At 44.3% G+C, this 144,179-nt stretch overlaps 1 protein-coding gene, 1 long non-coding RNA gene and 1 pseudogene across 16 annotated transcripts; 2 read left to right on the forward strand and 1 right to left on the reverse strand.

Annotated features, from left to right (window-relative positions):
- The first annotated feature begins 3,753 nt into the window (after positions 1 to 3,753).
- Positions 3,754 to 65,780, forward strand: LOC101320517 (membrane cofactor protein-like). 11 transcript variants are annotated; one of them, XR_012330916.1, is made up of 15 exons: positions 3,754 to 3,993; positions 19,890 to 20,078; positions 20,415 to 20,517; positions 35,561 to 35,646; positions 36,485 to 36,682; positions 46,916 to 47,098; positions 47,488 to 47,532; positions 47,644 to 47,688; positions 48,371 to 48,456; positions 49,434 to 49,481; positions 55,440 to 55,490; positions 56,962 to 56,997; positions 57,495 to 57,555; positions 58,125 to 58,168; positions 63,450 to 65,780. XR_012330916.1 is itself a non-coding variant. In XM_033852814.2 (14 exons), exons 1-13 carry the CDS (start codon positions 3,873 to 3,875, stop codon positions 62,724 to 62,726), a joined length of 1,227 nt encoding a protein of 408 aa, XP_033708705.1. In that variant the 5' UTR covers positions 3,754 to 3,872; the 3' UTR covers position 62,727; positions 63,450 to 65,780. The 11 variants fall into 11 exon arrangements, 8 of the variants coding, with proteins under 8 accessions (XP_033708705.1, XP_033708715.1, XP_033708718.1 ...); XR_012330917.1 differs by lacking the exon at positions 58,125 to 58,168 and having other exon boundaries at positions 63,450 to 63,490; XR_012330918.1 differs by lacking the exons at positions 58,125 to 58,168; positions 63,450 to 65,780 and adding an exon at positions 62,666 to 62,728.
- Positions 32,674 to 33,439, reverse strand: LOC117311575 (ubiquitin-ribosomal protein eL40 fusion protein-like; annotated as a pseudogene).
- A 9,873-nt stretch (positions 65,781 to 75,653) lies between the features above and the next one.
- LOC117311579 (uncharacterized) lies at positions 75,654 to 84,049 on the forward strand. Of its 5 annotated transcripts, none has more exons than XR_012330937.1 (4): positions 75,654 to 76,321; positions 76,776 to 77,490; positions 79,850 to 81,891; positions 82,294 to 84,049. It is a non-coding gene; the product is annotated as an uncharacterized lncRNA (long non-coding RNA). The 5 variants fall into 5 exon arrangements; XR_004525778.2 differs by having other exon boundaries at positions 79,850 to 79,928; positions 80,713 to 84,049; XR_004525775.2 differs by having other exon boundaries at positions 76,776 to 76,894; positions 77,402 to 77,490; positions 79,850 to 84,049.
- Positions 84,050 to 144,179: the final 60,130 nt, after the last annotated feature.

Here is a 144,179-nt window from a genome sequence, read left to right on the forward strand (position 1 = left end):
TAGGTCACTGAGCAATATAATTAACAAATATCTGATGCCTGTGACTTTTTAATTACAAGATATCTGTGAGATTTTTTCCTATCACATCAGTTATCTATGGGAAATAGTGTATATATTAATGATGTCTAAAATATTATATAGCTAACTTGTATTATTGAGCAATGCTTTTCACCCCTGGCCTTACATTTTTCATCTGAAAAGCAGGGACTGGAACAACCGGTCTCCAAAGCTATTCCTAGTGCTAACATTCTAATTTCGTTTTGTTTTGTTTGACTTTTTATAGCCTTGAAAAGCCAAGAGGAAACAAAATGAATATGTGATCCTTATGAGAAATGCCCTCCTTTCTGTACTTGACTGGGTTCAGAATCCCTGTATTGGATGTGGCACCACAGTAATGCTCTTGAGGTAACAGCCAAGTAAGAAGGTCAATTTGCTGGCAGGTGCCTACCAGGTGAGAGTAGAGGTGGCAGAGCTCCCAGGACCAGCCTCAAAAAGGTGGCTTAACTATCCTGTTTAGCCATTCTCTTTCAGGTTTTCACAAACACCTAACCTGTAAAGCACCATGACAAGTGAAAGCCTCTTCTGAGAGCATTCACAGGCCCCTTCATGCTGCTACCCTCACCTCTGAAAAGCAAAATGTAAATATACCAATTTAGGAGGCAAAGGATCGTCTAGCATTGTTTTATTTAATGAAGTCCCCCTCGGGTTAATGACATCCACAGACACCTCCCTCCATCTTACCGCCATTCCTAAAGCTTACAGGAGAGCTACTACATAGCTCAAAACCTGGTCTACAGCCATATTCTCCATTCTCTTCTTATTTTCCTGTTGGCAGTTTTACAAAATCTTTAGGGGGAGTTGGAGGAACCACTAGTGTTTAAGCCCCTACTTCACTCAAAGCCTTGACTCTTGAGTTCTATTCCTTTCAGCACCTTAGGAAGTTCACAGTCCATATTCCCCCTTTGAACTCAGTCACTAAAATGATCTCAAGGCTAAGGGTTAGACAGTAGATCCACTTCATAGGTCAGCTTGCCATGCCTGATTTAGGAAAGTTTTCTCTGCAGACAGTTGTAGACAAATCCTTTCAGAGACAAATTCTGCTTGTTCCCAGTACCTAACATTATTAAAATCAAAACTTCTCAGAACTTTTCCAGCATTTGGTAAATCCATGCTGGGGAGGATTGGCAGAGACATGTTATATGCACTTGACAGCAATGCCCATTTATTTCATTCAGTACTTAACGGGTATTTGTTATGTACCTGGTATAGGTCTAGAACTGTCTCAGCACTGGAGATACAGCAAGAAAACTATCCCTGCCCCATGGAGCTAGTCCAGAAAAATAGGGAATAAGGCTCAAAGTCTTTCAAATGGAGCCTCAGTTGGGTCGAATCAAAGTAAGTTAAAGAAATCTATGTGAAAGTCTTCAATTATATTAAGAATGGCTTGATGAAACACAGGTATAGAAATTTCACTGGTTGAAATAAAATTCCAGTAAAGCCCCAGTTCTTGAATCTAATCTAGCATTTGTAACTAGTAAACCAAACGCTAGTCATATTTTTTTTCCCTTTTAAATTTTCTCATGAGAAATAAAAACTTACTTCCAAGACTAGAAATAGATGGGAAAGTTTTTTTGAACTTTATTCAGATATAAGTGACATATAACATTATGTACCAATAGTTACAGAGAACATAAATAGATCCATTTTAAGTGCCAACATTGAACCACAGAACATTTCTGTTATATCACTGTTTTATAACTATAAGAAATAACAGAAATGATAAGTCCCCCTCATTAAGTTTTCTATTCACTGTCTCCTTAATTGTACCTCCTTTAATTGTCATCATGGAGTGTCTGGATTTTATAATCCAAGACACTAAGGTGTTTATTTTATACATCACCTCCACACTTAGTATCTTGTATGCTAGCTACAAGAATCCAAACATTGTGTTGGTCTGGGAGGAAACGGAAATTCCATAGTTTGTTGAACCCAGAAAACCTTTAGTGCATCTCAGGTATAAAGTTGTTTAAATATATATAAAGTTCTATAATTGCAGAAGATGCATTTGAGGTTTACACAAAGAGCTTCCATTTCCTTACCATCCTCTCATACCTTAACCCTATGTGACACAGGTTCTATTCCCACCATTCTATGAACAAAAGAGCAGGTGATATACAGGCTGGCTTTTTAAAAAAATGTTTCTTTATCTGATTCCAAATGTAACAAAGGTCAATACAGAAAAAAACCACACAAAAATGAAATATAGATAAGCCTATGAACTGTTAGTTAATTTTGACTATTTCCAACTAATCTCTTTTTAAGTGTATCAATATACTATTTTGTTTTAATAAAAGTAATGACAAAAGGCACACACCGATTTGGAGTTTGCTTTTTCTACTTACGAATATACCATAGTTTCTCATATTTTTTTTTACACTGCTTGCTTCATAGAAATTCATTCCATAAAGCTGCCTGTCAAAAACTCATACTTCTGCTAGACATTTAAGAGTTTATATTTTGTTCAAAATTATACATCTTTGCTCCCAGCTCTGATGATATCTTTGGGATAAACTCTAAATGAAACTAGCAGTTTAAAAGTCATGTCCATTTAAAATTGTAACGCATGAGAAAGTTATGTAAACTAAAACTTTGAGGGTGCTTCCCCCCACCCCACCCCATCCCCAATATGTTTACACAGTGGTTGACTTTTTTATTCTTTGCTAGCTAATACGAAGAGAATGTCAGCTCCTTTGTTTGCTGTTTAATACTGGTCATGTTACTTTCCTTTCCTTTTACTAGTCATACAGGTTTACTCACAACTCTACAAATAAATCTTACTCATTCTTAATTTTCCAGCATTGAGAGATTGGTTCACCAGAAAAGTTGTCACTCATCAATTCCTACCCATCCCAACTCTAACGACATTCATTGCTTCCAGAAATATGGCACTTAATGCACCCTTGTCCTTACCCTTTTCATGCATGTATATGTCATCTTCAATAAAACATTTAGTCGTTCGAAGGCAAGACCGTAGAGTTGAGGCCCAATATGCTAATGGCCCGGTGTTGTTTAATAATTTACCTTCCCAGGGGTGCTCTCCTGGGAATACAGGTGAGACTAATTGACTTTAGCAGTTGGGAGAGCAACAGCCAAACCTTCCACGTTTTTCAAATCTATCAGGCCATGAGAGGCTTCAGTAGCAGAGGCTCAACCACGGAAATCTCAACTATTGTCCCGAATTATGCCTGACTAATGCCAAAGATTGAGCAAGGGCCCAGGTATCCGGACAGTCTGGATTGCCCCAGGTCCAGACTGGAGTCCTGAGGGGTGTCTGCCCCACAGTGACTCACTGCCTGGGCTCTAGGTTTCTGTCTTCAGCTCGATGCGTTTTATCCTTTAATCTAGCGTTCCGGAAAACTGACAATGCTGACCTCGCCAACGCTTGCTTCCTTTCCGCCCTTCCTGCATAGGGTGGTAACAGTCTTTACGAACAGGCGGTGAACAAGCCATTTCTCGCAAACCGCAGCTGTACTTCCGTGTAGGTCCGAAGAAGGAGGAGCCAGGTACAGCCAGGGTCTAAGAGTGAGGCGTAGAGCGGCCCGCGCGCAAGGACTCTTAGACTTCGGCAAGCGCCACGCCCCGCCTCTCCAGGCCTAAGGGCCACCCCCAACACCGAAGCCCCGCCTTACAGCCCGCCTATTGGCCCGGCAGGCCCGTCCATAGAGTCACTTCCGCCCTGGGTACGGCCCAGGCAACGCCCAGCTACGAGACCGCGTTTGACGGTTTGTGACTGTGCGGATTCTTGTCTCTGGTAACTGGACTCAGAAAGATCTCTGCTGAGCTGTTTCAGGTTTCTCGCTGATCTCCCGAAAATGACGGCGCCTTGCTCCTCTCGCAAGGCATCCCCCTACCGCTCCGAGAGTCCATTTTCTTCTAGGTGCTTCGTTGGGATTCTTTTGGTGGCGCTACTGCTCCTGCTTCCCATATCCTCCGGTAGGAGCCTGGAGAAAGTGTCCGCACAGGCGGCGAACTGGAGCGGGTGGGGGGTGAGGCAGGCCGGGTCGCGGGGCAGGCCCGCTGGAGCCGAGGGTCGGGGGAGCTTTGCTTGGTGGCTCGGGGCGGAGGCGCGGGGCTGAGTCCACCCAGGGTCGTAAGGAGTTAGGGTAGAAGGCGTGGCCAGACTGTCCCCGGCTCGTACTGTGTGGGGACCCCGGGGGGTGGTGACCACGTAGTGGCCGAAGAGAAGGCTTGCTTGGTGGCGTGGCTGGGGTTTACCCGGGGCCAAGCTGGGTCTCTAGCAAAAGCTTGCAGGGTGTTTCCGGGACTGATCCGGTGGATAAGGGAGCGCCAAGCCGGGGCTGGTGGTGACGACTTGCTCTTGAGTTGCCCAGGTGCCTGGGGATGTTGCTAGGCTGGTGCTGTGCTCGTGGGGAGAGTTTGCCCTGTGTTCCCTGGGCGGGATGACGCCTTGTGCCCTGCTGGGCGTGGTTAGGGGAGCCCAGGCCAGGTGTACGCAAGTGTGTGGCCAGCGCTGCCGAGCCGAGTGTGGGACAAGGAAGCTTACTGCTTGCTTTAAGTGGGCCTGCGGAGCAGATGTTGTGCCTGTAGCACTCCGGTGAGAGCAGGCTCTGGGAGCCTGGGATTTAGAGGGTTTGAAAGCGGGCAAGGTGCTTTTTGTAAATAAAGTTAACAGGAAACTTGGTACTCGAGATCGTATTGATATTGATTTGCAGGTTCTTCTTCTTTTTTTTTTTTTTCTTTGCAATAGAGTTATCTTCCTGTTCTCATCCAATAGACAATATTCAGTTCTATTACCGAATGGCTTTTTGGCATTGCTTTCCTTCTTTCTGAAGGTTGGGTCATGTTTGAGGGGCTATCCGAAGCAACCTAAAAAACACTGGTAGCCAAATCTACCGAAAAATGAGTATCCTAAGAAGTGAACCAGAAATGGTGGTAGTCTGGTTTTCTCCTATAGCTCATAAACTAAACCTGAAGCCCAACCACTAGGTTTGTTTCATGTTTCACAGAAAGCACTTTTTTTTTTTTTTTTTTTTTTTTTGCAATACGCGGGCCTCTCACTGCTGTGGCCTCTCCCGTTGCGGAGCAACAGGCTCCGGACGCGCAGGCTCAGCGGCCATGGCTCACGGGCGCAGCCTGGCATGTGAGATCTTCCCGGACCGGGGCACGAACCCGTGTCCCCTGCATCGGCAGGCGGACTCTCAACCACTGCGCCACCAAGGAAGCCCCACAGAAAGCACTTTGAAGTACATATATTCTAAAAAAAAGGCATGCTTATTGTATAAAACAACCATTTTTAATACTTTGGTAGATTTCCTTTTGTCTTTATATGTACATATGTTTTCATGCCCAAGTTATTTTTAGGATCCTATTACATATACGGTTTCATTAGCAGCATTCATTCAACAAATACTTGCCTTCTATATGCCAGGTCCTGTACTGGTCCTGAGGATGCACTGGTGAGCAATAACACACCATTCCTATTTTCATGATCCTTATTTCACTATTTGTCTGTCTGCCTACACACATGAATATATGCAGGGACTGTGTTTTGCTCACTGCTCTACCCCCAAGTGCCAGGCACACATTAGGAAATCAAATATTTGCTACAATTTATTGGGAGTGGTAGGCAGTAGCCAAAACATAATACTAATGAATATGTTATAACCCAAGAGAAGTACCCAGGAGGAAAGGAGCATGATTCTCTGACAGCATTTAACAAATGACTGGTGGAAGGGAAGACTTTTCTGTTCATTGAACAAGCCAAACTCTGCCACTTTGCCTTCTGTACTTGCTGTTCCCTTGGTCTTGGGACATTCTCCTGCCTCTAGCATAGTTTGGCTCCTTCTTATTCTTCAAATTCACTTGTGATATTACCTTCTCAGAGGGACCGTCTCTGACCCACTATTTCCAGTAGACACACATGTTCCAGCTCAATTACCCCACTAACTGGTAGTCACTCTCCCAAACTGTTTTCTGTTCTTTCCTTACTAGAATGCAGAGATCTTGGCTGTCTTGTCACACTTGTGGTTGCCTAAGTGTCAACACTCTTGTATAACTCTCAAGTACCAGAAAATTAAAGGTAACATTCGGCTGGGGCTTAGAACCCAGGAAAAACTTCTCTTGCATGGAGGAAGCAAGAGAGCCATGCTTAGGATGGCCTTTCTTTGGTGCCTAAAAAGCTAAGGAAGGAGCAACTGGGGGTCAATCTATCTTCTCCTGATAGTAGAATCCTCAGGTCTCACCATACTCGTCTTGCTTATTACGGATCATTTTAAAAGTTTATTTCTATGCCAGAGAGGTGTGGGGATGGAACAGCAGTGCTAACAAGAAATTAAAAGGAAATTTTTAAAGAATAATAATGTTTAGAATAGGCTTAAAGCTAGATGTTGAAGGATATGATGAGAACTATTTAAAATAGAGGAGGGCTTCCCTGGTGGCGCAGTGGTTGAGAGTCCACCTGCCGATTCAGGGGACGCGGGTTCGTGCCCCGGTCCGGGAAGATCCCACATGCCATGGAGCAGCTGGGCCTGTGAGCCATGGCCGCTGAGCCTGCGCGTCCGGAGCCTGTGCTCCGCAACGGGAGAGGCCACAACAGTGAGAGGCCCACGTACCAAAAAAAAAAAAAAAAAAAAAAAGTAAAATAGAGGAAAATAGAGGGATTTCCCTGGTGGCGCAGTGGTTAAGAATCTGGGACACGGGTTCAATCCCTGGTCTGGGAAGATCCCACATGCCACGGAGCAACTAAGCCTGTGTGCCAAAACTACTGAGCCTGCGCTCTAGAGCCCGCGAGCTACAACTACTGAGCCCGTGTGCCACAACTACGGAAGCCCGTGCACCTAGAGGCTGTGCTCCTCAGCAAGAGAAGCCAACGCAATGAGAAGCCCGCCCACCACTACGAAGAGTAGCTTCTGCTCTCTGCAACTAGAGAAAGCCCGCTCGCAGCAACAAAGACCCAATGCAGCCAAAAATAAATGAAAATAAAATAAAAATTTAAAAAATAAAATAGAGGAAAATAGATAAATAAAATGAATAGCACGTATTGTGGAAGGTAACAAAACTAGAAATGGAGGAAAAACAAGGTGAGGTTTTAAGGCTGAAAGGTAAAATCAGGATAGGTGGGAAACATAGATGAGGTACAAATGCGAACTTACTATACTGGCAGGGAAAGTATGTGGATAAAATAAATATTTCACTGAAGCAGCTCATGAGGAGAAGGTTTTGTAAGTGGGCAGTGTGTGCTTGGGAGGCTTGCCATCTCAGAGGTAGTTGCCAAATGGTAGGGGATCACAGAAGGGACCAGTCTCATTCCTCCAGAATGGGTCTGCTTTTTGGAACAAAACCTACAATTTCCTTTTATGGGTGGTTTCTTCTGACTGTTTTAGGTCTTTTCTTTCTTCCTAATGAAAGAAGCCAAGATCAATAAGTGCTTACACAGTAGTTTCTTAGTTTCTTACTCTACATATTACAGTGTAGGGAGAACAGTCCTTATCTGGTCAGTTGCTAGGTTACATATACTGGGAGATATGAGACAAAAGAAATTAAGTGGTCAAATATTTCTCCAGTGCATAATGCTTTAAGATGATTATTTTCAATATTAGATTCATTATACTATATTCTTTACCATTGGTTTCTGTTTAACAGCAGTGGTTCTTTGAGAACCAAAGTTTTTTGAATAGCAGCTATGAGGGACATACTGTGTGAGGTGTTGTGGCCACATGGATGGATGGAGTCCACTGGTGAGCTGAGAGATCCGTGCAGAGGAGAGTCCAAGAGAAGGGGACTGGTCACTGCCTCCCCAGGAGAATCAGAAAGTACTTCCCAGAGGAGATGTTGAGTGGATTAAGTTAAAGAAGACAAGAGTTGAACAGGAGTTGCTCCTGAGCAGGAGGAAGGGTGTTCAGAGCAGAGGGAGCATTGTGAGCAAAGGCTCAGAGATGTGGCATGGCTCAGGGCAGTCATGGACTGCCTAGTTACCCTGTGTGGCAGCAGTAGAGCAAAGGAGGCAAGAGGAAGGCAGCGCTATAGATCACAGAGTGAATAATTGTGAAAAGAACAGGATAGGTAGCAATGAACAACCATCGTAATAAAAATCACCTGTTGTTTTTGGGCACCTTGACTTAGCAGAATGCAAATCTAAACTAAGGTTGCTTTAATTTCCCTAGGCTCAGTATAAGACCATTTCTTGAGGACTAAATTGCAGACAGAGTGTATTGGTGTAACCATGCAAGGGTTCCAGGTTAGAGACAGTGATGGGAAATGGTGTTGGCAGTAGAACTAGGCTGCCTGGCTTCACTCCTGGGTCTGGTACCTTCTGGGAATGTATTCTTAAGCAAGTTACTTCATGGCTCAGATTGCTCATCTTAAAGAGGGTGAAATAGTACGTAACTCATAGGATGTGTATGAAGAGTAAGTTAGTTTAAAAGGACTTAAAATATAGTTGGTACAGGTAGTGCTTAAATGTGCTATTTCCAAGATAATTAATATCATTTCTTTTGTTGTTAGAAACAAGTTCTGGGATCTTTCATACCATACTTTAGGAAAAAAATGTAACCAACAGGATTTGGAGTTCTCCTTTGAGAATGTTAAAATGCCATTTCTAGTCATAGCAGTATTGGAGAATGGGTTCAAATAAATAAACCACAAGTATTTTGACATTAAAAAAAAACTCTGATAAAGGGAAACATCTGTAACTAAAGCAATGGAAAAAATTTGAGGAAAGGCATACAAAAGCAAAGAAAAATGATGATTTGCAGATATCTCTGGAACAGGTTGGCTGAACAGTATAAAGAATTTGAATTTTGATCCAAGAGTTTATAGAACTGATAACAGTGCCCCTTCAGCTCTGGCGTCAGGAACTAGAAATGCAGTGAAGAATGAGACATGGTCCTCAAGAAGGTTACAGTCTCCTAGGGAGTACAAACAATGAACAATTACAGTATGAAAATTGCTATGAAAGAAATAAATTGGGGCTCATGAGGACATTTAACTGAATTTTTTGGGTGAGAAATGTTAGGAGCCTCCAGGAAGGAGTGGCATCTAAGATGAAACTGAAGGATGAGTAGGTGGGAGGAATGGCAGGGTCTCTGGTCAAAGCTGAAGTAATATGATGCAAGGAGGTCTAGAGTGCTAAAGTAAGTTGAGTAATTTAATGGGCACTACTAGTGGAATTGAATGTGGCTTAGAAGAGTATGCAAGAGTGAGCAGATATTAAAGCTCTGTTAGCCATGTCAAGGAGCCTTAGACATTATCATGAGGGAAGCAGGGAGCCGTTGAAACATATCTGACTTGGAAGGGCCTTGGTCCTAGTATCATATCAGTATTACTCTGGTGGCAGTGTGAAAATGAACTGAATGAAAGGTGGCAAGACCAGTAAGGAGACCTATTCAGAAACTCTTGTAGCAATCCAGATAAGAAATGATAGTGGCTTGAATTAGAAGTAAAGGTGGAAACGGAGAGAGGGAACAGGCATTTCAGTTGTGGAAAACATGTATCTTGTTTGCTGGCTTCATTATGTTATTTGAGATAGTGTGACACATTCCAAGTGGAGCTATGGGGAGGCAGTTGAACACATAGACTTGGTACCCCAGCTAAGATCTACGATGGAGAGAGGGATTTGGGAGGCAGCTCTCATCAGTTGTAATGATGTCATGAGAGTATACATTCTGACCTGGGGGGATTTGCAGAATGAAAATAAGGAGAGCTCGTAGAATAACTCATGAGGAACGTCACATTATGCAATCAGACAGAGAAGGAAGAGCAGCCAGAGGACAGGCTGAAAACCAGGCTGGTTTGCTACCTGGAAACCAAGGAAAAGAGCTTTTTAGGCACAAGAGAGCAAAGAGAAAATGAACAATAGCTCCAGATGTTACAGACAGGGTAATTAAAATTACTGAGGGAGAGAGTGCTAGGATGAATTTACTTAGAAGGAGGCTACTTAATTACTTCGAACATGATTTATGTGATTTTTTTATAGGCCTAGAAATGAGTGGAACATGAGAAATTAAATAAAATTTGAAAATAGGTTGTGTAGAGTGAGAAAAGGGGAAGTTTCGTCAGGTTTCATTGAGGTTCCGGTTTGGGTCAGAGACCATGATTTTCTAAAGGTACCACCTGGGCAGGGGTGTGGGTGTGTGCTTACGTCAGTTATTTTTATTTTTTGCAAGCAGGTAGAGAGTGCTTGCATAATTTTTGTAAGTGTACAGAAGGTGAACAGTTTTCTTGATCCATATTAGGGACTATTTCACCTTCCTGAAACTCATCTGGAAAATTGGGGAATTTTCTGAATGCAGCCTATCATATGATATAATGGCATCTGTTATTAAAGTGTAGCATTGCAGCCTAATAACAATTACATTTTAAATTCTCTAGAAAAAAACTCAGTCCATATACTATTTTTCTGATGCTGGGAATGTTTAGTTTGAAAATCCTCATAGGAAAAAAGAATTCAGTATTCTGAGCAAGAGAAGAAGATATTTGATTATAAAACAAGTATGATATTAGACCCAGTTATTACAGTATATAAAGCTTGTAATCAACTGATGGCCAAAGCAAATGTTCTAAACTGCACATTGTTGAAGGCATGTCTTTCGCGATGCATGTTATTGGGAAGAAATACTGCAAGTTAGTCGAATAGATTGAACCATCCAGTTGACATTTCTTTTTCCATACACAGCACTGTATGTGAGAGTCATATTAGGAATTCTCTCTTCTTTTATGCCTTCAAGATAGTTACTGAGGGCTTCCCTGTTGGCGCAGTGGTTAAGAATCTGTCTGCTACTGCAGGGGGCATGTGTTTGAGCCCTGGTCCAGGAAGATCCCACGTGCCGCGGAGCAACTAAGCCCCTGCGCCACAACTACTGAGCCTGAGCTCTAGAGCCTGTGACCCACAGCTACTGAGCCCACGTGCCACAACTACTGAAGCCAGTGCGCTTAGAGCCTGTGCTCTGTGACAAGAGAAGTCACCGCAGTGAGAAGCCTGCCCACTGCAACGAAGAGTAGCCCCCACTCGCCGCAACTAGAGAAAGCCTGCGCACAGCCCTGAACACCAAAAACAGCCAAAAATAAAAATAATAAATAAAGTAAATCAATTTATTTTAAAAAAAGACAGTTACTGAAATTGAATACATAAAACAAAGAACACTTGTGTAATTTAATCACATGCATGCTGTTACTTGATTTTTTTCTTGGTGCTTCCAGGATATTCTAGAATGATACGTGTTTTTATCTAAAATGGAATTATATAGCATTTCTAGCCCATTATTTCCTATTGTAAAATGAGAATGTATGGCTCAGGGTATTCAGTAAATTTAATGTTATTAATAAAATTCAACTCTTTACTAATCTTTTTAAAAAATGCTTTTAATAACTATGGCTCTTTGTTTGTTTTTTGCTTTTGCCTTGTTTTGGGCAGTTGATTGAGGAGCATTCATGTAACAAGATCAGCACAGTGGAAATGTTCAAAACATTTGCTAAATGCTGAAACAATTTCAGCACATGACGTAAATGAAATGTTGGACAGTGTATTGAGAGAGGAGTTTAGAATTTAGAATAAGATGTAAAATATTTCACTTGTTTAGACTTCTCTCTTGACCAGTCTCAATCTGAAGACCAAGATCCAGGGAGTAAGAAAGAAAAAGTTCCTCAGGGACCAGAATAGGTCTGTCTTCTTTCTCCTTAGGTTCTTTTTATTTTTTTAACAACTTTATTAGAGTATAATTGTTTTACACTGGTGTGTTACTTTCTGCTTTATAACAAAGTGAATCAGCTGTACATATACATATATCCCCATATCTCCTCCCTCTTGTGTCTCCCTGCCACCCTCCCTATCCCACCCCTCTAGATGGTCACAAAGCACCAAGCTGATCTCCCTGTGCTATGCGGCTGCTTCCCACTAGCTATCTGTTTTACATTTGGTAGCGTATATATGTCCCTGTAGCACTCTCACTTTGTCCCAGCTTACCCTTCCCCCTCCCCATGTCCTCAAAGCCATTCTCTACATCTGCGTCTTTATTCCTGTCCTGTCCCTAGGTTCTTCAGAACCATTTTTTTTCTTTACATTCCATATATATGTGTTAGCATACGGTATTTGTTTTTCTCTTTCTGACTTACTTCACTCTGTATGACAGTCTCTAGGTCCATCCAGCTCACTACAAGTAACTCAATTTCGTTTCTTTTTATGGCTGAGTAATATTCCATTGTATATATGTGCCACATCTTCTTTATCCATTCATATGTTGATGGGCACTTAGGTTGCTTCCATGTCCTGGCTACTGTAAATAGAGCTGAAATGAACATGTGGTACATGACTCTTTTTGAATTATGGTTTTCTCAGGGTATATGCCTAGTAGTGGGATTGCTGGGTCGTATGGTAGTTCTAATTTTAGTTTTTTAAGGAAACTCCATACTGTTCTCCATAGTGGCTGTATCAATTTACATTCCCGCCAACAGTGCAAGAGTGTTCCCTTTTTTCCACACCCTCTCCAGCATTTATTGTTTGTAGATTTTTTGATGATGGCCTTTCTGACTGGTGTGAGGTGATACCTCATTGTAGTTTTGGTTTGCATTTCTCTAATGATTAGTGACATTGAGCATCCTATCATGTGTTTGTTGGCGATCTGTATATCTTCTTTGGAGAAATGTCTGTTTAGGTCTTCTGCCCATTTTTGGATTGGGTTGTTTGTTTTTTTGATATTGAGCTGCATGAGCTGCTTGTAAATTTTGGAGATTAAACCTTTGCCAGTTGCTTCGTTTGCAAATATTTTCTCCCATTCTTACGGTTGTCTTTTCATCTTGTTTATAGTTTCCTTTGCTGTGGAAAAGCTTTTAAGTTTAATTAGGTCCCATTTGTCTATTTTTGTTTTTATTTTCTTTACTCTAGGAGGTGGGTCAAAAAGGATCTTGCTGTGATTTATGTCATAGAGTGTTCTGCCTATGTTTTCCTCTAAAAGTTTTATAGTGTGTGGCCTTACATTTAGGACTTTAATCCATTTTGTGTTTATTTTTGTGTATGGTGTTAGGAAGTGATCTAATTTCATTCTTCTCCATGTAGCTGTCCAGTTTTCCCAGCACCACTTATTGAAGAGGGTGTCTTTTCTCCATTGTATAGTCTTGCCTCCTTTATCAAAGATAAGGTGACCATATGTGCATGGGTTTATCTCTGGGCTTTCTATCCTGTTCCATTGATCTATATTTCTGTTTTTGTGCCAGTACCATACTGTCTTGATTACTGTAGCTTTGTACTATAGTCTGAAGTCCAGAAGCCAGATTCCTCCAGCTCGTTTTTCGTTCTCAAGATTGCTTTGGCTATTTGGGGTCTTTTGTGTTTCCATCCAAATTGTGTAATCTTTTGTTCTACTTCTGTGAAAAATGCCAGTGGTAGTTTGATAGGGGTTGCATTGAATCTGTAGATTGCTTTGGGTAGTATAGTCATTTTCACAATGTTGATTCTTCCAATCCAAGAATATTGTATATCTCTTCATCTGTTTGTATCATCTTTAATTTCTTTCATCAGTGTCTTGTAGTTTTCTGCATACAGGTCTTTTGTCTCCTTAGGTAGGTTTATTCCTAGGTATTTTATTCTTTATGTTGCAATGGTAAATGGGAGTGTTTACTTAATTTCTCTTCCAGATTTTTCATCACTAATGTATAGAAATGCCAGATATTTCTGTGCATTAATTTTGTATCCTGCTACTTTACCAAATTCATCGATTAGCTCTAGTAATTTTGTCGTGGCATCTTTAGGATTCTCTATGTATAGTGTTATCTGAGAACAGTGACAGCTTTACTTCTTTTCTGATTTGAATTCCTTTTATTTCTTTTTCGTCTCTGATTGCTGTGGCTAAAACTTCCAAAACTATGTTGAATAATAGTGGTGAGAATTGGCAACCTTGTCTTGTTCCTGATCTTAGTGGAAATGGTTTCAGTTTTTCACCATTGAGAACAATGTTGGCTGTGGGTGTGTCCTATATGACCTTCATTATGTTGAGGTAAGTTCCCTCTATGCCTACTTTCTGCAGGGTTTTTATCATAAATGGGTGTTGAATTTTGTTGAAAGCTTTCTCTGCATCTATTGACATGATCATATGGTTTTTCTCCTTCAATTTGTTAATATGGTTTATCACATTGATTGATTTGCGTATATTGAAGAATCCTTGCATTCTTGGGATCAACCCCAATTGATCATGGTGTAGGATCCTTTTAATGTGCTGTTGGATTCTGTTTGCTAGTATTTTGTTGAGGATATTTTCATCTATGTTCATCAGTGATATTGGCCTGTAGTTTTCTTTCTTTGTGACATGTTTGTCTGGTTTTGGTATCAGGGTGATTGTGGCTTGGTAGAATGAGTTTGGGAGTGTTCCTCCCTCTGCTACATTTTGGAAGAGTTTTAGAAGGATAGATGTTAGCTCCTCTCTAAATGTTTGATAGAATTCGCCTGTGAAGCCATCTGGTCCTGGGCTTTTTTGTTTGTTTGTTTTTGTTTTTTCTTTTTGCAGTACACGGGCCTCTCATTGTTATGGCCTCTCCAGTTGTGGAGCACAGGCTCCGGATGCGCAGGCTCAGCGGCCATGGCTCATGGGCCCAGCTGCTCTGTGGCATGTGGGATCTTCCCGGACTGGGTCATGAACCCGTGTCCCCTGCATTGGCAGGCGGACTCTCAACCACTGTGCCACCAGGGAAGCTCAGGTCCTGGGCTTTTGTTTATTGGAAGATTTTTACTCACCTTCTCAATTTCAGTGCTTGTGATTGGTCTGTTTATATTTTCTGTTTCTTCCTGGTTCAGTCTCGGAAGGTTGTGCTTATCTAAGAATTTGTCCATTTCTTCCAGGTTGTCCATTTTATTGGCATATAGTTGCTTGTAGTAATCTCTCATGATCCTTTGTATTTCTGCCGTGTCAGTTGTTACTTCTCCTGTTTCATTTCTAATTATATTGATTTGAGACTTCTCCCTTTTTTTTTGTTGGTGAGTCTCTCTAATGGTTTATCAATTTTGTTTATCTTCTCAGAGAACCAGCCTTTAGTTTTATTGATGTTTGCTATTGTTTCCTTCATTTCTTTTTCATTTATTTCTGATCTGATCTTTATGATTTCTTTCCTTCTGCTAACTTTGGGGGTTTTTTGTTCTTCTTTCTCTAATTGCTTTACGTGTAAGGTTAGGTTGTTTATTTGAGATGTTTCTTGTTTCTTGAGGTCGGATTGTATTGCTATAAACTTCCTTCTTAGCACTGCTTTTGCTGCATCCCATAGGTTTTGGGTCGTCGTGTTTTCATTGAGATTTTTTTCTAAGTATTTTTTGATTTCCTCTTTGATTTCTTCAGTGATTGGTTAGTAGTATATTGTTTAGCCTCCATGTGCTTGTATTTTTTACAGATTTTTTTTCCTAAAATTGATATCTAGTCTCATAACGTTGTGGTCAGAAAAGATACTTGATATGATTTCAATTTTCTTAAATTTACCAAGGCTTGATTTGTGACCCAAGATATGATCTATCCTGGAGAATGTTCCAGGAACACTTGAGAAGAAAGTGTATTTTGTTGTTTTTGGATGGAATGTCCAAAAAATATCAATGAAACCCATCTTGTGTAATGTATCATTTAAAGCCTGTGTTTCATTATTCATTTTCATTTTGGATGATCTGTCCATTGGTGAAAGTGGGGTGTTAAAGTCCCCTACTATGATTGTGTTACTCTCGATTTCCCCATGTATGGCTATTAGCATTTGTCTTATATACTGAGGTGCTCCTATGTTGGGTGCATGAATATTTACGATTGTTATATCTTCTTGGATTGATCCCTTGATCTTTATGTAGTGTTCTTCCTTGTCTTTTATAACATTCTATATTTTAAAGTCTATTTTGTCTGACATGAGAATTGCTACTACAGCTTTCTTTGGATATCCATTTGCATGAAATATCTTTTTCCATCCCCTCACTTTCAGTCTGTATGTGTCCCTAGGTCTGAAGTGGGTCTCTTGTAGACAGCATATATATGGGTCTTGTTTTTGTATCCATTCAGCCAGCCTTTGTTTTGGTTGGAGCATTTAATCCATTTACATTTAAGGTAATTATCCATATGTCTGTTCCTATTACCATTTTCTTAATTGTTTTCGTTTGTTATTGTAGTTCTTTTCCTTCTCTTGTGTTTCCTGCCTAGAGAAGTTCCTTTAGCATTTGTTGTAAAGCTGGTTTATGGTGCTGAATTCTCATAGCTTTTGCTTGTCTGTAAAGGTTTTCATTTCTACATCGAACCTGAATGAGATCCTTGCTGGATAGAGTAATCTTGGTTGTAGGTTCTTCCCTTTCATCACTTTAAATATGTCCTGCCACTCCCTTCTGGCTTACAGAGTTTCTGCTGGAAGATCAGCTGTTAACCTTATGGGGATTCCCTTGTATGTTATTTGTTATTTTTCCCTTGCTGCTTTTAATATTTTTTCTTTGTATGTAATTTTTCATAGTTTGATTAATACGTGTCTTGGCATGCTTCTCCTTGGATTTATCCTGTATGGGACTCTGCACTTCCTGGGCTTGATTGACCATTTCCTTTCACCATATTAGGGAAGTTTTTAACTATAATCTCTTCAAATATTTTCTCAGTCCCTTTCTTTCTCTCTTCTTCTTCTGGGACCCCTATAATTCGAATGTTGGTGCATTTAAAGTTGTCCCAGAGGTCTTTAAGACTGTCCTCAATTCTTTTCATTCTTTTTTCTTTATTCTCCTCTGTAGTAGTTATTTCCACTATTTTGTCTTCCAGGTCAATTATCGGTTCTTCTGCCTCAGTTATTCTGCTATTGATTCTTTCTAGAGAATTTTTAATTTCATTGTGTTTTTCATTATTGTCTGTTTGCTCTTTAGTTCTTCTAGGTCCTTGTTAAACGTTTCTTGGATTTTCTCCATTCTGTTTCCAAGATTTTGAGTCATCTTTACTATCATTACTCTGAATTCTTTTCCAGGTAGACTACCTATTTCCTCTTCATTTGTTTGGTCTGGTGGGTTTTTACCTTGCTCCTTCATCTGCTGTGTTTCTCTGTTTTCTCATTTTGCTTAACTTACTGTGTTTGGGGTCTCCTTTTCACAGGCTGCAGGTTCGTAGTTCCCATTGTTTTTGGTGTCTGACCCCAGTGGGTGAGGTTGATTCAGTGGGTTGTGTAGGCTTCCTCGTGGAGGGGACTAGTGCCTGTGTTCTGGTCGATGAGGCTGGATCTTGTCTTTCTGGTGGGTAGGACCACGTCCAGTGGTGTGATTTGGGGTGTCTGTCACCTTATTATGATTTTAGGCAGCCTCTGTGCTAAGGGTGGGGTTGTGTTGCTGTCTTGTTAGTTGGTTGGCATATGGTGTCCAGCACTGTAGCTTGCTGGTGATTGAGTGGAGCTGGGTCTTAGGGTTGAGTTGGACATCTCTGGGAGATCTTTCACTGTTTGATATTACTTTGCGCCGGAGGTCTCTGGTGGATCAGTGTCCTGAACTCGGCTCTCTCACCTCAGAGGCACAGGCCTGACACCCGCCTGGAGCTCCAAGACCCTGTCAGCCACACAACTCAGAAGAAAAGGGAGGAAAAAAGAAATAAATAAGTAAAATAAAGTTATTAAAATAGAAAATAAAATTATTAAAAATTTAAAGAATTGTTAAAGTAATAAAAGAAAGAAAGAAAGAAGAGAGCAACCAAATCAAAAAACTAATCCACCAATGATAACAAGTTCTAGAAACTATACTAAAAAAAAAAAAAATGGACAAACACAACCCTAGGACAAATTGTGAAAGCAAAGCTACATAGACAAAATCACACAAAGAAGCATACACATACACACTCAGAAAAAGATAAAAATGAAGAAAAAATATATATATATATTTTTATAAAGGGAAGAGAGCAACCAAATGTATAAACAAATCTACCAATGATAATAAACTCTAAATACTAAACTAAGATAAACATAAAACCAGAAACAAATTAGATGCAGAAAGCAAACCCCAAGTCTACAGTTGCTCCCAAAGTCCACCGCCTTAATTTTGGTATGATTCATTGTCTATTCAGGTATTTCAGAGGTGCAGGGTACATCAAGCTGATTGTGGAGATTTAATCCGCTGTTCCTGAGGCTGCTGGGAGAAATTTCCCTTTCTCTTCTTTGTTCGCACAGCTCCTGGGGTTTAGCTTTGGATTTGGCCCCACCTCTGCGTGTAGGTCGCCTGAGGGCGTCTGTTCTTTGCTCAGCCAGGACGGGGTTAAAGTAGCAGCTGATTGGGGGGCTCTGGCTCACTCAGGCTGGCGTAGGGGGAGGAAGGGGTATGGAATGTGAGGTGAGCCTGCGGCGGCAGAGGCCAGCGTGACATTGCACCAGCCTGAGGCGCACCGTGCGTTCTCCTGGGGAAGTTGTTCCTGGATACCGGGACCCTGGCAGTGGCGGGCTGCACAGGCTCCCGGGAGGGGAGGTGTAGTGACCTGTGCTTGCACACAGGCTTCTTGGTGGCGGCAGCAGCAGCCTTAGCGTCTCATGCCCGTCTCTGGGGTCCGCGCTGATAACCGTGGCTCGCACCCATCTCCTCCTTAGGTTCTTAACTTTATAAGAGAGGCCTCTGAATTCCTTTAGTCCTTTAGGACTTAATATGTCTCCATCACATTGTTTTACATAATTTTTCTAACAGATTTGTTAGGTTATCAAGTGCCCAGATAGTTAAAAGCAAGAGGGGGCTTCCCTGGTGGCGCAGGTGTTGAGAGTCCGCCTGCCAATGTGGGGGACACGGGTTCGTGCCCCGGTCCGGGAGGATCCCACATGCCGTGGAGCGGCTGGGCCCGTGAGCCATGGCCGCTGAGCCTTTGTGTCCGGAGCCTGTGCTCCGCAACGGGAGAGGCCAAAACAGTGAGAGGCCCGCGTACCGCAAAAAAAAAAAAAAAAAAAAAAAAAGCAAAAAAAATAAAGCAAGAGGGCTTGCTGAGGTAGAAATGACATTATTCTAGGGAGTAAAAAACTCCTTCCCTCAACACCCCCCCAAAAAATCCCAGAAGTACAAAATTATAAAAGCATAACAATATAATAGCTTTACTGTTGGAATATATTGGATAAACAACCCAAACAGCTACCTCAGGGAGCTTCTGAGGAATGAGCAATCCATTGATCTGTGAAGGAAAGTTAAATTATATTTAAAGTAATGTCAAAGAGAGCAAGTTGTTTTTTCATGTAATGCTTTTCAGATAGTACATTTTGATATTTACATGGTGTCTATTCACCACTTTTAAAATGCTCAATTCACTAATAGGAAACAAATGAAACTGAGTATTATTTTTTGAAATACTTCGGTCCATAATTATTTTGATTTATGAACCTTACAAGGCATATTTTATATTGATCTCTTACCATAGCATGTCTTGAGTACCAACTGAGTACAGAGTGTAGTAGAGAAAGAAGGCATATGATCACTGCCCTCTAGGACCTTGCCTTCTGAGAGGAAACTGAGCCTGAAATGACAAGTGATCATATGCTTGTGTTTCAAACTATGGAAGAGTAATCTGAACAGAGTGCTGTATACTGTAGGAGACTTCTTAGAGGAGAGGTGAGTTTTGAAATGAATTTAGAAAAAAGTGGGGAAGGATACATACCTAAAATGTATTTATATTTCAAAACTAAAAACATTGATGCTATCTCTTTAATTTACTCTTGAATAAAAATTCATCTTATTCCCTAACAAACCAAAAGTTAATAGGTTGTTATTTAATGTAAGTAAGGCACATACACCACCAGTTGGGTAAAAGCATGGGACAGTCATTTAAAATCTTGCTGAGAACCTTTCCATTTATTCTGTACTACCTACCTGATGCCAGGCCACAGTCCCTGGCTGGTGAATGAGATAAAATATTTTTATGCTCTTATTCTCTTATACCTAGATGCCTGTGGTGAGCCACCAAGGTATGAATCTATGCGGCTCCCGGGTATCCCTAAACCCAGTTATAGCCCTGGGGAGAGTGTACAGTATGAATGTCGCCCAGGTTACCAGCCCAAGCGTCCTCCTCTTCCTACCTCTGCTGTTTGTCAGAATGATGGTATGTGGTCACTTCTCCAGGAGGCCTGTACAAGTAAGTAAACAAAACTTTTTTTTTTTAATTCAAAAAACTTTTTTATTGCTCTAGAGATTTTTCACACATTTTAGGGTTCATATTTTACGACTGAAATGGGTAGGTTTTAGACAGCAGTGCATTCAGGCTTTGAAAACTCTCCAGGGAACATTTTTTTCCACAATTGGTTGCCTGGGTAAATGTGAATCTTCTTTGATGTTATAATAGTTAAAGAAAGCAAATAATAAAAGATAATAATATTCCCATGAATTCAAGTGAGCAATGTAGAATATTGAATTTGATTCAAATCTGTTTTGAAACTGGTATAAAACAACGAATTTGAAATTTTCCTTTTAGGAAAACAGTGTCCTAACCTAGGGGATCCCGCAAATGGCCAAGTAGACTACCCAAATGGAAGTATTCTGTTTGGCTCAGAGGCTCATTATGTTTGTAATGTTGGGTAAGTAGGATGCTCCTTAGAGGAAATAATGTTATATGTTACTAAATCCATTTTCATTTTGCCTCTCTTCTTAAACATTCCCACAAAGTTGATTTAATTTTGCTTTCTGTGTGACAAGTTGTACTGTAGCCAAATAACTCTTGGGCTTTTTATGGAGACTGAAAAGATGTGTAACTAGTAGAAAGAAATTTAAATTGAAGGAAAGTAAAATTGTGTAATACTTAGTATATGTATTAATAAACCTCTCATAAGCATTAAAAATGTGTTAATCATGGTGACTTTATCCTTGACAACACAATGCACCCTATTTAAAATGGTCAGTTCTCAGAGGTGAAATAGGTTTATGGAACTGGGGGGTAGAGTTGCCAACTGAAGATATTCTTATATCAAAGTAATCTGTAAGATGTCACAAGAACAAAAGTGACCTGGTAAGCTTAGACAATAATGTTGATCAAGATCTCTTAATTGGAAAACCTTATTTTTAAAACTACTACAAAGGAGTGAAGCATCTCAAAAAGTGGTACTGAGGATTTAATAATAGTCTTTGTTTTACAGGGCTCTTTTAATAGCATATGTTAGGGATACTGAACATTTATAAAAAATGTGAATTTAAAAGGTAAATGTAATATGCTATGGAAACACAACTGGTTTTTAAATATTGTCTATGTATCCTGGTAGTTTACTGAGTTTATTTATTAGTTTTTACTGTGTGTGTGTGTGTGTGTGTGTGTGTGTGTGTTTGTGTGTAATCTTTAGGGTTTTTTATGTAGAAGATCATATCCTCTGCGAACCGTGATAATTTTACTTCTTTCTTTCCAAGTTAGAACTATATTTCTTTTTCTTGCTTAATTGCTCTGACTAGAACTTCTAGTACCACGTTGAATAAAAGTGGTAAAAGCAGTTGTTCATGCCTGTTCTGATCTGTTCCAGATTTTAACCACTGAGCATGATGTTTGCTGTTGGATTTTCATGTATGGAGTTTATTATCTTAAGGCAGTTTCCTTCTGTTTCTAGTTTGTTAAGTATTTTTCTTATGAAAAATATTGAATTTTATCAAATGCTTTTTCTGCCTCAATTGAGGTGACCATGTGTTTTTTTTTCCTTTCATTCTTTTGATGTTGCATATTACATTGATTGATTTTTATGTGTTGAGCCATCTCTTGCATTCTAGGAATAATTCCCACTTGGTCATGATGTTTAATCCTTTTAAAATGCTGCTAAATTGTTTGCTAGTATTGTGTTGAGGTTGTTTGCATCAGTGTTCTTTTTTTTTTTTTTTTTTTTTTTAATTTTTTATTTTTTTATTGAAGTATAGTTGACTTACAATGTTGTGTTAGTTTCAGGTGTATAGCACAGCGATTCAGTTGTATATATATTCTTTTTCAGATTCTTTTCCCCTATAGGTTATAACAAAATATTAAGTATAGTTCCCTGTGCTATACAGTAAGTCCTTGTTGGTTATCTATTTTATATATAGCAGTGTGTATACGTTAATCTCAAACTCCTAATTTATCTCCCCCCACCCCCCTTTCCTCTTTGGTAACCATATGTTTGTTTTCTATGTCTGTGAGTCTCTATTTTGGAAATATGTTCATTTGTATCTTTTTTTTTTTAGATTGCACATATAAGTGATATCATAGGCCATTTGTCGTTCTCTGCCTTACTTCACTTAGTATGATAATCTCTGGGTCCATCCATGTTGCTGCAAATGGCATTATTTCATCCTTTTTTTTTTTTTTTTTTTTTTTTAACATCTTTATTGGGGTATAATTGCTTTACAATGGTGTGTTAGTTTCTGCTTTTAACAAAGTGAATCAGTCATACATAAACATATGTTCCCATATGTCTTCCCTGTTGCGTCTGCCTCCCTCCCACCCTCCCCATCCCACCCCTCCAGGCTGTCACAAAGCACCGAGCCAATATCCCTGTGCCATGCGGCTGCTTCCCACTAGCTATCTACCTTACTGCGTTTGTTACTGTGTATATGCCCATGACTCTCTCTCGCCCTGTCACAGCTCACCCTTCCCCCTCCCCATAACCTCAAGTCTGTTCTCTAAGAGGTCTGCGTCTTTATTCCTGCTTTACCCCTAGGTTCTTCATGACATTTTTTTCTTAAATTCCATATATATGTGTTAGCATACGGTATTTGTCTTTTTCTTTCTGACTTACTTCACTCTGTATGACAGACTCTAGGTCTATCCACCTCATTACAAATAGCTCAATTTCGTTTCTTTTTATGGCTGAGTAATATTCCATTGTATATATGTGCCACATCTTCTTTATCCATTCATCCGATGATGGGCACTTAGGTTGTTTCCATCTCCGGGCTATTGTAAATAGAGCTGCAATGAACATTTTGGTACATGACTCTTTTTGAATTTTGGTTTTCTCAGGGTATATGCCCAGTAGTGGGATTGCTGGGTCATATGGTAGTTCTATTTGTAGTTTTTTAAGGAACCTCCATACTGTTCTCCATAGTGGCTGAACCAATTCACATTCCCACCAGCAGTGCAAGAGTGTTCCCTTTTCTCCACACCCTCTCCAGCATTTATTGTTTCTAGATTTTTTGATGATGGCCATTCTGACTGGTGTGAGATGATATCTCATTGTAGTTTTGATTTGCATTTCTCTAATGATTAATGATGTTGAGCATTCTTTCATGTGTTTGTTGGCAGTCTGTATATCTTCTTTGGAGAAATGTCTATTTAGGTCTTCTGCCCATTTTTGGATTGGGTTGTTTGTTTTCTTGTTATTGAGCTGCATGAGCTGCTTGTACATTTTGGAGATTAATCCTTTGTCAGTTGCTTCATTTGCAAATATTTTCTCCCATTCTGAGGGTTGTCTTTTGGTCTTGTTTATGGTTTCCTTTGCTGTGCAAAAGCTTTGAAGTTTCATTAGGTCCCATTTGTTTATTTTTGTTTTTATTTCCATTACTCTAGGAGGTGGGTCAGAAAGGATCTTGCTTTGATTTATGTCATAGAGTGTTCTGCCTATGTTTTCCTCTAAGAGTTTGATAGTTTCTGGCCTTACATTTAGGTCTTTAATCCATTTTGAGCTTATTTTTGTGTATGGTGTTAGGGAGTGATCTAATCTCATACTTTTACATGTACCTGTCCAGTTTTCCCAGCACCACTTATTGAAGAGGCTGTCCTTTCTCCATTGTACATTACTGCCACCTTTATCAAAGATAAGGTGTCCATATGTGCATGGGTTTATCTCTGGGCTTTCTATCCTGTTCCATTGATCTATCTTTCTGTTTTTGTGCCAGTACCATACCGTCTTGATGACTGTAGCTTTGTAGTATAGTCTGAAGTCAGGGAGCCTGATTCCTCCAGTTCCTTCTTTCGTTCTCAAGATTGCTTTGGCTATTCGGGGTCTTTTGTGTTTCCATACAAATTGTGAAATTTTTTGTTCTAGTTCTGTGAAAAATGCCAGTGGTAGTTTGATAGGGATTGCATTGAATCTATAGATTGCTTTGGGTAGTAGAGTCATTTTCACAATGTTGATTCTTCCAATCCAAGAACATGGTATATCTCTCCATCTATTTATATCATCTTTAATTTCTTTCATCAGTGTCTTATCATTTTCTGTATACAGGTCTTTTGTCTCCTTAGGTAGGTTTATTCCTAGATATTTTATTCTTTTTGTTGCAATGGTAAATGGGAGTGTTTTCTTCATTTCACTTTCAGATTTTTCATCATTAGTATATAGGAATGCCAGAGATTTCTGTGCATTAATTTTGTATCCTGCCACTTTACCAAATTCATTGATTAGCTCTAGTAGTTTTCTGGTAGCATCTTTAGGGTTCTCTATGTATAGGATCATGTCATCTGCAAACAGTGACAGCTTTACTTCTTCTTTTCCAATTTGGATTCCTTTTATTTCCTTTTCTTCTCTGATTGCTGTGGCTAAAACTTCCAAAACAATGTTGAATAAGAGTGGTGAGAGTGGGCAACCTTGTCTTGTTCCTGATCTTAGTGGAAATGCTTTCAGTTTTTCACCATTGAGGATGATGTTTGCTGTGGGCTTGTCATATATGGCCTTTATTATGTTGAGGAAAGTTCCCTCTATGCCTACTTTCTGCAGGGTTTTTATCATAAATGGGTGTTGAATTTTGTCAAAAGCTTTCTCTGCATCTATTGAGATGATCATATGGTTTTTCTCCTTCAATTTGTTAATATGGTTTATCACATTGATAGATTTGCGTATATTGAAGAATCCTTGCATTCCTGGAATAAACCCCACTTGATCATGGTGTATGATCCTTTTAATGTGCTGTTGGATTCTGTTTGCTAGTATTTTGTTGAGGATTTTTGCATCTATGTTCATCAGTGATATTGGCCTGTAGTTTTCTTTCTTTGTGACATCCTTGTCTGGTTTTGGTATCAAGGTGATGGTGGCCTCGTAGAAGGAGTTAGGGAGTGGTCCTCCCTCTGCTATATTTTGGAAGAGTTTGAGAAGGATAGGTGTTAACTCTTCTCTAAATGTTTGATAGAATTCGCCTGTGAAGCCATCTGGTCCTGGGCTTTTCTTTGTTGGAAGATTTTTAATCACAGTTTCAATTTCAGTGCTTGTGATTGGTCTGTTCATATTTTCTATTTCTTCCTGATTCAGTCTTGGCAGGTTGTGCATTTCTAAGAATTTGTCCATCTCTTCCAGATTGTCCATTTTATTGGCATAGAGTTGCTTGTAGTAATCTCTCATGATCTCTTTTATCTCTGCAGTGTCAGTTGTTACCTCTCCTTTTTCATTTCTAATTCTATTGATTTGAGTCTTCTCCCTTTTTTTCTTGATGAGTCTGGCTAGTGGTTTATCTATTTTGTTTATCTTCTCAAAGAACCAGCTTTTAGTTTTATTGATCTTTGCTATTGTTTCCTTCATTTCTTTTTCATTTATTTCTGATCTGATTTTTATGATTTCTTTCCTTCTGCTAGCTTTGGGGTTTTTTTGTTCTTCTTTCTCTAATTGCTTGAGGTGCAAGGTTAGGTTGTTTATTCGAGATGTTTCCTGCTTCTTAAGGTGGGCTTGTATTGCTATAAACTTCCCCCTTAGAACTGCTTTTGCTGCATCCCACAGGTTTTGGGTCGTTGTGTCTCCATTGTCATTTGTTTCTAGGTATTTTTTGATTTCCTCTTTGATTTCTTCAGTGATCTCTTCATTATTAAGTAGTGTATTGTTTAGCCTCCATGTGTTTGTATTTTTTACAGATCTTTCCCTGTAATTGATATCTAGTCTCATGGCGTTGTGGTCAGAAAAGATACTTGATACAATTTCAATTTTCTTAAATTTACCAAGGCTTGATTTGTGACCTAAGATATGATCTATCCTGGAGAATGTTCCATGAGCACTTGAGAAAAATGTGTATTCTGTTGTTTTTGGATGGAGTGTCCTATAAATATCAATTAAGTCCATCTTGTTTAATGTATCATTTAAAGCTTGTGTTTCCTTATTTATTTTCATTTTGGATGATCTGTCCATGGGTGAAAGTGGGGTGTTTAAGTCCCCTACTATGAATGTGTTACTGTCGATTTCCCCTTTTATGGCTGTTAGTATTTGCCTTATGTATTGTGGTGCTCCTATGTTGGGTGCATAAATATTTACAATTGTTATATCTTCTTCTTGGATCGATCCCTTGATCATTATGTAGTGTCCTTCTTTGTCTCTTTTAATAGTCCTTATTTTAAAGTCTATTTTGTCTGATATGAGAATTGCTACTCCAGCTTTCTTTTGGCTTCCATTTGCATGGAATATCTTTTTCCATCCCCTTACTTTCAGTCTGTATGTGTCTCTAGGTCTGAAGTGGGTCTCTTGTAGACAGCATATATAAGGGTCTTGTTTTTGTATCCATTCAGCTAATCTGTGTCTTTTGGTGGGAGCATTTAGTCCATTTACATTTAAGGTAATTATCGATATGTATGTTCCTATTCCCATTTTCTAAATTGTTTTGGGTTCGTTATTATAGGTCTTTTCCTTCTCTTGTGTTTCTTGCCTAGAGAAGATCCTTTAGCATTTGTTGTAAAGCTGGTTTGGTGGTGCTGAACTCTCTCAGCTTTTGCTTGTCTGTAAAGGTTTTAATTTCTCCATCAAATCTGAATGAGATCCTTGCTGGGTAGAGTAGTCTTGGCTGCATGTTTTTCTCCTTCATCACTTTCAGTATGTCCTGCCACTCCCTTCTGGCTTGTAGGGTTTCTGCTGAGAGATCAGCTGTTAACCTTATGGGGATTCCCTTATGTGTTATTTGTTGTTTTTCCCTTGCTGCTTTTAATATGCTTTCTTTGTATTTAATTTTTGACAGTTTGATTAATATGTGTCTTGGCGTATTTCTCCTTGTATTTATCTTGTATGGGACTCTCTGTGCTTCCTGGACTTGATTAACTATTTCCTTTCCCATATTAGGGAAGTTTTCAACTATAATCTCTTCAAATATTTTCTCAGTCCCTTTCTTTTTCTCTTCTTCTTCTGGAACCCCTATAATTCGAATGTTGGTGCGTTTAATGTTGTCCCAGAGGTCTCTGAGACTGTCCTCAGTTCTTTTCATTCTTTTTTCTTTATTCTGCTCTGCAGTAGTTATTTCCACTATTTTATCTTCCAGGTCACTTATCCGTTCTTCTGCCTCAGTTATTCTGCTATTGATCCCATCTACAGTACTCTTAATTTCATTTATTGTGTTGTTCATCGTTGCTTGTTTCATCTTTAGTTCTTCTAGGTCCTTGTTAACTGATTCTTGCATTTTGTCCAATCTATTGTCCATTCTATCTCCAAGATTTCGGATCAACCTTACTATCATTATTCTGAATTCTCTTTCAGGTAGACTGCCTATTTCCTCTTCATTTGTTAGGTCTGGTGCATTTTTATCTTGCTCCTTTATCTGCTGTGTGTTTTTCTGTCTTCTCATTTTGCTTATCTTACTGTGTTTGGGGTCTCCTTTTTGCAGGCTGCAGGTTTGTAGTTCCTCCTGTTTTTGATGTCTGTCTCCAGTGGCTAAGGTTGGTTCAGTGGGTTGTGTAGGCTTCCTGGTGGAGGGGGCTAGTGCCTGTGTTGTGGTGGATGAGGCTGGATCTTGTCTCTCTAGTGGGCAGGTTCACGTCTGGTGGTGTGTTTGGGGGTGTCTGTGGCCTTATTATGGTTTTAGGCAGCCTCTCTGCTAATGGGTGGGGTTGTGTTCCTGTTTTGCTAGTTGTTTGGCATAGGTTTTCCAGCACTGTGGCTTGCTGGTCGTTGAGTGAAGCTGGGTGCTGGTGTTAAGATGGAGGTCTCTGGGAGATTTTCGCCGTTTGATATTATGTGGAGCTGGGAGGTCTCTTGTTGATCAGTGTCCTGAAGTTGGCCGTCCTACCTCAGAGGCAGAGCCCTGCCTCCTGGCTGGAGCACCAAAAGCTTTTCATCCACAGGCTCAGGATAAAAGGGAGAAAAAGTAGAGGGAATTAGTAGAAGTATGAGGAAAGAAAGAAGGAAAGGAGGGTAGGAAGGAAGGAAGAAAGAAAGAAAGAAGCAAAGAAGGAAAGAAGGAAAGAAAGGAGGGAGGGAGGGAGGGAGGAAGGAAGGAAGGAGGGAAAGAAGGAAAAAAGAAAGAAAGAAGATACAGTAAAAATAAAATAAAGTATAATAAAGTTATTGAATTAAAAACTTCTTATTTAGAAAAAAAAAAAAGGGACGGAAAGAACCTTAGGACAAATGTTGGAAGCACAGCTATACAGACAAAATCTTACACAGAAGCATACACATACACCCTCACTAAAAGAGGTAAATGGGGAAAAATCCTAAATCTTGCTGTCAGAGACCACCTCCTCAATTTGGGATGATTCGTTGTCTAAAGGAGGGAAGGAAGGACGGAAAGAAAGAAAGAAAGAACGAAGGTAAAGTATAATAAGGTTATTAAAATTAATTATTAAGAAAAAAAATTATTAAGAAATAAAATTATTAAGAAAAAAAACATGGACGGATAGAACCCTAGGACAAATGGTGGAAGCAAGACTATACAGACAAGATCTCACACAGAAGCATACACATACACATTCACAAAAAGAGGAAAGGGGAAAATATCATAGATCTTGCTCCTAAAGTCCACTTCCTTAATTTGGGATGATTGGTTGTCTATTCAGGTATTCCACAGATGCAGGGTACATCAAGTTGATTGTGGAGGTTTAATCCGCTGCTTCTGAGGCTGCTGGGAGAGATTTCCCTTTCTCTTCTTTGTTCTCACAGCTCCCAGGGCTAAGCTTTGGATTTGGCCCTGCCACTGCGTGTAGATCGCTGGAGGGCGTCTGTTTTTTGCTCAGACAGGATGGGGTTAAAAGAGCCGCTGATTGGGGGCTCTGGCGCACTCAGGCCGGCGGGGACGGAGGGGCACAGAGTGCGGGGCGGGCCTGCGGTGGCAAAGGCCGGCGTGACTTTGCACCAGCCTGAGGCGCGCTGTGCGCTCTCCCGGGGAAGTTGTCCCTGGATCCCGGGAATCCGGCAGTGGCGGGCTGCACAGGCTCCGCGGAGGAGGGGTGTGGAGAGTGACCTGTGCTCGCACACAGGGCCCTCGGTGGCGGCAGCAGCAGCCTTAACGTCTCCCGCCCGCCTCTGGGGTCCGCGCTTTTAGCCGCGGCTTGCGCCCGTCTCTGGATTCCGCGCTTTCAGCCGCGGCTCGCGCCCGTCTCTGGATTCCGCGCTTTCAGCCGCGGCTCGCGCCCGTCTCTGGGGTCCGCGCTTTCAGCCGTGGCTCGCGCCCGTCTCTGGGGTTCGCGCTATTAGCCGCGGCTCGCGCCCGTCTCTGGAGTTCCTTTAAGCAGCGTTCTTAAACCCCTCTCCTCACGCCCCAGGAAACAAAGAGGGAAGGAAAAGTCTCCTGCCTCTTCTGCAGGTGCAGGCTTTTCCCCGGACTCCCTCCCGGCTAGCTGTGGTGCACTAACCCCTTCAGGCTATGTTCAAGCCGCCAACCCCAGTCCTCTCCCTGCGCTCCGGCCTCAGCTCGCAGCCCCGCCCGCCCCGGCGGGTGAGCAGACAAGCCTCTCGGGCTGGTGAGTGCCGGTCGGCACCGATCCTCTGTGCGGGAATCTCCCCGCTTTGCCCTCCGCACCTGTTGCTGTGCACTCCTCCGCAGCTTCGAAGCTCCCCCCTCCGCCTCCCGCAGTCTCCGCCCGCGAAGGGGCTTCCTAGAGTGTGGAAACTTTTCCTCCTTCACAGCTCCCTCCCACTGGTGCAGGTGCCGTCCCTATTCTTTTGTCTCTGTTTTTTCTTTTGCCCTACCCAGGTACTGGGGAGTTTCTTGCCTTTTGGGAGGTCTGAGGTCTTCTGCCAGCCTTCAGTAGGTGTTCTGTAGGAGTTGTTCCACGTGTAGATGTATTTCTGGTGTATCTGTGGGGAGGAAGGTGATCTCCGCGTCTTACTCTTCCGCCATCTTCCGCCTTCTGCATCAGTGTTCTTAAGGGATAGTGGTCTCTAGCTTTCTTTTCTTGTAGTACCTTTATTGAATTTTGCTATCACCGTAATGCTTGTCTCAGAATGGGTTTGGAAGACTTCCCTCCTTTTCAGGTTTTTGGAAAAGTTTGAGAAGGATTGGTATTACTTCTTTAAATGTTTGGTAGAAATCACCAATGAAACCATCAGATCCAGGATTTTTCTTAATTGGGAGAATTTTGATTACTGATTCAATCTCCTTACTAGTTACAGATCTATTCAGATTATCTGTTTTTGTAATTAACTCTTGGTAGGTTTTGTGTTTCTAGGAATTTGTCCATTATATCTAGTTTATCCATTTGTGGCATAAAATTGTTCATAGTACTCTCGTAATAGTTTTTTTTCTGTCAAATCTATAGTGATGTTCCTGCTTTCATTTCTGATTTTAGTAATTTGAGTCTAATCTCTTTGTTTTAGTCAATCTAAGGGTTTGTCACTTTTGTCGCATTTTTTGAAGAACCAACTTTTAGTTTCATTGATATTCTCTCTTGTTTCGCTCTTTTTGTTGTTGTTGTTTATGTCTGTTCTAATCTTTATTATTTGCTTCCTTCTGCTAACTTTGGGTTTATCTTTTTCTGGTTCCTTAAATTGTACACTTAGTTTGTTTTTTCAGAGCTATCGTTTCTTAACGTAAACATTTATAGCTATAAATTTCCCCCTTAGCACTGCTCTTGCCGAATCCCATAAGTTTTAGTATGTTATGTTTTCATTTCCATTCATGTCAAAGTATGTTCTAATTGCCCTGATTTCTTCTTTGAGCCATTGGTTGTTCAAAAGCATATTGTTTAATTTTCATAATTTTATGAATTTTCCAGTTTTCCTTTTGATGTTGATTTTTAAATTCATCCTATTGTGGTCAGAGAATATACTTTTTATGATATCTGGCTTTTAAAATCTATTATTAATATTAATTTGTGGCATAAAACAATTATATTATTAATTATTTATTAAATAATTAATTATGTTTTGAATAACATTAATTTGTCACCTAACATATGGTCTATCCTGGAAAAGTCCCACATGCTCTTGAAAAGACTGTGTATTCTGTTGTTGTTGGGTAGAATGCTTTGTATATATCTGTGAGATCAGGTTGTTTTACTGTGCTGTTGAAGTCCTCTGTTTCCTTATTTATCTTCTGTCTAGTTGTTCTATTCATTATTGTGAGCGAGGTATTGCAGTCTCAACTATTATGTAGAAATGCTTATTATGTAGAAATGCATATTTCTCCTTTCAATTCTGTCATTTTTTGCTTCATATATTTTGATAGCCTGTCATTAGGTACATAAATGTTTATAATTGTTATATCTTCAGTACTGAATCCTTATTAATATAAAATTTACTTCTTTGTTTCTTGTAACCTTTTTCATTTAAAGTCTATTTTGTCAGATTTTAGTATAGCTACTCTACTGTCTTTTGGTTACTATTTGTGAGAAATATCTTTTCCAGCCTTTCATTTTCACCGCATTTGTGTCTTTGAATGTCAAGTGAGTCTCTTGTAGACAACATATAGTTGGATCATGTGTTTTTATCCATTCTGCCAATCTCTGTCTTTTGATTGGAGAGTTTATTCCATCTACACTTAATATAATTATTGACGAGGAGGGATTTATTTCTATCATTGTGCTACTTGTTTTCTATATGCTTTATAGCTTTTTTCTAGTCCCTCATTTCCTGCATTATTGTTTTCTTTAGTGTGTAGTTGATTTTTGTAGTGAAATGTTTAAATTCCTTTCTCATTTCCTTTTGTGTATATTCTATAGTTATATTGTTTGTGGTTACCATGGGAATTATTTTACATTGAACATTGTACATGGGAATTCCCTGGCGGTCCAGTGGTTAGGACTCTGCACTTCTACTGTAGGGGGCGCGGGTTCAATCCCTGGTTGGGGAACTAAGATCCCACAAGCCTCACAGGGCGGCCAAAAAAACCAAACCAAACCAAAACAAACAATGACAGAATTGAAGGGAGAAATATGCATTTCTACATAATAAGCATTTCGACATAATAGTTGGAGACTGCAAGACCTCGCTCACAATAATGGATAGAACAACTAGACAGAAGATAAATAAGGAAACAGAGGACTTTTTTTCTTTTAGCACTTTGTATCAATCCATGGTCTTCTGGTCTCTGAGTTTCTAATGACAAATCTTAATTAGTATCCCTTGTATGTGATGATTCACTTCTCTCATGCAGCTTTCAGCATTCTTTGTCCTTTGAAAGTCTGATTATCATGTATCTTAGTAAGATGAATACAAAGAGACCTGCACTCAGAATTTTAAGCTTTTGGAGAATTTTAAGCTTTTGGCATATTTGTTTCTTTTATCAAATTTGGGAAGTTTTCAGCCATTACTTCTTCAAGTATTCTCTCTGTCCCTTTTGCTCTATCTTCTCCTTCTGAGAGTCCCACAGTGTATTTGTTGGTGTCCCACAGATCCCTTAGGCTTTGTTCACTTTTCTTCAATCTTTTTTCTTTCTGTTTCTTAGAGTCAATAATTTCCACTACCCTATCTCAATTTCACTAATTCTTTTTTCTTCTCAAATATGCCTTTAATTCTTCCAGTGACTTTTTCATTTCCATTAATGTACTTTTCAACTCCAGAATTTACTTTTGGATTCTTTTTAGCTTTTCTAGCTCCTATTGATATTTCCATTTTGTTCACATATTGTTCTCTTGACTTTCTACATTTCTTCCTTTAGTTCTTTGTGCATCTTTATCCCAGTTATTTCTTTCAAATTTTACTGAGGCTCCAGGGCAGGGCTTAGGCAGGGGGCAACCCTGTGGGCAAAAGAAGAGCCAGTGGAGAGGATGTACCTGACCTTCTTCTTGGGGCACAGGTTGTTGGTTTGGCCACACTTCTTCTTGTGGCCGTTGACAGCACTGGTGTGCAGGTGAGCATAACACCTGCAGCAGATCATTTTGTTGCAGTTGTACTTCTGGGAAAGCTGGCAGAGGGAAGACTTGATGATACCACCCTGCAGGTGAAGCACCAAGTGTAGGGTGGATTCTTTCTGGATATTATAGTCTGAGAGAGTATGGCCATCCTCAGCTGTTTGTCTGCAAAAATCAGACTCTGTTGGTGAGGCAGGATGTCCTCAGTGTCTTTGATTTTGGCTTTGACATTCTCAGTGGTGACACTGAGTTTGACCTCAAGAGTGATGGTCTTGCCCGTCAGGGTCTTCACAAAGATCTGCTGTTTGGCTTCTTCATTGGCTTCTCTGTGTCTGCTGTTTGGCTGCTTCACTGAAGAAAAATGGGGTGGCAGAACTGGCATCCGTTAATTTCCATTGAGAGTGCCTTCACAAGACATTTAAAGTCTTTGATAGATTTGTCATGAGGTCTCCTTCAGAAAAAAATTCTGTTCATGTATTTTTCCACTGTATGAGCCATACTTTTCCTTTCCCGTTTCTTTGTATGCCTTACAACTTTTTTGTTGAATCAATATTTGAATCTAATAATGTGGTAACTCTGGAAATCAGATTCTGCCCACTACCTAGAGCTTACTGTTTTATGGGTTTTTTTGTTTTGTTTTGGTTTGGTTTTTTGATTGTTGTATGGTGTCTCTGTGCTGAGGAGCAGCCTGACATATAAACTTGAAGGTCATCTCAGGTTTTTTCTGAGCCTTTCTCTGGGCAGGCGGAATCATTTTCTAATTTTTTTCCACATGGCAGTTATTTTTGAATGTCCTAGTGTTTAATGTCTGGCTCCTGTTAGTGGAAAAAAAGTAAAAGTGAAGGGGAGGGGCAAAGGATGCTGGATTTTAAATCCCTTGGATATCATTTGTCCAGTGTTGAAGGAGCTTGAAAAAGTTGGGGGAGGTGTGACAACAAAGGCTGCCCACCTCTTTTTCTGCTTCTCTGTGATCAGAAGCAGCAGTGATAAGAACACAAATCCCTGATACTTGGAGGGCAGATTCCTTTTTGCCCACCCTAGCTCCCACAGGCTACTTATAAGCTGCTCTAGCAACACGTGTACAGATGCCAGCTGGGTGGGGGGGGATAGGTAGCTGCCACTGTGCTAAGAGCTAAAATTGACTCAAAGCAAGTTAATTTACCTAAGTCTTCTCCTAGTAATTGCAAGCCATGGACAGATTCTAGACTTCCAAAATAGTGATATCAGGCAGATTCTGTCAGTGTCATCATCAAGGTGTGGAGACAGATTTCTGTTGCCACTTATTTTGCCATCATCCCAGAATCCTCTCCTAATGCATTATAATCTAGAATCAATGAATTAGCCTTTAGGGAAAAGTCCTCTGGAAGTGGGTACAGGCAGTTACACTGAGTATTTTTAACTTGATTAAGTAAAAATAGCAGAATATCCAGTGAATGTTCCGCTGGAACATTTAGAAGAGGCTACTAGGCACCAAAAGTTTAAGATGTAGAATCAAGGAAGTTGTAGCCCTCTTGAGAAACAGAATATATAGAGAGGCATCAGAGCAAAATAGTAAATGAAAAGCACCAAATAGATAGAATCATTCATGATCGTTACAGTGAGAGTCCAGAAGGAGAAGAGTGTATTATGAATTTAAATAATTGGAGAATACTTCATTGAGTAGTATTCCTGAACTACTACTAGAAAGATACAGGCATATCTTGGAGATATCGCAGGTTCCTTTACACACCACTGCAATAAAGCAAATCAAATGAGTTTTTTACATACATTTATACTATACTGTAGTCTGGTAAGTGTGCAATAGAATTATGTCTAAAAAAATGTATATACCTTAATTTAAAACTACTATATTACCAGAAAAATGCTAACCATAATCTGAGCCTCAGAGGCATAGTAGTAACATTAAAGACATTGATCACAGATCACTATAACAAGTATAATAATAGGAATAAAGTTTGAAATATGTGAGATTTACCAAAATGTGACACAGAGACATGAAGTGAGCAAACGTTTTGGGGAAAATGGCACAAATAGACTTGTTTGATGCAGGGTTGCCACACACCTTCAGTTTGTTAAAAACTTAATAAAGTGAAGAGCAGTAAGATGAGGTATGCCTGTATTCTGAATATTAATAAAGAATCTAAAGAATATTATCTAAAGAATGTTTAAAAAAGCTAAAACTTACCTAGTACTCACTACGTGCCAGATGCTAACTCATCCAATCCTCAGAACAGTCCTATGAGGTATGTAGTGTTACCCCCCTTTTCATAGATGAGGAAACTGAGCAAGAGAACCTTGCCTAAGGGGCTTGCCCAAGCTCAAATAAGTCAGTCTTAGAGCTGGAACTTGAATCCAGGCAGGCAAGCTCTAGGGCCTGATCTGTCTGCTCAGTCCTTACTGAGCAGAATGGTGTGAGCAAAAGGGTAGAGAAGTGAACGTGTGATGCATTTGCCAGAGATAGTGGAGGGGCTACACTGACAACATGACAGAGTCATTTAGACATTTTTCTGTGGGCCAATGTGTGTTCACATGCAGAAACTCTATTTAATTAAGTTGCATATTTAGTTAGCACTTACATTATATTTTGTTTAAGGAACTTCTCCCTCAAATTACTATAGTGCAGGAAGACAACCATATAAAATTGTTTTCATTATTATGTCCATCTTGTAACTACTAAAGAACATAGTAACTTTTCTTTTCTCATTTAGTTATTTCTTAATTGGACCAAGTATTCTATACTGTGACATTTCTGGAAGTACTGTGGACTGGAGTGATACTCCTCCAATATGTGAAAGTAAGTATATTCTCTCTTTAGAATATAGAGGAGCAGTTCTCAAACTTTGGGCCTCAGGACCCCTTTATGCTTTTAAATTAACATAGATACCAATGAACTTTTCTTTATGTGGGTTATATCTTTTGCTATTATTATATTGGAATTAAAACTGAAAAGTTTTTAAAATAATTATTATTCATTTTTAAGAAGAGCAAGCACAATACCTGTTAGTATATACAACATACTTCTATGAAAAATCAAAAATTTCCAAAACAAATAGTGGCATTGTTTTACATTTTTGCAAATTTCTTCAATATCTGGCTTAAAGGAAGACATCTGGATTCAGTGTCTTGCAAAATCACACAATTTATAGCCTCTGGAAAATTTCACCATACACTTGTAAGGATGAAAGTGAAAAATGACAATAATACTTGGTATCAATGTGAAGAACTGATTTAGTGAATAGATATATTTATAAATTATGAAGTGTTTCTCAACGAGCACTGAGTTCTGTTTTTAATCATAATTATATCATATCATTAAATTGTCAACATCTCTTATGATGAGAACAAAACTTAGTATGGCCTTGCAGATAAATAAATATGTTTCATATAGATTTTTAATGTAGTTATTTAAGAAAATTAGTTTTATTTTAAATAATTCACTTCTAAATTAATAGTTTGAATTTAGGATAATACATTTTCTCATAGAAACCTTCTAAATGGATATTGGATTCACAACTAGCTTGTAGAAATCATATGTTAATTTATTGAAGGCAATTCATATATCTTTACTAATTGCTGTTTAATCTTTTACCTTTCCTTTTGCCTTTTATGTCTTATTTTTTTCCCTTTGTAAGAGATTTTGTGTAAACCACCTGAAAAAATTCTAAATGGAAAATACACAAATAGCCACAAGGATATATTTGAATACAATGAAGTAGTAACTTATAGTTGTGATGCTTCAAATGGAACAGATCAATATTCACTTGTTGGAGAGAGCAAGCTTGTTTGTATTGGAAATGACAAATGGAGTAGTGACCCTCCTCAGTGTAAAGGTAATAATATTTCCATTTATTTCCTTCTTAATTTGTAAATACTGTAGAAACGCTTTGTAAATTGTTTTACTTACAGTAAAAACAGCCATATGTGCTTGATCCTCCTATTTAATTGGTTTCTAATTTAATTTAATATTGGTCAAATCAAGTATAAAATACTTCTACTTGTAGAGCTTCCCCCCTCTCACCCCACAGGTTCTTGGCATTCCAATTTATACATTGTAAACTACTGTGTATATGCATGAGTTAGGACTTTTTTTCCATGAAAAGCATCAAAAAATTCAACACACACTTTCTTAAACATAAGAAAGTGTTATCTTGTATTACAAGAAGTCTGACAGTTTTGGCTACAGGAAATCATAGTGTAAATTGTAAAAGATTAATTGTCTCACAGATATGATTTATAAACTCTGGGCAAATCTTACTTAAAAACAATGTTTAAGGCATTAGAGCATGATCAGAAGCAGGGAGACACTGGAGGGATTTTTACTCTTGAAAGAAAGGGTCCACTGAATAATAGCAAAATATTTACTCTTCTCAAGTGAACATGGAACATTCTCTAATACCATATTCTAGGCAATAAGATAATTTTTAACAAATTTCAAATAATTGAAATCATTTAGAGTACATTATCTGATCAAACTGGGATGGATGTAGAAATCAAAACATAAATCTAGAATATCCCCAAATATTTGAAAATTATGCAGACACTTACAACTAATAAATGAATCAAAGACAAAGTACTAACAAGGGAAATTAGAAAGTGCTTCGAATATAATAAAAATGAAACACAGCATATCAAAATATCAGAACTTGTGGGATACAGCAAAAGCATTGCTTAGAAGGATATTTAAACCATGAAATACTTATATTGGAAAAAGAAAAGTCTTAAATCAATAATCTGAACTTCTACCATAAGGAACTAAAAAAAAAGAGCAACTTAAACCCCAATAGGAAATAATAAAGACAGAGAAAAAAATCAATGATATTGAAAAGAGAAATAATATAGAGAGAATCAAATCAATACCTGCTTCTTGGAGAAGATTGATAAATTGGATAAACCTATAGGTAGTTTAACAGGAAAACAGAAGATACAAATAACCAGTATCAAGAGTGAAAAAGAGGAGGTCACCACATATACTGCAGACATTTAAAGAACAGTAAGGGAATAAAACAAACAACTTTATGCCTGTAAATTTGACAACTTAAACCTTCTTGCATGTAGATTTTGTCTTTCCTTTTGTTATTGTGGTATATCACATTGATTGATTTCTGTATGTTGAACCATCCTTGTGCAGAAGGAAATTTTGTCAAATGCATAAATAGCATTTGACAAAATTCAACATCCATTCATGATAAAAACCTTCATGGAGGTGGGTATAGCAGGAACATACCTCAACATAATAAAGGTGATTTATGACAAACGCACAGCCAACATAATACTCAAAGGTCAGAAGCTGAAAGCCTTCCTGAAATTCAGGAGCAAGACAAGTATGCCCACTCTCATGACTTCTATTCAACATAGTGTTGGAAGTCAGAAAAGAAAAAAAAATAAAAGCTATCCAAAATAGAAAGGAGTAAGTAAAACTGTCACTATTTACAGATGACATAATACTCTATATAGAGAATGCTACTCTATAAAAAACTATTGGAACTAATATATGAATTCAGCAAGGTAAGAGAATACACGATGAATATACAGAAATCTGTTGTGTTTCTTTACCCTAATAATGAAATGTCAGAAAGAATAAGTTAAAAAAAAAATTCCATTTAAAATTGCATCTAAAAACAAACAAAAGAACCTAGGAATAGCTCAAGATATAACCCTTCCTTGACTTTAGACTATACTACAGAGGTACAGTAGTCAAAGCAGCATGGTATTGGCACAAAAACAGACATGTAGATCAATGGAGTAGAGAACCTACTCCATTGTAGTTCAATGGAACAGAGTAGAGAACCCAGAAATAAACCCATGCACCTATGGTCGATTAATCTACAACAAAGGAGGCAAGAATATACAATGGAGAAAAGACAGTCTCTTCAACAAATGGTCTTATGAAAGCTGGACAGCTACATGTAATACAATGAAATTAGAACATTCCCTCACACCATATACAAAAATAAACTCAAATTGTGTAAAGGCCTAAATGTAAGACATGACACCATAAAACACAGGCAAAACACTCTGACAAAAGTTGTAGCAATATTTTCTTAGGTCAGCTTCCCAAGGCAAAAGAAACAAAAGCAAGAGTAAGCAAATGGGACCTAATCAAACTTAAAAGCTTCTGCACAGCAAAGGAAACCATCAACAAAACCAAAAGACAACCTATGGAATGAGAGAAAATATTTGCAAATGATGCAAATGACAAGAGGTACACAAACAGCTCATACAACTCAATATTAAAAAAACAAACAACACAATCAAAAAATGGGTAGAAGACCTAAATAGACGTTTCTCTAAAGAAGAAATACAGATTGCCTACGTGTATATGAAAAGATGCTCAACATCACTAATTATTAGAGAAGTGCAAATCCAAACCACAAGGTGTTACCACTGGTCAGAATGGCTGTCATCAAAAAGTCTATAAATAATAAATGTTGGAGAGGGTGTGGAGAAAAGGGCACCCTCTTGCACTGTTGGTGGGAATGTAAAGTGATGCAGCCAGTAAAGAAGACAGTCTGGAGGTTACTTAAAAAACTAAAAATAGAGCTATGATCCAGTAATCCCACTCCTGGGTATATGTCTGGAAAAAGCGAAAACTCTAATTCAAAAAGGAACATGCACTCCCAATGTTCATAGCAACACTATTTACAATAGCCAAGACATAGAAGTAACCCAGGTACCCATCAACAGGTGATTGGATTAAGAAGATGTTTTGTGTGTGTCTGTGTGTCTGTGTGTCTGTATGTGTGTGTATTGGCATATTACTTAGCGTTAAAAAAAGAATAAAATAGTTACATTTTAGCAACATGGATGGACATAGAGAATTTTATGCTTAGTGAAGTAAGACAGAAAGACAAATACTATATGATATCAGCTGTATGTGGAATCAAAAAAAATAATACAAATGATTCTATATACAAAACAGAAACAGACTCACAGATGTAGAAAACAAACTTATGATTACCAAAGGGAAAAAGGAGGGGGGCAACAAATTAGGGGCATGGGATTAACAGATACAAACTACTATACGTAAAATAAAAAAGCAACAAGTATTTGCTATATAGCACAGGGAATTGTATCCAATATCTTGTAATAACCTGTAATGGAATATAATCTAAAGAATAACCAAACAACAAATCACTATGCTGTATACCTGAAACTAACACAATATTGTAAATCACCTATACTTCAATAAAAAATTATAAAAAACCTTCTCATGAAGTGTACTGCAGGCCCATGTCCTCACTGGGGAATTATACCAAACATTTAAGGAATAAATAGTAGTAGCCCTACACAAAGTTTTCAAGAAAACTAAAGAGATAGGAATACTTCTTAACTCATTTCATGAGGACAGCATTTCTCTGATACCAAAACCAGACAGAAACATTGCAAGAAAATTACAGACAATATCCAAAATGGGCATAGAACTAAAACTTCTTAAAATATTAATAAATCAAATCCTTGCCTATAAAAAATAATACATCGTAATTAAGTAGGATTTATTCCATGAGTTCATGGACGATTCAAATTTGAAAATTAATCAGTGCAATTTACCGTATCAAGAAACTTTGAAGAAGAAAAAAAAAAAAACACTCTTGCATTCCTATACACGAACAACGAAAGATCAGAAAGAGAAATTAAGGAAACAATTCCATTCACAAGTGCAACAAAAAGAATAAAATAACTAGGAATAAACCTACCTAAGGAGGTAAAAGACCTGTACTCAGAAAACTATAAGACACTGATGAAAGAAATCAAAGGTGACACAGATGGAGAGATACACCAAGTTCTTGGATTGGAAGAATCAAATTGTGAAAATGACTATACTACTGAAAGCCATCTACAGATTCAATGCAATCCCTATCAAATTACCAATGACATTTTTTAGAGAACTAGAACAAAAAAGCTTAAAATTTGTATGGAGAAACAAAAGTCCCTGAATAGCCGAAGCAATCTTGAGGGAAAAAAATGGACCTGGAGGAATCAGACTCCCTGACTTCAGAGTATACTACAAAGTTATAGTAATCAAGACGATATGGTACTGGCATAAAAAACAGAAGTATAGATCAATGGAACAGGATAGAAAGCCCTGAGATAAACTCACACATCTATGGTCAGCTAATCTATGACAAAGGAGGCAAGGATATACAACGGAGAAAAGACAGTCTCTTCAATAAGTGATGCTAGGAAAACTGGCCACCTACATGTAAAAGAATGAAATTAGAACACTCCCTAACGTACACAAAATAAACTCAAAATGGATTAAAGGCCTAAATGTATGACCAGGCACTATAAAACTCTTAGAGGAAAACATAGGAAGAACACTCTGACATAAATCATAGCAAGATCTTTTTTGACCACCTCCTAGAGAAATGGAAATAAAACCAAAAATAAACAAATGGGACCTAATGAAAGTTAAAAGCTTTTGCACAACAAAGGAAACTATAAAAAAGACAAAAAGACAACCCTCAGAATGGAGGAAATAGTTGCAGATGAATCAACGGACAAAGTATTAATCCCCAAAATATATAAACAGCTCATGCAGCTCAATATTAAAAAAACAACCCAATCAAAAAATGGGCAGGAGACCTAAATAGACATTTCTCCAAAGAAGACATACAGATGGACAAAAGGCACATGAAAAGCTGCTCAACATTGCTAATTATTAGAGAAATGCAAATCAAAACTGCAGTGAGGTATCACCTCACACCAGTTAGAATGGTCATCATCAGAAAATCTACAAACAACAAATGCTGGAGAGGGTGTGGAGAAAAGGGAACCCTCTTGCACTGTTGGTAGGAATGTAAATTGATACAGCCACTATGGAGAACAGTATGGAGGTTCCTTAAAAAGCTAAAAATAGAATTACCATATGACCCAGCAATCCCACTACTGAGCATATACCCAGAGAAAACCCTAATTCAAAAAGACGCATGCACCCCAATGTTCATTGCAGCACTATTTACAATAGCCAGGTCATGGAAGCAACCTAAATGTCCATTGACAGATGAATGGATAAAGAAGATGTGGTACATATATACAATGAAATATTACTCAGCCATAAAAAGGAACGAAATGGGGTCATTTGCAGAGACGTGGATGAATCTAGAGACTGTTATACAGAGTGAAGTAAGTCAGAAAGAGAAAAACATATCACATATTAACGCATATATGTGGAACCTGGAAGAATGGTACAGATGAACTGGTTTGCAGGGCAGAAATAGACACAGATTTAGAGAACAAACGTATGGACACAAAGGGGGGAAAGCAGCAGGGGGTGGGGGTGGAGGTATGATGAATTGGGCGATTGGGATTGACATGTATACACTGATGTGTATAAAATTGATGACTAATAAGAACCTGCTGTATAAAAACAAAATAAAATAAAATTCAAACAAAACCAAAAAGACACATGCACCCCGATGTTCATTGCAGCACTGTTTACAATAGCCAGGTCATGGAAGCAACCTAAATGTCCATCAACAGATGAATGGATAAAGAAGAGGTGGTACATATATACAGTGGAATATTACTCAGCCATAAAAAGGGGTGAAGTTGGGTCATTTGTAGAGACGTGGATGGACCTAGAGACTGTCATACAGAGTGAAGTAAGTCAGAAAGAGAAAAACAAATATCATATATTAACGCATATATGTGGAATCTAGAAAAATGGTACAGATGGACTGGTTTGCAAGGCAGAAATAGAAACACAGATGTAAAAAACAAAAGTATGGACACAAAGGGGGAAAAGTTGGGGGGAGGCGGGCGGTGTGGTGTGATGAATTGGGAGATTGGGATTGACATGTGTACACTAATATGTATAAAATAGATAAGTAATTAGAACCTGCTGTATAAAAAAAATGAATAAATAAAATTAAAAAATAAAAAGAGAACTAATGAGAGCTTAGAGTATGCTGCATATCCTCCCTTATTTGAGCCCAGAGCCATTTGCTTAGACAAACCTTCCCTTGAATATATTGGACAATTCTGTCTCCACTTCCCATTAGCTCTGTAAGTTATTTAACTTCTTTGAATGTCAGTTTCTCCTGCAAATAGAATGCCTAACTTAATGTTTATTTTAAAGATTAAATCTTCTAGCATGTGCCAAAAAACAAAAACAAAATAAAACCACACATGATCACCTTAATAGATGTAAAAGAAAAAAGAGTATATGACAGAATTTATCATCTTTTCATTATAAAACTCAGCAAATAAGGATATAAGGGAACTACCTGAAGCTGACAAAAGGCACCTATAAAAGTTCCCCAGCTGGGGCTTCCCTGGTGGCACAGTGGTTGAGAGTCCGCCTGCCGATGCAGGGGGCACGGGTTCGTGCCCCGGTACAGGAAGATCCCACATGCCGCGGAGCAGCTGGGCCCGTGAGCCATGGCCACCGAGCCTGCGCGTCCAGAGCCTGTGCTCCGCAAAAAAAAAAAAAAAAAAAAATTCCCCAGCTAACATTATACTTAATAGTAAAAGAGTAGTTTATTTTTACTTAAAGTGGAACAAGATAAGGATGTCTATTCGGCATTGCATTGGAGTTCCTAGACAGTACAATAAGGCATACATATTGGAGAGTAAGAAATAAAATAGACGTCATTCACTTATGACGATTGCTTTTGTAGAAAACTTGAATGGCTGAAGTTTTAGCAAGGTTGCAAGATACACAATCAACATTCAGAAATCGACGGTATATCTATAAACTAGTAAAACACCATTAGAAATGGAAAATTTTCAAGTACTGTTTATACCAGCTCCAAAACATGAAATACTTGCATATAAATCTAGCAATGTATGTGAAATATTTAAATGGTAAAAGCAACTAAACACTTATAGAAGAAATTAAAGAAGACCTTAATAAATAGAGAAAATTCAGTGGTCATGGATTAGAAGACACAATATAATAAAGATGTCAGTAATTGATCTTTAAATTCAACACAATCCCATAAAATCCCAGCAGAACTTGAGAAACAGGCTCTACAATTTATTTAGAAAGATAAAAGAACTAGAATAGTCAATATAAATTTGAAAAAAAATTATAGATGTCTTGTTCTACCTGATGTCAAGACTTCTTATAAACCATGCTGTAAGGAATATAATCAAGACAGTGTGGTATTGGTGAAAGGATAGCCATGTAGAGCAGTGGAACAGAATAAGTATCCAGAAATAGACCCTTTCAAATATGTCCACTTGATTTCATCACAGATATACAAACAATTCATTGGAAAAATGGTAAATTTACAGGTTCAATTCGATATACATTATGCACAGAAAAAAGAAAGCACCTCAACCTATGTTAGCACCATAGACAAACATTTACTTACAATGAACCAAAGACTTAAATGTAAAACCTAAAACCATAAGGCTTTTACTAGAAAACGTAGAAAATATTTCTGCCTTAGCCAAAGATTTCTTAAATCAATGCTAAAAGCATGATCCTTCTTCTTTAAAGAAAAAATATTAATTGGACTTATTAAAAACTCAAAACTTCTGCTTCAACTACACTGTTCAAAGAATGAATAAAATGAGCCACAGACTGGGAGAAAATATTTGCAAAATACATATCTGCTAAGGGACTTGTATACAATATATAACTCTCAAAACACAATAAGAAAAGAACCCAATGTTTTCTAAGATGGGCAACATATTTGAATAGATTTGTTTCACCAAAGAAGACATATGTATGCCAAAAAAGTACATGAAAAGTTGCTTGATATCATTAGTAATTACAGAATGGAATTTAATACCATAGTGAGGTATCACTAAACAGCTATTAGAATGGCTGAAATTTAAAAACCTAAAAACTAACAATACCATTAACTGGCAAGTATATGGAGCAATTGGAGCTCTAATACATTGCTGGTAAGAATGCAAAGTGGTATGAACATTATGGAACACAATTTGGCAATTCCTTATAAGGTTAAATATACATTTACCATACAACTCAGCAACATAAGTAAAAAGGTATGTTTATATAGAAACCTGCATGAGAATATTCACAGCAGCATTAGTCATAATCATTCCACACTGGAATTAGCCCACATGTCCTTCATCTGGTAATGGATGAGCAGCCTATACCACATCCATACAATGGAGTAATACTCTGCAATAAAAAGAAATGAACTCCTGAATCATGCAACAGCAGGAATGAATCTCAAATGCATTATGCTAAGTGAAATAAGCCATACTCAGAGGCTGTGATCCCATTATGACATGCTGGAAAAGCAACATTATAGGGACAGAAAACAGATTAGTGGTTGGCTGGTTGGATAAGGTGGTCGAAAGTTGGGGAGGGTTGATTACAAAGTGGCATAAGGAAGTATTTGGAGATAATGGAACTTTTGTTATTGTGCAGGTAATTACATGGTTATTTGAATTGATCAAAACTAATACAGCTGTACACTTAAAAGGGTGAGATTTACTGTATGTACTTTGTTATCTAGTAGTAAACCTAACTTAGGAGAAAATCATTAGGTACAATTAAGAGCATATTGGCCCAACAGTGAAAAATATCAGTGACAGAGCAATAGAAATCCACCATGATTTGAAAAGAAAGATTAAAATAAGAAACAGAGAGAAAGACATTTGGGAGAAAAAGCAAAGAGTCAAACATACATGTAACTGGAGTTTCAGAAGAGAGGAGAGAGAAAAATGTAGAAAATAATTTCAATAAATACTGGCCAAAAATTATCTAAATTTGATCCAAAACAACAACCCCACAGGTCTGGGAAATTCACTGACCGTAGCAGAATAAATTTCAAAAATTTACCAAGAAACTGCCACTAAACTAAACACAACATGGTAAAACTACTGAAAACAAAAGAAAAAGTAGCCAGTGAGAGGGAAAAACAAAAAACAAAACACAAACATATTACATCCTCTCTCTCCTCACCCCAAAGTAAGAATGACATGACAGCTGACTTTTGTTAAGGAACTGTTGAAACTACAAGACAATAGTTCTGCTAATGTGCTGAAAGAAAAAACAGTTAGCCTAGAATTCTCTGTCAAAGAGAAATCTTTCAGAACTGAAGGTGAAATAAAAACAGTTTCAGATAAACAAAAGCTAAGAGAATTTGTCATTAGCCAACCTGGACTATAAGAATTGATAAGGAAGTTCTCCTGGCTGAAGAGAAATAATACCTGATGGAAATTCAGACCCAAACGAAAGGAGAAAGGACACTCTTCTGGTTTAAAAGGCAGTGTATTATCTGGCCCTCATCTATTACTCAGATTTAATCTCATAAGACGTTCTCTTGAACTCACTGCCCAGCCCAGTGTTTCTTGATTTTGTTTTTTCCCAAATTCTGCCAAACCCATTAATGGATCGTGAATCCTAGAGGGTCAGGATGAGTATTTTACTTTTTAAGAAGTAGAGTAGAATGGGAAATATCAGAGTACACTGGTGTGAGGGCTAAGTATTAACTTTTAACATTATCTCAGGCCTGTTTGTTTATATACTGGTTTACAATGTAAAATGTATTTCTTGATCTCTGGGTTACAGTCCAGAATGTTTGGAAAACACTCCCCTAACTCCGCTGGCCTTTGTACTTCTTGAACATCCCAGTTCCTCTGTGTTGTTGTCACCTGAGAACTTTCTTTTTCATATCTTGGCATGGCTAGCTTCTTTTCAACTTTTAAATTTGAGCTCAGATATTACCTTCTAAGAAAAGTTTTTGCTGCCTTTCTTAAAAAGCAGGGTACCGCAGTTAGTGTCAGCATGATCTTAAAAAAATCCTAGAGCTAAAGAGCATTGAAAGTTTCTTTTGAACTTGCCCTGAATTTGTGTCTGGTACTCAGACCTTTCTCAAAACTTGTCAATAATGGAAAGAAAATGTAGGGAAGCAAATAAACTATAATGACAGTCTGTTTTAGGTGGGAAAAGGTTATTAGACTACTCCAGATCTGTTTCCTGGAATTCAAATGCGCAGTCTTTTTTTTTTTTTTTTCCAATTAACATCTTTTCATTCCTTTCCTCTTTCTTTCCACTGGAAGTTATTACTTTGCACTAGTTTTTCTGGTCCTATGTGAAAGCAGCTTTCCATTAACTCTGGAATTTCTCCATTTTTCAGTGGTCAAATGTGCCTATCCATACGTTGAAAATGGAATGATAGTCTCAGGACATGGAACAAAATTTTACTACAAAGCAACGATTGTATATAGATGCATTGAGGGTTTTAAGCTTAATGGCAGCAACACAATTGTCTGTGGTGCGAACAGTACTTGGGAGCCTGAGATACCAACATGTATTAAAGGTATAAATATTGTCGTTTTCCTTTGTTTTTTTTTTCTTTGACATTAAATGTCAATGATACAGAATAATAGAAAAGAAACAATTTTCATATTTAACTGTCTTGCATTCATTTCTGTGATAGTTGTATGACTTCAAATTTACAAAGAAATCTGCTGTTGCGATTTTGGATGTCATTATAGGGTCTTAGCATTTCATGTACATCACACATGTATATAAATTTCTCTTGTTTGACATTTTTTACATGTAAAAATGAATAGCAATCATTTTTCAGAGTAAATTGAAGCATAGGAAGTTTTACCTAAATAAGAGTGAAAGGCATAATTCATATTAATGAAAAGAAAATAATAATGCCCAAGTTTTTTATTCAGTCTACGTTATTTTGTTTTCCAGAGTCAACTACTCCTAGTACCCAGCCTCCAATTTCCAGTGCCTCAGGTTTAGTAACTACCTGCATATATTTTTTCAAAAGTCTTTCAGATTCTTGGTGAAAATACTAGCAGTAACTCGCAAGTGTTTGATCCAATCTACATGTTTTTTGTTTTCCAGTGTCAACTCCTCCCAGTTCCCAACCTCCAATTTCCAGTGACTCAGGTCTAGTAACTTCCTGCTTATATATTTCAAAATCCTTTACATTCCTTGTGATTTTTTTCAAAATCTTTTAAATTCCTATGATTTACACTCATTCATCAGTTTTAGGAATGAAATGGAGAAGAACATATTAACAGCCATTTTAGTTGTTACATTTAGTGACTTTAAAATTATTTGCAGTAGTCTGCAGATATAAGCAGGTGGCAAGTTAAGTAAACTTTAAGCATGTTTACTTACATGTAAAATGATTAAAAGATGGTTTTTTTGGTGGATGATTTAAAACCTTCCTTACTGAGTGGTAGTAAATTTAAAATGGGATCCATTTAAAGCACTTAGCACAGTGCCTAGTATCTAGAAAGCCCTTAAAGGTAGCTTGCATGCATTACAGCATAACTCAATATTAATGCAGAGGAAGGTCCATGGCGTCTGTTTTTTAACATGTGTGTTTTCTGTATCATCGACATTGATAATTTATTCATTTTAAAAGTGATCTGTTGACACCTTTACAGGGTATCTCCTGGGTCTAGGACTATGTTTCTTTTCCCAGACCGTGACCAGTTTGGTTCTGCAGGGACTACTGATTAGCTGCTCTGCCTAAGACTTGAGAGACTATTTTGATATGGTGGAAGGAATTATCTTCCTGATTTCAGGGCTGCTGTCTCTGACTTCTTCTCTTTGGTTGCAGCAGAAGCAAGAGACAAGAGGAAGAGAGGAAGAGCATTAGCCTGGGCAGACTGCACTCAGGGTCCCAGTGTGGCTCTGCTCACTAAAGTAACAACATTTCTATAGGTTCCAGTGTCCCATTGTTTAATGACTCAAACAAATGTCATCTACTGGCTTTTAATTTGTTTACTTCTTATTGTCCTAATATTTTAAGGACTGAGGGGAATTTTTCATGTTAACATGGTAATTAGAACACCTTTTTATAATTCCTGTAAACCTGGTATCCAGTAATCTCCTTGAGTACCTTGGTGAGGGCTGTGAAGTTTTGGTGGGAAAAAGATGTTTTTTTTGGTGGATGATATTGACCCATCCATGTTTACTCACATGGTCCTACTGGGACTATGCACTGTGGTATACTATGTTTGTTGATAGGCTCTTTTGAAAGAGTTGACCATAAGCATTTTATAAAGGATTTATAAAACACTGATACAGTTTAGTGTTTGAAGAAGAGAGAATTGTGAGGACAAATTTATAAAGAAGGTAAACTACAGGGATTTTTTTTTTAAATATCAAAAATCAAAATTCCTCATGAGACTGTCAATCATTTTTTATCATCAGTTAGAGAGCATGAAAAGTATCATTAGTGACATATAATGGTGATAAGGTAGATGTGATTATGCAAATATGAAAAAATGTGGGCAAAATACTAAGTGGAAAAGAAAAGGATACAAATTATGTAATAAGGTACTATGTGGATGGTATTTTTTTTAAGTTTCATATCTTTATTCTGAACACATATTTTTATGGTTTATTATTAGTTAACTTCTAGGATTTCCATTATATAATACAAAGCCATAGTGAACATCCCATAGTGAACATTCTTATGGATACATTCGTATGTACTTGTGTAAATATATATTTTAGGTTAACTTCACAGAAGTAGAATTGCAAAGTTTAGGAAGTATGTGTATTTTTCATTTGGGGAAATAATTCAATTTGAGAAATAATCTTTTTAAAAAATCAAAAGTAAATCCATAATTTTGTATTGATAAGGCTGGAGAATTGAATCAAATTTATTTTTCCAGATTCCAAGCCTACTCATACAACTACGACTCTGGGGTCAAGTCATCCAGGTGCAGGAGTTCTTTATTCTACATATATTGCTTAGAACTTTTTAGGGTGATGAGTGAAAAATGATGTCACATATTAATTTGCATTTATTTAATTATCAATGAAGCTGAGCTTTTTTCATCTACAGTTATTTGTTCATGTCCTTTTTTCATTTTTCTATTTGGTTTCTAAAATATTTCTTGTTGATTTGTCAGAATTCATCAAAGCCTGTTTAAAATGAACTTTTTTTTCTAGGTTGTTTTTTTTTGCCTTATATTTACTAGTCAGTTTTAAAATTTTATATTATTGGGTATATATATTGCTTTTTATAACTTTTAATTACATAAATAGTATATGAATATGAGTTTGTAAAATTTCAAACATTATGAAAGCATACAGAGTAAAAGATTACTTCTCCTCCTCTTTCTCTAGTCCATTTCCTGAATCATCACTTAATAGTTTAGGGTATCTTTTTATTTCTGTACATCAACATCTTTATATGTGTACTTATACATATTTTGGCATTTTTTCTTAACCAAAAATGGCATTATGCTGCCATATTTTTCTGAAGCTTTCACTTTTTCCATTTAATGTATTGAATTGGGGTTCTTTTTAGATCTACTCCCATCCTTTTTAATGATGACTTTAATATATACCATATATAACTATTCTCCTATCAGTGGTCATTTACATGTGCATTTTACATTTATAGGTAGCTGGGTGTACTGATCTTTTCCCTAATGGCTATGACTGTGTATCCTTCTTATAAAAGCTTCAGGACTTCCCCATGCTGAAATTATATAAACATCTTAACCATACATCCTGATTGCATTATTTGCATTAAATCGTTGTTTTATCTGAAATTCATTATGGTATGTGGAATGAGATTAGGTTCATCTCCATTCCACCCACCCCATCTAAGGGCTAAGTAGAACTATTTGTTGAATAAGTTGTCTTCTCTACAGCTGTTTTGAAGTGCCAATTTTTATCGTACATTAAATAAAGTCATAGGTGTTCTAATCTTCTCTCTGTTCCCTTGATCTCTGTCCATTCCTGTGCCCCCAGTAAGTCGATTTTTTGACGGCAGTACCATAATATGTTTTAATATCTGGCAGAAGACATCCTTTTCAGAAATGTTCAGGCTATTTTCTATGTTAATTTTTCTAGATAAAATTTTTTTTTGACTATTCAACCATTTTAAGTGTACATTTCAGTGGCATTAAGTACATCACTACTAGCTATCATCACAACTTTTTCATCATCTCAAAATGAAAGATTATATCCATTTAATAATAACCCTCCATTCTCCCTCCCCTCAGCCCTGGTAACCAATATTCTACTTTCTATCTCTATGAATTTGACTATTCTAGGTCAAGAAGTAGAATCACTTCTGACTTATTTCACTTAGCATGATGTTTTCAAGGTTTGTCCCTCTTGTAACATGTAGCAGAACTGTATTCCCTTTTATGGCTGAATAATATTGCATTATTTGTATATACCATATTTTGTTTATCCATTCATTTGTTGATAGCCACTTGGGTTGTTTCCACCTTTTGGCTATTCTGAATAGCACATTGGGGTGTATGGTAATTCTGTGTTTCCCTTTTTGAGGAACAAACTTAGTGTCTCCCTCAGTGGCTGCACCATTTTACGTTCTCACCAGTGATACACATAGGTTCTAATTTCTCTACCTCTTTGTCAACACTTATTTTTCTGTTTTTTGATAATAGCCATCCTTATACATGTAAAGTAGTATCTCATTGTGCTTTTCTATTTTTTAATTTCCCTAATGATTAGTAATTGATCATCTTTTCATGTGCTTATTGGTCTCTTATAGATCTTTGGAGAAATGTCTACTCAAGTCCGTTTCCTATTTTTGAATTGTTTTTTTGTTGTTGTTGAGTTTTAGGAGTTCATTATGTATTTTGGACATTAATCTCTTATCAGATACATTATTTGAAGATGTTTTCTCCCATTCTGTGTATTGCCTTTTCACTCTGTTGGTAGTGTCATTTGAAGCACAAAGGTTTTTAATTTTGGTAAAGTCCAGTTTATCTATTTGTTCTTTTGTTGCCTGTGTTTTGGGTGTGACATCTAAGAAATCATTGCCAGATTCAATATCATGAAGATTGTCCTCTATGTTTTCTTCTAAGCGTCTTATAGTTTTAGCTCTTAAGTTTAGTTCTATGATCCTTTTTGAATTAATTTTTGTATATGATGTAAGTGTCCAACTTCACTATTTTGCATGTGGATATCTGTTTTCCAAGAAACATTTGTTGAAGAGATTATCCTTTCCCCATTTTTCCCCATTGAATGTTCTTAGCACCCGTTGACAATCATTTAACCATATAAGCAAGGGTTTATTTCTGGGCTTTCTACTCTATTCCATTAGTGTGTGTGTGTGTTTCTATGCCAGTACCACTCTGTTTTGATTATTGTAGCTTTTTAGTATGTTTTGGAACCAGGAAGTATGAGCCCTCTCAACTTTGCTCTTCTTTTTCAAGATTTTTCTTGGCTATTGCTAGTCCCTTGATTCCATATGAATTATACGTTTGATTTTTCAATTTCTGCAAAATGGATTTTCAAGATGGTGATAGGGGTTGCATTTAATATGTAGATTGCTTTGTGTAGTATTAGCATCTTAATAATATTAAGTCTTCCAATCCATGAACACAGGATGTCTTTCCATTTATTTATGTCTTTAATTTTTTTTCAGCAATGTTTTGTAGTTTTCACTGGATGAATGTTGCACTTCCTTGGTTAGTTTATTCCCAAGTATTTTATTCTTTTTGATACTGTTGTAAATGGAATTGTTTCCTTAATTTCCTTTTTGTATTGTTCATTGCTCATGTATAGAAATGCAACTGATTTTTGCTTGTTGATTTTGTAGACTGCAGCCACCTTTGCTGAATTATTTGTTATATCAGGGGTGTGTGTGTGTGTGTGTGTGTGTGTGTGTGTGTGTGTGTGTGTAATCTTTAGAGTTGTCCTTTTATAAGATCATGTCATCTGGAACAGAGATCATTTATTTCTTCTTACCCAATTTGAGCGCTTTTTATTTCTTTTACTTGCCTAATTGCTCTGTCTAGAACTTCCAGTGTTATGTTGAATAGAAATGGCAAATGCAGGCATCCTGGGTTGTTTCTTATCTTAAGGGAAAAACTTTCAGTTTTTCACCATTGAATATGATGTTAGCTATGGATTTTTTATAAATTGTCTTTATTATTTTAAAGTTTCCTTCTATTACAAATCAGATTCTAAATTGTTTTTAAGCCCTCCTGTACCTTTTAGTTTTTTTGTTCTGTTGAGATATAATTGACATATGGCACTGTATAAAGTTTACATTGTATATCGTAATGATTTGGCTTACATACATCATGAAATGATTACCACAGTAAGTTCAGTGAACATCCGTCATCTTATATAATACAAAATTGAGGAAATAGAAAAATTTTTTTTTCCTTGTGATGAGAACTCGTAGAGTTTACTCTCTTAACAACTTTCTTACATAACATACAGCAGTGTTAGTTATATTTATCATGTTGTACATTACATCCCTAGTACTTATTTATCTTATAACTGGAAGATTGCACCTTTTGACTGCCTTCATGCAATTCCCCTTTCCTCCCACCCTCTGACTCTGTTAACCACAAATCTGACCTCTTTCTATGAGTTTGTTTGTTTGTTTGTTTTTGAAGTATAATTGATCTACAGCACTATGTTAGTTCCTGGTATACAGCATAGTTAATATTTTCATACATTTCAAAATGATCACCATGGTAAGTCTAGTTACCATCTGTCACCATACAAAGATATTACATAACTATTGACTATATTCCCCATACCTTACATTTCATACCCATGACTCATTTATTTAGTAACTGAAAGTTTTTACTTCCTAATATCCCTCATCTATTTCTCTCCTCCCCATACCTCGAATCCTCTCCTCCTGGCAGCCACCTGTTTGTTCTATGTATGACTCTGTTTCTGTTTAGTTATGTTTACTTGTTTTGTTAGATTCCACGTATGAGTGAAATCATATAGTATTTGTCTTTCTCTGTCTGACTTGCTTCACTTACTATAATACCCTCTAGGTCTATCCATGTTGTCGCAATTGGCAAGATTTCATTCTTTTTTTATTCCATTGTATGTGTGAATGTGTGTGTGTGTGTGTGTGTGTGTGTATATATGGATAAAGAAGATGTAATGTGTGTGTACAGGAGGGCTTAAAACCAATTTAGGATCCAATTTGTAATAGAAGGAAACTTTAACAAAGTAACATTCATCTATGGATGGGCACTTAGTTTGCTTCCATATCTTGGCTATTGTAAATAATGTTCCAGTGAACATAGGGGTGCGTATACTTTTCAAATAAGTGTTTTCATTTTCTTAGAGTAAATACCCAGTGTTGGCTTGTATGGTAGTTCCATTTTTAAGTTTTTGAGGAATCTCCATACTGTTTTCAATAGTGGCTGCACCAATTTACATTCCCACTAACAGTACACAGAGGCTCCCTTTTCTCTACATCCCTACCGGTATTTGTTATTTGTTGTCTTTTTGATGATAGCCATTCTGACAGGTGTGAGGTGATATATCATTGTGCTTTTGATTTGTACTTCCTGATGAGTAGTGGTGTTGAGCATCTTTCATGTGCCTGTTGGCAATCTGTATGACTTCTTTGGAAAAATGTCTATTCAGGTCTTCTACCTAATTTTAAATTGGGTTCTTTGTTTTGTTTTGATGTTGAGTTGTATGTGTTCTTTGTATGTTTTGGATATTAACCCCTTGTCAGATACATTGTTTGCAAATATCTTCTTCTATTCATAGGTGGTCTTTTGATTTTGTTGATAGTTTTCTTTGCTGTGCAAAAGTTTTTTAGCTTGATGTAGTCCCATTTGGTTTTTTACTTTCGTTTCCCTTGCCTGAGGAGACATCCAAAAAAATATTGCTAAGGCTAAAGTAAAAAAATGGTATTTGCTATGTTTTCTTCTACAAGTTTTATGTTTTCAGGTCTTACATTTAAGTCTTTAATCCATTTTGAGTTTATTTTTGTATATTTTATGAGCAAGTAGTTCATTTTGATTCTTTTTCATGTTGCTGTACAATTTTCCCAACACCATTTATTGAAGAGGCTGTCTCTTCCCCATTATGTTTTCTTGTCTCCATTGTTGTAGATAATTTTCCATATAGCAGTGGGTTTACTTCTGTGCTCTCTCTTCTGTTCCATTGTTCTATGTGTCTGTTTTTGTGCTAGGACCATACTGTTTTGATTATTTTAGCTTTGTAGTGTAGTTTTAAGTCAGGATGTGTGATACCTCTAGCTTTGTTATTCTTTCTTAAGATTGTTTTGGCTATTCGGGGTCTTTTTGTTTCCATACAAATTTTAGAATTATTTTTTTCTAGTATTTTGATAGGGATTGCATTGGATCTGTAGATTACCTTGAGGTGTATGGTCATTTTAACAATATTAATTCTTCCAATCCAAGCACAGTATATCTTTCCATCTGTGTTGTCTTCAATTTCTTTCATCAGTGTCCTATAGTTTTCTGAATATAGGTCTTTTACCTACTTATTTCTTGGTATTTTGTTCTTTTTGATTTGATTGTAAATGGGATTGTTTTCTTAATTTTAGTTTTAAGTATAATCACATTGAATCCATAGGATAATTCTGACAATATACTAATGATAAATTTGTTTGCTGTACCACAGAATATTGTCCCAGGAAATGTTACTGGACAGGAAGAAGAATGCTTTGATACTGAATATAAATTCAGTATTATATATTTTGATATTTTGATACAATTATAATATTTTGATACTACTTTTAATGAGAAACATTAATATAGTTTATATAAGGAAAATAAAATTATAAGGGTTTTTGTACAAAGTCAAAAAATCAAAACCTATGAATTCAGAGGACTTTAAGCTTTATTGTTTTTTCTTCTTCTTTTATTTACTTCCATTTTTTTCCTTTTTTCTAGGATATCCCAGTCCTGGTGATGAACCACCACCTAAAGATGCTGAGAGTTTAGGTATTATTTTGGTTGTTAATAACCCTGCATCATGAGGCCCTAGTTTTCAACATGGAAATATTACCGTTATCTGTAGTTAGAAAAGAGACAACATGTCACAAATTGGTGATAATTGTTCAATGTGTAATTGTACATTTTAAGTAATTTTAAAGGTGAAGATACCATGACAAATATAAGTGGTACTATGTATAGGCACATGAGGGTAATACAGTTTTTAAGAGGTTCCCCAATTTAGGCTTCCTAGCATGATAAGTTTACTTTCTTAAATAATATGGTTACATGTAGTTTAATATATATAAAACATAGCTTGTTTTCCATGTGATAGTGTTACTTTGTAATGGCAATTTTTAGATAAATTTTCTTTCTACTGGTACCTTGTATATACAAGCCTTGAAGTACTACTAGTTGGGTTAGTTTTTCTATATCAAGCTGGGGTAGCACACTTAATGTTGGCTCACATAGTTCACACATATGTGTTAAAGAACTTGATGAAGTATAGTTGTGATAGTTAAATGAAATATAAAGATTTACTGATAAGGAAATGAAGAAAAATAGCTATTACTTTACTTTAGACTAGTAAAGTTAATCTATTTATAAAATGTACTTTAGGCTTGTTATGTTTTCCCTCTGAAAACTTGCCACGGTGTCAAGTGAATCCAGTGCCATCTCAAGATGCTTACACTTGATAATATTTATGAAATAAAAAGAGCAGAGCCGAACATGACATTTTATGCTATGAGTTATAGATAACAAAAGTAATGGCAGTTAAGAAGCAGAGGTACTGACAAACATTTCTAAGAATTAAGATTTGGTAGTATTATTTATTGCTCTCTGGATAGTCAAAAATGCATGTTTACGTTTCTGTGCATAGTTTTTATCCATGTTCCCTGGTGTTCCCTTTACATTCTTAGATCAAATCTCCTTGTAGGACTATGTCTTAATCTGGAGGGAAAGGGGAATAGGAGCTGTGATGATACAATGATGTATTGTTTGTGAAGACTCTGCAAATAACATCTATATGATAGATTAATAGCACTCTATGACTTATTCTACAGACCCACTTAGGGAAAAAAATATATGTTAAATTTCCAACAAAATCATAAGTAACAAAAGACTGAATGTTGAACTAAACGAACTATAGTGGGCTGCTACGTTTCTAAAATGATTTTCCTCTAGTAAATTCTAATTGTCCTAGTTACCTTTACTAAACAACCTGGTGTGGTAGCTACAGCATACAACAGTGAAAAGTGAGGTTCCTGTTAGGAGTTTCACAAGGTGTGTCCTAACCCTGGAATGTGATTAGAAGGGTTCCGTGATCAAAATAACCTGAAAGCACTAGCAGTCATGCTAAAACTAGATTGATAATTTTTACTTTGTAGTTATAGATGATCTGATCATATTAAAATGTAGCTGCTACCTGGAGACCCCTAGGTACTTAATTATCTCCCAAACTGTTTTCATTTTTTCTCAGGTGCAGGAATCATTGTTGCAATTGTCACTGGTACACGTACGTATCCCAAACTTTGATACCAATTAAATCAAGACATTACTCTGAAAAGTGCAATAGTTTTTTAAAAGATTTTTCAATTTCTGTGGCTTTATAGCTTGAAATTAAGTAAAACAGGAAAAACCTGACCTTTTATATAATACACTACCTTGTATTATTGTCTATTCCTTTGTATTCTACATGTCCAGTTACTAACAAACCCTAAATAATACAAGCTGTTTCAAGATCATTACTCATATGAGTTTGCATCCCAAATATGCTTTGAGTAATTTTCTCAATTAATCAAGGACTCTTCTCTGACTTACTCTGTACTGTTTAATGCAAAGAATTGGATTGATACTGAAGAGTCCAGATGGAATGTAAATGTATATGTGCTTAAATAAGATAACATTTTCTGGCCATGGAAATCTGACCATCATTTATTTCTTCTGCTAGATTTTGAATCTTGGCAATGATTTTTCACAGTTAAATATCATTTGTTTCCTGATTTCTTGTAGTTTTTGGCGTTGTAGTAGTTGTCGGCAGCATCTACTTCTGTTTTCACAAAGAGAAGAAAAGGTAAATTGAAGCATGTTTTTTAAGTTACTGGTCCTTCTCACAGTTGACATAGTTTTGTGCACGTTTTGTTTGTAGTCTGTATTGCATGTTGTTTTTTCAAAAAATGCACCTGCATGAGTGTGTTGTCTGAATTACATTTCTTTACTAAAAATGTTTTCAGCTGCTTTCAATATCATTGCAACAAGAGTAATCTGTGCAGGTTGCTTCAGCTAATTATGATGTAAGAAAAATTTCTGTGGGATTTGAGGTTTAAGTGCTGTAGTAAATCATGGACCATTTTGGGGCTTTCTCTATCCTAGGTGTACCCAACTTCCTAGATTGGACTAATGGCCAAGATTAAATATTATGAAATGGTTCACTGTGGAGACTTTGACAGCTGTAGTCACTGTAATTTTTATGGTGAAAGTTTTCAGTTGTCTGTATAACTTAGGTAGTAGTAAGAAGCTACATAGATGGCTCATTCAGGTACCCACTTTGCTTTCTTTTAGATTTGTTATTCATACAAGTTAAACTGGGGAATTTAAAGCAACACTATTTGATTTCCCTCTTATGTTCTCTTAATTTACTAGGTTGCAGTAAAACTGATGGGGTTAAACTAAAAGTTGCTGAGAGGGTAAGATTTATAAGGCACTTCATGAACTCTGTCTTTTTATCTATAAAAATGAAATGGGGGGGGACTTAAAATTGAAAAAAAAGGTACAAATACATATCTTCTAAGGAGAATAGAATTTTTAAACATCATCTTAAATTTTAATGAAATAATTTAAAATCTAATGAAAGACTTAGAATAAAACTGGAGCATAGACCAAGATTAGGTGCTTTGATATTTCTGACTTTTAGTGACTTTTTTCCCCCTATTGCTTTGGAAATAGCTTTGAAATCAAACTAATAATTAACAATAATTGGTATTCATGGCTTTATGATATATATTCCTTTTATATTAATCACAGGGTTTGGACTACCTAATAAAAGTACATTCGTCACTCATAAAGAGCTAAAACTTTTTTTATATTTCTTGGTTATCTTTTAAAAATATCCACAGTGCCTTCATTTGAGTCTTAAATCTTACATTTGTAGAACACATAGTATGCATATTTGATTTCTCTATCAGCAGTATGTTTTTAAAATTACATGTACACAGCAATCTGAGAAGGAAGTACTATCAGTGAAATATTTGACAAGTCTAAAAGGTTTATCTAGAAATAACCTCTCAAGAAAGCAAAACAAAATAGCTTTCTGCTCCTCACTCCCCTTCTTTGTTTAAAACATCACTACACCAAAATAAGGTTCCCTAACAAGTATCAACCAAAAACTCTCTCTAGCTATCAGCTAATGAAAGCCAAACAATTATCTGAGCATCGTGTCCCCCAGGTTAAAGTTTCAGTAGCATTAGAGATCTGAGATCCCATTTCTAATGCGTTCCCAAGTGATGATGCTGCTGGGCCTGGACTACACTTTGAGAAACCAGGGTGTAGACCATTACTGATGTGCCTGTGCTCTTTAACTTGAAGAAACACCATCAAGCTTATTGGGAAATGTTTTACCTGTTTAAGATTATTGGATTTTTTAAAGACTCCTCATTTATGTGTATGCTTTTATAAAAGAATGTGAAGTAATACCTAGCTTTAGTTTGCCTTTCCTTTAAAAAGGTAAATATTTTTATTATATCCTTTGCATTGCTTAATGTCCATATTTCCCCCCACCCCAATTGCTTTTGTTGCTTTAGAAACTACTTTACAAGACTGTAAAGTGTAGGCAGTTGCTTCTCCATTCCTAGGGATAACTCTGGAAGCAGGATACCAGGCACAATAATCCAGAATTGCTGTTAATGGGAGTTCCCTGGCAGTCCAGTGGATAGGACTCAGCACTTTCACTGCCGTGGGCTGGAGTTCAATCCCTGGATGGGGAACTAAGAACCTGCAAGCTTCGTGGCGTGGCCAAAACAAAAACAAAAAAACACAAATTTGCTCTTAAAACTTGATACAAAATGGATTTGATATAAACTTGTATTTATGATATTTTGGGAACACAATTACCCTGCTACAATATTTATACCAAAGCATGAAAATAGTATAAGTAGTCATTTTTAAGACGATTAAATTTTGATGACATATGGCCACAGGGTTAAAGTGCTCTGTTATAGTTTCCTGTTTCTTAGCTCTCAACTAAGAATAGAATAGAATCCCAGTTGGTCTGATGGGCTCCATCTACACCCTCCTTCCTTTTCCCTTTCAATCTCCTTTCTTAACTAACTCTTCCACCAAACTTTCCAGCCTTGGAATCCACAGCCCTTGCCCTCTCCTTTGCTATTGCTTGAGTCCTGTCTTGCATGTTTTGACTGTGTGGTTCCAAAAAACAGATACCTTTTGTTTACATTAATGTTTTCAATTATTTGTTGTGAATATTTTTTTCATAAATGCATGATTCTCTCTACTCGGGTTAAATCATCACTGGATAAGTGAGAGTTTTTTAAGTTCATTAGAATTATTGCAATGGTTTATGTATTTTAGTAACAGTGACTGAGTACTTTTTCTTTTTTCCATTAAGGATATTTATTATTTGTTGTAGTTTTAAAATATTTTAATGTTATATTAATAATGACTGATCCAGTAACTGTAATTTTTAAGCTGTCTGCTTAAATTAATATTACTGAAGCTTTTTTGGATATAATATAAATGGTGAATCCAGTTCAGGTGGTGGGGAGTATAATGACATGGGTAAAAACTTGAATGGTCAAATTAACTTGAACATTTTTCTACCTGGTTCTCAAATTCTTGAGCATTGAACAAAGGCTTTAAAAAATTTTAGACAAAAACTAGTAAATGACAAAGATGTTGTAACAGTTGAGAGAGCATATTTACAAAATTTAGATCCATCCTAGAAAAATGGGAAGTCATAAGTTTTACAGAGATCTTCCCTCAGGTGAAAACAATTGTGCCACAGGAAGAAACTGTCCTCGATGCAAAAGGTCCATCTGAAAATGTATGTCATAAAATCGATTTCTGAGACAGTATTACATGGAATTAATACATGCTCTGTGTATTGCCTCAAAATCTAAGGTGCTAGAGACCAGGACCATTTCTCCTCATACAATCTTATTCTGTGAAAGAGAGTTTACATTATTCACTTCAGGCTAAGAGGTTTCAGAGGTAGACAGATTGCACACAAATTTAGAATCTGTATATCTGCTGGATGATCTGTAAGACTTCAAAGGTAAAGTAGCTTCTTGCACCAAATTCCTGTTTCAAGTTCCTAGTGAGAATCAGGAGAGCCATAATTCATGAACCTAATTGTCAGCTTTACTTCCCTTCTCCTCCATCATTGATTTTATCCCATTTTTATGCCACTCTTGCTTCGTTTTGGTTTGACGTCACTATTTTATTCATCCCTGTTCCCTTCCTTTGTTCAGCACATACCTAACTGGTGAAAGCCACAGACAAGTAAATTTTATTTCTCTCTGAGAAAAGATGAGAGAAAGGTTTGCTTTTATCATTAAAAGGTATCTGCTTTCTGTTGCGTTTCTTTTCAGAGATGTCCTTTCTTCTGAAAAGTATTCAATGAATATTTAGATATTGATAAACTGAACTAAGATAAGTGGGCAGTAGACATCCAAGAGGACACCTGGATTCCTGTTCCCTTTGCTAGATTATTGATGTTTTCTCCTACCTTCCCTGTTTTAATGTAAAATAATGTGCATTGACAGGCTCTTGCTTTGATAACAGGCGCCAACAGAGTAACGTCCCCCATGTCCTTTGATCAGACTGTCTAGCTCCTCTACCTTCTAGCAGCTATGAATCCAAAGCTGGGGGAATTTTTTTAGCCCAGTGGGAAATAATCACAGAATGTGTTCATTTTAAGTTCATTTTGGTTTTTTGACAGAAACCAAAATACATTTCACTTAATTTTGTAAGGATTTTCAATTTCCACTTGTAAATATTAATTCTTTAAAGGCATTTATCTGTTTCCCTTGGCCAGGATATTTTTAACATATAAAAGAGAAACCACCACCAACAAAAAACCCTCAGATTTTGGAAAATTATGAAATGGCTTTAAGCCATTTAACCCCCTCTACCTTCTGTCTCTGAATGAAATGAATTGGAAGTTCCTCCTTTTGTGCCAGAATGTGTGTCTGCATGGCCAGGAAAAGAGGAGTTATGTTTCCCACCACTTATAATGTGAGGCGCTACCCTAGGTTACAGTCATGAGTTTGGGAACAGATTCTACAACGGCCAATAAGAAGGGCAATTTCTTAGTAAAAGCAAAGTGGTGACTTTGATCACAGGGGCAAAGGGGAAGACAAAACATACCAACTAGAATGGCACTGTGGGCCTACCCAGCCCTATGTATCTGCTTGGTTCTCTTAGGATTCCTTTGAGGCTAAAGCCAACCAGGAAAGTAGTTTTCAGATGGGCCGTGAGCTTCAAGTTTTCTGTAAACACTTGAAGTTAACTTAATGAATGCTAAAGGTAATATGACATAACTGTAATTAGTACAATAATTCACTTTCACATTTTAATCTTCAGATAGCTTTGTTGTTATTTCAAATTAATGTTTCTTTAAGTTTATATTAATGCAGGGACTTCCCTGGTGGTCCAGTAGTTAGGACTCCGTGCTTCCATTGCAAGGGGCATGGGTTCAGTCCCTCGTCGGGTAACCAAGATCCCGAAACCTGAGGGGTGTTGCTGAAAAAAAAAAGAAAAATTTTATATTAATGCTTATTTATCCTTCTCATATATTGGATTTCTATTTAAAATTCTACTTAAAGAAAAGCGTTTCACTACTACAGAAAAAGAAAGTATTGACCTCACAAAATAGTAAAATATAGTGGTCTTAGAGGATTCAGGATAGGCCTAAGTATTGAATCACTCTCCAGAATAGTCCTGCGGAAACTGCTTTATAACAAGTATTGTGCTGGTTCATCGTGATGCCTCCCCCACCAAGAGAAATATGAACGTCTCCAGAATTAACACCGTTAGCTCCTACATGGGGTAGGTACCCCGAAGTGTTAGCTGGGGCAGGCATACTGTAAATAACCAACTGGTCCCCATTTGGTTGTAGTCTGTCTATTGTATTCAGTTTCCTAAGCAGGGACTGGAACTGCTTTTTCCAGCTCCAGAGTCAGTAGCCCTGAGTGGCTGCCGAGGACATCAGAAGTGGCTCATCCTACTTAAGGTGAGCTTGAGTGCACACTACACACCAGATTCAAAGACTTAGTGCAAAGGAATGTACCATCCATGGGTATTGGGTTAAGTAAAATATGTTCAAACTACTTTTCCTGCTTATCCTTTTTTTGATGTGGCTTCTAGAAAATTCAAAATTACCTTGTGTGACTTGCATTATATTTCTTTGGAAAACACTGGACTTGAATAACAGAGTTTAGAAAGATGTCTGTTGTTACCAAAAAAAAAGTGTTATGTGAGTTTTAGTTACTTAGGAGACTCTCCAACCAGAACACATGATTTTCCTTGACCGTGAGGGGTAAACGAGGCATTCCTCACTGATCTTGAACGCTGCTGGAATCATTAGCTGTTTAAAGGTTTCATCTCAGAGTTAGATTTTAAACTGCAATATTAGGAAAATGTGTGTTTCTCTGTAGTCTTCCCCATTAGCTCTAAATTAAGATAAGGGAATATTTACTAAGTATATGCAACTGCTCTATTTCTTGTCATGGAGGGAATCAAAACTATAATACAGCAATAGAAGAAGGGTTTCTAGAGTGAGACTGGTTGAACATTGGAATTATTTTAAAAGAATCATTTAATTCCTAGTTCAGTGACTCTTACTAGTATATAGTTTTTTTTTTAATTGTCCATGTTCTAAATGGGCTTCTGGAATTTAATTTATGTACTTAATTATGTTCATCTCTGACCCTATTTTCTAACCTTGCTTCGTAGGAAAGAAGGTATTGCTACATACAGCGCTTGCCAGAATAAGGTAACCACTCCAGCAGAAAAGGACTAAATGGTTTCCACAAACCCATGTATCATTCAGCCATGAAAATGAAGGAAATCCTACCATTTGAGACAATACAGATGGACCTTGAGGGCATTATGCTGGGTGAATAAGTCATATAAAGAAAGACAAGTACTGTATGATCTCACTTATATGTGGAATCCAATAAAACAAGCTTATAGAAAAAGAAATCAGATTTACCTTCATCAGAGGTGGTGGGCTGGGGGTGGCAGTTGAGTAAAGGCAGTCAGAAAATATAAACTTCCAATTATAAGATAAAAACGTACTGGGATGTAATGTACAGCGTAGTGACTACAGTTAGTAACACTGTATTGTATTTTGGCAAGTTGCTAATAAGAAAGTGGATCTTAAAACTTCTAATCACATGGAAGAAAAAAATTTTTTTGTAGGTACATGAAGTGATGGATGTTAACTAAATTTATCGTGTAATCATTTTGCAATATATACATGATCAAATCATGCTGTACACCTTAAACTTATGCAGCGTTATATGTTAGTTATATTTCAATACTGAAAAAAAATCTATAAAAATTATTTGCTAGTTTCTTACACTGTCAGGAATGGAACTGTTAAGCTATAGGGCTAACATTTTAATGTGGCTGAAGTACAGTCACCATCATTTAATGCTTCTTTGAAATGTGTATGAATTTGTGTTTGAATATCTTGCTTGTTTTTCCTTAAATAACGCTTGTATTTATAAGGGCAACTTAACACAGTATCGCGACTAGTGTTAAGGTGGGGAAATATTTTTTCTATAAAATCTCCAAACTCAGAGAACTATAATTCAAAATGGCATTACATTTCATTTGTAAAGAAAGTGATTTTGAAATCTTTTCTGTTCAAAGATGACTGCCAACTCTTAAGATTCATTCTTCAACAATCCCAAAATATGCATTATATATTGTTTATTATAAAAGTTTGATTTCCTTAACTAAGAATATTACCGGAAAATACTCTTACAGTTAATAGGTTAAAATACTATTTTAAAAAATTTGTAACCTCTTGGTGATTTAAAGATGCTATAAAGTTTATTTCTGGCATTTGTTCTTCACCCCTTTTAATAACAATAAACCAGTCTAAGAAATCAAGAAGAATTCAGCATCAGTTGCATGCTTCTGTACAAAGTTAGAGGGCTTCTAACACCCATAGCAGGAATGCCATCTCAGGACAAAGTGAACACTGTGGACTTGTAGTTTTCTTAAAAAGAATTCCACTCTTTAAGAGAATTAGAATCCACTCTAAATTCTGTTTTTCTCTCCCCACCTGAATAAAGAGATGTCTTACTTTAAACATGTCATCTGAATGTAGGCAGTTTTGTAGGGAATAAATTCATCAGATAACCTCAAGTTGCATTAGAATCTGAGTCTCACCTCATCTGTAAAGGGCAGAGTAAAAATGAAGCCCCATATTTCAGAAAAGCAAACTTAACTTTGTAGATTTGCTGTAGGTCATGCAAAGGGATGGAAAGAAGAATGAGCTCAGGTAGCTCTTGACGCTCAGGTGGGACAGATCCCAGCCCTCTTCTCTGTCCTCACACCAGGCAGGGCCTCCTTCAAATAAGCCAGCGGCCAAAGAGGAGGGACTGTCTCTCTAACTCCAATTACATTTTTACATGTTTTGTTTCACACTTTTATAGTTAGTAGCACAAACTGGGCCAAAGAAACGTTGCCTTAGAAATAGATGAATAAAGAATCAAGAGTGAACCGGAGTAAATATTGTTTTACTCCCTAAGGACATGTTTGTAAGGCCATGTAAGTGGTCCTTCCCTTTGTAGTCTCTGGTGAGGCACTTTAGGAAGATAAATTTGAGGAGAATAAATTCAGGAATTCTGAGATAAATATAGAGTTGAAGTTTTGCTGTACCCTCTTCCACATAATTTTTGAGAATCTAGCACTTGCTTAGAAGCAAGGGGGTGGCTATAGTACATATTTTTAAAACCCTCAAAGAAGTGTTTTCAACCAAGGATTATTATGCTTACCAAAATAAATTGACTTTCACAGTATAGTTTCCACTTCAAAATTAGTTTTTCTAATTTATTTATATGTAAGATTGAAATATGTGTGTACATATAAATTATGTTCTGTTTGTCAAATAATTTGTCAATTAAATATAGGGGGACACCATTTTTCTCTAGAAATGTTTATTTAAATGAGAGAGGGAAAAGTGTATTTTAATTTAAAGCTTTCTTAAAACTGCATTTTGAGAATTGGACCTTCAGATCTATTAAAAAAATAAAATGTCATTATGGAGAAGTTTCATTTGTGATAATGCATTTATTTCCAGTGTGTTTTATCTCAAATCGGAGTACGCTTCTAATGGGGCCCACCTTCTGTAAGCATTCCCCTCCAACAATCACCACTCCTGCCCCTCCCATCTCAGAGCCTTAACTTAAGCCTGTCCAAGCTTTTCCCCTCCCCAGGGGTCACGTGCCTCCCCTGCTCAAAGGTGCTCATTCCTACCTCCGTTAGCCACAGCATAAAGTCCATTTCATGAAAGATACTTGAAAGCTTTCTACAGTTAATTCCCAACTTTTCTTCCCAAGCCTTCTCTTTCTGCAAGACTTCAGATAACCTGCTGTCAGTCAAGCCAGACCATCTATCCTGTGCTCTCTGCTGTATTCCTGGTTCACTATTGGCTGAAGCGCCTGTGGTCCTGTCCACCCGATCCTGGGCCTCTTCCAAGGCCCAGCTCACAGAGCCCATTCTGTGCAGTACTTCCTGATTCTGCCCAGCTCTCAGCCTTCATTATTTCCTGGCCTTGAGTTCACCACATTCAAGTATCTGTATCTATGTGTGTGGAAGAAGACATATCTTCCACATCACTTTAATGTATGGGTGTGGCTAATTAAAAACCGAAGTCCCAACCATGAAAGCATAACATGTTTCTGAACCACGGCTGCACACTGGAATCCCCTGGAGACTTTTACTGATGCCTGGGTCCCACGCCCCCAAAATTTGTCATGTCATTGACCTGGGGCGTGGCCTGGGCAAGTAATTCTCATATGCAGCTAAGTGTGAGAACCTCTGCATTAGTGGTCCTCCAGTCTCAGAGTCCACTTCTACACATGAACTTATAAAGACATAAGGTGAATGCTTATACTTACATGGTTTTGTAATTCAGCCTATAAAGAAATCAGAAAATATCTAAAACTTGAATTAAGGTCTTATTGCCTGCCTAACCAAAAGAGGCTATCTGTGGTTTAAAAACAAAACAAAAACAAACAACAAAAAAGCAATCTTTCTAATATCAACACTGGATGAAAATTAGTTTGACTATAACTAAAGAATGTATTTTATCAAATTTTGTCTTTAACTTGAGACTATAGTATATTTTTTAAATTGGCATAAAATAAACAGGAAGAGCTTTTAAGGTGACTAACAATAAAAGTCCTCTACAAGAATTCTGAAGACAGCTGAGGTAGGCAGGAATTTGAATTTAAATTGTTTAAGAATGTTCTAGGTTTAAGGAAAATAGGCAACTCTGGTATTCTAAAACTTAGTAATTGCTGACAATATTGTAACCAAGAATGAATATTTTTGCATATTAAAAATTTTATATATTTGTACTCAAGAGCAGGATTTAACATAGTCTATTGACTCTCAGAAACAATGCAAAATTGAGAGAGCGTATACATATATATATTTTTTTTTCCTATGCTGCATTGCTTTCATCATTTCCAGGATCATCCATCCAGAAAAGGTTACCCTAGAATGAAGTGGTGTGCCTTTATAGTATTAGCACTGCTGCCCTCCTGTGGACTGTTAGGGCATTTGACCATGCCTTTCTTAGTTTTTCAAACTTTGTCATTATTCAGAGATTTTAGTCATTGCTGAGTTCCAGAAACCGTTTTTAATTTCATTTTAATTAACTAGCTCTTTTCTGCTTGCCTTCTAGGAAATTAACTTTTGAAAAAGAGCTAACCTCTGTCCCTTATGGCTTACATATGGAGGAGCATAATATTGGGGTCTGCGGTCAGTAACTATTTTTCCTTCCCTCCGGCTTAAATACCAGCAGAAAGTGACCAAAATTGCCTTAAGTATGCATCACATTGAGAAAGCTACCCACCCTGATTCCTGACTTATCAGCGCAAGAAAACTTGTTTAGGATAGTAAAACTCATATTTGCCAGGCAGTCACTTAAGTTTCTATCGTTCACCACCTTTATGTAGCTTTTAGAAACAACTATGGTACGTACGTATGACACGATGGCAGGCCTTGTGCAGAACTAGCAGAAAGAATCAGGACATCTGGCATCCTGGTGCTTAGGGTTTGTGGCTTCATTGAGAATTCTGGAGACTACTATCATTTAGATGAGCACTATTCATGGTGTTCAGGAAAATGATTGGTCTTCTGATCACCCACTGCCACCTGAAAAGGACCCAAGGGAAAATATTCCTTTCAATCTGTCTCTGACGTGGACTCAATTATTGGAGAATCCTTGGGTAGGATCCCATACAACCACGCTTCTCAAATTTTTGTGTGCAGGTGAATCACACGATGATCTTGCTAAAATGCAGATTCTTGAAGCAGTAGGCCTCAGCTGGGGCCCCAGGTTCTGCATTTGTATGTGTTCCACATACTGCGGTTTGTGGAGGCTGTATAAGGGCCTCCAGAGATACTGGAGTCATAATACAAGTATCACCCTACTTTTTAAAATCCACTTTATGCCACTTAGTGCTTTTACAAAAGACCTACATTGGTACCTGTTTTCATTAATCAAAAGAAATCCAAAGAGGATTTTTGCTTTTATGAAAAAAAAAGGGAAAAGCGAAAATATCGTTCAGCATTTATTTTGCAGCGAGCTGTTATACAGGCAGCCCACACAGGAGGTGAGAGTGGCACCCCCACGCTCCTTCCTGGGAACTACACTCAGCATCTCAGCATCAAGCTGCCATAGGTCTAGAAGTATCTGTGCTTTGTCTCCATTTATTTTGTGCATCCCTTTGCAAGGTATGCCCTCAGGCATTTGCTTCAGTGCTTTATGCCAAATCTGCTTATGAAAGGTTGCATAGGAACATTCTACTTTCAGATACCAGGGGAAAGCACTACCTGGAACCTGTGAATGTGGCTTTGTCTGCAAAGGGTCTTTGCAGATGAGATTTTGGGTGGGGAGATTATCTCCCCCAGGTGGGGCCCTAAATGTAATCACATTTAATCCTCAGGAGAAGAAGGCAGAGGAAGCCTTGGCTACAGCAGAAGGCAATGTGACCACTGATGCAGCATGCTATGGTGCTGGCTTTGAGAATGCAAGAAGGGGCCACAGACAGAGAATGCAGCTCTGGAAGCTGGAAAAGGCAAGGAAACTGATTCTCTGACAGTGCATCCGGAGGGAGGGTGGCCCTGCCTATAACTTAATTTCAGATTCTGACCTCCAGAACTAAAAGAATACAGGTGTGTTGTTTTAGACAAGTTATTGTGTAAATGTTTGTGTCCCACCAAAATTCCTACCTTAAAATCCTAACCCGAAGGTGACCGTATTAGGAGGTGGGGCCACTGGGAAGTGATTAGGTCATGAAGCCTTCATGAATGAGATTAGTGTCCTGATAAAAAGAGACCCCAAATCCCTTCACCCCCTGCCCCAGGAAGTTACATGGCACTGTCTACAAACCAGAGAGCTGGCTCTCACCAGGCACTGAATCTGCCAGCACCTCGATCTTGGCCTTCCCAGCCTCCAAACCATGAGAAGTAAATCTGTTCTTTATAAGCTGCCTTGTCTGTAGTGTTTTGTTATAGCAGCCCGAAGAGACTACGACACCAAGTTTGTTGTAACTTGTGAAAGTGGCCACAAGAAACTAACACACCGACACCATGAGTCCTCAGGTCACATTTTGTGTAGAAGCAAGACCCAGAGGAGGCGCTCTCAACCCTGACTGCACAGTGGAATCCCCTGGGAAACTTTCAGAACACACATGTCCAGACCCCATTTCTACAGCAGTATAACCAGAACCTATAGGAGTGGGATCTGAAAATCACTATTCTAATGGCTCCTTGGGTGAATGCAATCAGAAGGTGGGTGGAGCAGTATCACATTAGAATAAACACAAAACATAGCTTTCCTCGTGTTCAAGGAAAACTCTTAAACTGCCCTCAGATGCAGACACACCAGTCTGCTAGGCAACTCCATGAAACTATATACCAGCTTCTCAAAGTGCAGGGCTGAGCCAACATCTTACACGAAGACTTACCAGGTTAGAGATTGAACACATTGTTTACCCTAAGCTGGAAAAAGACTTGACTTGTCTCATAGTTATTAAGATTCGCCAGCACTTGGTTCCACAGGCGGGAATTCTTTGCCAGTACAACTTGCATGAGGCTGGAGGTGCCTTCAGTCCAACTCGCTCTCCACTGACACGCTTACAGTAAATGTGTAGCGAAGCTCAGGGAAGAGAGCTCCACGCCCGACAAAGCGTTTTCTATATCTGGGTGGAAAGCAAGGCCTCAAAAACCAGACTCAAGATGTCTCCGAAAGAAACATTCTGCTTAGCAATTTCTAAAGAAAGACCACCCTGGGATGCCAACTTTAGGTAAAGACCTGCCAGCCTCCAGATGAATAAAGCAAAATAATCCTAAATGAGGGGCATGTTAATTACTTGGGGTGTGCATTGTGCATCTCATGACTCAGCCGTAAGCACTATTTAAGTATCCATGGGAGCACCAGGAAGTACTTTTATGGAGAAGATGTCCCAAGTCATTGTTTTTGTGCTTTGACGCTAAACTCCATCTTTTGGCACTTTCTTATTGGGGACTGGAATCACAGCAACCTGCTGGCAGAATCCATGAGTTACTTGCTTTATTGGGGATACCTAGGCTGGAACTAGGGACACAGTAGGTGAATCAAAAGTTGTTCAGTTTGTTACAACTGACCCAAAGCTGTTATGCCCATAGGTCTATTGTAGCTACCTCAGCAAAGAAGTGAATAAAACAATTCAGGGTCTTAACTGTTCCCATCACCACATCCTGGGGATTAAAACATGAATTCTCCAGTCAACAGCCTGAAACAGCACTGCAGCTGCAGTGAAAGGATGCATCCCATTCACGGGGAAGTTTTCCCAACAGATGCTTCACCTGTCCCACCTCCACCCGATTGGGCAGGACAGCCAGCTGGGGGAAGACTGGCAGGAGGTGGACTTAGAAAGGCTTCCCAGGTGGTTGAGATGCCACCGCTTATGGAGAACCACTGGCGTGAAACACAAGTCCTGCAGGTAGGTCAGGGCTGGCCTCGCATCTCCTGTGCAAAATGGTCAATCGGGGACACAGCCCTCCTACCTGAAGAATCCCCTGTGAAGTCAAATGTGGCTCATTGCTGAATACCTTTACAGAACTGGTGCACTCTGTCCTCAAGAGTTGATAGAAACTAAGAACCAAAAGTAGCAATACTCCTGCATCTCTTATAATGCAGCTGAATTCATCAGTGCTCCTCCGCGGGCCATGTGAGTCCAGGCTCAGGTATGCCAATGTTTCTGAGGGAACACTGACTGCAGAGGCTCCAGGGCTGCAGCCCACTGGGAACCGAGGTCAGTTTCCCATTCAATAAGCAGCATCCTTCAGCCCAGGTCTGCAACGTGTCTCTCTTCTGTAATCTTTTTTCTCACTTTATTTCTTGCCTCATAGAATTTCATTCCTGTCTTCATAGGCTACATTTTTAATATGTTTGCTGTAACCGACTTCAAATTCTTTATGAAATAGGTAAGATCTGCACAGCAAATGAACTTTTCAGAACCCCACTAATCATCATCATACAATTAGGAATGGAAAATAATCTATGAAAAACGAAGACATGATAAATTGTATACAGTAAAGCATTTATTAAGGTTAGGATGCATGACAGAAAGATAATTTAACAGCAACCAATTTATAGTTTACATCACTACCACATTTCAGCAAAGCGAGGACATCAGATAAATTTTAGTGATTTGCTTCTAAAAATCCATTAACTGATCTATTACCCGTGCATAAAGTATTGTAGATGTAGTTAAAGAAGTTAGCAGGAAAAAGCATAACCTTCCTCCCCCTCTCTCTGCACATCCATCTTCCAGGAAGCCCCAGGCTGTCGCTGACCAGACTTGGCACGAGGCCTCGAGGCTGCTGCTTTTCCCCCTACATCATAACCGATTTCAAATGGTGCTAGACAAAAACAGACTCTGAACACCAGGAGAAATCGGTCAGCCTGTGTAAGAGATGGGTCCAGTGGTGCTCGGTGGGGTCCGGCACCTTGACAGTGCAGGTGGCAAGTCTGATTTCAGCCGCTCGGCAACTGCAGCTGAATGTTTCACGGCATCTAGGAGCAGGTGGACAGTGCTGATGTGATGAGATAGTCCTTCTGGGACACACCCCTGCCCTTGCCTATTGCAATCAAGTACCCAACCCAGCGTTGCCCAAGCATGTGCTCAAAGGCCTTACCAACAGGCTACTGCTAGGGGTTGCCGCTCCCTGTCAACAGAAAGACAATCACAACCTCTGGCTCTGCTCAAGCCTCTGAGTTTCTATTGAACACAACCCCATCCCTGCACTGTCCCCCTCCACAACCCAACACACTCAAGAGTGTACTTTGATTCTGAAGTTCTTCCTTTCTTGAACCGGCTCAGGTGGCAGAAGGAGGGAAGCTGATCCCACGAGCAGCAGCTCCTCTGCGGTTGGCCTTCTGCTGTGCTGCAATTCTTACTCCTAAAACACTGATTTCAAATGGTGCTAGATACAAAGATGGAAAAATCTAAGCCACCATGTGAAACCAGCTTCCAGAAGAAGAGGATCTCACTGAAGAAAGAAGGGAGATGCGATCGGAAGACCCAGCCTCTGCCCCGAGCAGAGGTGTCTTCTTGCAGTTCCACTTGTGACGGGACATGATATATGGATCCATTAGAAAGGCACAGAGGAGAGTTACAAAGTGATGCTCAAAGAACATGAAAGTCAAAGCTGATAATTTACACAGACAATCGCAATACAAAACTCATGAATTCTAAGTTATTTAATTCCATAACCAGTCCCTACATATTATTATATATATGACGAAATAAAATTGCCAAAGCTGTTACTAAACTGGGTTAATATTTACATTAGTATTGCCCTGCTTTGTAAACTATTTCACAGTGTGAAAAGCATTTTCCGATATTATCTCACGTCATCAGGAAACAAGCACCCTTTCTGCCTGTGAGGCTCTAGACACTACACAAAGGTGGGTTTCACCTGAGCCAGGGCAACTCTTCCATGTGTCCTAGTCACGTAGATCATGGGCTCCTCCTTCCCAGCCATAGGTGAGTGGTCAGGACATTCAAATATGACCCCGTTAATTGCCAATCTTATTTATTCTCTACTGTGACACAAAAGATTAGTGTCTTATAATTGTACTAAGTAGATAATCCTCTAATAAAAGAATGGAGTTTTGTTTTGTGTTGTTTTCAAATTCTGCCTGAAAATTAGGTTTGCAAATGGTGTTCAAATTAGATTTCCCATCTCCTAATTGCACCATCTTTTTTGGTTGTTTGAAGCTAAGAAAATATGTCTGTATTTCCTCTGATACCATAACCAAGAGAAAGAAGAATCTGTATCTCTCCGGTTCCCCACCAATTCTTCAGGACTCTAGATAAACCCTTTGATTTTTTATGCCTCTGGACATAACATCATGTGCTGCTCTCGGGAAGAGAAGGAAATAAAATTTGAACACCAAGCTGTGCTCTTGAATTCTCACAACAGTTTTGCGGAGTAGGTAGTATTCCCATTTTTTGCAGGAGAAGAAACTGATCCTCAGTGTGGTTCAAAAACTTGTCCACAGTCCCATGACTAGTGAATGGTGTCGATTCCAGCTCTGACTCCAAAGTCTGTGCTCCTACTCTTCTGCCCACTGCCTCCTGTTCTGTAGCTGGACTACCGTCTCATTCTGTTCTTGAACTTAATTATGAGGAAGATTGAGGGTGAGGGTAGTCCTAGGCAATATTTCTGCATAGAAGGGGGGGGTATTCCTGACTGTACATGTTAAACTTGGGTGGAGATGAGAGCACGCCTGGTTCTGCAAGGAGCCGGTGCTTCGACACTTGCTTTGTTCTCCAGCACCCTGGTGCCTCTGTGGTCTCCACTGCAGGGCTGTGGGAGGGGAAGACGCTGGGGATGAACTGCCCTGCAGTACCTGTGCTGGACGCCTGAGCGATCCTGACAGCAGGCAGCACTAGGCTCTGCAGCCGGTGGGGCTCTGCGTGGCCTCGGCCACAGGTGGGAGAGCCAGGGCTGGGGATCAGTACTGCCTGCCAGGGCTCTAAGTAAGGACACCTGCAGTCAACAGCGGAGGGGAGGCCGGAGTGCGGGGGGGGCGGGGGGGTGTATCTAAGGCTTTAAGGTCACGACTGAGCGTTAATGATAGTCATTCCCGTAGAATACGAACCCTATAAAACGTGAGGTTTGGAGACCTACACTCGCTAATTCTCAGCTTTGCTGCTCTGTACTTCAGCCAAACTCGTCTTCCTTCGTAACTTCCAACTGCCACTCTCCACAAACCCGTTCCTAAGGTGTCGTCACAGGAGTCCTTCGGTGATCCAGACTGCCTCTTTCTCCATCAGAAGGCCTCTGCATAGGCTATTCCTTCTTTCTGGAACAATCTGCATCTACTCTCTCATAACTACCAACTGTCAGTCACTGCCCTCCCCGCCAAGTAAGTCCTCCTTCAGGTCTCAGCTGGGCCACCCCGTCCGCAGGAAAGTTCCCCAGTCTAGCCTGGCTTTGGGTTAAGCTCCCCTCTCACACCATCATGCTCCTGTCCTTCAGAACACACACTCAGGTCATCTAGTCGTGAGGGTGATTAATCCATGTCTCTCCTGCTACCCAGGAAGCGTCAGCTCTGAGTGCAGAGGAGGGGATGCACATAGCAGAGGAGCAACTGTCACCGAGGGAACTAAGGGATATGAACCTGAGTTTGGGCTCCAACTCTCGAGTTCTAAAATACTCTCAGTTCTCTGGAAGAAGAGACAAGAAATCATTAGCAATGCACTGCTGTAAACACTCTAAGAGTAGAGGGGATAAAAGTCATCTTAGTATCCAAACCTTTCACCCTTCCAATCCCACCAGATAAAAGGGTCTGCTGAGGTCTCAGACCTCCCAACAGAACCAGGCTTCTCTCTTGAAGTCGGCCGAGCAATGAATGACACACTTACCTGAAACCAGATGCTGATTTTGTCCCCTAGTTGCAAGTAGCCAGGTGATTTCATGCGGCTGGAAGCAGCTTGCTCTCCCTGGCACCCAACCCGAGGGCCTCCTTGATCTGGAAGAAGGCAGCCTGGTAAAACCCCAGCCTGCTAAGGGCTGTGTCATCAAAGGCGGGACGCTGGATCCTCCCACCTCAGCCTAGCGGCCCCACGCAAGCTGACCAGTGGAGAAGGGCTTAGAGGGCTGTCGGGAAGGAGAATCAGCCCCTGAGGAGTGGGTATGTCAGCCCTGGGAGGTGCCACAGCACAGGAAGAGGGTTTGGGGGCCACAATGCCGCCCCAGTCCAGTCTGTGCCCACATTCTAGTTGGAGGTTTTTCCACCCCCTCGTGCCTACGAAACTCCTCTGCCTGGGCAGGGACCCGAGGGTGGAGGAAAGGTCACCATACAGTGAATCAGAACACAGTGGCTTTAATTCCTGCTCGGCCAGGCTCTGAGAACTGGGGCCTGCACTTTCCTGGAATAGGCCTCGGAATGTTCATCTGAAAAACAGAGGGGCTGGTGCAGACTGGTCACTGCACATTCAAATGTATGGAGGGGTCAGGCAGGACACTTAAGACAGAGAAGCACAGACAGTGTGCAGCAGAAGTGTGGGGACCCGGAGGGGCCGTGTTTAGTCTAAAGGCATGCAGAATCCGATACAGCTTAAAAAAAAAAAAAAAAAAAAAGAAGAAACAGAAACTCTGCACAGGCCAAACAAAAACATGAGTGTTAAATACAATTCATGGGCCGTTGCTTAAAGAATAGCCTGGAGATTGCAGAGAGCGCTTCTACTGCATTCTATAAATGATGCTGTGTCATTTAAAGTGCTAAAAATCCTATGCCCAGCACGGTGCCCAAAAAATAATACGGGAGGAAAACAGGAAGGAGAGGAATCCTTGTTTATGAAATCCGTAAGCAAACCCACGGAACAAACAGATATTTGCCTCCAGGAACCAAATGCTGCTGGCTTGTTCTGCGCTACCACAGCGTGTTCAAATCCAGAACGCTTGGGAAGGTTCCTGCGAGGCAGCCGCTTCTCCCTCCCTCCCAACCCAGCTGGGTGCTGAGTCACAGCTACTTACATGACTGACGCAAGTTCCAGCCAGAGTGGGGGAGGAGCGCCGGAAGTGGAGCCCAGATCATCCATCTTCCTGCCGCTGGGAATGCTGGTTTCAGGGCTCCTGGGAGTGAGGAAGAGTCATGTTGGTAAGAGAGAGGGGCCTAGAAAAGGCCCTTTTGAAAAAGGGGAACAGTCTGCCCTTGAGTTAGTCCCAGACCATTGTACGTCTGAACAGAGAGGCCCAGCCCAGCTTCCTGTCACTCTCGGCTCTAGCCCTGGCCCAGTGTCCTGGACATTTTGTCTTAAGCTGTCAGGGTGGGACCTGTTGCCAACTAGCTGTGGTTAATGAATCAGAGGAAAGGGTGATAAAATGAAAGGTATATATCCAGGGGGCCGAGGAGGAGGGGAACGTGGAACTGGCTCGCTCTCTCTTCCTCTCTCTCTCTGGCAGCTTGGCCCCCATGAGGACTCAGCATCCAGGAACCACCACACTTCACAGGCCCTAGATCCCAAGGTGGGATGACATACTCCAGACCCACTAAACCCCTCCAGATGACCCCTGAGGTAAAAAAAAAATCACCACGTTCTCAGCTTGTGTGGGCCCAGCATCAGCAGCTCTGGTTTCTCTTGGGGCAGGGGTATGGAGGCCTGTGTTCCTAGGCCTCTGTCCCTTCCTCAACACCACTTGGGTCTGGAAATCTCCCCACCTCCCAGACTCAGGACAGGGCATGGAGGCCCTAATTGGGATGACTGGCTGGCCGGGAGGATGCACATGGCTATCCTGCCCTGGGGATGCCATGGGGCCTGGGGGGTAGCAGGAGACAGTGGGCAGTGAAGGGGAGGAGGAGGGGTGGCGTGAAGATGGGATCAAGGACGCCTCCCTGTTTCTCAGAGAGTGACTTAGGCTGGGCAGAGGATGGGCACAGCCCTGAACTGCTTTCAGGGAAGCTGGTGCTTTCCACAAGAGGAAAAGTAAGTGTGCCTTTGGTCTATTACACACACGCAATGCCCACCACAGTTCACAGGTCCAAGCCAACGCAGATCTGAAGAAAAACCACCAACACTGCTCCCTTGTCACTCCCAAATCATCTACTTGACCCAGTGAAGATGGACTCAGAAGTGAAACTTCAGGCTCAGGTGAAATCTAACTCTGGAGGTTGGGGGAGAGACACCCAGAGCCCAGCTTCCCCACCTCCCAAGGAGGAGCTGGGTCACCCCCTCCTGCAGCCACCAGGAGTAACTAGCAGGCACAGTATGCTGCCAGGAGCCCCATTTAGAGGACCGCATGCCTGCCTGCTGGGTGAGGCTCGTTTCTGTCCCCAGGAACCTTTCCAGAAGCGTGCCCAGCCTCTGCAGTACTGCCCCCACTCCTCTTGGAAGGAGAGCAGAGCATCTCCCCAAGTCAGACATCCTCCCAGGAGCACAGCCCCGGCAGGCACCAGGAAGCCCGGGGCGTACCCACTAACCTCCAAGTGGCGGTTCTACCCAGTACCTGGGCACACACCTGGCAGAGCACATGGACCGGGTCATGCCCATGACCTGGTTCCACTTCCCTAGGTGGGGGGCGGGAGGCTGGGCAGACAGAGGGTAGGTCTGGAGTCCAAAGCCAGCTTGGAGCACCTTTCTCTCCTGCTTCCCCTGCAGCTGGCCAGGCTGGTGGCTGTACCTTCACGGCTATGCCAGTCTCATTCTGTTATCAGGACTTCTGTCTACCAGTCTCAGGACCTGGAACAGTGAGTAGTGGGAGGAGGCAGGAAGAGGAGGGAGGGGAGGGAGGGAGGAGGAGGGGGGAGGAGGGAGGAGGGGGGGGAGGAGGGAGGGAGGAGGAGGGGGAGGAGGGAAGGAGGGGGAGGAGGGAGGGAGGAGGAGGAGGGGGAGGAGGGAGAGAGGAGGAGGGAGAGGAGGGAGCGAGGGGGAGGAGGGAGGAGGGGGGAGGGGGAGGAGGGAGAGGAGGAGGGGTAGGAGTGAGGGAAGAAGAGGAGGGGGAGGAGGGAGGGGGGAGGAGGGGGTAGTTTCACAGTCTAGTGCATTCCCATCAGATCGGAGAGGGGAACACGTACAACTTCCCCTTTTCAAGAGCTCCGCTGCCCCCACTTTTGTTTCGGTTCCTTCCCCTCTGGACTGGGGATGGCACGGCTGGTGGGCTGGGCAGGGGCGGGCACCCAGGTGCCCAGCCAACTGGGCTCTTGCCTGGCTCCATCTCGGGCCTGGCAGGCTCCCTCGCCCATTACCCGGCATGCCCTTCTCCTTGTCAGGGAGGCCGCGCCCTCTTGTTTTCAAAGTTTTATAACAGTATTGTTTGTTGTCCAGCAGATTAAATTCTTTTGGAGGCGGGCTGGCGGGGGCGGGGGGGGGGGGGAGGTTAGGGAGAGGGAGGGAAAAGAGAGAGGGAGAGAAAACACAAATAACTGCTATTAGGGCCAAAAGATTAAATGAGTTCCTTTCTGAACACAGACTTCACCTGTCTTGGAGAGAGGCCAGTGGCCAGGAGCCCACGTTCCCTTCCTCTCTGTCCCTGTCACTCTCTTCTCTCTCTGCCCCCTCCTCACCTAGCAAGGTGACATGTGGTCTCAGACTTTCCAGGCCACTACTCAGGGTTCAAGCTGAAAAGAAGAAACAGCTAATAGGGCTGGGGGGTGGGGGATTCATGCCTGAGCAACTCCCACCCCAGATAGGAAGCACGACATGCGTCCGACCTGGTCCTGGCAAGGAGACCCTGGATTCCCATCTCCTCAGGGCTTTGGATGACCTTCTCCAGGACCAGATGGGGAGCTGCCCCATTTCAGAAACGGTTCATCTCTGCAGTGAGCCTGTGCCGAGTTCACATGTGAAATAAAAGTAATACATTCTATGATGTCAGGGACACCGAAGAACTGGACCCCAAGGAAGTGGTAACACTAACGCATGGACAAATATTCCCGTATACCTAAGGAGTGAGTGAGGATGAGAAACAGAAAAGAAGGGAGATAGAAAGCTGATATAAAATAAGCATGATCTTATAAAGAGGGGGAACCAGGGAAAGGTTCCTGACCTGGCAGGCCTTTCGATGCTAAATCTGCAGGCACTAACAATACAAAAGGATACATGATTCTCCGTATTCAATACAACCCTCATTTAGACATTAACTGGTTGACTCTGGACTTTGGTCACCTCTAAGTAGTATGCTCACTTCAACACACACCCGTGCCTTTAGAACAGCAGGCAATGCTGGTGGTCCCAGAGCTGTGGACCTGCCCTGAGATATTCCTCTTCCATCTCCTGCCTTTCTCCAACAACTATGCATGGCCCTGCCTCATGCACCCCTCTCTCTCTTTCTCACGCGCGCGCCCGTGCTCCTTCACGTCTCTGATGCCTATCAAAGATCCCTAGGGCTAGGAGGAACTGGGGGGGGGGGGCGGGGGGAGTGATACAAATCAGGATTAGAGCAGCTCAGGGCTCTTTCCTGCCAGGGATAAGGGGCAACGTGCCTTTCTCCCTTTTTTATTTTCCAATATTATCAGTCCTATACGGTCAGTGGCAGGAGTTCTCTCTGCAAGGAGAAACAATGCTCATGTGTCCGTCCCCCCCACCCCCCGACCCCGCCCCAGGCTCAGGCGTGCCTCAGAGGCAGAAAGGAAAGATGAAGCCTGCGCCGGATCCTGACACCCACACTCATGCTGTTCTGGGGTGGCCTCAGAGTTCACAGACTCAGGCCCAAAAGCCCCTGTCCAGGACCTCCAGTCTCCCCCTCTCAGATAAAGAAGCCTCATCTTTCCTTGGGAACCCTCAGCAAAGGGGATGCCACAGTCCTTCCCAAAGTCTAGCCTAAGCCACCCTCCCTGCTACAGGTTCAGCCATCCTCTTTCCCAACCTCCAGGCAAACAGGGTCTGATATGACAAATCTTCATAGGTAAAGTTACTGAAGCCTGCATCCACCGAAACAATCCCCCGGTAGCTTCGCCCTCACGGGGTTTCTCTACAAGCCGAGGCTGCATTCGGGGGATACACATGGACAAACGTCCAATCCCAGTCCTTCTTCAGGGAACACCCCGGGATAAAGCCTAAGCCACCGTGGCTAAATGTGTTGTAAATTAACACTTCTTTCCCCTTCAGAGAGGTTGTGGCCTATTTGAAGGAAGATCACACAGAGGGGCCTCATGGCCAAGAAGACGCGCAGCTCTCCTTCTAAAGGGTGAGGGCTGTGCTCAATGTTCAGAAAACACTGACCCCAAGAATTCTCTGACCACCTTCTCCGTGGGAAAGGGCTACTTCTTCAAGTCAATAGTGATTCACACAATCCGAGCTGAAGCCAGCGTGTCCAGTATCTTACTTAACCATGGTACCTCAGCCAATTCTTCCAGCAGGTGCTGTACACTAAAAGTAGCTAACAAACAGGTAACGTACACGCAGTGTGCATCCTGGGCAAAGCTCCGTGTGTACCTTATAAATCCGATGGGAAAATCTCAAAGGCCCCACAGTGAGGCCTCATTTCTAAGAAAGCTACTTAGCAGAAGCATGACCACAGGGACACACAGCAAGTGCCCTTACAGACATGTCAGCACTGTCTGAAGCACTGCACATTCCAGAAGCTTCCAAATGTAAGAAGCCTCACCAGAAACACATGACGCAGGGCTGGCTTCCCAGCCAAGGAGTGCAAGCCAGTCTTCACAAGAGCTCCAAGAAGTTGAAAGAACGGAGAACGGGAGAACCCAGATATTCTGAGGTTTCCTGCCCCTTCAATATATAGAGAAGCGACCCCAAACCTAGAGAGATCAAGTCAACTGCCCAAGACCCACCCCGACCCCTGCCCCGCTCCATGGGTCCCACAACTAGAACCCGAGGAAATGACAACCAGAGTCAGGGGGCCTGGGTGGGTGTCCCAAATTAAGCAGATACAAGCAGTTAGACCCTGGCAGGATTCTCTCTGGTTCAGTGTCATCAACTACAGGGCTAATACCACCCACTTGCCCTCACAGGGCTGTGTGAGGCCAAAAGAGCTCGCAAACGTGAAAAGAACTGTGAAACATCGCACGGCACATGTGAGACAATGGTTACTAGTCAATTCCTCTCCTGCCTGCATCCTAGCCCAAATCCCTCTTCACACCACCCTCCTGGGAGCTGGGGAGGCTGGGCTCAGAGTTACGAATCCCAGGTAAGTGTCCTGCAGAGTGGCAAGCAGACAGCATCTTGGAGAAATGCAGCTATTTTTAATGCTCTGCATTCTGTCTAGCGGGTTGCACAATGTGTGCCTCCGCCTCAGGGTTCCTACCCACGCAGCCCAGGAAACATGGTGGACGTCAGGGACTGAGGCTGCCATGGAGAAGAGAAGTGAGGCCAGGACCTGGCCACTCCTGGCCACAGCCTGGTTTTGCACAAAAGCCCGCAAGGGCCTGGGACCCTGGGCTTTGCTGTATGTGTTTCATTTTTGCTGTCTTTTAAAGAATGACTCAAGACTAAAAAGCCAAAATGGAGCTGGTAGCTCTGAGATATTTCTGTTTTTGTTTTCTTTTCTCTTGTCTTTTTATCGTTTTTTTTTTTTTAAATAGAAGGGCTTAAACAACCACATGAGAAAAGAAGGCTAAATATAAAGGGAAACTTCCTGACAGCAAAGGGGCACAGACCCTGAGGATAAGTCTCAGGGAATGCACAGGACACAAGGGCCCTGCAGTCCTATTTTCTCTCCAGGATTTAGGGCCAGAAAGGATGGTACATCTTTCCTGGGACACGGCATGTCAAGTCACCCCCTGCAGCACAGCAAGCCCCCAGCAGCTCCCACACGGCCCATCTCGACAAGCCTCTTGGTGGGAGCCAGAGTCCACGTCCTCGGTCACCTGGAGGGTCCTCATCAGCCACCTTCGTGCCATCTTCACCCTTTGCACTTGCTTTTGAAGGTCTTTCAAAAACTGTCTCCACCCACCTGCCCTAATTCATGCCGACAGTGTCCCTTCAGAAAACACGATTACAGCTGCTCTCAGACGGGTCTTCAAGGTCCCACCCCTCTCTTGTGATGCAGATCCTGAGTTTCCGGCTAAGAAATACCTCCATGAACATCCAGGAAGCCCCCATATGGGCGTTGGCAGGAATCTCCAAAAAGATTCTGATTCAACCCTCTCATTTTACAGATAATGAAACCGAGGCCCAAAGAGGTGAAGGAGGTGAGTGAGTTTTTACCAAGGGAGCCAGAACCCAGGCCTGGAGACTCATCTACAGGCTCCCCGGGCCCCCACAACCACACGCCACCAAGACCCACACGGCCCCCTGGCAGCAGGTGGCAGTCTCCACGGTCAGGGTGGGCCAGGCGGCAAGGACCACGGCACCAAAGAGGGAGAATCTCGTGGCCCGGCTCACCCTGGGCCCAGCAGCCACTGCACTCCTACTACGTAGACAAGTCCTGAGCCCAGAGGTTGCACACAGGAAATGTCCCCTCCCCCGTCCCCAGCCACCGACCTCTCAAGACACAGAGCTCGTCCAAGCATCTGATACAAGGGGACTCCCCTCCCTCAGCCTCTGCCTGTCCCTTCCCTACTGCGAAATCTCACAACCACGTGTTCTGGCAGGAGAGGCTCAGCTGAAGTCTGCCTCCTGCAGACACATGTTTTACCAGTGACTCAGCAAAGACTGAACCCGAGTGGCCCCCCGTGCTGCGTGGACCAGAGGTGGCCACGGTGACCAGGCTGAGGTGGAGATGCCAGATGGCGCCTGGTGACGGTGGGAGACGGAAGGTCAGGAGCAGCCATGGCTAATGGAGAAAATCCTAGTCTGCTGGTGACCAAACTACAGGCTACGGCCACCTTGATTCCTGACTCACGCCAAGTTCCTGTGAGCTCTGTGGACCTTGGATGGATTTTCCCCGCTGTTAGGAAAAGAGAGGGGTTAGTCTGTGTATCAGTTCTCTTTGGAGGCTCAATCAATATGGCTTCCCCAGGTGGCCGAGGTCCTTCCGTCTCTCAAATTCCCTCCTTGACCAACATCTGGATGCCTCTTCTTATGTAGGAGTGTCCTTCTTTTCCATACATGTCTACTTTATTTTTAAATTCTACTTATTATTATTAATGATCTCTCCCCACGTTAGAATATACACTCCATAAGAGCATAAACTTGGTTTTGTGGAATTCTGCATCCCTAGAACCTAGCACAATGCCTGGCACAGATACAGCAGAGACTGAAGACATATTTGTAGAAGGAATGTATTTGCCTGCCTATCCACGGATACCAAAGGGTATCTGCCCCTGCCCTGCCTCCCTCAAAAGGGATGTGATGCAGCCCTCCCTGTGACAGCAGAGTCCCCTGGGTATCTGGCCTTTCACTCTGGGTCACATCATTTGCCTATCCCCTGAAGGTCTTAGCTCCCAAAAATGTCTGGCTTCAGCCTAAGAGGAGGAAGAAAAAGTACAGGCTTTGGACTCAGAAGTGCCTGAGTTTAAATCTCAGTAGTGCCACCTACCAAGTGTGTGACCTTGGTTAAGTCACTGAACAATCACAGTTCTTTAACCATAAAAGGGAAGTAACACCTACTGCATATGGTTGTTCTGAGCATGAAATGAAATAAGCAAAAGGGGGCCCTGACAAAGGTCAGTTTCCCTTTCCTTGGCCTGCATGCTGAGACCAAGAACTCTGATGCCTGTCTCTGGGCTCCATGCACACACGTGTTCACTCAGGCCACAGCAGGCAGCCCTGGCTGAAGGCTGGACACCTCCTCCAACCCCCTCCTGGCCTTGATCCTGTGGTCAGACACTGTACAACCATCTCCCCGCATGGCTCTCTCCATCCTTGTCCCCCTGCTACTCCCCTGCCCAGGCTCCGCACTATTGCATCAGGCTCCGCACTATTGCATCAGGCTCCGCAAAGGCCCGGGGCCTGGAGGCGTTCTCTGGTCTTATCAGCCCACGAGCAGCTCCTGCGGAAGGAGCTACCAAGGAACCAAACCCAGTCTCTGCTTTCCTCACAGACACTCCAAGTCCCAGAAAAGCAATGTAAGATGAGGGCCTCCCACAGACAGCCGGCTAGTGGAAAAGGCTCTCTCTCGCATATTTCAGAGGGAGGCAACATGCCCAAAAAAGTGACCAGCATGAGGTACAGATCCTCTCTAAAGCTGCAGCTGCAGCCTCCGGGGCACTCGTGCCAGGGGATAGAGCTAAGATATGCATTAAACAATTCACAGCCCTGACCAGACCAGGATTCAATGGAATAGGAAGGTGCTGACCAATCGGGTCCCCTGGCAGGGCCCCTCCCCCATGCCTCCTGGCCAAGCCACACCACCACGGCTCCAGCGCCACCAGCTCTGTTAACCGCTGCCGGACCCCAGCTGGAAAGGCCCCACGCTGCCTCCTGGCTCCCAGACTGCAGGGGTTCAAAGGTCGAAAAGGAGTGCCAGCTGCGCCTGGCCCCCCTCTCAGCGGATGCCAGCTATTCTGCCAGCCTGGCTTCTGCCACTTAACGTTCCAGGTCTGGAGAAGCCAGGCTGGTGAACAGGAAGGTAAGAACCAGGTGAGGGACAGAAGTAGGAAAATCAGCCGGCGAGCACCAACCCCAATTCTGGGAACACCAGAGGCCACAGAGGCAACTACATCTCAAGGAGCAAAACCAACTTCCCCACCCTGCTGAGGGCAGCGCTGTGAATGGAGGCAGCGGTCACCCGGAGCCAGGCCCGGGGACGCACTGCACACAGGACAGCGAAGGCTCCCGAGCATGGCCAGCAGCTCCATCTGGCTCCAGCCTGACAGCCAGTGCTGGCCAGACTCTAGCTGACACATCTTGAGGGACTTGGCCAGCTCCTCTTCATCTCCCCAGCTGCACCAAGGCTGATCTGTCTGCTTTATTCATGTTCCAGGTCCAACACCCCTAGCCATCCCTCCCTTCGTTACTGCTGGAGGGGCTGAGACTTGTCAAATTCCTTGAAGGAAGAGACGTCGGACTCTTCCAAACGGCCCTGGATTCCTCACTCAGCGAGGATCTCAGGCTGCTCACAGCCAACTCAGAGACTCATCTCAGATGGGAAGAGGAGAAGATGAAACGCTGGGAGGCAGGGTACATCAGACTTCCCTGGGTAGGGGTGGGCGGGGGGAGTGGGGAGGAAACAACAGCCGCGTCCACGAGGCAACGGCAGAGAGTTGGCATCCCACAGGTGCCCCCTGACATTAGCCGAGAGCGTCATAAAATTACCCAGCACCATCCCTTTTATCTTTAGACCCCAGACAATCTGCTGTCAGCTCATTCCAACCAGGCCTATTGGCCCAGAATGTGGCAGGAATCTACTTGATAGGAGAAAGATTTCCTGGTAATGTCTGCCACATTGCCTCCGGTCTGCCTTCTGAACCATCTCTGTAATGTGACGGACCTCCCCAGTTCTGCAGGCCCTCACCGTTTTTAATCACAATCGCTATTACTGTGACCAGCAACAGGTGACGCAGAGAAGGAAACATTTCTACGTCAAACTGCCTGGAGATCTTTGCGATGGTTTACTGAGCCAGGATTTTTTTTTAAGTAAAGGTAATGAGGGCCTAGAGGAAAGTAGTTATTCACTCAAGAAAACAAAACAAAAAAAACAAACAAAAAAAAGAAAAACCCAAAGGAGGCGGAAAGAGCCCCAAAGTCCACTGCCCAGCCCACAGTCTATAAGCTCCAGACCACAGCACTGCACTAAGCGAGGCTAAAGGTGTCCAGACGACACAGGAAGAGAAGGCCCAGTTCCCAGGCGGGCTCGCAGCCCCTCTGAGGGATCAGCATTCAGAATCTCGTGCTATTCGTAGGGGGTCAGGGAGAGCGGCTGGTCAGTTACTGCGGGAGGCCCAACTGTTCTGCCAACGACCACACCCCGCCATCTCCCACATGGCCAGTGCCTGATCGCTTAGGCTGGCCGCCCTGCCCCCGAGCCTTCGCTGGTTACTAACCCCATTCACAGAAAAGCCAGGAAGAGGAGAATGGAAAGAAGGGAGCAATTGTCTGGGAGATTCTGAATGGAGAAGTTTGAGGCTTCTCCACTGAATAAGGAAAACGCCCTCGTGGGAAGAGCAGGGGGTAGGGGAGGGCCTGGAACGGGTGGCCCACACCTGACTTACCTGGGAGGCAGGGAAGGAGGGCGTTGAATCCTATCTTCCTTGCTGCACCTGGTTTCCAATAAGCAGGCTGGTGATGGTTCACCGACGAGACTGGGATGGCGTCACATCCACCAGCACTTGTGGTCACAGAACCACACAAACTGGGGGCTCAACAGCACCTCTGGAAGGGAGGAGGCAAAGACCCAGCCCACTCTGCCCTATACCTCCCAGCATGACATGCTCGTTCACCACCAGCTCCTCGGAGGACAGCTGGCCCCTTGTGCCGGTCAAGCCAGACTTCCGGAAGCCCCAAACGAGGGTGAGGGCGGGGAACAGACAAGCTCCCGGATGCCCATAGCTGGGTCTGCCTCACATATCCCAAAGAAAATCCAAGAAAGGACGAGGGAGGGCTGGAAGAAGGCAGGGAAGGCAGCAGGTTCAAAAGAAGGAAGAGAGAGGTCAAAAGACATCCTCGGGCAAAGCAGGGCAAACCGGAAACCAGGAAGACACACCGGAGGCCACACTGTGCTTTCAGCCACATCACGTGCCCAGCCTCTCCTCCAAACCCAGGATCCAGGAACCTTCGAGAAGCACCAGCCCCTCCTGGCCCTCAGCCTACATCAGCGCCCTCCTCCACAAGATTCTGAATCTACTAGCATGTGAAATAGGGGGAAGGAGAGAAAGCTTGGCAGCCCTGAACCAGACACAGACACATATACACAGATACACATATGCACGCGTGTGTGCACGCGCGCGCACACACACACCCTCCCCAGTATAAAAGGCCCCATGGAGATGGCTCACACTTTCCAGGTTCTGGTTCTCTGATAGAAGCGCTCCTCTCCCACAGGGGAGGGCAGACACGTCTGATAAGAACTGCTTAGCACAACGCTATATATAGTCTAGGTTCCTAGCGGCCTAGAGATCTGGAGCTAGAACTTGGCAGAGAACCATGCTAGATGCTGGCAAGGCCCACCCCCCTCCCCCAGCTCCTCCAGCCAGCCAACAGAGAGCCTCACCTCCCTGCTGGGGGCAATGAGCGCAGGCAGGGCCCTTCCATTCAGCCCGTGAACACTCTGCTCTGAGGGACCCGGACTTTTGGCTCTCTGTTTTAGGGAGAATCGACACCTCCTGAATGTGAGGGGGATGCGCGGGGGCTGAACACTGAGTTCTAGCCTCTCTGCAGCTCTCCAGCAGCATGAGGAAATCGATCCAGTCCTCTCTTCTGGAGGACCAAGGGCGGCAGTGTGCAGGAAAGAATGCAGAAGGCACAGCAGCTGGCTAGGTTCAATAAACATCTATCCACTTCCGACGTTTGAAGGGATAAAAGAATGCAAAAAAATACTTACTGCAGAGAGCCAGGCTGCCAGGCAGCTCCTTTTTTTGTTCCAAATAAATGCAAACGGGCACACACTTATCCCACAGGATGACAACTGTCTTCTGCACACCAGCACCATCGTCAGCTGAGTCTCCAGGAGTTTGTCACCTACCCATGGAGCTGAACTCCTCTGAGTTCTCTGTGGGGAAGAAGCAAAAGGTGGGCTCAGTTCCCAGGGCCAACCAAGCAATGCACATGCAGGCCCCAATCAGGGTCCCTTCTGGGCCCCCGGACATGGCCCTCCGCTGCGGCTCACCGTCCACTGACAGAAGAAACACCACGCCGGGCCCAGCATCCTGGAGGAAGGCCAGTCCCAGCGGGCACGCGGTCTCATCAAGGACGGCCCATCCGTCACATCTTTCTGAAAACAAACCTGAAGGACAACAGTTCTCTGAAGTACAGAACCTAGGCTCTCATCACATGCACAGCTTCTGGACAAAGACACACAAAGGATCCAACACCCACATATATACAATTTTTTTAGGTCAAGTTGCTCTCTCCTCAGGCTGAAAAAGACATGACGCAAAGGGGCCGGGGCTGCCTTTGCGCTTGGGTGGGGTCGGCCAGCTCCCACCCCTCGCCCGTCTCACAGTCTGCTGTGACCTGGGCCGGGTCCCCCGTCCCCTCTGGCTCCCAAGGCCCCAGAGCCACTCTTTCCAGACCCCAAAAGAGTCGCACGGGGAAGTCCTCGGGGAGAGGAGGTGCTCGGCGACAAATGTCAGTGCTGGCATCATCCATCCACAGGAAGCGTGAGGCTGAAAAACGGCACCCGAGGAAGGGAGGCAGAGAGCTCCAGGCCAGGCTGGCCCTCCATCTCCTCCCACAAGTTGTTTGCTCCTCCACCCCAGACGCCGGCCGAAAGCGGGGGAGGAGAGGAGGGAGGCCAGATGCTGGGGATGACGGTTTGGCTGAGATTCAGTGGCGATGGAGGCCCATGTTCTCTCTTGCTCCGAAGAAGGCCTGGTGGGGCGGGGCCGGGTGGGCGGGGCGGAGCGGGGCGGGGGGGGGGGGGTGTCACGCGCACAAAGCGCAATGCTGCAGATTCAAGAAAAGTCTAGAACCCTGAGCCGCCATGATGACACACACACAGCCGCAAAGGTCAAGGGCTTCAGGCCCACTACTGCGCCTAAGAAGGAAATGAGGAAGATGAAGGGGAGAAGGTAAGACTTTGATTTGAGATAATAAGGAAAGGAGAGGCTGAAGTGGGCTGCCCAAGGGCTGGTCTTCAGCTCAAGGCCTGTGATGTGGATCCACCACCTTCACGTGATGCCAGCAGAGGAAACCTACGACTCCATATCCCCTAATGGGCACTAGGACTGCCAGGCCCACCCCTGCCCCCTAGAAGGGACCTGCCCTCCATCCAAGGCAACAAGCCACAACCGAGAAATCCCAAAGGGTTTTCTGAACCTGGGAAGATGTCTCTCGTTGGGGACCAGTGAGAGGAGTTCAAGAAGTGATCCTGTTTGCCAAGCTCATCTAATAAAACACAAACAGCTGATTTTCTTTTCAGATTCTAAAATTCAAGGGTCCATAGGGTCCTATTGAGTTATCCGACGTCACCCCCAATCCCGTGCCTGGCGGTGGTCTTTCTTGTGCCAAGCCCTTCCTGAAAATGACCCCAGCCCAGGGTCAGCGCTGAGCCCCGACAAACTGTTTTTGCTGCTTTCATGTTGACAGAACGTCCTGGCCACTCGGCTGAGCGCTCCATCTCCAGGCTCCCGACACACTGAGTCATCATCCGAAGAGGAAAAAAACAACAAAGCAGCCGTCACCAGGGTCCCCGCTGCCGTCGGCTGACGACTCACGGGCTGTCGTCACTCTCTGCTCTGCAGCCCCGGAACTGGTAACAGGGGGCTTCAGGGTGCCCGACTCCCCTCCCATGGGATGCAACAGCATCAGGAAGCAGGCAGCCACTGCTGCGTTTGGAAAGAAGGGAAACTAACCTGGCATCAAAAGGATCCCAGGAAGGCTCACTGTTTAACCCTCACTCCGCCACCACCAATGCTCATGGCGTTTCCATGGTGTTTTCCTGATGCAAAAGTTCCTAATGCAAAAGAGGGTATTTACTCCAGGTGGGGGAAAGGCACTACCTCACAGGCTTCAGGTGCAGACTGCCGGGTTACCTCCTCCCCTGCCCCTGCTTATGATACCACTGAATGCACGTAAGCTTCCTTCTCCCCCAGTTCTTCTCGAGCCACCTGCTATGTTCCTTTCTTAAATCCCCACTAGACAACTGGGCAGGGGGAAGGGAGCTGCATCACTCTCTCTCGGGAACCTATCTGCTTGGCAATATATTAGGCATTTCTGTGTAGTAGGGATAGAGGCTCCATCTCACTGACCGAGAACACTGAGACTTAGAAAAATCAAGTAACTTGTCTAAAACCACCCAGCTAAGATGAGGCAGAGTCAAGATGCAAACCTAGGTCTGCCCAAGCGCCATGTCTCTGCTTCTACGGTCTCCACTGACCTCTGGATTCCGGAGCTTATCCTGCTCTGAAGAGGCTACAACCTATCCCACCTCTGCCTCCTCTTTCGAGAGGAAGGAGACCAGGAAAACTGAGGTTTGTTAGTCCACCAATTTCAGCTACAAAAAATCCCCATTGTCTTGGGTGAACCTAGCCTCAAAGAAAGAGGAGAAAGTTAATGAGGCAGCAGGGAGGGTGGCATGGAAGAGCCAAGTGACCCAGACCTTGGGCGCAGGAGGATGAGCCACCCAAACTCTCACAGAACATCAGGGACTCACAAAACTCCTTAAATAGACACATTTTGGGGATCTACCTCGTATGCGGCATTCTGCAGACACTGAAGACTGAGAGAAGAAAAATGCAAAGGCTTTGACAGACCAGGGTTCTAATCACGATCAACACACTTACCGGCCATGGGACTCTCCTCGCAGGGTTGAGGTGAGAAGTAAACGAAATAACCGCCGTGAACCAGACGGATGTGGTACCTGGCAAACAGAAAGCACCACACAGGTACATGTTTCCCTTCTTTTCCCTAGCTTCCTGGGGCTCACAATCTAATAGGTGACATAAGACTTATACACGAAGAACCACAGCACATCTACAGTAGCACAAAAGAAGCATGGAGCGTATGGGAGTCTGGCCGGATGGGAGGAGGGCTGCTTCTTGTGAAGGTAATCAGGAGAGGTCCACGGAAGACGGTGGGACTGCCGCAGGTGGGTGCAGTGGAGAGGAGGCGTGGAGAGTATCACTAGTGAGAACAGAGAGACAGAAAAAGCAAGAAAAAGTAACTCGTCTGGTTTCTCTGGAATACGTGGTCCACCTAGGGAAACTCAGGGAGGTGAGACTGAGTATAGGAAAGCTAAGACGAGACTAGTTTCAGACAGCCTCCAGCATACTGCTAAAGGGAAGGAATCTCCTTCTGGAAACCATGAGAAACCATTTTAAATTTCTCAGCAAGAAAGACAAGATGGCCACTGCACGCAGAAGGGCCTGGAGAGGAGAGGGACGGGCAGCAGGGAGCCTCACTGGAGGACTACAGCTGGATCCATGGCACTGGCAGGGGGCGTGCGAAGGAACAGAGAGGAAGAAACGGGAAAAAGGCAGGGCCATCCAAACAAATGCTCAGAGCTGCCATGGACCCCACCCCCAGTCTCCATGGGGAGACTGCCAGAGACAGAACCTATTTGGGGAACACAAACCACAGGTCCGACACGTCTGAGATGAGCTGCCGTATCTCTGCCTCCACCCTCCCGCCCCAAACAAGGCTTTTCCCCGGACTGCTCTAAGCCTCAGGCCGATGAAGGCATGGGAGACCCAGGCCTTCGGGGAGCAATGCCCACGCTCTGGCAAAGCCAGGGCTGTGTCCGAGGGTGGGACTGGGCGGTCCTGCCCCTGGGGCCACCTTCACTGCGGCAGCCACCGCTGTGCCCGCCTCTGCTGCGCTTCTGCCCCCCCGCACCCCCCTCGCCGCCGCCGCCTCCGTCATAGCCCCCGCCCCCCGCCCACTCTGCGGAACTGGCACAGCAGGACCAGAAAAACCAACGCCACCATGTCGGAGACGAGCAGAAATGCCTCCAAAATGGCAGCCTTATGATAAAAAGGAGTCCAAAAATATTATCAACCCACCCAGGGAAAGGGAAAGCCAGAGACAAGGGGAGGGAACTGTCAACCACCTCCCAACTGCCCCCCCCAAACCCTTAACTCTCACAATTGTCACATCTTTCCCTTCAGAAACTTCCTCTCAAAACGCAGAAAGCATAAGAGGGAAAGAAGGGCATCATCCCATCCTCCTGAGAGGTCCTGGGGGCCATAGGTGACACAGGGCATTCAGAAGGACATTCTGCGTTTCATATCCCAAGATGGGGGTCAGCAGTCCATTTCTGTCTTCAAACCCAGCCCCTATCACTGACTGGACAAGAGCTAGCCCTCCAAGGGAGTGGAGCCTTTCACCGCTCACCCACCAGACCCTCCCCAGCTCTGTGGGCCCTGGGGAGCCAGGAGATAGGGTTGCAGGAAAGGGCCGAGAAGGCACAGCCGTGCCCTCCGTTATGTAATAAGAAGGGCGGTGCTGTCCTAGGCCAGAGACCCAGGGCGCATTGCGCTCCCAGATGCGCAGTCATGGGCGGGGGCCACTGCGCAAGGTGCAGGGCTCCGAAACCCCCTCCCCACAGACACGGGGGCTGCAACAAGGGCCAGACGGGGAGCTGGGACCCTGATTTTTCCAAGTCCTCCTCCCCCAACCAGAGGCGAGCAGCCTGCTGCCCTAGTTTTGCTCTTACTCTCCTCACTCCCCAGAATGACAAACCCTTCTAACCTGGGACCTCCAAGCCTCTTGCGGCCCCGTGGCTTTCCGGAAATCCCACCAAATACGCAGTTTCTGAGCAGCGTCCTGGGGTCGGTTCCCGTCCTCACCTTTCCAAGCACCGGGGAGCAGCAGCTTCCAGAAGGCAGGTCCTTCCCATAATGGGCTCAGCTCTGGACAGCCTGGGACGTCAATGCAAATCTCCTGTCCCCGGGGAGGAGCCCGGAGTCAGCAGGAAGCCCAGGGTGGCGGCAACAGCAGCAGTAGCAGCTCTGCCCTACCTTGCCCATGCGTTTCCAGGGGAGCCAAGATTTATTTTGCCGCAACGCTGAGGTGTGGCTGATCGGAAAATTCCCACTAAAGAACGAGTATTTTCTTCCAGTTTGGTCAACCCTCTGCGTGCCCATCTTCCCAACCCCTGCCCCTCCAAAACAAAAGTTTGGGGAGCCCTCAGCTCCTCTCCCTTACAGTGCATGAAGTTAAAAAGGCACAGGAAGAGGCTTCAACTGGTCAGTCAGAAGCAGGCACAGACACAGGAGCATACGCACACCCCTAAACAGATTTTAGAAAGCTGCTGGGCTTCCCCCCCCTCCCCTTTAAGCAAGTGAAATGCAAATTCAGATTTGATACCCTTCCCTCAGCCAATCAAAAAAAGGTTTTCACCTGCCATTGGTCCACCCACCAATCAGAGGAAGTGTCTGGAGTGAGAGCCCTCCCCTGGCCAATGGAAGGCCAGCTCAGTCACTTAGTTAATGATGCAGCAGTACAAGGAAGGCCATCACATGTGAACTGGAAGGGTGCCAACATGGAGACACAGAGAGCACAAGGTAAACAACTTTCCAACGCCAAAAGGATGACATTTAATCTCTAAATGCTAGCTTCCCTTCTCAGCTCATCCTCAACCCCTCTCAGCTGGCCCTACAGATCCTGGGACCCTCACTACCTGTCCCCCCAGAGCCCCTAACAAGATCCAACAGTGACTGCGTCACCATTCCCCACTTTCCCCAACTACGCAGTGACAAACCTACCAGCTTTACCCCACTTCTCGCAGCCCACGCCCCATCCTGCCCACCTGCTCCCCAACAGCCCCAGATTCCCAGGGCCGAATGTTTCAACAAGGCAACCCCTAGAAAGCTGCCCCTCTCGCCTTCCTCTCAACACTTCTCCTCCTCACTCCGTACCTTCTACCTGAGAACCATACGGACGGACAGACACTGATACCCAAACAACTTGGAAAACCAGCCTGTCTGTCTGTCTGCCCGATAGAAGGACATGGGGGTAGAGGCTGGGAGGTCAGGTGGGGCGCCAGGGACGGCCTGCTCCTCTTTCCTCTACCTCGGTCAGGCTTGAGCAGCTGACGCTAAGGGAAAAGAAATTAAAGTGGAAAAAACCCCTCCCTCAGAAAAAAAAAAAAAATAGCAAAAAGCAAGAAAGAAGGTGAGAAAGACAGAGCACCCACATACGCAGAGACATCGCCCCCGATCCCAGCAAATACGTACGTGGGGGAAGACGGGGGTTACGCCATCAAGTCCTGAAGCCCATCGGACCACCCATCGTCGCCTGCGCAGACCCAAATCTCGGTCGGCCATAAGGTGCCGCAGTCCCGAATGTTCCAGAAACTGGTCCCATTAAACCTTCCACCATCGCCCCGAAACCTCTTGCTCCCACCCCTGCCCCCCACGGCCACCCTACCTCCTCCCCGCGGGAACCGCCCGTGCCACCTTGCGTGTCATCTCCTTAGCCTAGGCTACCCAGAGGCCTCCAGCCCCTGACAGATTTCTGAACGCTTGGCAAGTGAGCTGGCAGAACCTGGTGCCCGGTGTTGCTATGACTTGTTTCTTGATTTCTCTCTCTCTCTCTGCTGCAGCACGGCTGTTGCTAGCAGACCTATCGACGGAGCGCTCGCGCTCTCTCTCTCTCTCCCTCTCTCTCTCCCCTCTCTCCTCTCTCTCTCTCTGAGCTCTGTGACGCAGATCTAAATTCTCCAGTCTGCTCCTTGTGTTGCAAGAGCAGAACTGCAGCTTTTCCCCTGGAGAGCCAGAGGGCAGTGCCAAGGCTGGTCAAACAAGGCAAAAAAAAAGTTGGGCCTACACTCGGCTTTCCTGGCCACACTTCTCAGCCCCTCTTTTACCCCAGACCTCACTGCTCTGGGGCATAGAGGGCCTGGTCCCTGCAGGCTCAGGCCTTCCCTGAGGGCTCCCCAGCCATAAGACTAGCTTAACTCTTTGAGTGACAGCGCCCAGAACCCAGACAGGGCTGTCCCACACTAAATGTGGCGTCATCTTTTCTTGAACCATGTGAGCTTCTCCTGGACCCGAGAATATAATGGCCCCCACCCTGAGACCACCGTCCTATTAACTCTTTCTGCCACAGACAAGTCCAGAATTACAGCCGTAGCTGATTTTCGTTGTTTTCTGCTTTTTTGGCCACAAACCAGGATCTTTTTTCTTCCTGGAATTTTCTAAGGACAAAAAGCATAATTAAAACATTGCCTGCTTACCCCATGAGTGAGCTCCTTCTATTGGGGCAGGAATTGGAGAGACCAAATTGAGTGGCAGCCTGAAGAATCTAGAGTAAAACCAGTCCGGATCTCCACTCTTCCGGGGCTCAGAACTTTAGGGCCTGTGCAGATAGGTCCAATCACTTCTCAAAAGGCACTTAGGCTACTCAGTCCCAGAGATTCAGGTTGCTGAGTCATTTGTTCCCAAGAAGATCCTCTGACAACATGAAAAGCAGCAAAACAGCGCGGCAGCCAAGCCTGGACCTGCAGTGGCCAACGACTGGCTTCCTCTCTCCAGGGCAGGTGGCCAAATGAGATGAGCACCCGCCAGCCCACCCCGCACTGCCCCTGCCATGGTAATACATGGGCATTCACACCTGGAAACTCTCACAGGGAGGCGGGGGGGTTCCCACCAATGCTCTGGAGACTGACTGGGCTTGTTTTTGGATACTGACAGGTCTCCACTGCAGCAAAGCACGTATCTCCCAACATTTTCCTGCCCCCAGACCCAGAAATAGTTCCAGAACAACTCAGATGCTAAACTCACTGGACCCCATATACCTAGACAGACTCAGGAAGTCTTGGGTTCCCACAACGCCACATCCAAAGAACGCAGACCCGCGAAGGTTTCTGGCGACCAGTTGTACCACAAGAGCCTAGCCCTGATCGGAAGTGAGAGATGTGTTCAGGTCCTGGGGCAGCTGACTCAAAGCATATCACACATTGAGATCATTGCAACTTCAAGACGGCTTGAGAATGAGAGGCCAGGCAGCAACCTTATCCTGTACCCCAACTCCCAAGCAGCCTTCTTCAAGCAACTACTCTGGGCCAAGGTTTCGCCCAGCAGAAAGAAGACCACCTGGAAGACAACCATGGTACTCCATGGCTTTAAAAGAAGTCCAGAGCATCTGTGCCAAGCTCTCAGCAGGGGAGAAAGTGCTTCAAATTCACACCTTCTGGGCTCCAGGGTAGAGCATGCCAATAACGAAGTCACCTACTGGTCTGATGACCAAAGGAATGTGGCCTTGATGGTACCAACGCAAGTCCCCCGGAATGGTCCTCTGCCTACTTAAATACCATTTGCCGTAGTTTCCTTTTCCATGGAAGAAAAACATGCCTAAGTTCATGTCAGGACATTCCTGATTTATCCAAGACGCCCAGGATCAAATAAACAAAGGGCTTTGAGCTCTGCCAGGGAGCCTCCTGCTTCAGGAGGGAGAACGAGAAGGAAGTAGGGCTCAGCACAGAGTTGGCCCATCACCCCGTGAACTTGGTGAATGACGTGGCTGCTCAATGCCATGGCGATGGAGATGTCACGGGTGGGTGGAAGTGAGAGAGAAGAGGCAAATAAGTCACGAGAGACGGAGCAAGAGCAAGTTAGGGTCAGGAGGGCCAGACGCAGCCACAAAACCTACAGACGGAGGCTGACTGTGGTTCAACCACAGCACAACGGAGCTTGAGCCCAAGCAAAGGAAGGTCCCCGTCTCAGGGCTCGGCAGGAACCAACTCTGACCCGCAAAGCATTATGGCAGCACTATGTTTGGGAGGCTCTGTTTCATTTCGTTTTTCATCTAAGTCTTCTCTCTTTCTTCCCACGACGCTGTTACTCTCCTTACAATTTACTAAGGTTGAAACTGTCATTTTAGGTGCCCCTGCCCAACGCTAGGTCTGCCTTCTATTAACCTGATTCTGCATGGCACCCAGAACAGAAAAAACCCACATGGGATGACCAGGAAGCAGAAATGGATTCAGTTCCAAAAACATGGGAGGATGTTTACTCAGCAAGCACGCTCAAGCCTACAAGGAAGCAGATTTACAGGGTGCTGCATGCGATGTTTGATTTCGGGGGGTAAAGATAACTTTGGAGTGAGGGGAAGGTGCTGGCTCCTTCCGTCCACGCTGTGAGGTCTGGGGAGGCTGGGCCAGGGCACACTTGAAAAGGCAGGGCTTCAACTCAAGCCCAGCAGGTCACTGGCTCGCTCCGGCTTCTCTGCAGCTCCAGGCCTCGGGAACTAAACACACTCTCCAGACATTGCGAGCTCTCCGTGGCCTCTGACTGATCTGGGTCAAAACCTCGAAATGTCAGAGAGGAAGAATTTTTTTCTTTAAAGGGGATGAGCTGGACTTTTACCCAGCCCTCGCCCTGGGTTTGGAATGCAAGCACTCTGGAATTGCCACGAACTCCAGTTCGGCGGGCATCAGCCAACAGCGCAGGCTTAGTGCAGCCTCTCTGTCCTCCCATTTCCTCATTAGGGCCTCCTGAACACGGGCTGGATCTTTCATCAGGAAAGAAGTCATTTCTCTCAAGACAGGGAGCTCTGTACAGGGGACTGATCTCAAACTCCACACGAGTATCAAGGGCTCGAGTGGGTGTTCTAGATAAATCAGGCAGCGGTCTGGTCTCAGGCAGCACTGACAGGTTCAGGTCCACAGGGAGAAGGTGTTTCTGTTTACCGCCTGGAAGGGAGCAGACAAAGGGCACTCGGTAACCCCAGGAGGTAAATCACTGATTAAGTACCTACTAGATGCTAAGGCCACATTCAGCACAGAAGAAGTACAAGACACAGGCCATCACCTCAAGACATACAGGTTCTGTGAGAGGACCCTACAAGCATTCCCAAATTAGCATCTCTGATGTTTCCAAAGTCTGCTCTTTAAAAGCCGGAACTCATTTTCTCACTGAAACAATATTAAACGTACTGGTTGGGTTCCCAGGCCAGCCCACAAGAGCCTATTTTACCCACTTCAGGAAGAGACAAACCCCAATGCCTTGGGGGACTCGGCAGGTAGCAAAGGATGCAAGCCACGGGGAGGGAGTGTGTCAGGAGCAGGGACAAGCCCCTCCCCTGCTCTGCCCGCTTGGGGCCATCTGGGAGTAGAGACCCAGATCGTCCAATTTTTCAGGAGAAGGCAAAAATCTACATTTACTACATTAAACTCTTGAATTTTAAACATTGTCCCCCAATTTTTGAAGTCCAAACATACCTGCAGAGTTTCCATTGTGTTTTCTCTGTGGTAATGTGTCCAAAATATGCTATAGGAACAAGCACTGCCCGAGTGAGGATTTAAATAAAATAAAGAAACAAAGAAGAAGATAACCGAAAGGATTCACCTCACAGATGCTGCTAATGGAGGAAAAGAATGGCACAGAAGGAAATAAGGGAAATCCTGCCCTTCAGGTCAGTGGTTGTCAACCAGCCCCATGCTGAGGGCTGCAGGTGGAGGGGTACCTCGGAATTATTTTTAACTATGAATGAAACCATTAGAGTGCTAGTATTTGTGCCCCATCCTGACCCACCAGAAGGACAAAAGAATCATTCCAATACACAGGCCCTCTCTCCCAGATGAGAGTTGCTGCTCTGGGCATCCTCAAAGGCTCTATTTGGGGCTTTGTTGATAAGATTGGAAAGGATTATCATAATCCAGCTGCCCATCCAAGGCATAGGGCCCTCCATAAACAACACTAAGACCAAGGCACTGCCCAGCCTCTACTTCATTGAGTAACCACCGCCCCCCCACCCCGGCCCACCTTTGGAGGACTCAAGACAATGGAACATAACTGAGATGACATCACTCTCAAGGTAGCTGATTACCCGGCTTAAGTCTTCGCTCTGCCTCTGGAGCCCACGGTACGAGCCTACCCCCCCAAAGGCTTTCAGATATTTTAGGATAACCATTGCAACGACAAGTCTTTAGGCTAAACAAGGAGGGACAAAAAGGGAAACGAAAAAGGGGTGGGGTGGAAGCAGGAGGGATGGTAAGGGAGAAGAAGCCGGAGAGAAAGAGTCTTAAAATAGATGGTCAAAAGTTAACAAGCCAAAGGAAAAGAGGAAGAGACCGATGTATTGTGTATTCATGAGAAGGGAGGCACTCGTGGCAGAAAAACAGCTGAGTGACACAGGACATGCAAAATGAAGGGTCCACAGTCCAGACATAAAAGAAAATGTCAAGATGAGCCAGGGGATTAGACAGTTCCCAAGGCCAGCCACCAGGCTGTGCCAATGACCCAGGACAAATTGGTTAAAACCTAGAATTGGGAGAAGAAAACTGTATACAACTCAGTTTATAAGTATGGAATATTCTTTTGCCCATTTTTGTGGGGGAGAGGGGCTCTTTTTCTTACGTGTCTGTTGGATTATTTACGTACTCTGGATACGAATCCACTTGCCGGTTGTAGGTATTACATGTATCCTTTCCACTCTGCTTGCCTTTTCTCTCTCTTATTGATGTCTTTTGATGATGAGAAGTTCCTCATTTTAATGTCATCCAACTTATCAATCTTTTCCTTTATTTTTGGTGCTCTTGGTGTCTTCTTTAAAAAAATGTATGGCTACCTCAAGGTTATGAAGATACTCTATGTGACCTTGTAAATGAAGTTTTATTTTGTCTTAACTTTCACATTGAGATTGATGATCTCTCTGGAATTTATTTTTGTGCATGACGTGAGGTAGTGGTCAAGATTATTTCTTTCCTTGTGGACATCCAACTGACCCAGCACTGTTTATTATTAAAATGACCGTTCATTTCCTACTGCCCAGCAGTGCCCCCTTTGTCATAAATCAGGTGTCCAGATATACACGGGTCTATAACCAGGCTCTCTGTTCCATTCCTTTGGTCAGAAATAAGATAGACAAATAGGTCTACTCTTACAGTATGGAGCACCAATCTTAAATCAGGTGATGTTTTAACGTGAGGATATGTCTACAAGTAAAGTTTAAGAAAATATAAATTGAATAACTAATTTTGCAACGTTCAGACATAGTCTGAGCGCAGCCTGGGCCTCTCAGAAAGAGTAGGATGAAAAGAAACAGACACAGAAAAAGCATCCCAAGCTAAGGAAGGGGGCAGCAAGAAGAAAGGGACAGAGGGAGAAATTAATCTTTTTTTTTTTTTTTTGTAGACAATAACATAGTGATCAAGAGAACAGACTCACACTGTTCAAGAGATAACTGGCAGCTAAATCCCAACGTATATACTCTTTAGCTGTGTGATCTTGAGCAACTTAACTCAGCCTTTCTGAGCCTCGGTTTCCTAATCTGCAGAACGGGGGAAATCGTCCTCACTGAGCTCTGCAGATTACATAGATTAACCTGATGCGTGTCACTTACATCACATTATTACAGAGCCTAGCAATCTAAGTATTCAAAAATATTGGGTGCTATCCTCATCATGGTTAGTGATACCTCAGAGGCCAGCCAGACTGTGGGAACAATCTTGCCATTCAACAAACATTTCGTGAGGACATACGACTAAATGAGGATAATGCAGATAGTGGTGAAAAACTCAGACTCTAAAGTGAGACAGGTTTGAATGTGCATCCTAATACAGCCTCTACTAGTTATACAGACTTGAACCACTTATTTGACCTTCCTAAGTTCCTATTTTCAGCTGCATCCATACTTCCTAGGGGTTTTCTTGGTGAGGATGGTATGAGATACAGGAGCGTTCAGCACAATGCCCAACACAGAGTTAATGTTCAACTGGTACCAGTATCACTATGATGATGATGGTGATGATGGACCATGATGTTTTTGTGGTTGGTACCATACCAGGCACTGGAAGAAAAGGCCTAGTAACACCTCAAGAGACCTATAGTACCTGGCAATCTCAGTCTTTCAACCAAGTACTAATCAGGCACAACCACACCTCGCTTCATACTGACAAGACCAAGAAGACAAGGTGGAGTATGTTGAGGTGATAGGCTGAAGACAGAGGAGGGGCTTCGAGGAAAAAGCTTGAGTGCCAAGTAAAAGCCGAATTGCTGGGACAGTTAACTACCTGGTAAGGAAATTCTAATCTCAGGGAACTTTAAGAAGAAACAAAAACACAGAATCTATAAATATATATAATTAGAAAAAGTCTGAAAATGTGCTGAGTCGGGGGCGGGGGTGTCAGAAACGGTACTTGTAGATTAGACGTCTGATGTTATCCATGGGGAAAAGGTTCCTGAAAGAACCGTGCCGTTAACAGCTTCGATCAACAATAACGACCATGATGTGGTCCGTCTAACAGCCTTAAAGACCGCATCTCGTCAGTCTCCAGAAACAACTACCCCAGAACCAGAGGAGTTTTTCCCATCAAATTCCCAACCCAGAGGACCACGGCACTTCTGCCCAGGTTGCTGAGCTGAAGTGAAACAAGGCCCCAGCAGTGAAAACAAACACTCCAAGGACACAATGCTGCACCACGTGCCAAGTGAAAATCCAAGAGACAAGGGCTAGGGACAGCCTGTGCTGGAGGGTAGGTCCTGGCAGAGGTGAGATGCAGATGCAGACACGGAATGCCGCCACAGGCGGGGAGCTGGAACCAGGCAGCAGACAGTAAGTGGCCTGCCAGACGCTGGCCCTGAGAACACAGGACTCCCCTGACTACAGGGTGAAAGAAGATGAGTGAGGGCCAAGTCAGCTCCTTAACAAACAGAAGTGAGCCCCAGCACCAACAGAGACTCCCGTGTGGAATACGCCAAGGGCAGCGTAGTGACGGGGCACGTTTGTTTAGGGGGAAGGTCAGGCCTAGGGTGGGAGATATTGTGACCGGTATGCTCTATTCATAAGTAGACGCTTTCTTCTGGGCAGACTGAGTCAGTCTGCCTCTCAGGCCAAAAATCCAGGCTCCAAACTGACCTGCCCAAGCTGGCTCCCACCACCTCCCGGGAAAATGGAAAAGGCCAAAATGTCTGCCTTACCCTAGGCCACTGAACGTTAAATCTAAGCTACTGCCCCAGAGGGCTCACGGCTCAGCCTCAGGCAAAACGCAGGCTAGCAATGAGACGGGCACCTACTATTCTGACAGTGGGCTGGGGCTCAGTAAACATGGTCATTCCACTAGCCAAAGCCCCTGAACGAGGAGCTCCTAGGGTTGCCTGAAATGCAGGGGGCAAAGTCTTCTTGGGACTCAGGGAGTAACCCAATGCAACTCTTGGCTGGCTGTTCTTGAAATCCTGGCCGTCAACGGATGGAAATAATTTCCAGAGAGACGGAGTGTGGCCGGGCCACATGAGTCGGACTGAAAGGAGCTCTACCCCATCCCTACACGGCGGACCCTGCCGTCTGTGCCACCGGCCAGATGCGGCTGGGGAAATGAGGGGTCTTGGCCAGATGCCCTCCAGGCACAGGCTAGGACCCTTAGATGTTACTGCTGCCCCTGGGGTTCTTGATCAAAGAGGGAAGTGCTGAGCAGGAGCAGACATATCTAGGGTACGGAGAACCAGGGCAACTGATGATTCACGGGGCTGTACTGACCTCTGCATGACCACATGAGTGCCACGTGTCTCAAAAATGGCGTTTCTTTCCTGCCCCGGTACCAACTATTGCTTCACTCAGCTGAGTCAGAACTAGAGAGCAGTTGTCACAAACACAAGTAGGATGGGGGTTCCCCAAACAACTCTGACTTGCACTTTAACTTCCATACTGCCTTCTCCCCCACCCAGGGGGCATGCCCATGCCCATGACCTTGCCCACAGCCTGAGAGGGACAGGAAAGACCTCGGAGCCATCGTGCACGCCAGGGCACAGGTCTGGACTTTCAGCAAAGCGCCGGCCTTGTCAGGAGCTGGAGTGGGGACAAGGCTCTCATCTGACGAGCCTTGGGTGGGCGAGGGGTTGGGGCAGTCTAAAACATAATATTTAATGTCATATTTGGGGGCGATATTGGGGATGCACTGTACATTATTTTCATAATATTAAGCCTTAACAAAAGTAAGGTCCCACAAAATTTTTGATGATGTGAGTACCTCCTATGCATACAGAGAGCTCAAGAGTAGGGAGGGGATGATGACCAGAACCGTGGGATAAAGGGCAGTCCTGTGAGTGTTTCATTTACAGAGGGAAGGTGTTGGAACAACACATGAAGGTTCAGCTCTCTGAAGGCCTCTGGGACTGGCGGGCAGCCGTTATTCTCAGGTTAGGATCTGGTTCAGGCCTGGAAGGTCAGTGTTCTTGCCCCCGAAGCAGAGAAACAGTGACAGCCTTAAAACACAAAGGATGACGCTGAGAAGCTTCTCCCAGTGCCATTGAATGTGGAGTGACAGGCGCGGCCCACCCTCCAACGCCCTCCCTCTAAAACCTCCAGAGTCCTCAGGGCCTAGGGTGAGCACTGAGAAGGCAGGTGAGTCCTAAACATTTGTTATTCCAAAAAAACATGCCTGGGGCTGACTATGTGTCAGGCTTGGTGTTAGGCCCTCTTCGGGGAACTCTGCCCATGGAAGCAAGGGCTTTCCCGGTTGCCAGAGCCTGGAGAACTAGGACAGTAGGAGGACAGCTGGCTCCTTAATCCCACTCTGGCCCCCCAAAACAAGGTAGGTCTTGGCCCCTGGACATCACTCTGTGCCCTTCTGCAGTGACAGAGCTAAGGGGGTGGGGGGACACCTGCAGGCTGAGTGCGCTGACGACACAGTCAAGAAGCTTCTGGGGAAGCTGACACAAAAAAGGACCACTGGTGCTTCCGAGACCCCAGAGTCACCAGAGGGTTAGAGGACACCGGATGCAAGGAGCTGGGACGCTCAGATAAGCCTGGGGGCTCCCCAGCCACTTCCCCGGCAAGGCCAGTTCCTAACAGCCAACGGAATACCCCTGCTGACTTCCCAGTCCCAGTGAGGTCACCGGGAGAGCAGTAACCGCCACTCCTGCCCTGGACCCAAGAGAGCTGCCCAACCCCATCCAAATGGCTGGGATGACCCACCAGATAGAGACTTAGAAACCTGGTGTTGTAAGACACCCTACAGGTCATCCGGCCTCACCTTTCACCAATACAAGGAGACTGGCCTTGGGCTGGAGGCCAATGTATGGGACCTTGGGTGGGTTACTTCATTTCTCAGGCTAAGTTTTCTCATCTATAAAGTAGGGCTAAGAAGCTACTCATACCCCTGCCCAGTGTTGTAGGAGATTAGGTGAGTCCATACAAGTAAAGCCCTGGGTCACACTGCCTGCTACACGACAAGCATTCAGGAAGTGGCAACTATTACGACTTTTTATTATTAGCATCCCTGCGTCATGGCCATTCAGCTTACCTGTAAACACCAAGAGCACCGCTGAAGGGGCTCACTATCTCAGAGGGCCACCCATCTTTCCTCCCTCGAGTCCTTCGCAGCTCAAAGGGAGGGACAATGACCCAGCTCCCTGCACCAACAGCGGCCGCCCTGTCACTGCCGCAGAGTAAGCCCGACACCCACATCACGTCACAGTCCTTTCAATACACAAAACGCTGCCCAGCAAACTCGTTCTGCTGAAATCTTCCCCTCTCTGGGGTATATATGCCCGTGCTTTAACCATTCCTCATATGCCAGCAGCCCTCCTCTGCACTCATTCTACTTTGACATTTTCCTTCTCATTGGGATCTGAACAACCCTCCAAAAGTGGCCTGAGGAGGAGGGACAGCAGACTGACCTCCAGCAGAACCTTCTTCCCACAGGAGCTCTCCCTCCCTCCCTCCTGCTTTCTCCACCAGTGCAGCTGCCCCGCCCCTCCACTCCCACCCTCACCCCCTACACTGTTTTTAAACCTTGCTGTGATATCTTCCTTGGGACTCTCTCAGTCGTGATCTTAGGAATGTATCAACAAACCTCTGCTGAATTATTTCTACACGAAAAACACTCAGCCAGATGCTTTCACGTATATTATGTCCACTCATCTGCGCAACTTTCCTTAGCTGGGAACAGAACCCTGTTCTCTGACCCCAGAGCTCCCTGCCCCGTCCTGACTGCTCCCTGTGTGCTGACACTGCTGATGTGGTCATTCTCCAGTCTTTCCCAGGCAGGATAGATGGCCATGATGGTCCTCCCTTCTCCAAATGCCAACAGCACGTGTAACCCTGTGTTACAGTCCGGAGCCTCATAATACACTGTCATGCCTTGTCACGTGTGCTCATCTATGCCTCCCACTAGAGTCTGAACTTTTCAAAGGCCTGTGCCAGGTTTAGAATTCTCTGTCATTCTCTCCAATGTGAAACTCCCAGAGGCACCCAATCTATGCTTGTTGATTGGCTGATCATGCTCCCTGTCAACATTACCACCCTAAGTCCCTGACAAACACACCGGAAACGCGTTCACTTGGTCCGAGTCCCTTCCCTGCACACACTGGTCCTGCGAGGCTCCTGCTTCTCTGTCCTTCCCTTGATCTAGACTTGTCAAACATGAATCTACTCCTCTTCCTCCAGCTTCTGGAAAGGATCCCCAAGCAAATGTCAAAGGGACACCCGACCTGTGCTTTCACAAACACCCTCTGGCCGGAAGATGCTAACGGTGGCTTGCCCTGGGCTGAAATCAGTGCAGTGTCAACTCTGGACCTTGGGATCAGTCATGAGGTTTTCTTTTCGGTGTGGCCCCACGCGATGCTGAGGACGGAGGAGACAGAATCCAGCTGTCCTCATCTCAGAGGTGGGAAGGCACTGTCAAACCCACCCTCTCCCAGAGAATCAAAGACCAGAGACTCTAACAGCTCCCCATGGCTACTCACTGTAGATCTGAGCAGAACGCCATCCTCACCAGATACAGGAACAAATGAAGAGAAAGAAGCAAAGGAGCGCCATCGCAGCCCTCAGAGGTAGGCAGAAAGATCTCAAGAGCCTCACCTACCTTCAGGCACCCCCTGGGGTGGGCTGGAATTCCTACTATTATTATGAACACTCACCAACCAAAGAAAAGGGGAGCAATGCCCTCTGCCTTGATGCCCAGCTCCAGGCATCTCACAGATACTGGTGGGCTCCAGGGTCCTCTGCGACATGGAAGTGGTGACTGCACAGAGAAGGCCTAAAGTCCTTGGGAGGCCGTTCTAGGCAGCAGCTCTCGTTAGTTAACGCGTTCCTACCAAGTATCTCTGATTCTTCTAAATACTTCCAATACCTATGGTAACGCCAGGCACACAGTGTTTGTGGATGAGGCTACTGAATCCAGGACAGGAGGAGAAAGAGAATCAAAATTAAATATAAGATATGGTTCATAACCAAAGGAGTTCCTAAAATAGATTCCAGAGCTAACATGATTTGGGAACAGTTATAAAACAGCCTGACTGCAAGGAAGCTTCTTGTGGACCTGGACTGCCTCTCACAGCTCTTCACGCCACCACGGATGGCACACCCACTTCCAGTAACCGTCTGCTGGCCGAACAAACAAGTGAGCACAAGAGTGGAAACACAGTACAACTTCTTTGGGGCCTACTTCTAAATACCTGAAATATCCGTGTTTACCTCTCATTTTCTAAATCATAAAATGCCCAGATACTGACTGACCACTACGTACCTTTAGGCTATACCCAAAGTTACTACACCACCTTCATGCAAGAAAGAGATAAAGGGGCCTCAGCGGGTCACTTCCAACGTTAACCGCCCTCTCACCCCGACCCCAACTCTTACCCTCCCGTCTCCTTTCACTCTCTCACACACAGAACCAAGTAACAAGTTTAAAAATGGCAGGAACCCTTTGTGAATAAACTTTGTTCCTCGGCCAAGATGACAAAGCCAAGCTACACCACGGAAGGCATCCCTCCTCCCTCTGATTTGTAACCTGCTCAGACCCAAGCTGGAACCCGGCCAGCGGACCTCTAGGACATGGCCATCTCCCCACCACCTGCAGGAGGACCGTGACCTCCTCCCCCACAGCTCTGACCCCCACTGACCCCAGCTTTGGGACATGAAGGGTAGGAGAAGTAGAGCCTCCATTTGCCTTAGAGCCCTTATCAAGGGTCTGGCCTCCTCCCAAGGTTGCTCTGGGGCCTAGGTCCTCATTCCCACCAGACATGTGTGCTACCCATGCCCCTTCAAGAGAGCCTTCAAATAAGGCTAAGCCCCCAAACCAGGACGTCCCTTCCCCCTTACCTGTCCAAACAGCATCCGCCTCATCATGAACGTGGACCTCAATATCCACTAATCACTCACCACGCATCAGGCCTGGTGCCGGCCCCATGCGTGTATCACAGCTCAGTCGGTCCTCACGACGGCACTTGGAAGCTGGGATGGCCATCACCTCCACTGTACAGGTTAGGGGCTGAGGAGCCTGTGCAGGGTATGCGGCCAGTACCAGACTCCCAACCACTGTGCTAGGCAAGCTAGTGACATCCTCCTCTTAGGAGACTTCCTCCGAACTCTGTCCTTCCCTGATGAACTCCTCCCCATTTTCATGCTTGACAACTCCAGGGACAAAGGTGGGACCAACCACATTTCCTTAAAAAAAAAAAAAAAAAAAAAAAAAGGCACGTGAACATGTACCTTTTTCTGTAAGTAGTTTTAAGTTTTTACTATCGACTCATTTAATGAGGTGTAATGTATGTATAACTCCTTCTTGTGCACAAACAAGTTTTATGACAAACTATGCCATTTTATCCCCCCTCGAAGCCTTGTGAAGTATACATAGTTATTCCCATTTTACAGATGGGCAAATGAGAAAAGTGAGGGCAGCTGGCCAAGATCGTCCAGCCAGTAACGGAGAGGCAGAGCAAAAAACTGACCCTAGGTCTTCCCAACGACAAGTCCCGAGTTCTAGGTGCCCATCGCATGAGCATCAGGACTGACCACAGGGGCTCTGACTCAGGGAAACTTGAATTTACTGGCTGTGTGACCCAGGGCAAGTTAATTAACCTCCTCTTGTCTCAGTTGCTTCATCCAAAAAACAGTGCTAATAACAACTGCGACATGTGGTTATCCTCAGGGTTAAATGAGATAATGTATGCAGAGTGCTCAGCGCAATGGCCAACACATAGTAAACGCTCATTAAATGGCGGGCACTGTCACTGCACTCCACTGCCCAGGCAGGCCTGCGGTGTCCCCTGGCTTCCCAGGTGGCTGTTACAGCGGAGACCAGATATGCAGCAGATGCTTATTAAGACAGGTTGGCTACAAGCAACTTCCTTACACAAGCCAGCACCTCATAAGAGTGTGGCCCAGATTCAAGGGCACAGGTCGCAAGGATAAGCCAGTGTCCTTAATGGCCAAGACCTGTGCCCTCCCGCCAGCCAGGCTGGGACCCAGACCTGCCATGGTGGCTCTGAACAGCAGTATCTGCCCTGATGGACCTGTTCCGGGACCAGCAAGCAGGCAGATACAGGCTCCCGCCACAGGATCAAACAGTCACTTTCTGGTCCAGACCCCCAGAGCACTCGGCCCTCCCTGGTGAATCCTCTGCACTCTGCCTGCATCTCCATCCTGGGCTCCAGGTCCTGCTCCTGGGATTGGGAAACATGCCTGTCCTTGGTTAGAAGAACAAATAAAAGCACATGGCCTATTTCCAGCAACCTCACTGTTTCTCACTTTAAGATTAAAACAATAAACACCGACATCCAGAGGCTGGAGAGTGAGGGGGACGCAAGTGGCATCGGAGCTGGGGCACGAGGACTTGCGCAGCACGGGCTGCCGTAACCTGGCAACCTGCGCAAGGTGTCAGAGAGAGGAGGCTGCAAATAGACAAGCACCAGGGCTGGAACAGTCAGGGCTGGATGGCGAAGGTCACAACAGGCTGGCCTGGTTCCTCGTGGCGCCGGGGGCCAGGCGGGGCAGGGGAGCAGATAGCATGCCGCCTGCCCACATGCCTTGTTGACTCTCAGCCGTGTGTCCCCAGCACCTCCTAACCGGTCGCCCTGCTAGCTCCAGGCTCTCTCTTCTCCAGTGTAGTCTAGATTCTTCTACCAGGATCTTCCCTGAAATCCTGGACCTGCATGTCCCTCTCCTGTTCTGAAACCCTCCACAGTTCCCCAGTGCCTTGCCGTGGCTTTCTGCTAGCGTTCCAGGCCCCCTCGCATCTGGTCCCAATCCACCCCCCCAACCTGTTTCCACACTCTCCCATTCTGCAACCTCTGATCCTGCTTAATTGCCCTTCCATAGGCCTCCCTCCTGTATGCCTCCACATATGCTGAGTCTGCCCTTCACCTTGGCCCAAATCCAGAGGTCACTGTTAACACGTTTGCTGAATGCCTACCATGTGCCAGGCACTGGGTGGGCTAGGCACTGAGACTACAGGAACACATAAGACATGTCCTGCCCACAGGGAGCTCGTGGTCACAGAGCTAAGCAAACAAGCCCACCACCACTTCACAAACGTGGTGAGTAATCTAGGATTAACAGACATAGAGAGCACTTACCGTGAGCCAGGCTCTATTTTAAGCTCATTTATAGGCTCATTTAATCCTTTCAATAACTCCATGAGGTAGGTGTAATTATTACCAGTCCCATATCATAGATGAGGGAATTGAATCAAAGCAAAGGTCAAGTAAAACTTACTCAAAATCACCCTGCCCCTCGCAGAGAGGCTGGTGTGGGCTCTGAGGCCCAGCAGGGCAGTCAGAGGTGACCAGAGCCACGGGTAGAGCCAAATGCAGGGATGGCCACGGCCATGGCCCCCTCTCTCTACTTCCCAAAGAGATACCTTGGAAACGGGTACTTCCCACATGGAAAAGAGATGCATGGAGGGATAAAACATCACTCAAGGTTGCCCTCCCTCATCCTAGGAAGAAAGCAGGAAGGGATGTTATGTATGAGCAATAGCCCATGGTCACAGCGTGAGGTGATGAGAAGCCCAAATCCACGGCAAATCCACTCAACATCTACATTTACCCCAGGCCACTAGGTGGGGGAACTTGACCCCAGATCTGCTGGGGGCTCAGTGACTCCAGAGTCCTGCCTCTGGTACAAGTCTGGGGAGGGGGATCTCTGGGGTCTGTCGAATGACCTCTTCTTTCAGTGGCCTTGCGTGGCCAGGAAGACTCCATGTGCCCCTGCCAGCCGGGCTGCCTCTGTGCCAGGTAAGCCTTCACCAGCACATGGGAGGGCTTGGGCGGGGGAGGTGGCGCAGCTGTGAGGCACAGGGCTCTGGGGCTGCAGCCGAGACCGGGGTGCCTCCACCTGGTGCTGCCCCTCCTGCCCACTGGGGTTGTGTGAGGGGCTGGGAGTGGGCTTAGCCTCAGGGTCAGGCATGGGTTATGACTGGGGAGGGGGAAAGAGATATGCTGCCCCTTCAGGGCAACCCAGGTGGCCTTTCCTCCTCCTCCTCCTCTTTCACAGCAGATATCTCACCCTGGGAGTCCCTGTGCCCCATGCAGGCCACCAGAGCAGCCTCCATCCTGCTGCAGTCCCACCCAGGTTGTGGTTCCACCTCTGATCAATCAGCAGGGACCCTCTGCCTCCTCCTCTTCTCCCAGCAACTCTGGAGGGGGCGGGGGCTCTTCCTGAAACTGGCTGGAGTGTCAGCTCCATGAGAACAGGGGACTTCTGTCTGCTTTGTAAACTGCTAAATCCCTGGAGCCCAGAATAGTGCCTGCAATATAGCAGGCACTCAATAAATATTACTTGTGGAAGGCATGCATTACCATCCCCCACCTTATAAATAAGAAATATGCATATATATACATACATGCAAATGTGTATGCAAATGCATGATGTGTGCATACACAAATATGCAAATGTCATACACACATAAATTTTTTGAAGCCACCGCTAGGCAGTATTGGGGAGCCCAGTGATTAAAAGAGTTAATAAATACAACAGGAACCTGGAGGGGGCAGGATTCACTGGAGGCAAAGAGGCTCCACGGAGGAGGCAGAAGCTAAAGGGGGCTCTGAAGAATCCAAAACTTTCAATAAAAATGGAAGGAGCAAAGGCAACCCAAGGGGCAAGGAATGATGTGCAGAAAAGCATGGAAACAGAACCAGTCAGGCTCAGCGACAGGACACCAGCAAATCTCACGCAGCGTGACGGGGAGCCAAGGAGGAGAGCTGCTGGCAGGGGCTGAGCACCAAGTGGGCCGGGCCTCGGGGCACCGACCTGTAAAACCAAGGGTCTCAGTCCCTCTCGGCACACGCCTACGTCCCAGGACGTAACCTGGGACGTTTGAGCCTCCGCAGCAGAGATCTCCCTCCTGCTGGAGAAGCTGCAGAGCTTTTTCTGCTGGAAGTCATGAGTTGTTTGTTGATTTTTTTCCTGCTTGGCTTGTTTTGACACGAGGAAGAGGCTAATCCTCCTGGCAAACTTGGGTAATACAACAGGGCAGTCCCGTCCCTGAAGCAGCGGGGGCAGCCGGCTCCAACAGGGAGAAACCGGATCTCGGAGTCTGACTGGTCAGCAGCTGACCTCTCTGCTCTGACCTCTGGTGGCTCCTACACATCCCACAGGGGCCGTCTTCCCTGAGGAGCACAGGCTCTGGAGGCACACGGGTTCAATTTAGACCTCCACCTGTTACTAGCTGAGTGATTTCAGGAAAGAGACCATGCCTCTCTGTGACTCAGTTTCCTCATCTGTCAAACATAGCAATTGTCCCACAGAGTCACTATAAGGTTTAAATGAGCTAATACATAGAAAACAGAACCAGAATCTGGGCACAGTAAATTTAGCTATCATTATTATTTTATTGTTTATGTATATAAGGCTCCCTAAAACCCACGTCAGGCCAGACTAGGCTGGGTGCTAAGGGAACCTGCTATGGGGCTGGAGTAAGCAGCGGTGCCACAGATAATGCAGAGATCCGAAAACCTCCTTTAGGGTCCTGGTTTCCCTTTCAGCAACTCAGAGCTGGAGGCAGGTAGGGAGAATACTTCGTGCTTCCCAGCTCTGCCAGGAAAACTCTGGTACTCAGAAAGAGGTAAGGACTCTGGCCTCTCCTGCCTCAAGCCCTCTGCCTTGGCTCCTGCGCTGGGGGTGGGGGGCGGGGGTGGCATCTGACTGGTACCCTGTACAGAGGATATGTGTTCCCCCACACTTGGATCCTTCATTTATATCCTATGGGAATGCTCTAGGCATTTTCCTTGAGATAAATAGCTTCCAGGGATCCTGGATTTGGGGGAGTTAGCTGGATATTACCTTTAAAAAGCATTTCTAACTATTTCCTTGAGATCTGGGGCAACCTTTTGGGTGTACATAAGAATTTACCAAACTGCATTTTCAGAGGGGGCTCTGTATGAGAGTACAGGCTTTTGCCTGGCCCCAGGGTAGAGCAGTGGCAGCTCAGCACTTGTGTGGAACTGCTGAAGAGTGAGATGGCGGCAGATGTGGCATCTACTTTCTCAGCCTTCAGCTCAACATCTCCCCAGGCTCTGTGGAAAGGAAAGCCTTTAGGACTCAGGTTAAGTCTAGCAACAGTTCAGGCTCAAGTCTTACTTTTTAGATCTCAACCTTTTTGTCTTTACATCTGAGCATCTAGTATCAGGCACGGCCGTCAGCTGGAGCTTAGTGAACAGCAGTTACACGGAACGGAGGCTCTGATTCTCCAGTACACAACTCAGAAACAGCTACACTCATATTTGAGCCAGGTGTATCTGTCACATGCAACCAATTCTTTACAACTACCGGTGTCCATGATAAAATCTTCTATTACATTTACAGGATAACGGGGTTGCCCTGGGGATTGGCGTCCAGTAATTGTAAGTGTGACTGCTAAGTTACGCTAGATGTAGTGTTTAGATGTAGATTACTGAAGCTTCCCAATGGCCATCTCTTAATTAACTTTAAAAGGGAGGAAAGGATAGAAGTGCCAACCATATTTCCCACGTTCCCCCACATATCCTCTGCCTCATCGATCTGGCTTCCTTGTTGTCCCCATGCACATCCCCATTCTTTCCACCAAGCTCTTTTTCTCATTGCTTACCTACTTGGCATGCCCTTCTCTCTCCTCTTTATTGCACAGAGGCCAACTCCAAGGCCACACTCAAGTTCAAGACTTCCGTGAAGCCTAAGAACGGTGTGTGCTTCATGCATCTTTCTCTGCTGCTGCTTCACCTGCTGCTAGTCCTGGTGCCTTTCCTAGTGCCCAGCATTTAATAGCTCTGGCTATTTCACACGTGTTTCCCCCATCTCATGTTCTGGCCTGTACCTCCACCACCATGCTACAGAAACTTCGTTCCAAGGCCAACAAGGAGCCGAGTTCATCTCGGCTCCATCACTATTTGTCAGCTCTAGCGTTCCTTCCTCAGACCCCATCCTTCTTGACTCGGACGGTGCTCAGCACCCCCTTCTTAAAACCTCTCTCCTGTTTTAAAGTACAGGGCACTTCCCTGAGACCACCTTTCCTGCATCTTTCATTGCTCTGCTCCCACCTGTGCTGAGCCCAGGCCCCTGCTCCCATCTTAGCCCTGGTGCCCTGGGAGCACCTTCTCACCGCTGGCCTCATCTCTCACCTCACCTTTGGTCCTGAGTCATCTTGGAACACCTGTTGGACAGCCCACCTGGGTAGCCCACTGTCAGTTCACGTTCAACATAACTAAAATTCATTCAACAATTATTTGTTGAGCACATACTAAGGCCAGGATCTACTCCATTCATTGCTAAGCGGCCCATATAAAAGTTCTTGCCCCAAGTGTCCATCAACAGATGAATGGATAAATGAAATGTGGTATATCCACACAATGGGATATTATTCAGCCTTTAAAAGGAAGGAAATTCTGACACATGCCGTAGTACGGATAAGCCTAAAGACATTATGTTAAGTGAAATACGCCAGTCACAAAAAGGCAAATACTGTATGATTCCACTTTATAAGGTGCCTAGAGTAGTAGAAAGTAGATGGGTGTCTGCCGGGGGTTGGGGGGAGGGGGAATAGAGAGTTACTCTTTATCGGGTACAGTTTCAATTTTGCAAGATGAAAAGAATTCTGATGGTGGTGATGGTTGCACAAGAGTATGAATGTACTTGATACCAATGAACTGTACACTTAAAAATGGTTATGATGGTAAATTTTATATGTATTTTCCACAATAAAAAAAATAGAAAAAAAAAGGTCCTTGCTCTCTGTGTACTTTTCTGTATGTTATGCTTCAATAACAATGCAAAAACCTCTGTCTTCCTGGAACTTACATTCTAGACTTGAGATCACAATCATCACCCAGCCAGCTTCCTTCCCACTTTCCCATCACTGGAACTGCAATTCGCCCAGGCTCTGTACTGTAGTCACTAGATCCCTCCTTCTCCCCCCATATCCAAGGACTCTCCATCTTTCTTCTTTAAGGCTTTCACCATGGTCCTTCTTCCTTCCACCTCTTAATTTTTGATGGAAAACATGAGGAAGCAGGAAACACTCTGCAGTGCCTGGTTCCAAGGCTGGCTCTCCCCCTGGCTCTGAGTAATCTCACACTTAGGCTTTAATTTCCTCGCCCGTTAAATGAAGAGTTTGACAAGACGCTCATGACAGCTCCTTCTGGCTCCGGCACAGGCTGGTCTCTGGGTCACCCCACCCGGCCCGGCCTGAGGTCTGATGTATTCCTCACAGGCCCTCAGTGGCCTGAGAAGAAAGGCCTCATTCAGGAGGAAATGGCTCCCTGCAATAAATACCTGTCGACCGGGGAAATGGCTCCCTGCAAGCACTCCTTGGCTCTCTTTCCTGCCTGCCTGAACTTTTACTGCTTGCAACCTGGTGACTCTAGATTACCTGACTTTGGAGCCTGCCAGCCCTGCACTGCTGCTGGGACCTCTTCTGACCCGACAGCCTGTAACTGGGACAGCCTTGCCTGCTGACACTGGACCCCATTCTGCTTCCACAAACTGGGCTACCCTGTGGCTGTACAACCAGGATGCTGCGAGCTGGACTCTGCATTCTCCCTGGGCCATGACCATGGCCCCTACTCATATGCCTGTCTTGGCCCTGGGCCCCTCCCTGCAGCGTCCTCTGAATGCACCCCTTCCGCTAAGCAGGGTTTACAACCTGTCTGAGATTGAGTCATTCACTCCACAAATGTCCGCTATGATGTCTACTTGTGACATCATCACGAGATGACACATCAGGATGGAAAACAACTGCTTCTCATACCAACACATCCCACTGCCAGAACAAACTTCCCTACTCAATGAAGACACCATCCAACTCACCACTGTCAAATCCTTTCACTCAACAGGTATTTACTGAGCACTTATTATGTGCCAGGCACTATGTCAGGCATTCTAATAAAACATCGATTTTAGGAACCGCAATTTTCTATGCAATACAATTGATTACAGAGCATGAGTTTTGCAGCCAAAATCGCAGTTATGTGACCTTCAGGAATTACAAAACCTCTCTGAGCCTCAGTTTCCTCACTTGAAAATGAGGCTAATAAGAGTGACAGCTGATAAGCATGTATGAGGAATAAGTGAGATTGTCCACGTAAAAGCTTAGAACAGTATATGGAGCACAGCAAGCACTTGGATATGAACAATTTTTATGTGATCTCAAAGGTGCCAACACCTACATACACCAAGAACTTCAAGAGTCCCTGTCCCATTCTACACAGCCAATACCGCAATAGTGCTTTGTAGACAAGTACTGAAAGAATGCAGCCCCAACTTCAATATCACTAACAAAGAATAAAAGATCCCCATGCAAAGTATTACATATAATCCTACTGCTTTCATGTAGATTAACCTCAGGGATATCACTAAAGGTATGGACATCAAAAGCTATGGAAGGGAGAAAATATATGCGCAATGCATATATTCAACAATGTATGAACGGCTTCCTACAAACCAATAAGAAAAAGAGAGGCAATTCAATAGAAAAACGAGTAAAAGACCTGAACAGGCACTTCACAAAAGAGCATACCCAAATGGTCAGCATCACGGAAGGGCAAATTCAGACCCCAGTACAATATTACTTCATACCCACTAGAACGAGTACAATGAAGAAAGGAGATAATGCCAAATACTGGCAAGGGCATGGAGCAACCAGAACTTTGCTAGTGGAAGTATAACTGGCATCAATGTTTGGCACTATCTGCTAAAACTATGATCTAGCAGTTCCACTCCTAGGTACATACCCAACAGAAACATACACACATAAATTATGCATACATACACTCACATATGTGTGTCCGTGCATACATTCATTCACCAAAAGACATATTCAAACATATTCACAGTAGCACTGTTTGAAACAGCCAAACTCTGCACACAGCCCAAACATGCGTCAACCATACAACATATAATAAACTGTGTTTTATTAATAAAACGGAATACTATACAGCCACAAGAATAGGAAACTAAAACGGCACACTGCAAGGATGAACGTCACAGATAAAATGACGAGTGAAAGAGGCCAAATACAAGAGAGAACACACTGTGTGATTCCATATATATATGAAGCTGAAAGGCAGGCAAAACTCATCTGTAATTTTAGCAGTCAAAATAGTGGTTACCCTCAGAAGCACGGTCAGCAGCTGGAAAGGAGCACAAGGCATATTCTGGAACGGGGTGTGGTACGTTCTGCTCCTTTGCTTGACGTGGGTGCGGGTTACAGGCTGGGGGCACTTTGTGTCTAACACTTAGGATGCGCTCACTTTTCTGTATGTGTGTTGCATGTCAATTAAAAATCTCCTTAAAAAATAGCTAATGAGAAAAAAAAATTAAGAACAGTGGACTTTTATCCAAATGGGTGGTCACCCCAACACCAACGGATTTCAGTGCCTGCCATCTCTGCTCATGAAATCTAAAAGATACGTATACGTTTCTGATCACTTTCCTATTGCCTTTTAATACATGGCAGAAACGTTACTCTACAACACTTCAAAACCATACTAAATAAACACGTTTTCAAAATTCCAAATTAATTTGTCAAGCTTCATGTGCTGAGACTTGAGTCTGAAAATGCATTTGGGTTTTTCAGATGCATATTGAAATATGGAGTAATTTTTATGAGAAACGAGATTTTGTAACGAGACAGAAGTGGTGGAGGCCAGGGTTGACGGAGTGAAGACCAAGACGACTGAGGATTTTGATTTTGAGACTGATTTTTGGAGCTGGGCTCCAAATCAGCAACCCACGGCTTATGTGTCCAGTGGCTGCCAGAGCAATGAGGTAGCTCTGGGCCCAGGAGCCAGGAAGTCCACACAGAAGCCAGAGACTCAAAGCCATGCTCGGGACCTAGAGCAAGAGATGGTAACTCAGTTGAAAGGACGCTCAGGGACTGAGACCAAAGGAGGCTGGTAGGTGACGACAAGCCACCAAAGATGTTATGAAGAGAATGAAGTGCACGCCCTGACCCAGTGCAGGAAACGGTGGCTGGGTGTGGGCAGCCCTGGGTACATAAGGAAGTGACCTCAGCCCATCATGGAATAAAAGGATGTGACCCTGGGTGTGCTCAGACCTGCAGCTGGGATGAGCAAGCCGGGCTTACCCGGAGGTGCTTTCTCTACGGGGTGTGACCCTCTAAACATACACACAGTCATCCGTTCAATCCATTTCAAATGTTTACCATCGCTGAACAGGACTTCAGAGGCTTTTGGTTTCGACTGTCCTGGCTGCTGGATCAGACAGCAATAATCTAAAACATGGTTCCGGAGCCCACAATCATCATCTTAGTCCCTCACATGAGGATAAGGGAAGCCGTGAACGTGAACTCCACTCCGAGAACACTAGGATTTATCAGATAATCCATCCCCCAAGTGACTTCTATGAACAAAAGGAGACAGAAAACTCTAAACAAACAAACCACCACCAAAAGCAGGTAACTCCAACATCACTGGTATTTAGTCCACTAAGTAGCATTACTTTCCTCACTGTTTGGCTTGAGCCCGTCCAAAAATATGCTGGTCTCCCTCGAACTCATGGAAACTGAGGGACTGTGTCGGGGGCAGGGGAACAACACTGAGAAGCGACCTGGGGCAAGAATGTCAAATGCACTCAGGAGAGCATCTGTACATCTCCCTGGTTGCTTGGCCTTACCTTGGTTTCTGCCCTTCCCATCTCCTCCGCCACTTCTTCCCCCACATCATACCTTCACCCTCTGGCGTCACGACTAAAGAGTCCAGGCAGTGAAGTCACATGGGAAGAACCTTGAGGCTTGTCGTGAAATGTAAAAAGCCAGCGTATTCTAGAATACGCCCACAGCTGCCCTCCCTGCATCCTGTAGAGTGAGCTGAGGTCCTCACGTTGGGGGATGTCTTACTTCCCCGTTCTGGCCTTAAGGCAGCCCTGCCAGCTACAGGAGGATGGTGTTGGCAGATGAGCCATCACTGGGCTGCTGAGGTATCTGGCAACAGATTGGATGTTTTATCTGGGAAGCGACATCATGTTCTCCGGGGCAATGAGTATGTGTTTCTTGCATTTAAGAGAACTTTAGCAAGTGGAACTCGGTTCTGCAAGGCAGAGAGCGAAGGAGAGCAATAGAAGAGCGAAGGAAAACAGCTCCAGGATAGACTCCTACCACTCACACGGGACGTCTGCGTGGAACGGCTTCCCTGGTGTGCCTGAAGTTCATCTCAGAGCTCGTGCAAGCGCACCAAGGATACAGCTGCACCAAGCCTCCCAGATGACCACCTGCAGCACGTGGGTGCTTAACGGTGGGATTCTATGGGAAACTGGGCCATGACGCGGTTGAAGAGACCCCCTGGAAACAACCTCCTGAACACGATTGTTGGAGGGCACTGTACATGCTGAGGAGGGAGGGAGACGGGGGGCAAAGGGGAAAGGCAATGTCTACATAGCTCCTGGTCTCAAGTCATTTCCAATGGAAGCAGGGATCTGGATGATATGACCTCTTAGGGCCATTTGTAAAAGACTGTCCCCCACACCAGGGTTTTTCAACCTCGGCCCTATCAACGTTTAGGACTGGATAATTCTTTGCTGTGGGGAGGGCTGCCCTCTACGTTATACAGTATTTCATTGTATCCCTGGCCTCTGGACGCTGCCAAACGTCCCCTGGAGGCAAGACTGCCCCTGGCTGAGAACCGCCGCCTTATACTCACGAATCGTGTCACAAAGACAAGACCCCAGCCCTGGCCAAAGTGTAATGGTCCACCTTGGAAAGGGCTGAGAAAATGTAGCCTGCTCATTATTTCTCAGGACGTTAAGGCAACAGAGGCACCGCCAGGCAAGCCGCCACTGTCAGATCTGAGACGGGGGAGGAGGAGGCCCAGAAGGGGAAGATGTTCTGTCACCAGCAGACCTCCACTCCCCAATTCCGCAAAACCCACGTCCTCCCAGACGTAGTCCACAACAGGGCAGAAGACTGAGCCCAGCAAAGAGAGCCCCAAGCGTCAAAGAGCATCAAAGCCCACCCACAGTCACTCCACATCGTGACTCACTCTGGTGCCACGTACCTGACTGAGCTTCTGGGAGGAAGGAACATACATCTCAGTCCCTCACAACCTTGTTCAACTAACCAGCCCAGCTCTTTCCTTACCTCCACTCAACAACCGTGACCGAAAAGTGTCCTAAGATGCCAGATACCCTATGAAAAATTGACCGAAGCTCAGGTCCTGGTCTCCAGGGCCTTGGGAATGAAGGCTGGCAACGCAGGCCAAGAGGCCTAGAAGAGCGTGTAGGCCAAGGCCAAGGTACTGGAGTGGAGCTTCCAGACACATGAGGGAGGGACAGATGGAAGACCGGTCCCAAGCGGGGTTGGGGGTGGACCCAAGTCTCGCAGGGACAGAGCCTGGGATCCTGCAGGATGGCAGACAAGCTGCCGGGCCTTAGAAATGGAAAGATCCCCCCGTGTTCACCACAGACTTGCCCAAGCACAGACTACGCTGGCTGCATTGCCGACTATAAAATCTAGTCCACTTGGGGCTGGGTTTGGCTCACTACAGGCCGGCCACCCACCAGCTAGTTTTGCTAAATTTAGTGCTGTTCCCAGTCACCCAAAGGACTCTGCACTTCGTGTCCATTTCAGGTTCACCCGGGGACAGGCAGAGAGGAGCGAGACTTGTCGAGAAGCGACGTGCCCTCATGTGACCCTCTCCCTTCCCCGATGAACTCAGGGACCCAGGGGAGCAGAAGGCGTGAGAAACCACGGTCGGAGGTCTCCAAGGCTCTGAAAGCAGTCTCTGCCCCAAGGCGGCACTCAGAGGGGGAAGCGGGCACTGATGCCAAGCGACCCATCCTCCCTCTGCCCACTCCAGCCCACCCAGGCTTCACTCTTGGGGAGTCCCAGATGCTGTGGGGTGACAGGGGTCCTGCTCCCTCAGACAAGAAGCTGGAGTTACTCCCTATGAAATGGTAGGTGATACAGGCCTGGGGGAAGGCCCCTCTGCCTTGAGTATAAAAATGTATTCAATCAAATACTCACAGGCCCTAAAACTCAGAGGTTAAGACAGTGGTTTCTAAACCTGGCACATTACAATCACCTGGGAAACTTCAAAAACTACTCATATCAGAGTTCCCCACCCCACCCCACCCGCCCCCCAGACCGTGATGTAACTGGTCTGCATGTAACGTAATTGGTTGGGGCTTTGGAAATTTTATAAGATTCCCTGGTGATTTCAATGTTCAGACAAGTTTGGGAACCAGCGGGTTAAGAGCATGGCCTCTGCTTTCAGGTTGCCTCAGGTGGACTTCTGACCCAACTTGCTATGTAACCGTGGGCAAGTCATTTAACCTTTCTATGCCTCAGTTTCATCAACTGTAAAATGCACATAATAATATGTAACAGTGATATCAGAGCATTGCTGGGAAGACTTAACGAGACAATCCACCTACAGCACACAGAACAGTGGTATGCAGTAAGCGCTCAATAAACGTCAGGAGTCATTACTGTTGTTATAATGATAAACAGGAGAAAAAAGAGGGAACCTGAGATCTGTCTCTACTTTATTGAAGGAGTAAGTTTCTAGGACTGAAACTGGGACTATTTCAAGAAGCGGGAGGGGAGGAAGAGGCTCCAGCAGCCTGCGCTTAGAGGAAGACCACGCACTCTCCTGGCCTCTGTTCACACTGTTCCTCCCACCTTCAACGACCTCCCCTCTCCCCATCCTGCTAAATCCCACCGCTCAGGCCCAGCTCTCACTACCCCATAGCTCTCTCCCTTCCCAGGCCTCCCAAAGAACTTCCCCCCCATGCCTATTACTTTGGAACTTTATAATTTGCTACTGGGAACAGCTACCAGCCAAGTAAGTATGTGTCTGTGGGACAAATGAATGCTTTGATATGTACTAGTCGGGTCTCCTCAAAAAGACAAGGAGCGATTTGGAGGAGGCCCCAAGTCTCGTGTTTCTGTGTGCCCCTATGGCACCCAGCACCATACTGGACACACAGTTCTTGGTTAATAGGCATCTGTGGGATGGAAACACACACTGAGCCAGCAGAGCTAACTGCACATCGGCAAGGAGCCAGGCTCAGTGCCCAGAAGCAGCAGCACCAGCACCCAAGGCCCATGGAATTCTGGGCTTTCCACTCCATCACTACAAGGACAGCCCACCACCCTGTCCCATAGCCAGAGATGGTACCCACCCACTCCCAGGGACTGTGTGAGTGCCAACAGCAAAAGGAGTGTTGGGCAAACAACTCTGCTTCCCTGGGACTCCTACTGTTCCCAGGCCTCCATGAGTGAGGCCACACGTATGGTCACTCCTGCAAGGAAGCCACCGACCCCCATGATTCCCTCAACCCAACAACAGCCTGGCCAAGCCCAGCTCTGCCCACAGAGAAGTCCAGAGCAGCTGGCCACCCAACAGGCTGTAAGCCTCTTACAGATTAAAGGTCCTAATTTAAACCTCTATTTGAGGTACCACAAGTGGGTCAGCGCTCTGCAGGCCGGTCAGCACAGTTGATGGAAGAAGCAACTACGATCCAAGAAAGGCTCCTCTCCTCTGTGGCAAAGATGGAGCCAGAGAATTACCGAGCTAAGTGGTCATTCTGAGGGGGGAGCTGGCTCACTTCAGCCTACCAGGGATCCACCACCCAGACAGTGTGAACTCTAACCTCCCCACCCAATGCCCCTGAGAAACAGAGAACAACGGGGCAAAGTAATAAGTCAGGATGGCCTTCCTCTCCCTGCCCTTGGTATGGAAATAGCTAATCAAGTCAAGAAGCCAGAGAAGAGGCAAGGGGCTGGAGATGCTGCACTCCAGGGGGTCACACCTGGTGACTTGGGAGGGGAGGCGACCTCTGCTCCCACCCCTGGTGAGGTCTGCCTGGCCTCTCTCCCCAGCTCGCCACAGCAGGAAACACCAGGCACAGGGAAGTGGGGGCAGGAGTGGGTAAGCAGCCGCAGACCAACCTCAGATCATGCTGTGACAGCCTGACTCTGCTGCTCTTAAAAAAAAAGTCTCCATAGAGATGGCCTCTGGGGAAGCGGCTGGAACCCATGCTCTACAATAAGAGCAAACAAATCCTTCCAGTGCTTGTTTCTCAAACTTTCTGGACCCTAACCCACAGTAAGAAAGAAAGTTTAGGGGCTTCCCTGGTGGCGCAGTGGTTGAGAATCTGCCTGCCAGTGCAGGGGACATGGGTTCGAGCCCTGGTCTGTAAAGATCCCACATGCCGCGGAGCAACTAGGCCCGTGAGCCACAACTACTGAGCCTGCGCGTCTGGAGCCTGTGCTCTGCAATAAGAGAGGCCGCGACAGTGAGAGGCCCACGCACCGCGATGAAGAATGGCCCCCGCTCGCCACAACTAGAGAAAGCCCTCGCACAGAAATGAAGACCCAACACAGCCAAAACTAAATAAATAAATAAAATTAAAAAAAAAAAAAGTTTACAAGGTGGCCTGGTGGCCTGGCACTTACATACATGTGCACTTGTGTGTATACAGATACATATATCTGTAGATATACATATATATATATATATATGACTGAGACTTTCATGAAATCATACTCATCTTTACTACATACTATGCAATCTAATATTTTCTGTTACAGTCTTTTTTTTTTTTTTTCCACATTGGTCCCAACCCACTAAATTGATTGATTTCACCACCCATCAAGGTGTCTGGTCTTGCAGTCTGAACACCTCTCTGGGGAAAACAGGAGGGGTTCTTCTTTTCGAAAGAACTTTTAAAACTGTCACAGACTAACCTTCCCACAAAGCCAAATCCCATGAGGGGGGACGTCAGCAGAGGGGTGGAAGAGCCTGCACAGCAACCACCAAGCCCTTCCCCACCATATGTTTCGGACAATGCTACTCCCAAGACCCCCGAGTCTGTCCCCTGCTACACTCGGGTGCAGGAGCGCAAGGGCTCTCCCCTCCCACTCCAGCGGTGCCTTCCGGTGCTGGCCAGCATCTAACCCAGCCTGGCACAGGGCCAATGTTCAATCAACATTGTCCCCTGGGACAAGGCATGGCCTCACCACCCCCCAACCTCACCCCTCCATGAATGAACTTACCTATGACACACAAAGGCAGAAATGGCAACACTGTACTGCCCATACTGGGTTTTTTAACTCTCCAGACAGCCTATCTGTACAGCAGATACACTACAAACTCCTAGAGGACAGAAAGTTTGTTTTTTTAATTTATTTTTTAACTGAAGGTATACAGATACTCTACAGGAATTTTTATGACAACAGAAACAAAAACCATATAATTTTAAAATAAGCCCAGTCTTTCTGCTTTTCCAAGTGGCCCATGAAATCCTGCCACATTCCTCCTCCAAGCAGCCTTCCCTGATGGGTCAGAATTGCTAGAGTTCTCTGAACCCAATACCTTGGTGATATAAAACTCTAATAACTCCCTTCCACTCTCCCTGTTCCCAGAAATGCAACACACTGCCTCTCTGTGTCTGTAATTACTGCTTGGCTGGGTATCTGAGCTGGAAAACATGTCACAGAAAACAACTAGCATAAGCATTCCATATTCTGAATTAGTACGTTTAATTTTCTTTTATAATCTTAAAATTTTTTCTTTTCTTTTCTTTTTTTTTTTTTTTGCCGCACCATGCAGCGGCATATGGGATCTTAGTTCCCTGACCCAGGATAGAACCCATGCCCCCTGCATTGGAAGCACAGAGTCTTAACCACTGGACCACCAAAGAAGTCCCTGAATTAGTACGTTTTAAAAGTTAATTTTTTTCTATCTTCTCTCAGGTAAATTTTTTCATCCCCTACTCAGTGGAGCAAACACTGGATCTCTCCATAACAGTGCACAGAGCCCGCCAACTGCCACCCCCCTCCAATTCTCCACTGCTTCCTTAAGCTCATCAGGGCCACTATTGTGGCTGTCACTTACCAATGACCTTAAAACCCAGAATACCTACACAGTATACACTCATCTGAGTCAATTCCCAAAGACTCCAGGAAAAACAAGTGTCTTATCCCTGTTTAAAGAGGTCAATAAGCACTGACGGCTCCCCAGCCTATGGCAGGGTTTTATACCTTGGGATCTGTGAGTCCTCAGATGGTATATGTCAAATCATGTGCTGTCATGATCTTATTTTTTTTCTTAGAGCAAGAGACTACAGTTTCCATGCAATTCCTAATGAGAACTGGCACAAAAAGAGGTTAAGAACCACCAAAATCAAATTCTTGGAAAAAGCTGGTCCAGGTGCCCTGCCCTGAGGCTGGCCCTCCCTGAACACAGCCCCTCTCCTGCCACACACACCCACTCAGGGCACATGACCACCTCCTCCCAACAAGACATTTCCTCCTTCGTCCCTGGGGGTGAAGCCCCATTCCTTCAACAGCCAGCTATTAACAAATACACATTTACTGAGCACCCGACAGGGATGGAGTACTGTGCTAGGCTCTGAGGATTCAGCCATGAACAGATGGATGAGATCTCCTTGCTCACGTTCACCACCTCTCCAATTCCCACTTCTGGCTAATACAACACTTTATCACACTCCATCCGTGTCCCTTTTACGCTTTGTCTTGTATTTAGCATGGGTGTCTATCTCCCTCATTAAGCATTAACTCCCTGAGGACAGAGACCAGGTCCCATTCACACTGGCACATTCCTTCCTTTCCTGTGCCCACCCCACTCCATCCAGAAACACAGAGGCTTTTCCACAGGAGGCCCTGTACAAATGTGTGGCAAGAAGAGAAGCTGACGGGTTGGCCAGTGGTCTAAGTAGCAAAGACTGGCCCACTGGAGACAAGCCTTGCTCATCGATGCCGGGTCCAGGGCACGCAGGAGATGATCTCTACTGCAGCAGAAAGTAATCAGGGCCTCTGTTCCCAGCCGGAGCTGCAGTTCTCAATCCAGCTGCTCATCTTTTAAATCACACTTCTGGTCACGGCAGTTGGAAAAACAAGTCCACGTGCACATATCCAGCTGACATACCTCCTGGACTGTCAAAATGGAAGGAAAGCATACTGCACAAGCATTTTCCATATATAGGTGAATGGACGGAAGACATGGCACAAGGCTTCAAAGGCATACCACTTCTCTCTCTAAGAAGATAGCTGGCCCTATTCCCAATAGCCCAGGCACGGAAACAACCTAAATGTGCTCAACAGATGAATGGATAATGAAGATGTGGTACATATGTACAATGGAATACTACTCAGCCACAAAAAAGAAGGAAATAATGCCATTTGCAGCCACATGGATGCAACCAGAGATTATCATACTAAGGGAAGTTAAGTCAGAAAGAGAAAGACAAATACCATATGATACTACTTATACATGGAATCTAAAATATGATGCAAATGAACCTATCTATAAAAGAGAAACAGACTCACAGACATAGAGAACAAACTTGTGGTTGCCAATGGGGAAAGGGGGTGTGGGAGGGATGGACTGGGAGTTTGGGACTAGCAGATGCAAACTATTACATATAGAATGGATAAACAACAAGGTCCTCCTGTATAGCACAGGGAACTATATTCAATATCCTGGGATGAACCATAATGGAAAAGAATATAAAGAAGAATGTATGTATAACTGAATCACTTTGCTGTACAGCAGAAATTAACACAACACTGTAAATCAACTATACTTCAATTAAAAAAAAAAAAAAAAAAAGAAGACAGCCAGCTACCCTAGCTACCTTGGCCATCTCTTCCAGCAATCCCTGCTATGCTCACCTCCAGAGCAGCTTCTGAGCACAACCACCTACCTCCTAACTCACAACACGCTGGTGCCACCACCTTTGCATCCTGGGTCCAGGTAGGAGACACAAAACACCAAAGGATGGACAAGGGCAGCCCAGTTGTCTGCGTACCTGAGTGCGGTTTACGTGTGCCCAGACAAGCAACTTTAAGGATATCCTCTTCAATACAATAAATGACTCCTTTGCAATGAGAGGGTGGGATCTGCAAAGCACTGGACCACACTGCCATGATCATCTCATGGTGGAAGACCTGAAAGAGTGGCTCAACTTAAACAGTAATTATATTTCTTTTAAAACTGGAAAACAAGGTTGCAAAATTTGCTGACTTCTTCTGTAATGAGTGCCTATCAGGCGAATGCTGATTCATGACTATTTTTTAAACAAACAAATGAGTATTTAATCTGTCCCTTTAAGGTAAAGTGACATTTTAAAAATGGGTAAGAAAGCCTTTACTTTTTGAAAGAGACTTATGTCACGGAAAGAGCATTTCAAAAACTGGCATTTGGAAATCATTTCCACCATTACATGATGATATTACCAAATTTGACAGAAAGACGTTGTCTCTAAAACCTTGTATCTGTGGACACCCATAAGACAGGATACACTAACTTGTTTTCAAATCTCTCAATGAAGTGAACGAAATACAGTATTTCAGGGCTCTTAAACCCATTTAAATTATAAGTTGAAGCCACAATAACATCTTTATAGAGAGGACTCTTTCAAAACACCGTGACATGAACCAGACCTTCAAACAGCCACATTGCAAAATATGACCCATGATATTCTGAAACAATAAAATATACTCAATTGCATGGTTCTTACTAAAAAAGAATCATTCTTAATAATACGTTTCATTTAATTCCTCAGCAACATCAATCCACCTCTTAGATGTGCCAGGCACTGTCCCATGCTCTGGAAATACAGCAGGGAACACAGACAAAAACCCCTGCCCTCATGGAGCTCACATTCCAGTGGGGAGAGAGAGAAAATCTATGAAGTAACGGAAGTGCACAGTTATGTTAAACGGTGATGGTGCTATGGAGAAAAAAACACTGCAGGGAAGAGACGCAGGAAATGCTAGCAAGCGCGTGTGGGTAGGCAGGACACTGAGAAGGCAGTATCTGAGCACAGACCCAAAGGAAGCGAGAGTCAGCTACGGGGCTCCCTGGGGGAAAGTATTCCAAACAGAGGGAACAGGAGGTGTAAAGGCCCTAACACAGGAAATGCCTGGTTTATCTGAGGAACAGCAAGGAGGCCAGCGTGGCTGGAGCAGAGTGAAAGAAGGGAAGAGGAGTAGGAGGGAAGGACACAGAAGCCAAGTGGGGCCAGACTAGGTAGGCCTGCAATCCCAATAAGGCAGCCACTGGGCACATGAGGCTGCCGAGCATATGAAATGTAGCTGGTCCAAACTGCCACGTGCTATGGGTGTGACGTAGTACAAAAACAACAACGAAATACACATCAAAAATGAAAACAGTTTTGACACACTGGGTTAGATTATTAAAATTAATTTCACCTACTTCCTTTTCCTTTTAAATTTAGCTACCAGAAATTGTTAAATTACACATGTGGTGGTCCTGTGTAATTCATTATATTTCTATTGGACAGTGTTCATAGGCTGCAGGGTCTTTGCAGACCACTCCAACCATGGCTTTCACTGAGTGCGGAAAGAAGCCACAGCAGGGTTTTGAGCGTGGCAGGCATGATGTGACTTATGTCTCGTGGGATCTTTCTGACTACTGTGAGGACTACAGCCTGTAAGGGGCAAAGGAGAAGCAGGCGAGAGATGATGGTGGCTTGGACCGTGGTGATGGCAGTGGAAGCAGTTCTGACTGGTCATAGTCTACGTATATTTTGCAGGTAGAGTCAACAAGATTTTTTTGATGGACTGAATGAAGGACATAGAAGAGAGAAGTGAAGCATGACCATAGGCATTTTGGATGAGCAACGGGAAGGCTGGCATTCTCATAGCCAAGATGGGAGACTGAAGGAAGAAGATATTTGCATCGAAAAATCAGAAGTTCATTTTTGGGCATGTTAAGTATGAAACGTCTATTAACATTCAAGTTGAAATGTTAAGTAGGCAGACAGACACATAGGACTGTACTTCAGGAGCTTGAGCTGGGCTTGAGAAAAATAACTGGGGGTCATCAGCATGTAGATTTTTTTCTAACTTTTCATTATGGAAAATTTCAAACATAAACACAACTAGAGAGAACAGCAGAATAAACCCCCAGGTATCCACCAGCCAGCTTCAACCATTATCAACTCATGGTCAGTCTTGTTTATCCGCGGGATTACTCTGAAGTGAATTCTAGACAACATCCATACAGGTGGTATGTAAAGTCATGAGTTGGGAGAGGATCACGAAGACAAAGAAGAAGATAGACAGCAGGTGCCCCAGCCCTTCTAACATTCAGAAGTCAGGGAGACGAGATGCTGAGGAGGGACGGCCAATGAGACAGGTGGAAAACCAGAAATATATATCCTGGAAGTCAAGTGAAGAAAGAGCTTCAAGAAAAAGGGTATGACCAGCTGTGCCAATATCGCTGAAGCTACTTCGATGAAGACCAGGGAGGGGCCACTAGACTTAGTAATATGGAGGTCACCGCTGGCCTTGGCAAGAGCGCTGCTGTCCAGAGTGGCTGGGACTAGCCTGACTGGAGGGGTCTGACAGAGGAAGTGAAGGGAGCAAGGACTGGAAACTCTTTGGGGCAGAGAAACGGGCAGCAGCTAGAAGAGGTGAGGTCAAAGAAGGCCTTTTTTAAGATGAGAAAAACAGCAGCATATGGAAATGATCCAGGAGAGAGGGGAGAAATGGTGATGCAAGAAGGAGAGGGAGGTGCTGGAGCGACGTCCTGAATACGTCTCAGGGTGAAATTTAGTGCAAACAAGAGGGGCTCCCACAGGACCATAAGTAGTGCAGACAGAAGTACAATACATCCAGCTATTTTTAACTTTTTGTGTTTTGTAATGTATATAATGTATTAGCACGGCGATGCTGTATACATACACGCGCGCACACAAACACGCAAGGAAACTTGTGCGAAAGTTTTAACCAACACCGGTGCATAATCAAAATAATTAAAGATTACGTAATTAGAAGAAAATAAAAACATAACACCGAACTCTAAACTATGTAGCCTTCAGTAACAGGACATGTATATCATGACATATTCATATATTCTGTATTATTATCTTAACTATAGAATAAAAGACCTAGGAAAGGTGAAAGAATACTAGTCTTTGTATCTGGGAATATACTCATTTTTATTAACTAAGATTTTCTGTTAAAAGGCTCAGACACTATAATCCAGGAACCGCAATATAGCTGCATTTGCACTGGAAAAATACAATAAGAATCACGGACCACTCTCAAAATCAAAAGTCACAGTGTCCAAATAAGTCTGATTATTTATTCACAGAGAAATGCAAATCAGTGAAATGCCTTATTAACAAGACAGGCCTGAATTGTACCATTAGATTCTGCTACTGAGGCGGCAGTCACCCAGTACCGTACTGCTTGGCAAAAATACAGCAGGTCGAGAAAGCAGGCCTAATTAGGCAGGTAGCCTAATCATTATGGGCAAAAGCCCCAAAGCAACCGGAAGTCCACAAACACACAGAAACATCCGGCCTGCTCAAAGAACATGCCAGCACCATGGCATGCGCTGAGTTCTTTAACAGTTCTGAGCACCTTCCAGATGTTTTTACTCAACCCCTCTACAGTCTGCCAGTTAAGCAAGCTCTCCATGTGAACTCGCCTAGTTATGAAGGCTCAAGCCCAAGAGTGTCACATGGAGACACGCAAAGTCACTTGGTGACACTGCTAGAATCCGTGGGCACACCTATGAAACAGGGACATGCCACAGAAACCACACCTGGCTTCGCCATCAGTACTGAGGACACCACTTATCAACCACATGAAAGGACAGCATGAGAACATGAATACCAAGCCCTAGGACGCGGCATACGTGTCAGCACAGAAGTGATGGTCATGGTCACCCGACTTGGCTGGGATGAACATGGGGTGGGGGACAACAAGCAGACCCACAACAGCTCTCACGTGGTCAGACTGTAAGCTCCTTGAGAGCAGGGCCCAGCCTGTCTTTTCACGGCAGTATGCCCAGTGCCTGGTACAGTGCCTGACACATGGGAGGCTCCCGAGAAGTATTTATTGAAGGAAGGTAAAAACGACTAGTTACGTTAAACCACAAAGATGAGGAATAACGAAGAATGCTCAAAAATCACCAAATGGTTCAACAAAACTCAGGAAAGCTTTGGATGGCAGCTGAGTGGAGACAGAGAGGCGGCAGCTAAGTAAATCTAAAAGGTAGAATTGCAAAGCATCATTCTTTTCAGAATGAGCATAATCTTTATTAACAGAGACGCTGAGATCAATCATGAACTAAATGAAACACGGGGATCTTGTTTGGAGGCTGATTCAAACAAAACCAACTATTTAAAAAAAAAAATGGCAACAAGCAAGGGAAACGTAACTGAATGGATGACTGGTGACATTGAGAGTAACGGTGCTTTTGCAGGGGGTGATACTACTACTGGGATTGTGTTTTTTAAAATGTATTTCGTTTTTAGCGATTCATCATGAAGTATTTAGGGATGAAATATGATGTCTTGGATCTGCTGTAAAATAATCCAAGAAGGGAGTAAGGAATAAGGTCGATGAATGTACAAATGAAACAAAAGGGGCATGTGTTGATTACAAGATAAAACTGAGTGACGGGAACACTGAAGTTTCTTCTACTCTCTCTACCGTCATAGATATGTGAAAATTTCCATAGTAAGAATTTTAGAAAGGAGAATAACCATAATCTCAAACTCCACTTAATTTCCTTGTGTCTGCCCCAGTGCAGGGAAATGTGGTATTCTGGGTCATACCTGGACATGGTCATTTCGGAGGAGACCTGCAGGACAGAGCTGACAGTCACTGTCATCATCTTCACCTGGGACTCACCTGCTTCAGCTCTGCTTCCACCCTGGGCCTGAGACGCCTCCAGGCTTCCTCTCATGCTGGTTTCTGCTCTCCTGACTCAATCTTACCTTCCCTGCCACTGGCTGGCTTCTTTCTTCCCCAGCCCCTGGCTTTATCCAGTGATGTGGGGTTGGTTACCCACCTCTTTGTACCAGGTCATTCTCCTCCTTTCTCATTGTCCTAAGGCCAACGGTGTCTCTCATTCCCACACGGTCAACCGTTCTACATCCTTTCTCCTTAACAGCACTCGCATAACCAGTCCGTCCAGGTATGTCCATCCTTTGCCCAGATTTGTCACACACGCTGCCGTGAGCTCCTCTCTTGCTCCACTTACCTCCTCAGATCCCTCCTGCACATTTCCAGGACACACACCAAACAGGGATGCGTCAGCCAGTTAAACATGTGTGTGCCTGCCATGTGCCGAGCACAGGACCCCACGCGGGGCCACGGCGGTGAACACGACACACACAGATGTGCTCACCTGAAGCTTATGATCTAGCACAGGTTCTACTAAAATTGGTTCAACTGCCCATACACCTTCCAGACCACACTGTGAATCCTTTATTTACCTCTGTGTCCTCCAAGCTTCACACAATGCCCAACCCAGAAGAGACCCGTAATAAATCTGTAGTAAACGAGTGTTTCTCCAAGTCAGTGCACTTGTCTAAACATTCGTGTAAACCCGTGCAGTCTGGGGTCACCCTAAACGGAAAGGTATTTAGAAAGGATTTCTGATGAAGACCTTTTTACTTTTTTCTTTGATGAGGACAGTCACAGGCCCGGCCTCTGGGGAGAATGTGTGTAGGGGAGGTGAGAAGTAAGGCCCCTAGAGCCAGGCTTACCATTACCAGCTAAAAGCAGCTCTGGGTGTGCTTAGCTTCTGTCTCCTTTGCTATTCGGGGTCGTCTGCTCCCTCCTCTCGCTGCCAGCCTCCTCCCTTCCAGCTGCAATGGGAATAAACCTCAGTTACCAACCCCCTGCCCCCCTCCTGCATGGCTCTGAGCACGCGGTTTCCTCTTGCTACTTCCTACCTCAGCCCTGAGCAGAAGTGACCCAACTGCTCTTCTGCTACTGTTTTATAAAAGCGAGAGCTTGAAATTCATCCTGTTCCTACCCAGGAGTTTCACCGAGACTCCAGCATGAGGCCCAAGTCAAAAAAGGTAGAGACCAGGACACAAGGGGACTCTGTAAGGTTGGCTGTAAGAATCCTGAGTACTGATTCCAGCCCCAAGCCAACACAGACACACACCCCACAAACCCCAGGCTGCGGGGCCTTATTCCGACAGCGGATGAGTGCCAAGTTCAGGCAGACAAACCAGGCTGGGTTGCAGGCTCTCTCTGCAGATGCATCTCCAGGGCCTTGGAACTAAAGGGCATAGTGAGGCCAGAGGTGACAAGGCAAAGGTATCAAGGGAAATATGCTGCAGGACTTGGCAGAACCAACGAGCCTCTCCTTCTCCTCACCAGACACTGGGTTTGGGTTGGTCCATTCTCCTCTGAATAGGCCTGGGAAATGAGAGGGAGGGTGGCTTGTCACACCAAGGCCACAAGCCTTCCCTGATGAGGAATGTAGGTCTCCGGGCTCAAAGAAGTATACGTGTGAGGGACTGCGGGGACAGGCACCCTCCAGGCTTCAGGAAGACAGATGAAAATGAAAGGGGTTTCCCAGATCCAGGCTCACTATCTTTGGGCTGACTCTAAGAATCTACCATCTCAATTGCCACGTCATCCTGTCATAGGATCACAAAGGAAGGCCCAAGGCAGAATCTTCAAGAACCCTAGGAATCTGGCCATAGTAAGCATCCCCAGTGGTGATCCAAGCACTTTTCTGGTGGTCTAGGACAGAGATTAGCAATTTTTTTTCCTGAAGGGCAAGACAGTAAAGACTTTAGCCTTGTAGTCATACAGCCTCTGTTGCAACTACCCAACTATATCAATGTAGCATGAAAGCAGCCATAGATGTAAACAGTGAACATGTCTGTGTTCCAATAAAACTTTATTTACAAAAGCAGGCATCAGCCCATGCATGGGCTGTAGTTTTCCAACTCCTGGTCACTGGGAAAACCAGCTCTTCTAGCACTCCCAAGCTCCCAAAAGGAACAGGGGCCACCCTCTACTTGGAGGGCTCCCGCCCCCTCTGGAGACAGGGGCCTGCTCTAGGAACCAGGCCTCCATTCCCCCTACTCCCTCCCACAAGACTCCAAAGAAATCTGGGCTGCTGGTTTCAAAAGCCTCACCTGCAACGGAAACCTGAGCAAAAGTGGAAAAAACTTTGGAAATCATATCTGAAGGCTTTAGATCTGGAAGAAACTAGACCCTTAGACTAGACGCTAAGGCCTGGAAAAGGAAGTGACTTGTCCAAGATCAGGTAGTTGGCAAAGGCCTCCTGACTCTGTCCAGGGCTCTTATTCCTCTAGAGTGATGACTGGAAAGGAACCAGAACAAACAGCCTTGCTGGCGGAGGCTAAGGACCTCTGGCACATCTCTTTAGCACATCCCAGGGCCTCTCAGTAATTTATAAGTGAATGGTATAGCAAAGGTCAAGGAGAGAGCTTGGAGAGGTAAATGTATATATCTATCTTTCCAGGACATATCCTCCTGGACATAGCTACTAGCGAGAAGAAAACTTAAACAGAAACCTGAACTTCAAAATGGGGTGTGGTTTGGTAGAAGACGTAGGCGTTCATCAGCAGAAACTGGTCCAGCAGTCTGGGCGGGCCCTGGGATAATAAACAAGTACAAGGCATACAGCCTCACCCAATTCTAGGCTGATGCCCCAGGCCCTGGGATCTCTCTCTACACTACCTTCTCAACAACCTCATACCTTCAAGGCTTCATAATACAATTTCCTCCAAACGTCTTCCCAGCACTGACTTCCATCGCAAATTTCATTTGTCCGAGCATAAACATTTCCATCAAGACACTCTGCCTCTGTCTTGGGCAATATGTCTAAAAGCAAATCAAACATGACTACCCCAAATAAGTATGAACCCTGATGTTTCTATTTCTGTCAATCATTAAGGCTCAAAATGTCAGCGCCTTCTCTTCGCCATGTTCTGTCCCCAAGCCAAAGGGGCTCTCTGAACTACCTCTTCCTCTGCATTCTCCATTCTCACACGCTCCACCCTAATCCATCACCTCCAGTCTGGAATATTGCCAATCTCCTGCCTGGAGTCCCAGATTCTGGGCTTGTAACAATGCCAGCTGATCTTCCCCCATATACCCATCCTCCTCTCATCTACCATGATCTCTTCAAGGTCAAAGCCCAGTCCTACTTACTTGTGTCTTCCCAGCTCCCAGAACCTTACCTAACATGGTAGGCACACAAAAAGTGCTGAATGAATGAGTTCTAACTTTCCTCAGGACCCACGACCACACCAGAAACCTCGGGGCCTTCCTATTTTCTACCACCACTGCAAGCCCAGACTGCCAGGTTCTGCAGGCCTTCCATCATCTCACCCACCCTTCCCACCCCAGGTCTTACCATCCCAGGAACAAGCCTCCATTCAGCTAATCAATGCCTGACCCTCCTCGTGTGCCAGTCATTCCTGTATCCACAGCTCTGCCCACGCTCTGCTCACCCTGCCCTGCAATGACGTCCATGCCCTTCCCCCTCCATCCAGTCCAACTCCTACGCAACTGCCAATTACTGAGCTCTGGGGGAGAGAGGGGATGCAGGAAGGCAGAAGATGACAAAAAATGGGGAAGGGGGGTGCCTGATATGAACACGCTGGGGTCTCTGATCCCTAGAGCCATCACCCTCCCAATAGGTTGCAGACAATTAGAGAAGGAAGAGGCGGGAGGAGGAGCCAGATTTTTCCACTGAACGAAAGGCATGATTTTCATCACTGCTTCTGTTGCCCTGGCAACCAGGGACAGCCCAGTGGAGAGTACAGTAAAAGAACACCATGTTTATCTTTGCTGTCTGATCCACTTCCCTGTACACCCTTCCCTGACCATCCTCTAGCCCTTAGGCCTGCTCCAAATTTCTTAGAATGCCACCGCTATCCCATCCTTCTAGCCACTCTTGCCCAAAACCTCAAAGGCAGAGTTAATTTCTCACTCTCTTTATCCAACCTTATGTACCATGTATTCTTCCACTGCAACATTCTGGGGGTCATCTCACCACACCCATTTGCCGCGCCAGGGGACCTCAAGAACAAAAAACTGGCCTCAGAGCACAAGAATGGCATCCACTCCACCAGAAGGTGCACTGGGCAAGAACATGAGGACGGCTGCCCAGCCAACCCCTCTTTCTCGGCCCCAGACAGCTGGGGTAGAGTGGGCCCCTGCTCTCCCATTTCCCCCTCCTGCAGTCGGAATCAGGAGAAGGAGCCAGGTTGAAGCTGAGGGCATAGAAGCGTCCACAGATCCTGACTTCCGCACGGACACAGTGTTTGTGTGACCTGAGAGTGGAGACACAGCACTCGCCCTGGGAGATTATATAAGCGTTATATAACATGGTGGCACCAATGAGCACATAGACGCAGTTGTTGAGTGCCAGGGACAGGCCGAGAGAACCAAACCCAAGGGGCCGGAGGTACAGCCCTCTCGCCACCGATGCCAAAGCAACGCCAGCCAGGCCCTGGCTGCCCCAGCCCTGTCTCTACCTGCTCTTTCCACCCCAGAGGACACAGAGGGAGACTTGCCTGGCTCTGCATTCTTCTTCCCACGCTGGGCAGCAGGGAGGGGCCACAGCACCATCACCACCCTGGCCCAAGGCAGCCTCTGTCCAGCTGCCCTTCTCACAGGGGAGCAGCAAGGGGGCCAAGGGCAGGGGAGGGGTGTGGGCCAGCAGCCCCCTGCTCTCTGTCCTTGCACCAGAATGTGTTTGTTTGGGGAACCAGTGCTGCAGCGGCTCCAGGATTGGCTGGGCCAGCCTTGCCTCTGCTCTGTCATTTGCCGTTCCTCTAAAAAACAAAACAAACAGAAAGGGAAAGAAAAAAAAAAAAATTAAGCACATTTGGCAAATGCCGAATCCCACATTTTGGTCTATGGCTACAAACAAAGCTGGAAGGAGGGGGTCCTAAGGACATCACCCTCTTTCCCTACCGCTCCCACCTCCCACCGTATCCTGTCCAACCCAGCACCTATGAACTTAGTCTGCAGGCCTGGAGACTCCCTTTCACCTCCGGACACCGCCCCTCCACCCCCAAGACCTTCTCCCAGCCCCTATCTCTGCAACTGTCTCTGCTGCTGAAGCTTCTGCAATTCGACGGCAGCCCCCACCCCCAACCTCTGCAGAGCGCTCAATGCAAGCGGCTCCCAGATATGCACGAGAGAGCCAGGCGGCAGGCCTGGGGCAGTTCAACAAACTCCCCCACCCGCACCTCCACACCCACTTTATTAATTTGGGGGGGGGGTACTGAACAGAGACATTGCCCAGTGGCATCTCCGGCTGCGCCTGCCTCGCCCGAGCTAAGCCTCTGGCCTTCCCGCCTCCTCCTCCACGCGCACCTCCGCGCCCCCTGAAGAAGGGGGCAGAAAGAAATACGCATTAATATCACGAGCCTCCGCGCACCATCGCTCGCCCCCTCAACCACCTGTCTCTGCGCTCTCCTCCCCCACTGCCTTCCTCAACTCCGGGCACCCCCTCTGCAGCACAGGGGCACCACGCCCACTGCGGAGCTGTGAAACGGAAGGTGAGGAGCGGGCAGGGGCTCCCGAGCCGGGCCCAGGGGGCTGCTCATCCACCTCCCCCGCCCTGCTGGCCCCGGCCCCAGAGCCCAGGGACCGGCCCGGGCTGCTCCCGGCCCGGATCCGCTCCCACCCACGCGGCGAGGGCAGCTGCGCGGGAAGGCCGCGCCGCAGCGGGGGTGGGGGACGACCCGAGCCCGGCGGGCCCGGGGCATCGTCCCCAGGGGGCCCACCCCTGCCCGGGGCTCTCGGAGACTTCCCGCAGGCCCGGCCGCGGCGCCCCCCCCACACACACACATACACACACCCGCCCGGGGCCCCGCTCTTACCTCCGGCGTCCGCATCCCTCCCAGGGGACCGCACAACCTCCTCGGCGCCCCCTGAGCGCCCCGCGGGAGGCGCGAGATGCGCAGCCGCTGCGGACTCCGGCTCTGCCGTGGCCGCTTCCCGGGTGTGTGAGCTCAGCCCGCCCGCGCGCCCGCGCTTCCCACGCTCGGCGCCCGGCGCCGCGCCACCCAGCGGCCACGGCCGGCACCGCACGCTGACGTCCGGGAAGATCTGCCGCAGCACCGCCGACTGGTTTGGAAATTCCCAGAATTTGACCGTGGGTTTGCAGTGGGGCGGAGGACCCCGCAGGCCGTTCTGACCTCCGGCCTTAGGGCGGAAAGGCTCCCACCCACCCCATCTCTGAGGGAGATTCCAGAGTCTTTGCATAAGTCCCTGAGTTTCCCCTCTGCTTCTCTGACCTTGCCTCCCTTATTTCTCTCAGGGCAGTGGAGACTGGTGAGGGTGGTGACTACTCATAAAATGGAGGTGGTGGGATCAAGGGTGGGCAAAGGGAGGGAAGCCCTGTGAGCTAGCATTTCAAGGTCTCCTTGGGCCTGTCTAGAGATCCGAGGTGTGTGCACCGGACAGTTCTTGAAAGAAATAAAAAAATAAAATAAACGACAGATGCCTCAACCCACCTGTAAATTCTAATTCGGGAGATTTGGAGTACTGTTTTTTAACATTTTCTCGGCCCTAGATCCTTCAGAGAATTGAAAGAGAGCTGGGCCCCTCTCCAGAAAAGTGCACATTCATGCATAAACATAATTTTGCACCGTCAGGGAATTCTCAGACTTCTCAAAGCTCCATGGACCCCAGCTTAAGGAATCCCTCTCTGCTGTACCCAAGATAGCAAGAGATGGAGCTGGTGATTCCCTGTGCCCGCTGCCATCTTTGCTCATGCTGTTTCTTCCTTCAGGAATACCTACTCCTACCACAGTCCCACATTTATGCCTATAGAAGTTCCACATCTCCTTTAAGACCAGCTTGAATACCACTTCCTCCCTGGTTTTCCCATTCAGAAGTGACCTTGGTCTTCTGGGAGCATGTTCTTTATGCCATTTATGGCTATTAACACTATTCATGTGGACCTGTAGTTATTTTTGTGGTTGGTTGTCCTATCGCTGCTTCTAGATTATAAACTCTTTTAAGAAGAGTTTCCGCTCTGCAACTACGAAGCTGAGGTGGCTTACATGGTATGCCCTTGACAAATAGCTCTTAAATAATCAAAGGGAAGCTGGGATGAGGGAACAGGAGGCCCACTGGAGACCCAGGAAGATGAATGCCCTTGCTCCAGAGGAACCGGATGCCCCTCATACTAGATGTTTCACCATCAACATACATCTGCACCTTGGCACCTGGCAAGCAGAATTCTCAAGTTGGCAGGATCTTTTCATCCATTTCTTCTCCTCTGGGCAAGGCAAACATAATTTAGAGGTCCCTAGGTGAAATTGGGTTACAAGCTCATACAGGATACCCCTGAAAAATAGCAGACATTCTACCCCAAGTGTCCCCTTGTTGAATAAGGGACATCACCACCCACCAGTTGCACATGCCAGAAACAAGCTAGCGTCATCCTTGACTCCTCCCCCCTCCCTTCCTTTCCTCCATACACATTCCTCATCGATCATCATGTCCTAAATTTGTTTCAGAGATTGCCCTTCTCTCCATCCCCATGGCCCCATCCCAAGCTCAGACCACCATTATTTCTTGCTTGAATTTCTGCATCTGTCTCCATCCTAGCTGGCCTACCTGCCTCCAGTCTCACCAGGCTCTGATCCAGTCTCCACATCCCAGCCAGAAGGATCTTCCAAAAATATCAACCACTTCTCTGCTGAAAATGTGTAGGCAGCTCTGCTTTTACTAAGAATGAGGTCCCAACTCCTTCACCCAGCTCTCTCAGCCTCCAAGCTCTGGCCCTCAGCTAACCCTCTGGCCTCCTCTCTTGCCCCTTCCCTCTCACCCTTTGTGCTTCACTTGTATCAAACAACAAGCTCTTTCCCACTATGAGGTGAGAACCCCCTTCCCTGATTTGTGAGGCTATGCCCTACTCATTCTTCTGGTTTCCCTTCTATCTCTGTCTCCACGTATGTCACCTTGCCCTTCCCCAGCTGTAACATTCATCACAGAGATTGTTCCTCACTTAGATGATGTCCACTTACCCCGCCACAATAGGAGCGCTGCAGTAGTATCCTCGATGCCGGGCACGATACCTGATAGGAATACAAATGTTTACTGCTTACGAGAGGAGTGAAAGCTTTGAACATGACACACACAGGAACTCTGGGACAGATACTGTGGTGCTGCAGGATCTGAAAGTCAGATGTGCTGGGGCCAGGCCCACTGCTTTTGAATAATAGCACCACTCACTGTTCTCTAGTGAATTCCAATCTTTCTGGGTCTTCGATTTCCTCAACTGAAAAATGGGGATAATAATACTCAGGGTGCTCTGAGGGTTGCCAGAGGTATATGTGGAAGCACTTTGTAATTTTGAAGTTCTCTCTATATAATAATAGTATTGTATTAACTTCGCTTAATCCCCACAGTAACATTTTGAGGAAGGTGGCTGACATTTCCCATCTTGCATATGAGGAAACTGAAGGTGGACAATGGAAGTAATTTGCCTAAGGTCACCTAGCTAGTTACCGGGGAACAGAAGCTTGTCACTGGGTTCCAGGCCCAGGCTCTCTCCATCACATTACCACTGCCCCTCTATTCCATCCCCAAGTGGGAATGTTTGTACATGTTGACATACAGAGGCTCATGCAGCTAACAAATGTCACCACTTACTATTTCTAAAGGGTTTTTTTTGGGGGGGGGGGCTAGCGGGGGGGTTGGAATGTGATGGGTTGTTGGTAGAAAGTAGATTATATAACAACAGGTGTCCAGCAGGGGAATTGGGTTCACGAGCAGTTGACCTTGGAGCTGACCCTATACTCCCCATCTCTGCCCCTTCTCCCACCCTAGAAGGGTGGCCTCAACAGACACTTCCCTTTTACCACATAGTCGGACCCCTGCAGGCCCCATAGTTCCCAGAAGCTGGAGATCTTCTCTTGCCTCCATATTTCCAATTCTGTCTGTCAGCATATATTTACTGAGCTCATTTAAATGTTTTGTCACTACCTGTGGAGTCCTAGACAAATGATTTACCCTCTCTGAGCCACGGTTTCCCTATTTTGTAAAATGGGGTTGCTAGTGGTCTGTCACACGGCTGTTGTGAGGGTTGTAATAACAAGGTAACCTAACCGCTGCTGGTGGTCTGATGCTGGTGAAGACTCTGTGTCTGCTCGTCTTCATTCGAGTGCACCAGAGTGTGTATTTGGTAACCAGGGTGGAGAGGACAGAGGACAGCGGAGGGGCTGGAAAAGAGAGGAAAGGAGTACGAAGGCCACAGTCCTCCCAGGAGCACGGAGAGAGCTGTGGGGCTCGGAGTCTATTTGAACTGCTCAAGAATGACTTGTGAGTTTCATGGCCCTATGAATTTGCATGACACAGTCAGCCACAGCGATGAGAGGCTTTCCCCAGCTCTTGGTGGGCAGGAGGCATGGACCACTGAGAGCCAGAACAGAAGGAGAAGAGCAGAGCAGCCATTCTTTGGTGACCACAGCTGTGAAGGCTCGTATGAGGCTCCTTTTGTGGGAATTCCCAGAAATAACTCGAGCGCACTCTAAGAATGTCGATGAAATCACCAAACACGATGTTACAGACATAAAGAATGGAGGTGGTGCCTGGCACATAGTAGGGACTCCATGTGTGTTAGTTCCCTAAGAAGTACACACGTCAGCATCAGGGCTTAGTCCCCGTGCTCCAGAGTCTTCTGATAACGCAGCGTTTGCCCTGAGCATGTTTGTTTCTCACTGTATCCAGTGCCCCAGGGAACACGCAGTGCATCTGCCCTTCACAGATCCATGTGTGTGGTTATGGGGGCTTTTCTCTTTAAAGATTAAATCATTTTTTCCCCTTTCTGTTCAACAAAGACAACAGCCTTTTGGTTTTTGATAAACGTTCCCTTCCTACTAGCAGGTAGATTTGCCCCGGGCACTAAGCGTTGTGCTTTTAAAACACACACATGCCCAGCTGTCTGAATCTGCTATGCACTCCAGTCTTACTTCTCTTATCTCCTGCCCCCCAGGGGGCTTGAGTTTTCTCTGCCTTGCAGGCTGATAACATGTGGAAGGAGGAGAACAGTTTTAATTAACGGACTAATTAAGTGGTATAAGCCTTTAAATGCTGATTATAGGAAAGTCGTTCCCCATGCCCCCCAACTGATTGATTTATTTATTGCCCTTGTGCTGCATTATGGCAAAATAGTCAGCTTCTAATTATCTATCGGTTAGTTCAACAGGTCTTTTCCTTCTCTCCCTTTTCGTGTTTCCGCTTGCTAATGGTGGGCACAGGTAGAATGGGAGACCTCAGACCAGGTGATGAGCAGCTCTGAGCAGATGTAAGTGTTGGGATGCTACTGCCACCCCCATCTTGACAGTGCGAGCTAGAATGGGAATGGGAGGTAGGAGGAAAAAGAAGGCAAGAAAATCCTAGCCATACCTGTAGGTTTACCTCCCCATGACCCCTCCCTCATGACCCCTCCCCCTCATAGGCCATAACTCACACACATGTCTGTTGCATTCAAAAACAGTGCAGTATGGAGTTTTAGAGAATGCTCTGAAATCCGACTGCCTGGGTTCAAACCTTGGCTCTCCCACTGGCTAGCTATGTGGTCTAGGCAAGTCGCTTAACCTCACTGTGCCTCAGCCTCCTCGTTTACAAAGTGGGAAGATAATTGTTCCTCCCTAGGATTGTCACAAGGATTAAATGAAACAAGCCGGGTAAAGCACTTAGCCCACTACCTGGCACACGCTAAGCCTGCATACGTGAAATATGATCATCACTCCTACTGCCTGAAATTATTCAAATTACCTGCTACATAGAAGGAATTTGATAAATGTTTGTAGAATAAATTAATGACTATATCATAATTTTCAAATAGATTGTGAGTCCTTGAAGTTCAAAAGGGTGAAGAAAAGAGGAAATTGTCCATTAAATCATAATAAGAAGCTACCTTTAGTTTAGAGTGCTGATCACAGGTTGGGCTCTGAGCTAATTGCTTTCTGTACATTCTCTCATTTAATCCTTATGCAGGGCTTCCCTGGTGGTGCAGTGGTTGAGAGTCCACCTGCCGATGCAGGGGACACGGGTTCGTGCCCCGGTCCGGGAAGATCCCACGTGCCGCGGAGCGGCGGGGCCCGTGAACCATGGCCGCTGAGCCTGCGCGTCCGGAGCCTGTGCTCCGCGACGGGAGAGGCCACAGCAGTGAGAGGCCCGCGTACCGCGGGAAAAAAAAAAAAAAAATCCTTATGTAACCTGATTTTTACCAGCCTTCTTAGAACATGTTTTCCTTAAACAGCCCAAGTCCCCGTACCAAATTCTGTGGGATGTCCCTGTTCCCCCCAAGGATTCTTGGGGGATGGGCTGACATTTTCATGTTCCCTTTTTCTTATGAATTCCTGCTCCAGCTGAATTCAAGGTCATTTTCCTGCCTCGTGATAGTGCATCCTCTCGTCCTATTATTCTCACAGCAAGTTAAACTCTTTCCTTCCTTCTGTCCTTAAAGCTCCCAGAACACAGGGTCATTTTGTGTGGAAGACTTTTACTGCAGGTCAGAGGCACGATAGGACAGTTATAGCACCACTTAGAGCAAGCAATAGCTGGGAATCACCACAGTAAAGCTCCTCAACTGCCCCGCCCTCCCTGTTGCCCCGCCCTCCGTCCTGGCTGCTTTGCTACCCAGAACCCTGCCTGCAGCCATTTTTCCTTCCTGAGAGTGTTCTCCTCCATTTCTCTACCGTTCCCCACCTTCCCCTGAAAATATCAGCTTTCTATAACTTTATCACACGAAGAAATTTAGCTCTTTGTGAACAAATGTCTCCAATCTGGGCTATTCTCAATCTGGGGTCAAAGGAGGAGCTAAGGAGATGGGTGTGTATAGAGTTGCTCAGCTGGTTTTCTCAGCCGCAAAAGTTTATCCCAGTGTTCTCCCCAGCAAATGAGCCGAGCGCCTCTGAGGTGAATCCTGCCTCCCTTAGAATGAAGAAATACGGCAGTAATATTTTTACATAAAAATTGTTTCTCCCTGTTAAACTTGTGGTCATGCTATGAGGTAGATATGATTAAACCCCCCCCCTTTTTTTTTTTCCAGATAAGGCGCCTAGGAATGAAAGGTTAAAAAAAAAAAAAAAAACCCACTCAAAGTCACATACCTTGTATCAGGGCTGGACTCCCAGGTCAGGCCTATCTGATTCTAAAGCCAGGAGGTGGACCACGACACCGTGTGGTCACTTAATGGAGCTCAAGCAGGTCTGAAGTGGTTCTACTCCTAGGGCGAAGCTTTCCCAGGAAATCTTTCTGTGAGGGAGGCCGTGTGGGTCATGGGAAGGTGAATTGATTGACTGGAGGCCAAAGACATGAAAACAGATTTAGAGCTAGAAATCGCTACCTATCTATAGGTTCATGTATGAGACCCAAGAGGAGTTGTTGCTATTAATCACCGCTGAATGATTACTATGATTGCCTCAATTTGTTGATGCTGCAGTTGCTGAATTTTGCTGTGCTTTATTCAACCTTGGGTAGGGGCTCTCACTCCAGGAAGATAAAGAAGATTTTCTTCTGCTTGGGGAGTGCTGACTCCATATGTAAAACATCACGTTGGTAGCTCATTCTTGTCTGAGAAGTCTGGCCAGTAGCTGAGGCTCTTACAAAGAGTTCAATAAATAGCTTTGAAATGAATGAAAGAATGGCTCTTCACTAACTTTAATTTGTCAGTTCTCTTCCCAAGGCAGGAGGGGTGAGGCAGGCAGAACCAGAGGAAGGAGCATCCGTCCCAGCTGGGCAGCGGGCTGGGACACCAAAATTGTAATGTTGCAAGAACATCGCTGGAAGTGGGGTGAGGTCACAAAATGGATTTATCGGAACTCTTCCCAGAAAGAGTAATGAATGTAGTTAGAATTCTCTAACAGGCCACTGCAGGCAGGGGCGTACAGATTTTACCGCATAGCAGCAATGTGACCCTGGCTTTCTCATCCCCAAAGTGGGGATTTGGTGTTTATCACAAGGGATTTCCCCCCCAATTAAGTGTGATATGGAAAAATTCTAGCTTTTATCCTTACTTATTCTTCAGTCTATTATAATCTGGTTGCTACCCTTCCACACTCCACTGATTGCTTTCACCAAGGTTACCAATCACCCCTTTGTTGAAAATTCCATTTCTCTACCACTTGGTAGCATTTGACACTGTATAACAGACCTTCCTCCATGAACTATTCTCTTCCCTGGTTCCTTATGATGCCAGTCTCAAAGTTTTCATGTCTCCTTGACCACCCTTCTAAGTCTCCATTTGAGACATCTGTATCAGTTATCTGTTGCTACATAACAAATTACCTCTAAATTTAGCAGCGTAAAACAGCATTGATTATCTTACATAGCTTCTTAGGGTCAGGAATTTGGGAGCAGTTTTGCTGAGTTGTTCTGGCTCAGGATTTCTCATGAGATTGCAGTCTCATTCATTCATTCTTTCATTCATGAAGATTCTCTCCCCAGCTCTTCCAAGTTCGCTTGCATGGCTATGGGCAGGAAGTTTCAGTTCTTCACACATGGACCTCTGCGCAGGGTTGCTCGTGACATGGAGATGGCTTCCCCAGAGTGATTGATCCAAGAAGAATAAGCACATGTGGCCAAGACCTCAGGAGTGCGATACCATCACTTGTCACACAGACCAATACTAGTCCAATGTCGGGGAGGACCACACACCAGTATGAAGCTGAGGAGGCAGCACTGGGGGCCATCCTGGAGGCTGTCTACCATGGTAGCCCTCTTGGCTGACCCTACAAAGTCAGTGCTCCCCAGGGTTCTATCCTCACGCCCCCCTCTTCTCAGTCTCCACACACACCCTTGACACCGTGGTGCTCTCCTTCAAGTACTATCTAGATTTTAAAGTCACCCAAGTCAGCATCTCTAGCCAAGTTCCCTCTCAGAAACTTCAGCTTGTACACTACCTATCGGATCCCAAAGGCACTGCTGAGCCCACAGATCCATACTGAACTCATCCTCGCCCCACGAGCCTGTTTCTCCTCCTGTGTTTCCATCTTGAGGATGACAATGTGGTCCACTCTG

This window comes from Tursiops truncatus, chromosome 1 (assembly GCF_011762595.2).
Source record: "Tursiops truncatus isolate mTurTru1 chromosome 1, mTurTru1.mat.Y, whole genome shotgun sequence".
Lineage (NCBI taxonomy): Eukaryota > Metazoa > Chordata > Mammalia > Artiodactyla > Delphinidae > Tursiops > Tursiops truncatus.

Excerpts from the sequence above, each read along its gene's own strand:
- LOC101320517 (XM_033852809.2), top strand. The coding sequence starts at position 3,873 with ATGACGGCGCCTTGCTCCTCTCGCAAGGCATCCCCCTACCGCTCCGAG. Across the intron at positions 20,079-20,414 it reads TCTCCAGGAGGCCTGTACAA|GAAAACAGTGTCCTAACCTA; the intron begins GTAAGTAAACAA and ends TTTTCCTTTTAG. Across the intron at positions 49,482-55,439 it reads TCTGGGGTCAAGTCATCCAG|GATATCCCAGTCCTGGTGAT; the intron begins GTGCAGGAGTTC and ends CCTTTTTTCTAG.